We start from the raw sequence: 121,896 nt of genomic DNA on the forward strand, positions 1-121,896 counted from the left end.
CAGTTGAAACGTCACAAGTCACGTGATTATGCACCGTGTACATTATCGATTTGTTTTTCGCCATTGGTGACTACACAGCTTTATTAGGTCACTACTGGCGCATTTCATTCATAGTCAGGTACCGGTACCGGATGAGCACAGCGTCTCAGGCTAATTGTAAATGTATTAGCGCAATATTATTTGTACATTTACTACGATCTAAAGTTGAATTATAAAATTTGAAGACAAAACAAAATTGGGCGAGAACTATTCCCATATATTCTCATGTGCTTGTTCCTTCACGAACGCCCGGAATAAACTTTGGTGAACAAATCGAGTACGACTTCACACTGTGCTAAATGCTGTACGTTCATGCATGTATATTTGATAGCTGTTTTCTATAGTTTTTTATGCAGAACATGTCAAATAACATTAAACTATTTCTCTCGTTTATCATACTGTGAAGCTTATAATTCATGTTCATATTTTAATCACAAATGATTACGCCTGTGTTCGGACGTGGCTGAGTTGGACGTAATATCAGACTGAAATGAAATGAAAGTGATAATTACGTCACGAGTTGGACTAGTGCGCGCATAGTCCCGATACGAGGGTAGAGTCAGTGATTGCGCATATTAATAGTTTTTGTAAATTTTAGAAAAGAGTACAGGGCAGTAGTTTTGCAGATTTTAAGTATTTGGTGTATGATGTCGATATATACCATAAAACTATAAAAATGCACCCCCATATATATAAATATCAATACAAGTCACCTCGCAAATGTTTTATATTGCATTTGGTATGGGGAAATAATCTCGACGTTTAAATCATTCATTTAAGATATCTAGTAAAACATTGTGTTGTATACGTATATTTTGAAACTATAGATCTAGCGTACGGTATGAATATGGATTTCAGATCTGTCTAATGCAGGTAGCATATTCAGGCCTCCTGCAGCTGTTGCAGCAGGTGTTATTTAGGTAAAATAACCTGCTCAGACGCTTTGATTTCATAAAGGTTTATCATCAACGCAAAGAATTAATAAAAGTTTTTACCACTATTACATTAAATGGATGTTATGTTAACATATTTTGATATCATTTCACGATTCAGACACATCAGTAAAGAAATTTAAGTAGCCTAATGTTCGATAGATTTGCCAGATATAATACTGAATCAAGTTTTGCGGTTAAAGACTGGGCTTTGTATTAACCTGATAATTCATGTAAGCACTAATACCCTTGTATCGTAATATATGAATATATACTATTATGATATACATATATACAGTATATACAATACTCTGGAAAAATAATCAGATGAAACTGTCTGTACTAGTAAATCTTTGTGCTTTTTAGCTCACCTGAGTCAAAGGCTCAAGGTAAGCTTTTGTCGCCGCTCGATGTCCGTCGTGTGTCAACAATTTCTAAAAAAATCTTCTTCTTCAAAACCACCGGGCAGATTTAAACCAAACTTCACAGGAAAGACCTTTGGGTGGCCCATTTCAAAATTGCCCAAAAAATTAAGATTCATGCAGAACTTTGGTTGCCATGGCAACCGAAAGGAAACTCTTTAAAAATCTACCCATCAGAAACTATGAGACGGATTTCAAAAATATTTTGTACAAAAGATCTCTAGGTGATCCTCTACCAAGAATGTTGAAGCCGTTCTATTTCGGTAAAAAAATATAGCCGCCAGGGGGCGGGGCTTATTTTAGCTAGATGACTATATTGTAAACTTCAAAAATCTTCTTCTTCAAAACCACTGGGCAGATTTAGCGCAAACTTCACAGGAATGATCCTTTGGTGATCCCCTTTCAAAATTGCCCAAAGAATTAAAATCCATGCAGAACTGTGGTTGCCATGGCAACCAAAATGAAAATTTTAAAACTCTTCTTCTCAGAAACTTGTTTTGAGCCTGATGTTTTGAACCCCTCCCACTTCCTAAGCATTGCGTCACACCAATCAACATGGGGTCACACTCTGCACATGCAAATAATGAAATATTTTTAGCTTTCCTGATCCAAAGGCTCACCTGTCCGCTTCATGTCCGTCGTCCGTATTACGTCGTACGTCGTCCGTCCGTCAACAATTTCTAAAAAAAAAATCTTTTTCAAAACCACTGGGCAGATTTACACCAAACTTCCAAGGAATGATCCTAGGGTGGTCCCCTCTTAAAATTCTTCAAACAATTGAATTCCACGCTGAACTATGGTTGCCACGGCAACCAAAAGGAAAACTTAGTAGGGATGTTTGTCCTGACTAGTAGATGACCCTGAGGGTAAAGGTTATGGTCAAGGTCACCATTATTCAGGTGAGAGATATAGGGCCATTATGGTCCTCTTGTTTAATTGCTGTGATCTCATTACATGATAGACAGGACTTACTGTATACCTTTATCATAGTATGACTAAATGTGCAAAACGTACATAGAAATTTTTACTTTATCAAAAATCTCACCCAATCAGCCTTCAAGTTTTATTTGTGGAATTTCGTTTTTACTTTTATTTTTCATTGTCGAAAATGACGATATGAATGTGTGTATATTCGTATGCCGAGAAACATACCTATCATGAGCATTGTAGAACTACGCAGGACATGCTGGCCATTCACTTTGACCAGAAGCCACCAACTATATTTCTATTCTTAAATTTTCCTAGGAAGATGACTCTGCTGGCAAATAAATCGGTTGTGTATGGCATGCGTATTGCACAATAAATCCCAGAACCTCTGTTCTCAAGTGAGAACTTGAGTTCTCGGCTGTTCACCAAGAACCTAGGTTCTTACTTCAGATCACATCTTATTTTTTTCAAAACCTATGAATTGAAAAATGAACAATATTTCGGTAGGGTTTACACATGTATGAACACCAGAATAAATGAAACCCAAAAATAACCAGAAGTTGTCAATTCTAGGTACATGTATTTAGATCGCCGTAAAACAAATAGGACTATCTAATGATTCTATTGTTGCCACTAAAGAAATATAATTCCTATATCTTCTTATTTATTATCAAACAGTACTTACTGTATAAAGAATTAGAATAACCGATTTAATCATATCCAGTTATTTGGACCTATCATACATGTAAATGTACAGGCTTCGACGATCATCTATTTCAGGTAATGGAATGGATATGATTTTGGAAATTAACGGACATCTTATCATCTTATCATCATTCAAAAACGTTTATAAGTTTTTAAAATGTATATGTTGCTATTTCACATGTTTTCTAGAGAAAGTTGGACGTGATAATAAAGGAATTTATATCTTTAAAAGTGACGTATGTTGTGCAAAGAATATTCCTCCAGCCGATATACAAATAAAAGGGACACGTGCATATTTTACTTAACATAGAATACACTAAAAACCAGAATCCCTATGTGCAAAAGGATATTAAATGTTTCATTCATTCCGTGCTTTTTTTTTTGTAAAAATAAATTTTATCTTTGTGATAGGCCCGGGCCATGCTTCATAATGCCATCATTACGTCTTTTGCTCCTTCTGTTTTTTATATTAAATGTGTAAATATGGTCATATATGGGGTCATTTAAAGTGTAATTGTTTTAAAACCATTACATACAAACCTTTTCATACTGTCAATAAATATCTTTTGAATTATGCATAATTTAATTTTTGTTCACTTATTTAAGAAAATAACGATTTTCAGCGCAAAGTCGTTGTATAGCCACATACAGACGATTGCTATTCCGCGTTGACATTATGATGAAAAGATGAAAGTTCACATAATGATTTATCATTTTAGTTAACAAGATTTAGCTTACCTAAAGGTTCCTTCTAGCACATATAAAATATTCTTTTTAAGGGATATTGTTTTAGCATAATGTTACAAATGTTTGATAATGCAATGAGACAAATATGATTTTTCATTTTTTTTGTGCAAACTTAATTAGATCTATTTAAGAACTAATCTAAGTATTAACAGTTTTATCATAACCTAAAGCTGTTTTTTTTTAATATAAGCAAGTGCGGTACATATTATGCTATTTGAAGCATTTGTCTTGCAGTCTGTATTTCACTTCCGGATATTTTCATCACGCGACTACACCAACGAGTACCCGCACACTTAACACAAAGATATTTCGTACATGCGTTTACGATTCGAATAAAAAATATCAGGAAGTAAATAGTACGCAAAAGAAATGACTTGCAAATGCTAAATGAATCACGTGACCAGGGACAATTTTATTACTTAATTGTTTTGGCGGGAGTCTATTTTTAGATGATACATATTCATTTCATTAATCTCGATTCTTTACTATGATATATTTAATCGAGGAGTTACATGATTTAAACTTTATTATTGTGTCTTCTTGTTCTGTTATTTGACGTAGTTGTATTGCACTACTTAAAGATTGTAATAAAGATTGATTATGCGTAAAACACATATTGGGCTAGAGGCTATCTGTAATGAATATGCATGAGTCCAAGATGGCGGCGCCCTACGGGAAGTCAGATTCCTTTGACGATACCCTTGTATCCATTACATGCTCAGTCAAGTGTGACATGTTCACCATAAGTGTTCCTTCTCTTTAGAAGGAACAATAATTATGTATTTCCTTTTTGTGAAAACATAATACGGTTCATTGTCACATAATATTTTGAAAAACAACTTACTTTAGCGCGACGTTGTTGTTGCAGCGTCATATGCAGACGGCAGGTAATGGCTATCATGATTATTGATGATTTGATTTTAATACAAAGAATCAATCATTATGCCTTCGAGTGGTTTGTCGTCTAATTTATCACGGTGCAGAGTTCAGATGCGCAGGAATCGAACCACGAGTGGTAAAATATCTAAGCATTTGAACGATGAACCTTGGTAAAATAGTGTTATACTATTTCTTTCAATCACATATCAAGTCTTTTTAACAACATTTTTTTTATTGAATGATGAGATATAGAAAAATAATGTCATTTTCCTCATGTGTGCAACGTAAGATTGAACTGTATTGAGCGATTTGGTAGATCGCGGAGTGAAAAGGTAAAATTTTTCTTTTATATAAAACCAATGCACCAGAATGTGTTCTTTTATGCCATATTATGATATTTGTTGCAGCGGCAGAGCGCGGGACACACCTTCCCACACCTACCCCGTCGGCGGTTTGCCTATGCCGTTCAAATTTTATCCAGCAACAAATGCGCATATTTATTTGCCTTGGTAAAATTTAGTCGCTCGCTATACGGACATGGGAAGGGTGAGGTTCCCATATCAGCTTCGACTTGATAACATTGATATGAAAAGACAGTAGCCTGTTTTTCTCTATTAAGGATAGTGTACCTCCTTTTGAAGAGTATTAAATTCCTACTTTTGACTTAAATTTTTCAGGGGGCATAGGTTCAAGCCCAACTGGGACCAATTTTTTTCCTTAAAGTCCTTTTTAGCTTGTCTGATTTTTTTTTTGAAAAACTACGAAGTTAAGTCGTCACTTGATCATCTGCGTCGGCGTCGGTGTTGGTTATAATTTTTGTTTAGGTCTACCTTTTCTCAAATACAGTAAGAGCTACAGCTTTGAAACTTTGCACACTTATTTATCATCATTAGGGAACAAAGTAGGTCAAGAACCATAACTCTGATATGCATTTTGTCAGAATTATAGCCCTAATATAAATTTCTTTGTTAATTTTTTGTTTTTTGTTTGGTCCGCCTTTGATCGCTACAGCTTCACACTGGATAACCGGCTATCCCGAAGCCCGCTGGACAACAGAAACCGCTGGGAAAAAAACGCTGTAAATGGGTAGGTAGAGTTTTTCATTTTATTGATGCGAAGCCAAGCCTTACAATTCAGCTTTGCAGTTTTGTTGAAGAATGGACATGGCTTACATTTCCAATTTCTGGTCTGAAAATGATTGTTATATTTATAGAAAGTTCCTAACAATTTCTTCGGTCTAAAAATTCTGACAAAATACCAAAGTTTTACGCCAATGTCTTTGTTTATGAACAACCTGTGAAAACTTCAATGATTTGGATTAACAGATGTATCTTTTCGGAGCATCTGTGTGAAATTTCCAGGTTCTACGTTCTATCTGAAAAAAAGACATTAGCCGTAAAACATGTATGGGTGAAAAAATATGACTTTCGAAAACGGCCGGTAATACTTTTGCTGAACTCGGCTGTTGACATTTATGGACTATCCATTAACTCAGATGGCTATGTGCATATCTTTGTATATAAAACGTATTATTGGTAGTGATTCGATCCACTGGTACCAGACCAGGGAAAAAATGCCGCCGTACATGTTTTACCCTACCCCTAGATAAATACTATAAGTATACCTAGGGGTAGGGTATAAATTTTCAGTGGCATTTTATTTTGGTCTGGTGCCTGTGATTTGACCAAAACCTAATCAATAATAAAAGAGACTTTGTTTCGTTTCATGCGGCTTTGTCAAATATGACCGTATTCCTTCGCACCCTGAGTAAATTTTTACCAAGCACTCGCATTATTACCACACCTTCACCATACAAAAGATACTAATATAGAAAGTTTTGTTTAGTTTTGTTTAGTTTGTTGAGTTAACAGTCACACTGGCATAATTTAGATCGTATTTTTCCAGCTTTTGACAGTGAAGGAAGACCCCAGGTGACCCCCTGGGTTTCTTTAGAAAGTACTTTACCGCGGATGTTGCAAGTGAAAATGATTGCTTCTGGTAGTCAATCCTTTGAATAGCTTTGAATACAAATTACAATTAATTCATAAAACCATACATTCAATATTACAATTCATACATATGCTAAGATGAGAGGATCATATCTTTAATGCATCTCTACCTTTAATATAGATATTTCCTCTGACGTATTTTGCAAAAGAACCTACTTTTCTGTACTTTAACTCTTCATTATGGTGAAGTGCAACAAATGACGTATAACTCGTCGTACATTTAAATCCACATTTTCAGTAGTAACCATTACATATAATTACTTATATTTTTTCTTTTATTTTACAGTAATTATTTGTGGTTCTTTTACTGGAGACCGATCCTCGTTCACCCCCGTAGATATTTGACTACTTTTTTGTTGTAACATGTCGTAGTTTGAAAGGGATATAATACTTGTAACACTTATATCACGTTGTTCTGGAATAGCAAACTCAAATGTTTTAGTTTATCCAAAGTTTCCCATTTTAAAGTTCAATTATTTCTCCTTATACATTGTCATCATGTTTTAAGATAATTATAATTTATACAGCACTGAATAGATTTTGAAACTAGAATTCATTTAGAACGTGAACCAAGTGATTAAACACTTAATATTAATGCTTAGCAATACTTGTAAACCAGCTACTTAATATTTTTATTAAAGAAAACAAGCACGAGAGTCCCACAGGAAAGGCCACATTAAAACAAGTTAAATTTTCATGTAATACAAATAAAATCTGTAAAAAGATCCTTAGCCCCGGCTTAAGCGGAATTCTATATTATAAAGATATACTGAATGGACTCCATGATCCCAAAGGACCAGAAAATATAACAACACTGAACAAATATAACCTGATACAGACATCGCAGTCAGGCTTCAGACAAAACCATTCCTGTCAAACTGCGCTAGTTAAACTCATAGATAATTGGCTCACAAACATAAATAACGGAGAGATAACTGGTGCTATATTCTTTGATTTAATAAAGGCGTTCGATCTAGTTGATCATGAAATTTTAATTGAAAAATTGAATTATTATCATATAAGTCATAATTCATTGCTTCTTTTCAAATCTTATTTAGAAGAACGGTTTCAATATGTCGTTGCTAATAACGAAATGTCAAATAAAAATTTAGTTCAATCAGGGGTTCCTCAAGGCTCTGTATTAGGACCTGTACTTTTCTTACTTTTTATAAATGACTTACCACTTTTTATGAATAGTTGTGACACAGATATGTTTGCTGATGACACAACGATACACACCCATAATAAAGACCATACAGTAGTCGCAACAAACTTACAAAATAGTGAAATGGTGCAGTGAAAACAATATGGTGGTTAATGTAGAAAAATTTTCAGTCATGAGTTTAGGTACTGTACAAAAAAAACCACAATAACACCACAAATAGATATTTCATATGATGATAAAATATTACCTCATGCAGAAACTCAAAAATTGTTAGGAATCCATATTGATAACAATCTTACTAGGAATAAACAGACAGATCAACTGTGCATCAATGTTTCACGTAAAATAACATTACTCAAATTACTTTCTAAATATATTCCCAGAGAATCGTTAACTGTATATTATCATTCATACATTCTTCCTCTATTTGATTATGGTTGTGTCGTTTGGGGTGGTACTTCTGCCTACAACATAGGCAGACTGTCCAAACTTCAAAAACGTGCTGCTAGGATAATCCTTAAAGCTGACATTATGACACCCTCGGCGGACATGTTCAGGGACTTGGGGTGGCTGTCAATCACTAAACGAGTGACCTATTACACATGTCCTTTAACTTATAAATCACTTAATAATATGACACCGCAATACATTAATAAATTGATCACAAATGTTTCCTATTTAACAATATAACCTTAAGATCGGTCACAAATGAAAATCTCAAAGTTCCTAGATCTAAAACAGCATTATATGATAGGTCATTCTCGGTTGGTGGGCCCAGGACGTGGAATGGACTCCCCTACGAAATCAGAAATCGCGAAACTCTAAGTCAATTTAAAAAACACCTTATACTGTATCTTTTAAATGAAACTATGTAAACAATCTCGCTTTTATTCAATTAATTCAAAACTTAATTTACATATTTCCATACTTACTGTACAGGCTCCATGGGTATTGTAACCTCGTGGGGCAGTGTGTAGTATTGTTTCTTTAAAAAAAAATAGTGATGGCCCATTAACCAGGGGGTTTGAACCTCTATATGCAGCCCGTCTGGCGTACCATGTAAGGCTTTCAGCACTGGTATTGGCAATAGGGGTAAGATAGCCTCAGGGGAAGGGTGCTATTATGATCGTTCGTTTCCTTATTTCCTGATTTGTGCATTCCATTTCTCTGATCACCACCATCCACAATATCATTCAGGTGTAAACTGTTCATTCTTCGCAATTGTGAGTTCTCAAACATTGTTAGTTTCACGAAAAACATTCTTACATACATTTATAAAGATATATATTCATTATGCATTACAAATCTTCTGTTGATGTTTTTTTTTTTTTTTTTTTTTTTTAAACTTACTTTTCTTGTGGCACAGCTTTCATTTTTATTCTCTTCTTATCTAATTAGTTATGTATAATTCATATGACAATTTTGGCAAAAAAATAATTTTCTTCTTATTTGTTTTCGGTTTTTCTTTCTTATTCATTTTTATCTCCCTTCATGTCTTATCAATAAATGTAACAGCCTTGCAATGTTCGCATTTTTATATCAAGTGTTATTATGTTTACTTTAGTCTACATCTGTTATCACATATGTGACATAATAACAATATTATTTCCTTAAATGTAATCCAACGTTTTCCCGTATTTGTCTCACAAAAGAGTTTTTAGGGTTTTAGTGCGCGGATTACAAATAACATTTATTCTTTCACCACTTGTACATAATTTTTATCTTATCTTAATCTCTGTTCATTGTGCTACATACTGTTTATGCCACTAAGAATTGATTTGTTCATAATACATTATTTTTATCCACGTCTTTCAATTCACTGTATATATTAGGATGATTTTTTTACATTATTATGCTAGAGGACCATAATGTTAGACTGGCTATAGCCAAATATGTTATCCTCTTTAAATAAAGTTATTATCATTATTATATTATTATCATCCAAGTACGGGGAGACTTTTAAGGCCGCCATACGGCACTTAACGATTGCTGTTGTGATAGTTAATAAAATATGTAAAAAGATCCTTTGGAAGTATAGAATGCAACCAAGAACTAGAGCTATCACTAAAGGTGATGAATGTACCCCCCGCATGCACTGACACAGTACATTGCAATTTGACCCACACAAGATTGCATAATTATGTGGACTGTACGTATATAGACTGTATGTATACAGTATAGTAACAAAAAACAAAGTCCCATAACTATGCAGAATATTTATCTAAAAGAATGTAACATGCACCATGCACAACTACGGTTGGTACTGATCACTTGTGTGAAGTTTCATTAAATTGTGTGTAAGGGTTTGGTAGATTAGGCACGAACAAGATTGCATATGCAGACTGTATGTACATAGTATGTTAACAAGAAACAAAGTCCCATAACTCTGCAATTTTTGTCACTGAAAGAACCTAACATGCCCCATGCACAACTACGGTTGGTACTGATCACTTGTGTGAAGTTTCATTCAATTGTGTCAAGGGGATGAGGAGAGATGGTGCGCACAAGATTGTGTCTATGTATATAGTATAGTAACAAAAAAACAAAGTTCCAATAACTCTGCAATTTTTTTTTCTGAAAGAACCTAACATGCCCCATGCACAACTACTGTTGTTACTGATCACTTGTGTGAAGTTTCATTAAATTGTGTCAAGGGGATGAGGAGAGATGGTGCGCACAAGATTGTGTCTATGTATATGGTATAGTAACAAAAAAACAAAGTCCCATAACTCTGCAAAATTTTTTTCTAAAAGAACCTAACATGCCTCATGCACAACTACTGTTGGTACTGATCACTTGTGTGAAGTTTCATTAAATTGTGTCAAGGGGATGAGGAGAGATGGTGCGCACAAGATTGTGTCTATGTATATAGTATAATAGTATAGTAACAAAAAAACAAAGTCCCATAACTCTGCAAATTTTTTTTCTAAAAGAACCTAACATGCCCCATGCACAACTACTGTTGGTACTGATCACTTGTGTGAAGTTTCATTAAATTCTGTCAAGGGGATGAGGAGAGATGGTGCGCACAAGATTGCGTCTACGGACAGACGGACAGACGGCCAGACGGACAGACAGACAACCTGAAACCAGTATACCCCCCCCCCTTACAACTTTGTTGTCGGGGGGTACAAAAATAATAGCAGACTCGGTTTGATCCTTATATTAATATATTGCCCTATGTAATCGATCTTTAGCCGAAAACCGGTCTATGGATATAGCAGTTACAGCCAAGACAATGATTTGCGGATGGACAAAGCGACGGACTGAACCAAGCAAACCTTTAGCCCGAAATACCGCAGAGGACGGATCATGGAGGCAACCAGTATTACTCGATATAGCATTAAGGGATCTGTAAGCTAAATAACAAATAATGAATAAAATACGAAATAAATTGCAGAAAGAACAAATAGGTTAAAAAGATACAAAACATACATAAGAAGGGACACAGAAGGGCATAAAATGACAACATGACTGTTTTAAAAAAAAAACTTGCATTCGACTGTATTCTCGATATTCAATGACTGTACCGCCGGCCGTTTTCGACAGTCATATTTTTCACCCATACATGGTTAAGGTGGAATGCGCCTAATTTGAAGTTATCGGGTTTCGTTTCGAAATTTTGATTAATATAAAATTCAGCATATTCCTCGTAGACTGCGGAATTTGCTTTTTTGATATTTCTGTAACTTTTTTCTCTGCAAACCTTCAAAAACGACCATTGACGTCCATTTTTGATGAACCACGATTTCACGTCCATCAGACGATTTTCGTAAATCGTTCTGTTCATTCTACAAAAATCGATTTGCTTGCTAATCATCATATTTTAATTTAAAAATGTCTTTAAAATGGTGTTTAATTTATGTAGATCATTTTAACGTAAAAGTCGATATTTACGTTTAAGTCACGTCAGAGCGACATATATGACGTTGAGTTTTGAGTAAAATTTTTACTTCTATCTTGTCTCATGTAAAATCCAAACGATAGAATTTGACAAAAAACTAACATGATGATGAGAACTTTATTTGCTGTTGATTTATGGAATAAAATTATGGGATCACCGAATTTATTTTCGCGTAAAATCACATTACGCTACCCCTACCCCCAAGTCACAACATAGCTTAGTTTACGTGTTTTTTCTGATATATCTCCATTACAATCTAAGTATTTTACACTCTCATTCATCAGAGGCTCACTACAGATGTAAAACGAATCTTGGTACGTGAGAAAGAGGGTTTTCTTTTTCAAAAGAGGTCTTTATAACTGTAAAACTGGCGACCGGTGCAAAATGGTTTCAATGCAGAATTTTTCGACAATTTTGCGTAAAATACTGATCATGTTATTTTTAAAAATCGTGGAATGCGCCTAATTTGAAGTTGTTGGGTTCCGTTTCGAAATTTTGTTTAATATAAAATTCAGCATATTCCTCATAGAATGTGTATTTTACTTTTTTGATATTTCTGTAACTTTTTTCTCTACAAACCTTCGAACACGACCATTGACGTCCATTTTTGATGAACCATGATTCCACGTCCGTCAGACTGTTTTCTTAAATCGTTCTGTTCAGTCAACAAGTATCGATTTGCTTTTTTCTCATCATATTTTCATTTAAAAATGTCTTTGTAATGGTGGAAAATTTGTGGAGATCATTTTAACGTTGAAGCCGATATTTACGTTAAAGTGACGTCAGATCGACGAATATGACGTTTAGTTTTGAATAAAAAGTTTGTGTTAATCTTGTCTCATGTAAAACCCAAACGATAGACTTTGACAAAAAACTAACATGATCATGAAAACTTTATTTTCTGTCGATTGAAGGAAAAAAATAATGATTATTTTTCTCATATTTTTCTTATTCAAAATACCGGTAGAAAACGTTGTTTGAATCTTGTTTTTCTTTTTGTTATCCTTAACACTCCCCAAGCACGCACGAAAGCACGCCCGCACGCAAATCCCATAAGATGACCATAAGTTTAGTTGCCACGGGCTTGCCCGGTAAATTACCTACTCTACGCAAATGTTCATATATACGACGGCAGAATTCGGTTTTAAAGGTCAGAGTTTATTTTTTATTCTTTTGATATTTTATACCACAGGCGCTATTTGAAATAAATCATAACTTCTATAATTTCCGTAATCATGATATAAGAGATACTATCCCTAGGTTACATGTACGTGTTAGTGTATCCTTATAAACTTCCAATGAATGTTGAAAATCGTTACATTCAGAATTTGGACATCTAAGACGCTTATTGAAATAAAATGTGAAACCTTACACATATACACGTGCCCGTACAAATCCCAATATCTCGTAAATACGAAAGCAGGGTTTGCAAGTTTGAGCCTCCAGTCCTCCGTACAAAGTTACGATTCTTGAGTCGCACATATAGATAATGGCAACATAAAATTACACATGTTAAACAATCAACCGCTGTTGAATTACAGAGAGTCTCAGTCACAACCGCTACTTTCTTTTTTTCTTTTACCCCACCCGATGAGCTCAATAGAAGGAGCGCAGATCTATGAATCGTGAGTTCGATCCCCGGGTAGGGCATGACGGCTTGATAGGAAGCACGTGTCAGAAATCATTCGTCCTCCAACTCTGAATTATGTGGTGAAGTCGGAAGTAACTTGTTGAGAATACAGAATCCAGAAACACTGGCTAGGTTATTTCTCGTGTAATGTAACAGGTTTGAAAGGTTCGGAATATTGTATATTCTATAAATCATTGTTTAATATGCTACGTAGAAAGATGATAAACTATAATACTTGAATCTAAATTGAAAACCTGAATTGTCAAACCTGTCACAAAACATCTAGCCCAAGGGTTAAACAGGTATACTTAGTTGTTTATATCATTTACTTCCGGGATCAAAGTTAGATATGTTAAGGAAAAAGGCACGACGAATTGTGTAATTTTACATAGCGGCTAGACTGCTTAATTAAATATATATGCTGAAATATAATTATCTAGAGTCAGAGAGAGTTAGATTTAGAGAGAGAGAAAGATGGGTTAAAAATGCTAGATTGATAAGGTCACATTTACTTAATAATATCTAGCTAAAATGTTATGTTTAAATATTAAAGACTGTTGCTATGATAAATAAAACTGGTTAAAAGGTTATGTTTGTTGTATTGAATGGCCACGCTACGTTACAACGCGCGTTTCATGGACCGCAGACAGGATGAACCTTTGGAATGTTGTCAGGGCACTACGATGAAGTACGCAATATACACTAGATGATCCGCGAGAAACAAGGTTAGAAAACTGTCCTATTCTATTTGCTTGTTAGATAATTTATTTTAAATGGCAGACAACGCTTCTATTCAGCAAATTTTTCAAGATTTGGCTATTCAATTAAAAAATGTTTCCACCGCAATAGGAACTCAGAGCGTACAACATATGATTTCAAAATTTGATGGTAAATCTGGAGATTTTAAGTCGTGGGTAAAATCAATAGAAAAATATTCTATTTAAAATGATTTAAATGATGAAAGAAAGAAATTAATTTGCTATCAGACTGCAACAGGGCAAGTGTCAGATTTTATACATAGATTTATAAACGAAAATCAAGATTGTACTTGGGCTGTTTTAAAACATGCTTTATTTACTAGATTTTCTGAGATACACGACTCACAGCATGCTTTATATCTTTTGCAAAATGAAAAACAAAAACCTGATGAAAATGTAAATGTCTATGCTGAAAGATTATTAACTTTGGCAGAAGATGCCTATGAAAATCAAGATCAAGGTCAAAATCATATTGCAAATTTAGCAATTATCCAGAAACAGTTAATAGGTCATTTTATTGACGGATTAACAGAAAATTATCTGAAAATGAAAGTTATGCGTGATTCGCCGGAAACTTTACAGGCTGCAGTTAAATCAGCAATAGATGAACAAAATTTAAGAGATCGGTTCAATTTACGATTCGGAAATGTAACTTGCCAGCAAAATATTTCAGAAATTTGTCAAAAAGCTAAAGACTTAGATCACACTCAGCCACAAATTCGTTGTCAATATTGCCGAAGGCTAGGTCATAATGTCAAGCAATTTAGGACACGTCAGAAATATGTTCATGCAGTGTTATTACGAAAGAAGGCCACTAGACATATGCAGAAATTAAGCCAAAGTAAATTTCAAAACAATTACGATTGGAAAAAATATATTGATTGCTGGAATTGTGGGAAATTAGGACATTTTATGAGAGAATGTAAGAGTGTATTGAGACCTCAAAGAACATACTTAGGCCTTTAAACTAAGATCTTCCTGTCATAAAGAAGTCGATGGTAGGAAAAATGATTTATCAACGTATTTTATAGCGCTAGCAGGAAATCCAAACTCTTGTACAATTAGAATAGGGAAACAGAAGATTAGGGCATTAGTAGACTCTGGAGCAGAAGTCTCATTAATTAATTGAGGAGGAATATGAATCATTAAATAGGAAGCCAAAACTATTTAAAAATCATAAAGTTTCATTACAGTCTGTAAATGGTAATTCACTGCATGTAGATGGATACACCAATCTTATTTTTCGAATAGGTGGAGAAAAAATAAAACATAAATTCTATGTGGTCTCAAATATGAATAGAAAAGCAATACTTGGAAGGGACTTTCTCATTCAGAACAAATGCAGAATTTATTTTGATCTTTTATCAATGAGAGTTAAAAATAGCTATGTCACATTGCAAGAAGATGTACATATTGCTTCAGTAGTTAGGTTGCAAAAAGATACTGTAATTAAACCTCAGACAGTACATATTTGTTCAGGACAATTAAGAAAAGACTCTAAACTAAAGAATTTTAAAACATATGAATTAAAAAGTGTTGAAGATGGTTATCTTAGTACAGAACCTGGTTTAATGGTAGCTAATTCAGTCATAAAATTACGAAAACATCGTAGGTTTCCTGTTGTGTTAGTAAATTCTACAAATAGAACAATTAAACTAACAAAAGGATGTGCTGTCGCAACTGTTGAACAAATTGATGAAAAATGTATAGTTTCTGTGTCTGATGTCAATAAATTATCAAACAATAAGGGTGAAAAATCAAGTATAAATACAAAAGAAATAATAGCACCAAAAGAACACTTTCAATATGTAGAAAAATTAGTTCAAACAAATAGGGACGTTTTTGCGAATAATGACTCAGAATTGTCACAGACAGATACGATTACAATGAAAATTCCTACTGTAGAACATGAACCGATAAAGCAGCGACCATATAGAGTACCATTAAATGATAGAAAAATTATGAGTGATGATTAGATAAATGCTTAAGGCTAACGTAATAGACCTTCTCAAAGCCTTATGCAAGTCCTGTTGTGCTGGTTAAAAAGAAAAACGACAACAGTACAGATTTTGTATAGACTTTAGGAGGATCAACGCCCTGGTGAGACCCACAGCATATCCTCTAACCTCATATCGATGATATTTTGGGCTCGTTTAGGTGATTCAAAATACTTTACTACCCTAGACTGTCGCTCAGGATTTTGGCAAATACCGATTGATGAAAAAGATAAAGAAAAAACTGCATTTACTACATTCAGGGGTCTATTCGAATTTAACGTTATGTGCTTCGGATTAGTTCATGCCCCTGGGGTGTTCCAGGAATTAATGTCTAAAGTCTTAGAGGGATTAGATTTTGCTGTGGCATATTTAGATGACTGTCTTATATTCAGTAAAACATTAGAAGAACATAAACGCCACTTAGACATTATTTTTTCAAAGGTTAAGAGAGCAATAAACTTAAACTTAAGTTGAAAAAGTGTCAATTCATGCAGCCTAAAACCGAATACTTAGGTTTTGTCATAGATGAAATGGCATTAGACCAAATCCTGATAAAGTTAAAGCTATTAGGTCACTTTCGGTACCAAAAATGTGCGTGAAGTTCGAAAAATGATTGGGGCTTCCTCATTCTATAGACGGTTCATCCCCTCATTTTCAGAAATAGCAGAACCTCTTATAAACCTTACAAGCAAAAAGTCTCCATTTATTTAGACAGAAGAATGTCAGAAAAGTTTTGAGAAAATTAAAGAACAATTAACACCTATTCCTTTCTTATCTTACCCAGATCCAAACAAGCCGTATACACTGTATACCGATGCCAGAGATAGTCATGTGGCAGCGTGCTTAACTCAAGAGTGTAATTCACCAAAATCAGATGAAAATAAAGAAAGACCTATATATTTTCTATCTCATAAACTAAGTGAAACACAAAAGAAATACAGCACTATTGAGAAGGAGGCGTACGCCATCTTTTATTCTTTGCAACGTTTAAATTACTTTTTACACAATGCTGAATCAAATGCGACCATTCTCCGCTGCAGTATTTATTAAAAAGTGAAATGCAAAACAAGAAAATTCAGTTATGGGCATTGTCTATTAGTGGTTACAACTGTAAGATAGAGTATCTTCCAGGAAAGGCAAATGTTATTGCTGATTTCTTTTCACGACCACCAGATTCTGGAAATAAACAAACAGAAAGTGAGCAAGAAACTGAACCAGATATAAATGACAATACCTACAAAATTTCTGACAAAAATACAGTGTAAAGCATAAATGTTATAAACTCTAACAACTTAAACCCGAATTAAATAGCTAACAAAGAATATCAAAAACAAGATTCTTTAGTAGAAACTGTCCGAGCATTTGCAGATTTAGATATGAGATTAGAACAAGATAAAGATCCTGCAATTGTTCAGATGAAAATGCAACTTAAGCATGGTGACCCAAGTACGGCTGAATTGAAGAAGTATTTAGAAGTAGACAATGTTCTATACTATATTTCAAACCCAGATGAAGAACCAGTTATGAGACTATATGTTCCTAGTCACTTGAAATCATTAGTTATAACAGAATATCACAACATGGTCACCCTGGTACACAGCGTATGTTTGCAACTAAAAAACAAAGTACTACTGGCCAAATATGTTTAAAGAACTTCATAGATATGTAACAACTTGTGTTGATTGCCAGTTAGAAATTTGACAAAGGTTAAAGCTCCTTTAAGAGAAACAAATATTGCACCATTTTCATTTGCTATTGTTTCAATAGACATATGTGGTCCTTATGAGAAACACTTAGTGGCAATCGTTACAATCATTTGTTTTGTTGGCATGTTCAGTGGTTTTCCAAGAAGCTTTCGCAGCTCCTGATAAAAGTACAAATACAGAAATAGACTTACTTTTGAATGAGATATATCCTAGATATGGATGTCCTCTCCAGATAATTCATGACCGAGGGTCAAATTTACGAGTTCTGCCTTTAGGGAGGTCCTGAAAGAGTTAAATATTGACAATGTATCATGTACAGCATACCACCCAGAAAGTAATGCAAAACAAGAACGAATGCACAGAGTTCTACATGATATTTTAGCAAAAGAGTTAAGGTAATACACGAGAATGGGATCTCCATCTTAATATGTCTTTAGCAGGCATACGTCACAATGTTTCTTCAAGTTCAAAGTTCACACCTTTCTATTTAGTTTACAACAGAGACCCGATTTTACCTATAGACAATTTGCTAAAGCCTAGAGCTAAATACCATGGTGAAGAGTTTCACAAGATAGTTCTTCAAGAACAACATGCAAGTTTCCTTACTGCTTATAGACATTTAAAACGCTCAAAACGAAAACATAAGGCACAAGTAGACAAAAAAGCAAAAGACATTAAGTTCGAAATAAATGATCCTGTCTATTATAAGAACTATCAAAGAAAAAACAAGCTTGAAGATCGCTGGAAATCACATTACAGAATCCTGGAACCAAAAGGTCCAGTTACATACCTTATTAAGAACCAGCTTGACAACTCCGTTGTTCAAGTGCATGCAGATCAGATAAGGCTTGCTAACATTGCTGAATGGCCCGAACGTAAAGCTGTCAAAGGTTATCCAAGACGAAGGGTTAACTATGTAATACCTCCAGATGATTCTAGCTCAAGCAGTAATGATGAATCTGATGTTTCTAATGCTGAAATATCAAACAAAATCAGAAAAGTTAAATGCCTAAAAGACAAATAGGGTCCGTCAAGAACGTGAAAATTCTTCCTCAGAAGATAACATTCCTTTAGCTCAGTTAAGAAAACATTTAAGAGAACAGAGTAGGGAACAAAATGACTCAGAAACTGAACAAAAAGCAAGCAATACTGGCGAAAGTTCAGCTAGTATAGGTAACAATACAGACGAAAACAATTACCTTTATAATGAATCCCGTATGGAATCAGGTGCTTCGCATTCTGATCAGACCATAGAGACGGATGACATGGATACACAGTCTTTGTCAAACGAGTCTGAAAATAATCAAAGTAACATGGTTAATGAAAATGTTACAAGACACACAAAGACACCTAATCCTGTAATAAAACATGATACTGATGACAAACAAAAATATCTACAAATGATATTAAGTCACATGGCTGAGAATGAAAAAAGCAAAAATGACATAATGCAAGGTTTGCTAAAGAAATTGTTTTAGACCTTAACTGTTAGACAATTGTTTCAGGGCTTAAACGAAGGTCCTATCTTAGAGAATATTTTGCTATTTTGTAGCATAAAATGATACACAAGAGATTGGTAAGAAAAGTAGCGCTATATGATGACGTTGATAAATCCAAATGACTTCACCAAGGTGTATATTCATATACACTGTATTGTTTTGTAAATATCTTCAATTAAAGTTATTGTTCATAAATTTATTATTATAATTGCAACGTTGATAAATCCAAATGACTTCACCAAGGTGTATATTCATATACACTGTATTATTTTGTAAATATCTTCAATTAAAGTTATTGTTCATACATTTATTATTATAATTGTTCGGTGTTGGTTAAGTTCCTAAATGCACAAAGTTATATTTTCTGCATAATAAAAGGCAAGTAGAAAATACAAGATACAATCACAAAGTAACACGTGTTTCTTTAATTCTGTTTAGAACAGAATACCTATGCTGTTATTCACAATTGTAATTATTGTTACCAGTATATTTTAATGTCAAATAATTAAGTGTTCTGAGACCTGTGAGAACAATTATATCGTGAGGTTCACTAGTTTAAGCATACTTTAGTATTGTAAGGCGCATGAAAACAGTCATAATGTGAGATTTACAATAATGGTTATTGATTAATGTTTACGATAAAGTATAAAATTTTGCCTGGCTAACATTTTAATGTATACTTTGTGTTTTGTTTCTGCAATTTAATGTCAGCTGCAGTCTGTAGAGTATAAAAACCGGTGTCACGATAAGTTTCTCCACGCACCTGTTTACATTAACTGGTGTCATGATAAATTTCTCCACGCACCTGTTCCAGAAACCGGTGTCATGATAGGTTTATACACGCACCTGTTACAAAAACCGGTGTCATGGTAAATATCTCCTAGCACCTGTTTAAACGTATTTCTGAAGATTTTAGTTTAGATTAAGAAATAAGAAATAGTTATATTCAACCCATTTGAAGTTTCTATACGAGATGTATGTTTTATCAAAAGCACGTACGCTTTGCCAGTATCTAATGATATTTGAATTTTTTACACGTAAATTTTCTTGATACGACTAAAAATTAGAGGCATAACAACAATTTAATAATCTATCATAGAATAAGCCGAATAAGTAAGGCTTACAAAACGTAATTACTTTTATTGCATATATGATTTTGTTGATTTAGATTTAGTGTTCTCATACCTGTTTTTGTGAGAACAAGCACATTATTTTACTAGCAATTATAGTTAAAGCACATTTACCGCGATACATTTCCACAAAATGAATAAATTGCTGTAATCGTATTAATTCTATTTTTTGTATCAAATATACATGTTTCAAAGTTCATATCCTAAAAGTATTCATTTTAAAGTTATACTGTTCAATTTTTAAATCAATAAAGTAAACATGGTCACAAATGCTGTGAAATAAAAAGAAAAATGCGGCAACCAGTACAAAAAATGTTATTCGTTTAACTATGTATCAAATTCACTTGGCCGAATAATTTTAGCGAAATAATTCATAAAATATAAGTCTGTTTGCAAATGCAAATTAAAGGTTAGAGTATTTTATATTTAAAACAATTTATATCAGTTAAAAGATAAATATATAAAGTACTTACCTTATAATAACTTAAATACGTGTAATCATTCCTCCTGTCCATTGTTATATCCTTTTATTATATCTGAGTGCTCGTATTACGGTGGAACTTTAATTAAATTTCAAGCAAAATTTCTAAAACACGTCTGCACACAATACAAGCAAGAAGACAATGCCAGTTAGCTAAAAGTTTCTGTCAAATATGCAAAAGGAGACTGACAAATTCACGGTTGAACGCACGATATTGACCAATGAGAAACTGCGTAACAATAACAGCCCTCAAGGACTTATTATCAGTCAACTCTATCAGCAACTTCCTGGTAGAACGCCAAAGTGAAAAAGATAAAATCATGAAAAATACAACAATCAACGAAAAATAACCCCGAGCTATAATGATATATCAATCTTTCTCTCCATCTACAATTAAAGAAACTTTGTTAAAACAAAATTTATGAACAATGTTAAAATGAAAAAAGAAATAATCTGAAATTCTGTGTAGAAAACAACAAAGAAACCTGGCAAATAAGAAATATTTTAGCAACAGATATATTCGCACAATGCCAGATTCTCATCAGTGTATTATACTTTTATTCCCCGTGCAATTCTTATTGAAAATACCCGACACAGTTTGCAAATAAATTGATTATGAAGACTATTTTACCAAGATGATATGAAGACTATATTTTGCCCTAGCTGAAAACTGTAAAGAATTAACATATTAAAACTAACTGGAAGTATTTTAGACAGTTTTAGTGATTAGCAAATTCAGGATCCCACAGCCATCTACTACTCCGCAACGAGATGTGTGCATATAGAATTCAACAACAACAGAAAATTATTACAGAACTATGGGACGTCGATGTGAACAACGCGAAACAGCAGACTTGGTACCACTTGCGGACAATTGATGATTGTACTCTGCAGAGAACTGGCTGATGTTGGAGGCAGATTTGTTTAAAACTTGTATCATTTATTGTTTATTTAATTTGAATATTTAAAAGAAAGAAAGGAAATTTATAAAAAAAATAATTAAAAAAAAATGTTTTCAGTGCATACAAATGTATTCATAAAATGTATACTCTAGATACAAGTCTTTCAGAATTTGTACTTTTGAAAGAATATTCAGTATTTTTAAATGTGTGCTTTAGATATCCGACTTTCGGCGTTCACACTTCTACCATGAGCGCAATTTAAAAAAAAATACATGTTCAAGGCATAAAAATACCTTGATCTTTAATCTTTACTTTATACAAGTCCGCGTATTTAATTTTAAAATATTAGCGTGTTTCAAAAGATACATCGTATCTATAGAAGATGTGATTTTATGGCTGTTGATATCTATAAACATGTACATGTAGTATTTAAAACCAGATATGTAATTTTGCTTTCTAATTTCAGAACCACTTATGTTTTATATGTATGGCAAGCACTGATAGATGCATCAGAAAGACGGAATTTCCACTAAACAAACGAAAAACGAAACAAACAGACGTTTATCTGACAAACGTGATACTTTAGAGTTATACATATTATATCTATATTCTGTTATATACATGTAATCGTGAAAATATAGACAGATGTGATTCGCAAATGAAAACTGTTTAATTTCAATGTATAATGTAATATTGTAAAACTACAGACGAATGTTTTGAAAAGATATATAATGCACTTTATTTGTATGAAAGAAGTCTTCACGTTTTAAGAAATTCCTCGATTATATTTGTATTATGCTTGCACTAACTATTCTGATGCCTAAATACTGAGAAATTGTATCTATCTGTAATATTATGTACTTTTAATTGTCTTTTAATATGTATGTGTAAAATTACCCAACTGTTTAAGTCGTGCATTCAAAAGCTAATTATGTTTACTAAAATTATACCTGGCGAACCCTCGGCAACATTTCTAAACGATCAACATTTAGGATTTGTTATAGCTTAGATTTACTATTAATCTTTTTTTATTATTTTTTTTGTGGAAGAAATGAAGGGATTTGTAATGTAACAGGTTTGAAAGGTTCGGAATATTGTATATTCTATAAATCATTGTTTAATATGCTACGTAGAAAGATGATAAACTATAATACTTGAATCTAAATTGAAAACCTGAATTGTCAAACCTGTCACAAAACATCTAGCCCAAGGATTAAACAGGTATAATTAGTTGTTTATATCATTTACTTCCGGGATCAAAGTTAGATATGTTAAGGAAAAAGGCACGACGAATTGTGTAATTTTACATAGCGGCTAGACTGCTTAATTAAATATATATGCTGAAATATAATTATCTAGAGTCAGAGAGAGTTAGATTTAGAGAGAGAGAAAGATGGGTTAAAAATGCTAGATTGATAAGGTCACCTTTACTTAATAATATCTAGCTAAAATGTTATGTTTAAATATTAAAGACTGTTGCTATGATAAATAAAACTGGTTAAAAGGTTATGTTTGTTGTATTGAATGGCCACGCTACGTTACACTCGCCGTTACATAGAAAACAGCGCTAAACCCAAAACAAACATTTGTTTTTCGTGGAATATTTATCAGTTTTAGTAGAATGTTTACCCATATTTGTGGTGTTTGATAGGTTTCTACTGTTAGGAAAAAGAATTACATATGGAATATGTTTCTATTACGTGTCTATGAATACAAGGAAAACCTTCTATACACACTTATCTGGAGAGCTAAAACCTCTTAGCAAAGGATTGTGTTTCTTTTCTAGCCAAGTTGATAAATAAATTAACCTTTTCAGAGCAACAGCCTCCGTATAACAAATATAATCTGGGAAACAGATAAAGTAATGTAATTCAGGGCAACGGTAATGCGGTGCCGATTTTGTTGCAATTTCTGAATGATTGAATATAATCTAAACATTAAAATCTGAGTTCTACACTGAAATGATTTCGCCGAAGATAGCAGAATTGTAAAGAGTATTATGATTTAATTGTACTTAGAAAAATAAAATAGTAGATTTATGGAAGAAAAGAGGATATACTGGAAAAAAATACTCAATTGCGCTATCTTGTGATTTGGGGGTAGGGGTAGCGTAATGTAATTTTACGCGAAAATGAATTCGGTGACCCCATAATTTTAATCCTTCAATCGATAGAAAATAATATTTCATCATCATGTTAGTTTTTCTCAAATTCTATCGTTTGGATTTTACATGAGACAAGATTGAAGTAAAATTTTTATTCGAAACTCAACGTCATATTTGTCGCTCTGACGTCACTTAAACGTAAATATCGACGTTTACGTTAAAATGATCTCCACAAATTATACACCATTTTAAAGACATTTTTAAATGAAAATATTATGAGTAGAAAGCAAATCGATTTTTGTAGAATGAACAGAACGATTTACAAAAATCGTCTGACGGACGTGAAATCGCGGTTCATCACAATGGACGTCAATGGTCGTTTTTGAAGGTTTGCAGAGAAAAAAGTTACAGAAATATGAAAAAAGTAAAATCCGCAGTCTACGAGGAATATGCTGAATTTTATATTAATCAAAATTTCGAAACGAAACCCGATAACTTCAAATTAGGCGCATTCCACCTTAACGTCAGAAAGAACGTAGAACCCGGAAATTTTACACAGATGCTCCGAAAATAGACATCTGTTAAGGACGTATGCTAAAATTTGGTGCGAAAATTTTCCCAATAACAGAATTTCTTCAAACTTTGGATATTGAAGGACAATCATCTAAGAAACAAAAAAAATGCAATAAAAATCATAGGTCACCGAATTCGAAAAAGAGTTATCTGCCCTTGAAAACGGCATTTCCCCAAAAAATGACGTTTTCAAGGGTAGATAACTCTTTTTCGAATCCGGTGATCTATGATTTTTATTGCATTATTTTGTTTCTTAGATGATTGTCCTTCAATATCCAAAGTTTAAAGAAATTCTGTTATTGGGAAAATTTTCGCCCATCTCATATACAGGGAATTCTAGCATACGCCTTTAAACCAAATGATTAAAGTTTTCACTGATTGTTCATTAACAAAGACATTTGCGTAAAACTTGTCATATTTTTCAGACTGAAGAAATTGTTAGGGAACTTCCATAAATATAACGATCATTTTCAGACTAGAAATTGGAAATGTAAGCCATGCTGCCAAGTTAAATTGCAGGGGGCGTCAGAATAGCCGGTTATCAAGTGCGAGCTTTGAAAATTTGCACACTTGTTTACTATTATTAGGAAACTAAGAAGGCCAAGAAACATAACTCTGATATGCATTTTGTCAGAATCATAGCCCTTTTTGTACCTAGAAAATTCAGTTCCTTAGTTCATTTTTTTTTTGTTTAGGTCCACATTTTCTCAAAAACTTTAAGAGCCACAGCTTTGAAACTTTACATGCTTGTTTATCATCACTAGGGGACTATGTTTCTCAGAATTATGGCCCTTTTTGTGCTTAGAAAATCTTAACTATAACTCTTTTGTTACATATTGTCCAGCACTTGTACTCGTAAGCGGTGCTCTTGTTCTAGTAAGTTTTTACTTTTTTTCAAGACTTATTATAAAAAAAAAATATTTGATAAGTGATTTCTTGCCGTTCAAAGTAAATTTACCTCTGAAGCAGAAAGGACAGAGTTAGACATCTTTAAAAATATTGAGTTACATGCGGTAAAAGTTCTCTTTTTCGCCTTTACTCTTTAGATTACATATTGTCGAAGAAATGTAGGTAGGTTTTACTTCTGCCACAAGGTTATTTTTGAATGAAGTGAGCAAAATTTAAAACAGTCTCACAGAACTCGATCTTAATTTTTCAAGAGTTGGAATTCTGTTCATTAAATGCTTTCTCTTGAGGCACCCTAGAAAAAAAATATATTAACAGTTTTATTTTGTGTTTTATAATTGTTTACCAATAGTTTGACGTTTCTTTTATCAAAATTAATGGTGTAATGAATTTTCTGCAAACGTTTTGGACAGTGACCATCACCTTGAAATTTGTGTCTACTTGAGCTTGAGGAAATATCATGACTTATACAAAATTTATAAAAAAAACGACATGTTAAAAGTTGTTTAAATTTTGCATACAAGTCTCTCATTGGATACAGTATATTGCTGTAACATTGTTTTGAACATTTGAAAATCATGGCCGTAGCGACTACTGAAATGGAAGAGATAGGGATATCACGGACACCTTATCGTCGTAAAAAATACTTTTTTAGTTTAAAATTATGTTATTATAGGTGATTTCTAGAGAAACGTGAACGAGACGATAAATTAGTATCTTAAAAATGTTGGCAGATACTTCTAAATTTAGCAGTTACTGCTAAAAATCAGAAATCGTCCATTATTTATTATTCTTTCCAATAATAAATATATTATTGTAGTACATGGAACTTCCAAAATAAATGTATAGATTTTAAATTTACCTACAGATTTGGTAATCCTAGTCCTACAGCTTAGTAAATATTTCACAATGGTCAATCATAAATATTTTAATTAGATGCGCACTTTTATTTCACTGTAAATGCTCACCATCCTCAAATGCAAATGATACCATACTGGATTATACCGACAATTTGTACCACTACTACAAAAAATCGATAATACGTCAACATAATTTGATATCCTTTCATGAATCTTTCATGATTCAGACACGTCAGTAAAGAAATTTTAGTAATCGTCAAAAGATACAATTACTTCCACTTATTTAGAAGAGTTTCTGTTGAAGCGTCATGTGCAGACGATAGGTAATGCCGCATGGACATGTGGTATCATGATTAATTGATGAAACTTCATTTATGCTGTAATCATTAATTAATATGTATTTGAATGTTCTTTTAAACCTAATGAAGTTTTCTTTTATTTTTACGTCGCAAACAATTTATTAAAACGCATTCTGCTCTTATCTCTGTGGTGATTTATAATGATATCCAGTCTTTTTACCAACATCCTTGTCATTGTATGAAAGAAGGAACATTTTTTATAAAAAAAACTAATGTCCTTTTCAGCAAGAGAGCAATATTAGACGGAACTTCGATTGTAGATTTTTACATTTAATTTCACTCGAATGAGATAAACCAGGTCCTCCATCAAGAAGATTACAAGGAAATTCATTGATGCAAGCATCAAAGACGCCGCCAAGTGTTGTGTCTGAAGTACGTTTATTGCAATATGAGAAATCACCTAATCATTACTTTATTAGTCTGACCGGCTACAAAGTATCAACTAGCACATGAAACAATATATGTTATAAACTGTTTAAAACATGAAGAATAAACATGATAGAAAAGTATTACCATGCAATACAAATCCTCTGCTTGCAATGACATTGACATTTCGAGTAGGTGGTCCCTTTACATACAAAGTTAAAGTTATTATTTCACTAAGGCCTGCATCTGTGAAATCTTATATGCAGGAGCGTGTGTATGAAGTTTCACAGAAATGCAGTTTGTTGGAAAATGAGGTTATGTTAAAAGATAATTATTTCAAAGCTGTGGTTCATAGAAACCATTATTTTTATTATCATGTAATGTAATGAGTGTTTTCTATTCATTGATGAAGTTTCATAGACCTTAGTCTCCTAAATTATAGATTTCAGAATGCAGATTATACACAGCATTATACTGTTTCCGTTGCCAAAACAACATAAAATTTTGTCCAAGAAAAGAATGAAGTAACATGAGTAATCTCTATATTGCCCCTATTCACAAAGCATGAATCTTTTTTGTATACTTTTGGAATATCATAGAATTCATTTTTTTTTCGGAAGAACGATTAACTTCAAGTCCTCGTTGAACCGTAAATAAGACAAAAGGTTAAAAATAAGTTAACAGCGGCACTTTCTTCGTTCATTTCAACATATATATGCTTATTGATTCCTTTTTATAATTTGTTAATACGTTTTACAATGAATTTTATGCAGGCAAAGTGTAATTTTCCGTATATTTACTTTTTGATATTCTCTTCCAAGTTTACTGAAATGGTATTGTAAAATACATGAATGCTCACTTGTCCACAATTCACACGTTGCGGTATATCAGAGTGTATTCTATTAATAGAAAATGAGATAGGTAAGTAGGTCATGCTAAGATCAGAAATAGAAAACTTGACTTACAGAGTAACCTCCCATATTAATAAATCGGATCAACATTTTGACGAAATTGTAAATAAAAAAATATTTTCTGCTCTACAAATAAAGAGAGGAATGACAGATAACATTGTTTTATATCACATAATAGGTTGCATTACATACATATCTTTATGTTTTCTTTTTGCCATTTTTTGTTTATTCACTAAAATCTATTGTGCATTATCGTTGGTCATTTTAAAAACTAATCACTGTGTTCAGTTTATCACTCCGAAACTATTCATTACCATCTTTACAGGGTCCGAAATAAAAGTGTATCCCATATACTCGAAGCCGCCTCCCGGGCGGCGTCGAATAAACGCAGAAATCTATACCTCCCAAAATATAAGTCCTGTGTTGCATCCGAGACCTCCATCGCAAGAGAGACACAGTCATAACAAACGAACCATAAATCGGTATTAGTACCCGGGGTAGATAGTGTAGTTAAAGTGCTACGGTGTAAACAAGTTTCCTTTGATTTGCCTGGTGACCTTTTTTTTGACCCCACATGACCCGATTCGACCTGACCTAAAATTTCAAGGTTAAATTCTGCCAATTTCATAAGTATAATAAAATGGGGCCCCTCTGGTTTTTAAGAGCTTTTCCTTGTTTACCTGGACCATTTTTTTGCCCCCATTCCCCAATTTAAAACTTGCCTAAAGTTCCACAACTTCCGACCAAGTTTCATTAAGATTGGCATAAGGGGTTTTTAACAGTGTTAACACTTTTCCCTTGTTTTTTACCGGGTCACCTATTTTTGGCCCCCAACGCCCCCAGATTAAAGCTGACCAAAAATTCAAAAGTTTAACATTCTGCCAATTTCATAAAAATAAAATCAAAAATGTGGCAATTTAAAGAAGACAGCAAAAGGGGCCCTCTCAGTGTTCAAGCTTTTTCCTTTGATTGCCCTGGGCCCCTTTTTGCCCCCAGGACCCAAACAAATTTCCCCCCATGATTTTATTGAGGGAAACATTCTGCCAAAGTTTCTTTAAAACCCGGGGCCCAAAACTTTTTACCTAAAGTTTTTAAACAAGCTTTTTTTTTTGGTTTTGACCGGGTGCCTAGTTTTTGAACCCAAGACCCAATATCGAAACTCGTCCAAGGGAAACCCTTCTGCCAAGTTTCATTAAGTTTGGGGCCAAAATTGTACCTCTGGTTTTAAACAGTAAAATTTGAAGCGGCGACGCCAGGGCGACCCCCAAAAACTCACCTTTGGCACTTTGGCCAGGGTAGCTAAAAACACCAAGACAAATTTCCGGCCTCACTTTCATCTTTTCCCTATCGAAAAATTTATTGTTCCCCCTTTTCCAAAAAATTTTATTTGGGAAAAAAATGCCCATTTTTTTTTCGGAATTCTTTCTTTACTAAAGATACAAATTTTTTTAAAAAAACCGTTTTTCACTGGACATTTCTTCCCTTACAAAAAATTTTTATTTCAACTAGGTTCCCCCAAAAATCTTAAACACGCAAAAAAAGCAGAAAAAAAAATTACATTTAAAATTCAGTCGTGTGGAAAAAAATCCCGATTTAAAAAAGAAAAGCAGAAAAGGAAGTAGGCGACCCTGGAAAATTCCGTCAAAACAACATAAAAAACTTTATAAATACATAAATAGCTAACACATTGTTTTTTTACAAAAATTTAATAAAAAAAATAATAAAACGACAAACACAAAGGCCAGGCAACATTTATGGGGTCATAAAACAGAGTGTTTGAGTGGCCTTGACCTTTTTCCTGATTCTGAAAAATCAGGGATCTCTAGACTAAGGCAATTTTCCAACAGGGTACGGGCCCAAAAAAATTTTTCCGTTTGACAAAACCATTTTTTTCAAAAACCTGTGACCCTTTACCTTGACAATAAGAGACTTTCCCCGACCAGAGCAATCACCCTATGAAATTTGATGGGCCTTAAGGCCCAAAACTGCTCCAGACATAGACTGGAAATCATTTTGAGTTTCAAGGTCACTATGACCATTGGCAATTATTCTGAGAAGATAAAAAGCAGTAGGCACAAGCATTCTTCAGTTATGAAGCAGAAACTACAGTCAACATGACCTTAACCATAAACCTACTGACCTATAAAACATTAGAGGTCGTCTTAATGACTACAGGCTATCATCTGTGAAAGTTTGAACTCTGTAGACCAAACTGTCTCTTTAGTTATCCATGGGTTCATCAGACCTTCCCAAAAAAAATTTCAAGTCGTTTTCAGGGAGTTTTTCAGTAGTTTTCTCCATTTTCAAGACAAAATGGGCGCAATGTACAGTTGTGAGATTGAAATAAACCATTTATATCCAATTAGGACAAATTAAACAATGTAACACAAGATTTACTTTCAACGCATCGAGGATAAATTCCAGTGTGAAAATTACTTGAAAGAGCATATAAAACTGTGTAAAGTTTACGTACCGTTACCGTCACATCGTGACTCTTGTGGCAGCTCTAATTTTGTTAACGTTGGGGTTTTTTTTGTTGTTTTTAGTTTATTTTGGTTCCGTTTAAAATGTTTGTCATTTTACTGCACTGGATGAATTTAAGGACCTATTTGCCATCTTTTGTATGTTGTTTTCCTAATTCAAGTAGTTTTCAAAAAGTTTCGACTGTTACAAAATTCAGGTAGTTTTTCAAGAGGTAGGCATCAAATTCAAGGACTTTTCATGGCCTGTGCGAACCATGTTATAGAGTTCAAATCATTTCCAATCTAAAGATTATTGTGACCTTGACCTTTGCCCTATTGATCCACAAAAACAATAGGGTTCATCTATTGACCACAGCTAATCTTCCTATTTGGTTTAATGACTTTAGGCCCAAGCATTCTCTAGTTACTGATCAGAAACCAAATGATAACCAAACAAGAGGGCCATGATGGCCCTATATCGCTCACCTGAGTACCATTGCTTTAACCAAAAACAAAAACAAAAAATTCTTACAAGGTACAGATATGTCAAAATACACCTAAAATTTAGAGGTACCATCCATGTTTTAGAACAGTGGTCTCAGTTTTCCCTACGGCCAATAATTAAAAAAGTAAGATGGAGCTTATTTATGGTAACTAAAAGGAAAGAAATAAAAAAAATATGTAAGCAACAAAAGAAGGATCTGCCAACAAAAAACAAGAAGCACTGCATGCAAACGCAATTGCGAGCAATATTCACATTAAAACAAGTTCATATGACCTTGACCCTAAGTGTGACCCTGACATTGAATTTAGCCATCCGAAACATGCGCTCTGCTCATCCTTTCAATGAACGTGAACATTTGTCCCCCCCCACCCCCCCCCCCCCACTTGTCAGGTTTCTACTGAAAATCCATCAGGGGTGTGTTTACAAGAGTTACAGGCGGAAGGGAATGGCTAACCAACACACCAGACAGACGGGACACTGTCGATAAATAATACGTCCCTGTGGGCGTATAAAAAAAAGAATCGAGATCTTATGGTTGATGATACAAGTTGTGTGCAAGTTCGGTTAAAAAAATGAAATCATAATGAAGCTGCTATTGTTGTGACAAGGTCAAAAAAATAGCCAATTTCTGCCCTTTCAGAGGCCCTAACTTCTGGAAAACCATTATGGGATCTGGCGGGTTCAAGAAAGGATAGAGATCTTTTCGTGACACAAGTTATGTGGGGTTGATTAATTTCAAATCATAAATGAAGCTGCTATTGTGCAGACAAGGTCAAAATAGCTAATTCCGGCCCTATCCAGGTGCCTTAAACTTCTGGAACCATAATGGAATCTTGCCCAGTTCCTAAAGGAACCAAGTCTTATCGTGAACAGTTGTGTGCAAGTTTAGTAAAAATCAAATCATAAATAAAGTGCTATTGTGAAGACAAGGTCAAAAAATAGCTTAATTTGGGCCTTTCAGGGGCCATACTCTGGGAACCATTAGGGATCTGGGCCAGTTCCAGAAAGGAACAAGATCCTTAGTGATACACGTTGTATGCAAGTTTGGTAAAAATCAAATCATAAACAAGAGCTCGTCGAATCACGGGAAATGCCCCCCTTGATGCATTAGTAATTGCACATGGAACAGAAATTATATGCACCTGTAACTAGTATATGTAACCAGGCGACCCACAGGGGCGGAGCCATATTTGACCCTTGGGTATAATTTGAATAATCTTAGTAGAGGATCACAAGATGATGTCATTTACAAAAATATCAAAGCCCTAGGCCCCTGTGGTCTTTGGACCAAGAGGTTTTTCAAAGCTTTTTTCCTATTAAGGCTATATTAAACCATGTGACCTAGGGTGTGGGGCCATAATTTGACCCTAGGAAATAACTGAACAATCTTGGTAGAGACCACTAGATTTTGCTACATACCAATATCAAAGCCTTGGCCCTATGGTTTTGGACAAGAAGGATCAGAACACCATTTAAAAATGTTCCTGCCAATGTTGCCCATGACCTTTGAACTAAATGAATCAAAATCAATAGGGGTCACCTGCAGTAATGACCACCTCCTATCACTTTCGTGATCCTAGGCTAAGCGTTTTTGAGTTATCATCACGAAAACTGTTTTACTGTTCAGGGTCCTGTGACCTTGACCTTTAACATAACAGACCTCAAAATCAATAGGAGTATCTGTGGTCATGGCCAACCTAACTATCAATTTCCTGCCACGCTAGGCCCAGCGTTCTTGAGTTATTGCTGGAAACCTATTTTACCTTGTTCTGGTCACTGTGACCTTGACCTTTGGACATTTACTGACCTCAAAATCAATAGGGGTCACCTGTGGCCTCATGCCAAACCTCCCTACTCACTTTACTGTTGATCCTAGGCCTTAAGTCTTCTTGAGTTATCATCCGGAAAACTGGTTTTACTGTTAGGGTCACTGTGACCTTGACTTTAACCATACGGACCTCAAAATCTGTTGGTTCATCATGTTGGTCATGACCAACCCTCCCTATTCAAACTTTCATGATCCCTAGGCCAAAGTGTTCTTGTGTTATCATCGGCAACCGTTTTTCTATTTCAGGTTCACTGTGACCTTGACCTTTTGACATACAGACTAAAATCAATAGGGGTCATCTACTGGTGATGACCAACCTCCCTATCAAACTTTCATGATCCTAGCCCAAAGCGTTCTTGAGTACCATCCTGGAAACAGATAGGTCTACATTCGACCCGGACCGACCGACCGACATTGACAACAAATACCCCTCCTTTTTCAAAGGGGGGCATATAAAGTGCTATTGTGCTGACAAGCGCAAATAGCTAAATTTTGGCCCCTTTCAGGGGCCATACTCTGGAACTCATATGGGATCTGGCCACCCCGTTCACGAAAGGAACCCAAGATTTTATGGTGATACAATTTGAGGTGCAAGTTTGTTAAAACAAGTGAATGAAAGTATTGCCATGCAATAAATGTCCCTACGGGAAGGCACCTAATTTTCTCTACTGCAGTATAACATAATGAACTGATCATCTGTCAAAGATGTATGTACTATTACATACACCCAATATGTTTACAAAAACATGGATTAAATTCTGCATATATAAAAACCTACAGTTGTTTTCATATGGAATTTTTTGGCCAATTATAAAAAAGTTATCACAGTTATTTATAGTAACAACAAAGGGAAATTAATCCGGAAAAAAAAAAAAAAAAAATAATTCTATAAAATATAAGTCCACAAAAAACTTCTTTACCAGGTAGGGATAGGTCAAAATACACCTAAAAATTGGATTGTAACATGCATGCTGTACCAAGAAAAGAAAAGTGGTCTCGATTTTTCCCTACAGCCCGTAATAAAATAATGTTACAATATATTATTTATAGTAACAACAAAGGGAGGTAATTCTAAAAAACCATTGCTGCCCATGGTGGTGAAACATTTGTGCCAAGTTACATCAAAATGCCTCCATGCATGGAAGAAGAAATCACGGGACAAAGTCATTCTTGAATTTGACATTTGATCTCCAAGTGTGACCTTGACCTTTAAACTAGGGTTCTGGGTGTTGCGCATGACATGTCGTCTCATCATGGGGATTGCGCCAAGTAATATTAAAATCCCTTCATGAATGGCAGTCAAGAGTTCTGGGACGGAACAGGAACAAAAGTCCATGTTGTCCCTTTGTCACCAATTGTGACGTGACCTCTTATGGCAAGGGGTCCGGGAGTTGTGCATTAACATGTAGTCTCATCATGGGGAACATTGGTGCCACGTGATATTAAAACCCTTGTGAAATGACAGTGTTTGGACAGGACACGAATAAACAGACCCTGTTCATGGCCATGTTAACATTTGATGCCAAGTGTGACCTTGACCCTTTGGAGCTTGGGTGTCTGAAAGGCTGTGCATGACCATCTTCTGATTATGAGGTTCATTTGTGCCAAAGTAATATTAAAAATTACTTGTGGATGGCAGAGTTTGTGGATTGGACAGGGAAAAAAAAAAAAAATATACAAAAGCCTGTGACCTTTGACCGCCAATTGTGACTTGACCTTTGAGCTAGAGGTCTGGGTTTTGCGATGCAGTCGTCCCATCATGGGAACTTTGTGCCAAGTATATGAAAATCCCTTCTCATGGTTCATACAAAAATTCTCTTAACCAAAATTCAAGACTTTTCAAGGACTGTACAAGGTTTATAATTTTGTTATTTCAAGGAGTTTTTTTTAAATCGTCCCAGTTCTAATTATACAATTAGGACAATGTATTTCATGAACACGATAACTATGTATTAGTTTTCTAACTTTTAATAGTTCCATTATTTGACTAGAAAACTCAGCACCGACGAGAAAAACAGTTCATTTCTTAAACAAGGCCCCTCCACATACAGTTACACACACCAAATGAATTATTGTCACCACTGATAAACAAGAGCTGTCGGGAGGACAGCAACGACGGACTATTCAACAGCTTGTCGGGACTGAATGTATACTTAAGTCGAAAAAAAGGGGCATATTTTAAAAAAGCAAAATTAGTTATGGATCTTGCATAGTGTTATCAGTTCATGACAGTGGACCAAAGTGTGTTAAGTTTTTCAATCCATTCCCATTAGTGGGTACTGAGATACCAGCTTACATATAAGAATTTAACCCAAAACTCCTACGTTTAATAAGGGGCATAATTTTGTAAAATGCAAAGTTGAGTTATTGCACTGCAAGTCATATCTGACAGTGAACGAGTGTGGAAGTTTCATTCCTTTCCCTTGGTTGGATACTGTGATACCAGCTTACATACAAAACCTTAACCAAAAAATTCTAAGTCGATATAAGGGGCAAATTTTGTAATAAAAACAAAATAGAGTTATGAAAACCTGCTTTGTGTGTCAGATTTATGACATGTGAAACAGTGTGTGAAGTTTCAATCCATTCCATTAGTGAGTACTGTGATACCAGCTTACATACAAAACTTAACCAAAAAAATTCCTAAGTTCGAACATGTGCACGCTTGCGGGTCGCTGACGCTATCTGATTTTTTTTGTATAATAGAATATTGTCCTTCCCATGATTTTCTAGTCTAAAAAGGGCCATCACTCTTGCAAAAAGCCAGGATCAGAGTTATGTTTCTTGATGTACAGTGTTCCACTTATGTGGTGAAAAAACTGTTGCAAGTTTTAAGCAATAGCTTTGAGAGGGTTATGAGAAAAAGTGACACTTAAACATACTATTCAAACCAAGAAAATGAGTTTTTTCTAAGTCCCAACACCGGCAATAATTATTGCAAAAAGCAGGATGGAGTTATGTTGCTTGCTGTACAGGGTCAGCTTATGATGGTGAACAAGAGTTGCAAGTTTTAAAGCAATAGCTTCGATAGTTTAAGAGAAAAAGTTGACCTAAACATAAAACTTAACCAAGAAATCTGATATTTTCTAAGTCCAAAAGGGGCCATAAATCTTGCAAAAAGCAGGATGGAGTTATGTTTCTTGCTGTACAGGGTCAGCTTATGATGGTGAACAAGTGTTGCAAGTTTTAAAGGAATAGCTTTGATAGTTTAGGATAAAAGCTGACCTAAACATAAAACTTAACCAAGAAAACTGATTTTCTAAGTCCAAAAGGGGCAATAATTCTTGCAAAAAGCAGGATGGAGTTATGTTTCTTGATGTACAGGGTCTGCTTATGATGGTGAACAAGTATTCCAAGTTTCAAAGCAATAGCTTTGATAGTTTAGGAGAAAAGTTGACCTAAACATAAAACTTAACCAAGAAATCTGATATTTTCTAAGTACAAAAGGGGCCATAAATCTTGCAAAAAGCAAGATGGAGTTATGTTTCTTGCTATACAGGGTCAGCTTATGATGGTGAACAAGTATTCCAAGTTTCAAAGCAATAGCTTTGATAGTTTAGGAGAAAAGCTGACCTAAACATAAAACTTAACCAGGCAACGCCGACGCAGACGCCGACGCCGACGCCGACAACCGCTCAAGTGATGACAATAAATCATCATTTTTTTTCAAAAAATCAGATGAGCTAAAAAGGGGCATAATTTTGTAAAAAAGCAAAATAGAGTTATGGAACCTGTGCAATGTAAGTCAGTTTATCACAGTGAATAAGTGTGTGAAGTTTCAATCCATTCCCACAAGTGGTTACTGAGATACCAGCTTACATACAAAACCTTAACCAAAAATTTCTAAGTCAAAAAAGGGGCATAATTTTGTAAAAAAGCAAAACAGAGTTATGGAACCTGTGCAATGTAAGTCAGTTTATCACAGTGAATAAGTGTGTGAAGTTTCAATCCATTCCCACAAGTGGTTGCTGAGATACCAGCTTACATACAAAAACTTAACCAAATCGGGACGCGGACGCGGACGCGGACGCATGGGCGAGTCCAATAGCTCTACTATTCTATGAATAGTCGAGCTAAAAATTAATGTCAATTTATGTCAATCCTTAACCAATCCCCAAATACAGACATTTTAGATTTAGATTTTAGAGTATCTAACTGTTACCACTAATAAAATGGCAGGCCATGTCAACCCCTAAGTAATCCTTACATACAGATATATCTATAGACTTTGTATATACGTGGTGGACGGATAGCTCAGTGGTTTGCACACTGGCCTTCCTGAGGTCGGGGGTTCGATCCCCGACAGCTACTCGGGAATTTTCAGAAACGCTTTTCAGTGTTTCCCACTCAACTAGAGGTGTACTGGTCAGGAACCCAGGCAATCCTTGCGTGTATCAGTGCTATACACTGGGCACGTTAAAGAACCAGGCTGTTTATTCGCAACGAGCTAGGCTAAGTTAGCCGGACAAGCCTGTATCTGATTTCTGATCTCTCTGTCTGGGTGCTTTGTCTCACTCTGTCCCTCTGGTCAGATCGCTCTGTGTCTGTACTAGTAGAGGATCAAATATGCGCCCTGTGTGGCTGCATTTGAACTATGTAATGCGCCTTTGAACGTGAAATTGATCATGAAAAGGGCGCTTTATAAATCTGGTATAATAATAATAATAATAATATAATGTTTTGATGTGACACCACAGCTAAAAGATCCGATGTTTTGGCAACTGAACTATCAGGAAACATGGCCCTGAACAGTTTATCAATATCCTTATTGGAATTATGAGTGATGATTGCAGATTGTTTGTAGTGTCCACAAAATCTCAGCTTTTTGTGTGTCTGACTTTACAATATACTGACTAATCCTTGTTGGCCCTTGGGGTCTATTAACAGTTTCTGAAGTAGGTGGGGGTGGGATAGTCATACCAGTGACAGTTCCATCAGTTTCAAGAGTGGATGGGGGAGGTGGAGTTGAATTATTGTTGATATCCGGGCTACTGCCAGCTCTTTACATTGAAAGCTCCTTCCTGTCGAATGAATGCCACCCCACACGATGCCAATGACGATCTCTCTTCTTCGTTTTTCCTATGCTTTGCACTCTTAGCATGTGACGTTACTGCACTTACACCCATGTGCGTCAAGTCAATATCTTTCATGCATAGCGTGCACCGGGCTTTGTGTGGGTTATTTGTGAATTTAACCCACTGATACTTTCCTACCCACTTGTGCTGGAACGAACACTTCTTCCCAATTTTCCCCATTTCTACAAAACTATGGACACTACCATTTTCACAATTTCTAGTGAGTCATACACAAACGTTTAGTATAAAACCCGTACGGTACCGGATACACGCTCTCGTACCGGCGACCTTTCGTACTCCTACACAAGCGTATTTTAAATTTGCCGAAAAAACTTTTTCATTCATTTTTACACCGATAACATACGATTTTGACACCAGACAGAAACTGTTAATGGATTTTCAAGGCTGTTTGCCTAAATTTAAGGACTTTCAGTCAAATTCAACTACCCTTTTTGCATTTTTGCAAGGCAACACTAAATTCAAGTACTTTTCAAGGTTGCAACCAAATTCAAGGACTTTTCAAGGCCTGTGCGAACCTTGTTCATGGATGGCAGAGTTATGGACCAGACAGGAAAAAAGCTCCGTTGAACTTTGACCTCCAACTGTGACCTTGACCTCTAAGCTAGGGGTCTGGGTTTTGCGCATGACATATCGTCTCATCATCGGGAACATTTGTGCCAAGTAATATTAAAATCCCTTCATGGATGGCAGAGTTATGGACCGGACAGGAAAAAAGCCCTGTTGACCTTTGACCCCCAATTGTGACCTTGACCTTTGAGCTAGGGGTCTGTATTTTGCGCATGACAAGTTGTCTTATCATGGGGAACATTTGTGCCAAGTAATATTAAAATCCCTTCATGAATGACAGAGTTATGGACTGGACATGAATTTGCGGACGGACGGACGGAATGACAGAATGACGGACGGAAAAGTGCATTCCTATAGTCCCCGATTTTCAACCAGTAGGGAACTAATAAAATCATAAATGAAACCACTATCGTGCAGACAAAGTTTCAAAGCCATATGTCAAACAGTTTAACAAAACGTGGACTTGTACGAAAACTAAGTCCAAAAGGGGCCATAATTTAGCCAAAATAATTGACAGAGTTATGTACTCCTGCCTACAGACAGACTGTTATAATAAACAAGTGATTTAAACACGCCATATGTCAAACACTTTACACAAAATATGCACTGGTACGAAAAACTTAACCATGCTTTGTAAGTTAAAAGGGGCCATAATTCAGACAAAATCCTTGATGGAGTTAAGTAATCTTACCTAAAACTGGACATGGTGATGGTACACAATATTTTTGAAAGTTTCAAAGCTATATGCCAAAAGGTTTGGTCAAAATTTGGACTGGTACAAAAAACTTAACCAAGGTGTGATGCCGACACCGATGCCCTGGTAAGATAGCTCTCCTTATTCTTCAAACAGTCGAGCTAGAAATGTACTTAACTTTCTGCTAAATACTTTTATCAACATAAAAGATTTACCTGACATTTTGGACAACACCACTGTCCAGCGGGTAATGTATATAATGGTGGGTTCAAACACTGGAGGTGATAAACATTTCTACATGTATCACAGTTCAACAACTGACCTCCAAGCTGACAAATATGACATAGGTTTTCTTCCGGCTGAAGGAAAATTAAACCATTGATACTAAAAAAAAACAACAATCAGTATTTTTATGTCTGAATTATTAACCTTTACTTAATATACAAATTAAAATCAATTGTATAGATTTAGATGGTAAAAGCCTCTTTTTTCATATCTAGATCTTTACAGCAAACTCCAATTATAACAAACCTCGCATTTTACAACACAACAGATTTACCAAAAAGCATAACCCTCATATTCCTATACTGGCGCTCTCTTCTCACTTCAACATCAAACTGAACCAGGAAACACATTTTAAATGATATCTAGGAGTAATTCTGTAAGAGTATGCCCTGATAATATGACTTTACTACTGACTGCAACATAATTCAAAAGTAGAAAATAATTTTCATGTCTTTCACATGCAAAAAGAACATTTCATATAAAAGAAATTATATCTAAAACTGAAAACTGACCATATTTTCTTTGGTGTTATGCAGCGTGTTGTTTCCAGACCTCTGTTCTGGACTAGATGGTGTAGTAGGCCGACTGGTTGTGGGTGAGGTACATTCTGATTTAGCAGCTTGTGGTTTAGCTAGAATAAACACGTACAACAATATAATGTATTGTAAAACACTATATGATATATTGCAAAACACTTATATCATAAAACATAATTCGTAAAACACCATGTATGTATTTAGTGCTTCACTTTTAAAACAAAACACATTAAATCTGAATGTATTGTATAAGTTTTATCCTTCCTATGAAATTAAATACATATTTCATTGGCAAGGTTTTAATACGTTAATAATATTGAGTTCATGGAAATCCTTCAAGGGGTTTAGGAGATACAGAGCAGACACAAAATGGAAGGCTCAAACCTTTGACCTCGAGCTGTGACCTTAACCTTGAGCCGACATGGCTGACTCATGAGTTCTGCACATAATCTTGATGAGGTGATCCTTTGACCCAAGTTTCATGAGTTTAGGAGATACAGAGCAGACACAAAGTGGAAGGCTCAAACCTTTGACCTTAATTGTGACCTTGACCTTGAGTAAATATGGCTGAATCAAGAGTATTGCACATCGTCTTGATGAGGTGATCATTTGACCAAAGTTTCATGAAAATCCTTCAAGGGTTTAGGAGATACAGAGCGGACACAAAACGAAAATCCTTCAAGGGGTTTAAATCATATGGTGCGGACACAACTGTTACAGATGGACAGACAGAGACCATTCCTATAGCCCCCCACCACTCATGGCGGGGGATTAATAATTTTAAAGAAATAAGTAAATACAGTTCAAAGATATACCTAGAAATTTCGTAAATCTGCCAATTTGGTTTTTGTTGCTATGGAAACAAAATGACCGCCATTTTGATCAAATATTTAAATGCTCACAACTTTCTCATTTTAGGGGCCGATTTTGAATTTTTTTTCAGTTCTGTAAATGATTTTAAATAAGAAGGCCATGAAGGCCCTGTATTGCTCACCTGACCTATTGACCTAAAGATCATCAAGATAGTTTCATTAAGATATGGTCATAAATCGTCACCTCAACGCAACAAAGTCGTAACTTATTATAAATTTAATATAAGTTACGACTTTTTTGCGTTGAGGTGATGAAATGTGGCCTCTAGAGTGTTAACAAGCTTTTTCTTTGATTTGACCTGGTGACCTAGTTTTTGACCCCAGATGACCCAATATCAAACTCGTCCAAGATTTTTATGAGGGTAACATTCTGACCAAGTTTCATTAAGATTAGGCCAAAATTGTGACCTCTAGAGTGTAAACAGTCAAATTGTTGATGACGGACACAGGGCGATCACAAAAGCTCACCTTGAGCACTTTGTGCTCAGTTGAGCTAAAAATCCTAGCAGACAGAATTAATATAAGAACAGCACTTCCTTTTTCTTTAATAAAAATAATTATTATTATTATCATTTTACTATTATTATCAAGGATTTGCTTTTCCTTTTCCATCTTTCTCTTTATAATGTGGTTACATTTTAAAATAATGGTTTTATTTTGAATTTGTTTCTTCATAATGATGTAAAACTTCAAAATATTAAATGTCTCTTAAGAGTTCAACATACGACTTTATAAAGTTTGATATTTGAAACAACAGTACTCACGTTTAGTTTTCTTAGCACCAAAATAATCACTTGCCAAAAAATTTGTCAGCTTTGGTCTCCTCTGAAAAGTTTACATAAAACAAACCAATAGTTACAGTTTTAGAGTGATAATCCATGAACACAGAAGAAAAACTAACTTTTTTTTTTTTAAGTATATTTCGGCATTATCTAACTGCCTTCATCAGCCATGGTGTACTAATTTGCATCGATAGAAGGTCCCGTGACTGAAGGAGAGTGCTGTAAACTGGAGGTAACTCCAGCCCCTCGTCCCGGTTGAGCGATGGTCGCCTTTGTTTGATGTTAATAGCCTCTTTGACATGTCGTTTGATGTGATGGTCCTCAGATGTTATGACCTGTGTGTTCTCTGGTTCGAAACTAGAAAATGCTTTTGTAAAAAAGCGCATGTCTCCCCCAATGCAAAGTCCTATAGGCAAGAAGTCAATAGGGGTCAGGAGCGAAAGTCAAAGAGACACTGATGGTTGGCTGCAATAGGGATCATCTACTTGGCATGTCCAGTCATCCCGCTAAATTTCAACACTCTTGGCCTAGTGGTTCTCAAGTCACTGTTCAGGCTCCTGTGACCTTGACCTTTGATCAAGTGACCTCAAAATAAATAGGGGTCATCTACTCTGCATGTCCAATCATCCTATTAAGTTTCAACATTGCAGGTCAAGTGGTTCTCAAGTTATTTCCAAAAAATGATTTTACATGAACAGGCCACTGTGACCTTGACCTTTAACAGACTGTCCCCAAAATCAATAGGGGTCATCTACTCTGCATGTTCAATCATCCTATGAAGTTTCAACATTCTGGGTCAAGTGGTTCTCGAGTTATTAATCGAAACTGGTTATCAATGTTCAGGCCCCTGTGACCTTGACCTTTAACGGAGTGACCCCAAAAACAATAGGGGTCATTTACTCTGCATGAACAATCATCCTATGAAGTTTCAACATTCTGGGTCGAGAGGTTCTCAAGTTATTGATTGGAAATGGTTTTCCATGTTCAGGCCCCTGTGGCCTTGACCTTTAACAGAGTGACCCTAAAATCGTTAGGGGTCATCTACTCTGCATGACCAATCATCCTATGAAGTTTCATCATTCTGGGTCAAGTGGTTCTCAAGTTACTGACCGGAAATGGTTTTCAATGTTCAGGCCCCTGTGACCTTGACCTTTCAGAGTGACCCCAAAATCGTTAGGGGTCATCTACTCTGCATGACCAATCATCCTATGAAGTTTCATCATTCTGGGTCAAGTGGTTCTCAAGTTACTGACCGGAAATGGTTTTCAATGTTCAGGCCCCTGTGACCTTGACCTTTAATGGAGTGACCCCAAAATCGATAGGGGTCATCTACTCTTTATGACCAATCATCCTATGAAGTTTCATCATTCTGGGTCAAGTGGTTCTCTAGTTATTGATCAGAAATGGTTTTCCATGTTCAGGCCCCTGTGACCTTGACCTTTGATGGAGTGACCCCAAAATCAATACGGGTCATCTACTCTTCATGACCAATCATCCTATAAAGTTTCAACATTCTGGGTCAAGTGGTTCTCTAGTTATTGATCGGAAATGGTTTTCAATGTTCAGGCCCCCGTGTCCTTGAACTTTGACGGAGTGACCCCAAAATCAATAGGGGTCTCTACTCTTCATGACCAACAACCTATGAAGTTTCAATTCTAGGTCAAGTGGTTCTCTAGTTATTGATCGGAAATGGTTGTCAATGTTAGGCCGGACCTTGACTTTGACGGAGTGACCAAACAATAGGGGTCAGCTACTCTTCAGACCAATCATCCTATGAAGTTTCAAATTCTGGGTCAAGTGGTTCTCTAGTTATTGATCGGAAATGGTTTTCAATGTTCAGGCCCCCGTGTCCTTGAACTTTGACGGAGTGACACAATATGTCTCCTGGGGGAGACATAATAATGTCCAGTTTGCTGACAATGTTCATATATGGCCAAGCTGATCTAGCCATATGCTCTTTCATGCGAATGTCTAAAGCTCTTCCAGTTTCGCCCACAGTCTTGTTCACAGTTTTCACATTCTGAGTAGTATATAACACCACATTTTTTCATTTTGTCAGTTTTGTTTTTTACTTTGGTAAATTGGGATCTGATAGAATTGTACGGGCGATGATACATGTTGACTCCATGTTTTTTAAAGATTCTATGCAAGGTCTCCGAGGTACCAGTTATGTCAGGCATGCCGATGTTAGATGCTTTTTCTTTGCCTTTATTCTTGTTAGTGTCTTTTTGATGTTTGCTTTTCTTATGAATTGAGAACATCCACTCTGGATACCCATTAGCTCTCAAGGCTGTTCGAACATGTTCAACCTCTTCCTTTTTGTCTTGTTCATTTGTCACTAGTTTGTCGGCACGATGGAGAAGTGTTCTGACTACGGATCGCTTGTGTTCAAGATGGTGGTTGGAATTAAAGTTCAAGTATTGATCCGTATGCGTTGGTTTGCGGTAAACAGTTACTCTGGTGAATCCATAGTCCTCTATCGTACCTGAACCACAGCGAAGGCGGGTTCCTGGCTGTGTCAAGAGCCCCTTACTTGAGTGCTCCATGTAAAGATTGGCCACTATGGGGGACACAGGTGACCCCATTGCTGCCCACTGTTTTTGCTGGTAGTATTGGTCATTGTAAACAAAGTATGTACTGTTGAGACAAGTCTCAAGTAAATCACATATGACTCCTACTGACAATTCAGTTCTTGAATTTAAATCAGAGTCTTGTTCAAGTCTGCCCGGATGACTTCCATTGCTTGTTTCACTGGTATACTTGTGAACAATGTGGACACGTCGTAAGACACTAATTTCATTCCAGGTGGTACCTCGAGCCCTTTAATTTTCTGCACAAAATCTACACTGTTCACGATATGATGCTCTATGACCTTCTATCATTACGTGATGCAAATTAGTACACCATCGCTGATAAAGGCAGTGAGATACTGCTGAAATACACGGTAAAAAAAAGTTAGTTTTTATGTGTTCAAGGATTATTACTCTAAAATTGACAATCCAGAAGAAGAGATCAACATTCATTGTTGTAATAGTTACAGTCTTCTGCATTTAAATGCATTTAATTACATGTATATAACATGAGGGCCAAGATGGCCCTAGGTCGCTCACCTGTGTAACACATCATAACAGTGTAAACATGTTTTACCCAGTGATTTCATGGAGACAAATATTCTGACCAATTTTCATTAAGATTGGACCAAAACACGTGGTCTCTTGAGTGTAAACAAGCATTTTCTTTGATTTGACCTAGTGACCTAGTTTTTTACCCCACATGATTCAGATTCAAACTTGTCCAATATTTCATGAAAACAAACATTCTGACAAAGTTTCGGGAAGATTGGGACAAAAAAAATGGCCTCTAAAGTGTATACAAGCTTTTCCTATGATATGACCAAGTGACTTAGTTTTTGACCCACTTGACCCAGATTTGAAATCGTCCAAGACTTCATGATAACAAACATTCTGACCAAAATTTATGAAGATAGAATCAAAAATGTGCCCCCTAGGGTGTAAAAAAGCTTATTCTTTGATTTGACCTGGTGACCTTTTTTTTGACCCCACATGACCCAGATAAAAAATCATTCGATATTTCATGCAGACAAACATTCTGACCAAGTTTCATGCACATCAAGTGAACAAGAGTGTTAACAAGCTTTATCTTCGATTTGACTGGGTGACATAGTTTTTGACCCCATACGACCCAGTTTCAAACTTGGCCTAGGAATCATCAAGATAAACATTCTGACCAAGTTTCACAAAGATAGGGTCATAAATGTGGCCTCGAGTGTTAACAAGCTTTTCCTTTGATTTGACCCGATGACCTAGTTTCTGATCCTATATGACCCAGTTTCAAACTTGGCCTAGAAATCATCAAGATAAACATTCTGACCAAGTTTCATGAAGATAGGGTCATAAATGGGTCCTCTAGGTTGTTAACAAGCTTTTCCTTTGATTTGACCTGATGACCTAGTTTTTGACCCGACATGATCCAGTTTCGATCCAGGCCTAGAGATCATCAAGATAATCATTCTGTGCAAGTTTTATCAAATCAAAGCATTAATGAAACCTCTATATGGCTGAAAGGCCAAAACAGAAAATTTTACCCCTTTCAGGGGCAGTAACTCTAGAACCCATTATGGAATCTAGCCGGTTGTTGAAAGGAACCAAGATCTTATTATAACTTAAGTTGTGTGTAAGTGTGGTTAAAATCAAATATAAAATGTCACTTCTATTGTGTTCACAAGGTAAAAATTACCAAATTTTGGCTCTTTTAGGGGTCAATCAGGGGCCGCAACTCCGGAACCAATGATTGGATGCAACAAATTCATCATGGAATCCAAGATGTATTGTTGTTAAAGGTATTTTGCAAGTTTGTATCAAATCAAACCATAAATGAAGTCTCTACATGGCTGCAAAAGCCAAAATAGCCATAACTCTGAAACCCATGATGGGATCTGGCTAGTTTTCTAAAGGAACCAAGATATTATGCCAATACAAGTTATGTGCAAGTTTGATTAAAGTTGATTGCAAAATGTTGTTTCTATCGCATTCACAAGCCAAAAATAGCAAATTTTGGCCCTTTAAGGGGCCAGAACTCTGCAACCCATGATGGGATCTGGCCAGTTTTCGAAAGGAACCGAGATATTATGCCAATACAAGTTGTGTGCAAGTTTGATTAAAGTTGACTGCAAAATGTGGTCTCTATAGTGTTCACAAGCCAAAAACGGCAAATTTTGGCCCTTTAAGGGGCCAAAACTCTGGAACCCAAGATGGGATCTGGCCAATTTTCGAAAGGAAATAAGATATTATGCCAATACAAGTTGTGTGCAAGTCTGATTAAAGTTGATTGCAAAATGCAGGCTGTCTAGCATACCCTGACAAAAAATTAGGGCTAATTTTAGGGCAATTTGTACAAAAAAATAGGGCTAAAATTAGGAATTTGGTACAATTTTAAGGAAATTTTAGAGCTAAATTTAGGAATTTTCAAATTAAAATATGGACTTTAAAGACCATGTAATGTGCTTACCTTTATGTGATTGACATAAAAGTAACTAACAAAATTTAAAGGGCTTAGAGCGAAACTGGTCTATCTGCTTCTATTTCTATATACAGATAGACCAGTTTCGCTCTAAGCCCTCTAAATAGTCTTTATTTACAGAAAAGACGTCTACCACTGGTAAACTGCTTTGAACTGTGATAAACTGTTTTTTTCTGAATTAGAAGAACTTTCAAACAACATTTAAAACATTTTCTCTTTTTGATCATTGCAAAAAAGTTAAAAAAATTAGGAATTTTTTAAAAAAAATAGGGCCTTTTTAGGAATTTCCTTTGATTTTTTAAAAAAAATAGGAATTTTAGCCAAATTGAAAAAAAATAGGAAAAAGTAGGAATTTTAGGGACGCTAGACAGCCTGCAAAATGTGGTCTCTATCATGTTCACAAGCCAAAAATGGCAAATTTTGGCCCTTTAAGGGGCAATAACTCTAGAACTCATGATGGGATCTGGCTAGTTTTCGAAAGGAACCAAGATATTATGCCAATACAAGTTTTGTGCAAGTTTGATTAAAATTGCTTGCAAAATGTTGTCTCTATCGTGTTCAAAAGAAATTGTGGATGGAAAGACGACGGACAGATGTTTGCACAATTCAAGACTAAATCTATCAAACTCAGGTTTTACCACACCATCGGTCAGAATCAAACCCAAATTCATGTCTTCATACCATGGGGCAGAGTGGAACCCAAACTCAAGTCTTACTGCACCATGGTGCACAGTGAAAGCCAAACCTATGGGAAAGAGATAAACTAATGTATATCCACTAATTTAGCACATGCACTTCTATTGCTACAACTGTCAATCAGCTTAACTATTCTTATTACAACTGAAGTAGGCCCTATAGTAGCCTTAGACTGGTTTAGAAGTATTTACCTCAAGTTCAAAGCCATACGCAAAGTTTGGATTGTTTGTACTCTTCCTCTTTCTCTCAGACCGTTTTCCTGGAGTATCTGAAAAGTCACAAGTTTATTTTGTATAACAGTTAGCTGATAAAATAGAACTAATATTTACAGAGAGCTATACAGTAGAACCCATCTCACGACCACCCCGCTAAAACGGGAATCTTTTAAAGAACAGATTTTTTACTTCTTTGTTTAATGGTTGTCCCACCTGAAAATGTGACCACACTGTTATTACGTAATAAAACCACTTGTCTCACAATCAATTAGCATATTTATGTGTATTCTAACCTCGAAATTGCGACCACACAGCCGCACTTACCAAAACATACATGCCACCTCAGATAATCAGATTGCCACTGCATTAATTTGTTCTACATTTTGACACATGCTTTTACTACATTAGAGACGGTTTGCGGTAAATTACTGATTTTTGGCAGTTAGCGAATGAATGGTGGATAGATTTATTTGTTGATTGTTAATTGTAACACTAAGCATTTCATCTTCTAAAGGTAAAAGTAAAATTGTTTGCCACTGATTACATTTACTTTCCTATAAATCTTTCTGATTAAAAACTTCATAGGCTAAACATAACGAAAAGTTATTGCATTTACTATCAGTTTGCTTTTGAAGTTTGCTGTTATCCTCTGAAATGGAGAAACAAAAACGTAAAGAGCTAAATTTAAAAGAAAACTAGAAATGTGTCCATGGGACACAGATGCCCCCACTACATGACAAAGGACACAAATTTTTTCCTAGGTCAGGGGCCATAACTCCTACAATACTGAATGAATCCGGACGTGAAACCCCTGGTGCAAAACTGCAAACGCTGACCAACATTCCTTTAAACTTTGGTGACTCTAGGTCAAATACTTTTGGAGCTATGCGTGACACAACATTAAAATGACCAATTTTTAACTAAGTCAGGGGCCATAACTCCTACATGACTGAATGAATCCGGACGCGAAACCCCAGGTGCACAACTGCACATGCTGACCAACATTCCTGTAAACTTTGGTGACTCTAGGTCAAATACTTTTGGAGCTAAGTGCGACACAACATTAAAATGACCAATTTTTAACTAAGTCAGGAGTCAGGGGCCATAACTCCTACAAGACTGAATGAATCCAGATGCGAAACCCTAGGTGCACAACTGCACATGCTGACCAACATTCCTGTAAACTTTGGTGACTCTAGGTCAAATACTATTGGAGCTACGTGCGACACAACATTAAAATGACCAATTTTTTACTAAGTCAGGGGCCATAACTACTACACAACTGAATGAATCCAGACGCAAAACCCCAGGTGCACAACTACACATGCTGACCAACATTCCTGTAAAGTTTTGTGACTCTAGTTCAAATACCTTTGGAGCTAGGCGTGACACAACATTAAAATGACCAATTTTCACAGTCAGGGGCCATAACTCCTACACGACTGAATGAATCCAGACGCGAAACCCCAGGTGCATAACTACACATGCTGACCAACACTCCTGTAAAGTTTTTGGACTCTACGTCAAATACTTTTGGAGCTACGTGCGACACAACATTCTTGGAAGGACGGACGGACGGAGGACAGACGGACGGACAAGGGCAAATCTATATGCAAGCAATGGCAAAAGATTTGAATAAAATAATATTTTGTCACACAATGTCTGAATTAAAATTTATAAATAAAAACTAAAATATTTTTATTAAATTTTCAGGATTTAAAACACATAAATGACACAGGATTCCTATATACATGTACATCGCACATTTTAGACCTTACGTGTGTGTTGGATGACTTCCCCCTCTATTAAGGCCACTTTTTGAAAGAACCGTTGGTGGTCTTATTACCAGGGTTCTACTGTACACATAATGTTATTACCAAGCCTGTAACTACAAAACATAGAGTCATGTCAGATATTTCCTTACAGGTCATATTTGAAACTGAAATTTTATGTATTATGTATTTTATATTTGATGTAAGCAATGTCAAGCTACCAAAGCAGCATTTCATATTTTAAGAAACAAAGTGTGCCAAAATGATTCTGTTGTTGAAAAAAGTTGTTGTTGTGAGTTCAAATTCAGTTCTAACACAACATCAACAGTTACTATTTACATTCGCAGCAAAAACTGCCTGTTCTGTCTCATATTCATTTTCAGAGTATGATTATGCCCTTACACGCTATGACCGATTTACTGTGACATACAAATAAATCATTTTATTGCACAATTGTAACACAATGATAACTCGCAGGTCAGTTTTTAGTTAATTAATCATTGTGTTTATTTTATCTGTTATTGATTTTGGTAGATAATCCTGATAATTCTTACAAATGATACGCATTCTGTTTACATGCGTAGGTCATTGTTGGTATTTACTACTCAAGCAAATTTCGTAACATCGGAGTGTTTTATCCATTAAGTTTTGGCCTAAATGACTTTGTTTACTATTATTACCGATCAGATATTGCGAAATTCTCAAAAGAAATTGATTTGGTCAGCCTTAATTACTTTATTTTTGTTTTCAATGGAATTTTCATTAATTGGCCAGAAATGTTAATTACTTTGTTTACCTGTTCAGCATATTGTTGTTTACAATTTATACAAAATGAATCAACGTTGAATGTTTTATCTATTAGATTTGACCCTAATTATTTTGTCTGTTTCGGTAACAGTCATTTATTTACGAAAATACACAATGGTGATTGATTCTACATCTGTTGCTTACTATCATATGAGTACGTAATGGACCTTTTGACTGACATGTTTTTGAAATTGCTTCGAATATTTTGAAATACTTGTAAATATGTTATTGCATTGTAGTTCGTGAAAAAGGTATAAATACTCAGAGAATTAAGAGAAGATAAAAGAATGGGGAGAGGAGGACTGAGTCAAGAAGAGAGGACTCAGTTAAGAAGAGAGAGACAGAATCAGGAAGTTAGAAATGTTTTACAACAAGAGGACCATGAGTACCATTGCTCAAAATGATATGATCAAGTTTTGACATAGAACACATAGGCATACACATTTTAACAAGATTTGAACAAATTTTGTAAAGGTCCTATCAATGGCAATGCTACCTGTCAAATATCTAAGATCTAGGCCTTCTGGTTTATTTTTTGAAAATTTTTGAAGATTTTCCTATCTACAATCAAGAAACCCCATGGGGCGGGGTCAATTTGACCCCGGGGGTCATGATTTGAACAAATTTTGTAGAAGTCTACTAGGCAATGCTACATGTCAAATATCTAAGGTCTAGGCCTTCTGGTTTATTTTTAGAAAATTTTTGAAGATTTTCCTATGTAAAATCAAGTGACCCCTGGGGCGGGGGTCAATCTTGACCCCGGGGGTCATGATTTGAATGAATTTCGTAGAGGTCCACTACGCAATGCTACATGTCAAATATCTAAGCTCTAGGCCTTCTGCTTTATTTTTAGAAAATTTTTGAAGATTTTCCTATGTAAAATCAAGTGACCCCTAGGGCGAGGTCAATTTTGACCCCGGAGGTCACAATTTGATCAAATTTTGTAGAGGTCCACTAGGCAATGCTACCTGTAAAATATCTAAGATCTAGGCCTTCTGGTTTATTTTTAGAAATTTTTTGAAGTTTTCCTATGTAAAATCAAGTGACCCCTGGGGCAGGGTCAATCTTGACCCCGGGGGTCATGTTTGAACAAATTTTGTAGAGGTCCACTACGCAATGCTACATGTCAAATATCTAAGTTCTAGGCCTTCTGGTTTATTTTTAGAAAATTTTTGAAGATTTTCCTATGTAAAATCAAGTGACCCCTGGGGCAGGGTCAATTTTGACATCGGGGGTCATAATTTGAACAAAGTTTGTAGAGGTCCACTAGGCAATGCTACATGTAAAATATCTAAGCTTTAGGCCTTCTGGTTTATTTTTTGAAAATTTTTGAAGATTTTCCTATGTAAAATCAAGTGACCCCTGGGGCGGGGTCAATTTTGACCCCGGGGGTCATGATTTGAAAAAAGTTTGTAGAGGTCCACTAGGCAATGCTACATGTCAAATATCTAAGCTCTAGGCCTTCTGGTTTATTTTTAGAAAAGTTTTGAAGATTTTCCTATGTAAAATCAAGTGACCCCTGGGGCGGGGTCAATTTTGACTCTGGGGGTCATGATCTGAACAAATTTTGTAGAGGTCCACTACGCAATGCTACAGGTCAAATATCTAAGATCTAGGCCTTCTGGTTAATTTTAGAAATTTTTTGAAGATTTCCTATATAAAATCAAGTGACCCCTGGGGCGGGGTCATAATTTAAACAAATTTTGTAGAGTTCCACTAGGCAATGCTACATGTCAAATATCTAAGCTCTAGGGCTTCTGGTTTATTTTTAGAAAAATTTTGAAGATTTTTTATGTAAAATCAGTCGACCCCTGGGGCGGGGTCAATTTCGACTCCGGGGGTCATGATTTGAACAAATTTTGTAGAGGTCCACTAGGCAATGCTACATGTCAAATATCTAAGCTCTAGGCCTTCTGGTTTATTTTTAGAAAATTTTTGAAGATTTTCCTATGTAAAATCAAGTGACCCCTGGGGCGGGGTCAATTTTGACCCCAGGGTCATGATTTGAACAACTTTAGTAGAGGTCCACTAGGCAATGCTACATGTCAAATATCTAAGCTCTAGGCTTCTGGTTTTTGAGAAGAAGATTTTTTAAGATTTTCCTATGTAAAATAAGTGACCCCTGGGGCGGGGTCAATTTTGACCCCAGGGTCATGATTTGAACAAATTTGGTAGAGGTTCACTAGGCAATGCTTCACACCAAATATCTAAGCTCTAGGTTTTCTGGTTTTTTGAGAAGAATATTTTTTAAGTTTATCCTCTCGGTTGCCATGGCAACCAGAGTTCTGCATGGAATTCAATTCTTTGAACAATTTTTAAAGAAGACCATCCAAGGAACATCCCTGTGAAGTTTCATCAAAATTGGCCTGTTGGTTTAGGAGGAGATGTTGTTTAAAGGAAAGTGTAGACGGACGACGGACGTACAACGGACGGACGCCGGACGGTGAGCGATCTCACCCTGAGCACTTTGTGCTCAGGTGAGCTAAAAATGGGATCGGATAATTGGCAGTCTGGATCGGTTCAGATCAGCTCGGTTAAGTTCAGTTTTGGGCTCGGGTTTAATAGCGGGTTAAAATAAATGTGGAAGTTTTAGAATTGATTATTATGATATAGAACTTTTTGACTTAAGAATACAAATTAATTTAAAGTTTGGCGTGGGAAAATACTATTTAAAAAGCTGATGTATTTATACCTGGATCGACTATTAGTATAGTTGTTTTTTTCTGTATAACCTTGTAAACAAGAGCTCGTCGAACACGAAATGCCCCCCTGGATGCATTTAGTAATTGCACAAGGAACAAATTATATGCTCACTTATGCATGTGGTTCAAATTTGAAGGCTGCAGCTTGAAAAATGTGAAAGGTCACTAGGTCAAAATCAAAGTCAAATTTTATTTCGGAACACAAAACTATGCAAGTGATCCAAATTTGAAGCCTGTACCTTCAGAAATGTGAAAGTAGGTCACTAGGTCAATCTCAAGATCAAAGTTAATTTCAGTACACAAAACTATGCTTGTGGTTCAAATATGAAGGCTGTAGCTTGAGAAATGTGAAAGTAGGTCACTAGGTCAAAATCAAGGTCAAATTTTATTTTGGAACAAAAAACTATGCATGTGGTCCAAATTTGAAGTCTGTACCTTCAAAAATGTGAAAGTAGGTCACTAGGTCAATAACAAGGTCAAAGTTTGTTTCAGTACACAAACCTATGCATGTGGTCCAAATTTGAAGGCTGTAGCTAAAGAAATGTGAAAGTAGGTCACTAGGTCAAGATCAAGGTCAACTCATGTCAAGGTTCATCTTGCCACTCAAAACTATACATGTGGTCCAAATGATGTAAGTTATAGACATGAATATTCTAAGTTTTTCCCTATACAAGTCTATATGAACCATGTGACCCCTGAGGCGGGGCCTATCTGACCCTACAGGGATAATTTGAACAACCTTGGTAGAGAACCACTAGATGATGCTACATTACAAAATATCAAAGCCATAGTCTTTGTGGTTTGGACAAGAAGATTATCAAAGTTTTTCCCTATATAAGTCTATGTAAACCATGTGACCCCCAGGGTGGGGCCATATCTGACCCTTGGGGAAAAATTTGAACAATCTTAGTAGAGGACCACTAGATGATGTCATATACAAAATATCAAAGCGCTAGGCCCTGTGGTTTTGGACAAAAGGTTTTTCAAATTTTTTTCCTATGTAAGTCTATATAAACCACGTGACCCCCGGGATGGGGCCATATTTGACCCCAGGGAAATAATCTGAACAATCTTGGTAGAGGACCGCTAGATTTTGCTACATACCCAATATCAAAGCCCTTGGCCCTATGGTTTTGGACAAGAAGATCAGAAACTGTTTAACTGTTCCTGGCCAATGCGACCTTGACCTTTGACCTAATGACCTCAAAATCAATAGGGGTCACCTGCTGGTCATGGCCAACCTAACTATCAATTTTCCTGAAACTAGGCCCAAGCGTTCTACAGTTATTGCTCGGAAAACATTTAACTGTTCCTGTTCACTGTGACCTTGACCTTTGACATACTGACCTCAAAATCAATAGGGGTCATCTGCTGGTCATGACCAACCTGCCTATCAACTTTCGTGACCCTAGGCTGAAGCGTTCTTCAGTTATCATCTGGAAACCGTTTAATTGTTCAGGGTCACTGTGACCTTGACCTTTAACATACTGACCTCAAAATCAATAGGGGTCATCTGCTGGTGATGACCAACCTCCCTATCAACTTTCATGATCCTAGGCCCAAGCGTTCTTGAGTTATCATCCGGAAACCGTTTTACTATTCAGGGTCACTGTGACCTTGACCTTTGGCATACAGACCTCAAAATCAAAAGGGGTCATCTGCTGGTGATGACCAACCTCCCTATCAACCTTCATGATCCTAGGCCCAAGCGTTCTTGAGTTATCATCCGGAAACGGATTGGTCTACATTCCCACCCACCGACAGACCGACCGACCTACATCTGCAAAACAATATACCCCTCCTTCTTCGAAGGGGGGCATAATAAAACCGAGCGTGAAAAACTGCTTACTTTCTCAATCTATGCAACCAGTGTGATGTTACACAATAACATCTGAATAATTTGAACAGTTTTGGTAGAGTTGCCAAAAGATAATCTGTGTAGCTTTATTTCAAAATGGACTGGCAGTTTCCGACAATATTTTTTTTAAGTTTCAATTATACATATGTAGGGAAAAGTTACCAAAACCTCTGGAAGCCATGCATTTTTGACACATCCACCTGATTTGAACAATATTGGTTGAGGGTCACCCAAGCAAATTTGTGAGAAATCTTTTCAAAGTTGGACTTGGACATTAGGAGATGGCTTTTCTATTTTCAACTCTGGCATCAGTATGTTCAATTGAACGAAAACCATATATAACATTTTGAAAGAGAACATTACTGTGAAGTTTGCTCGATATTTACTGAGGGTTAAGCATGTTGTTTAAAGAAAAGTGTGGATGCCGTATGGACAGTGAGAGATCACAACAGTGCACCCTTGATACTTTATGCTCAGGTGAGCTAAAAACTCCAATATCAAACTGACAAAATCTTACCCCTGATTGAATCTGGAGGCACAAGGTCAATGCATGCCATAAAGTCCAATTTCTGCAACACAGAAATAATAATCATAACTATATATTTACATTCATCCTATTCTTTTCCATTGAAAATTATGATGCTCATTTCATATGAACAGCAAGAGAAGGCGCAAAATTTACGTCATCGCTGCTTAGTGAAAATCGACCGCTGTTTTGACGACGTCCGCGTATAGTCAGGGAGAATGTTCCTTAAATGACGTTGCAGTTATTCTGTGTGTTGAACGGAATGGCCGGGAAGCTGATTTTAATGTTAAATGCCACAAAATATGTGCAATTTAGAATATTATCTTGTTTACAAATGGAAAGGAAATATAATGTAAGTATAAGAAATAAAACTATTTTTTCGGTGTTCATGCGAAATGAACGACAGAATAGGATCGGCAAATTAAACATGAATTGCTAGCGCGATTTGCCAATTTCGCATGAACACCAAAAAAATCATTTCATTTCTTAAACCATCATGCAAAATTTTCAATGTTTTACTTATTTCTGTCCATTTGTGAACAACTGCTGTCGAAGCTGTGTTTAATGACCACCTTCATATAAATATCAACATGTTCTCCTCCAGTTTCCCTTAAATTTGCTTCTTATCAAAGATCAGTTTTCATTTCCCAAACAAGTGTTTCTACACAGGTTGGACTGGACTTCAAAATGAGTCATCACTTGCAAGATGCATCTTCGTTTTGCCCAGAAAAATGCCTAATTTAGTCATGTTCTTTTGGCTACTTTATGATTCTTGTCTTATGAAATTGCTCAACTGCGTAAAATATGACTGGGCAACATTGGTTGCAAGCGCGTAGACTCAATTTTTCATTTTTACTTTAGTATCAGTACGTACTCTACCTTCTTCAGTTCTCTTGCCCTCTCCAAGGAAGGATCTTGGCTTTTAAGTTGTTTTTTCTCTGGTGTTCTGGCTGCAGATTTCTGTCTATTTTGATCGTCAATGCTTTCCTTGATAATGAAATAAAACAATGCAAAAGACTTTGTCTTTCTTTATAAAGTGGGTAACACAAATTTTTATATTTGCATGCTTGTCTGAAGAAAAGTACATTTAAGCTATGTTTAAGGATTCATAATTACTCTTGTTATTATATTTCTTGCAAATATATACAGCAAAATCTTTGCATGGAATCAGACAAGTTTTTTAAAAAACTGTCAAGCCAGGCAATCACATGTAACTTCTACAGAAAGTCAACTCATTTCCTGCAAAAATCAGACATATTTTCTCTCAAAAATACTCCCTGTGGAAATCAGATACATTTTCTCTGTCAGAGAAAGATTCAATTAAAATCAGACTAATTTTCTCAGGGAAATATTCCCTATGGAAATCTCATTTTCCCTGAGAAATATTCAGTGGAAGTCAGATTATTTTTCCCTGAGAAATATTCTCTGTGAAAACAAATGAATGGAGTGTTGCCATGCAATACAAAGTCCCCTACTGGAAGGCACCTAATTTTCCCTACTGCAGTATAACATAATGTACCGATATCTGTTAATGATGTATAAACAATATTGTACTATATATACAATATGTTATAACAAAACTCTTGGATTAAAATGTGTATATATAAAAACCTATAGTTGTTTTCATATAGCATTTTTTTGGGCCGGTTATCAAAAAGGTATCATAGGCTATAAGTTATTTATAGTATATAAAAAAAAACAATCTATATAAGTCCACAAAAAATTCTTTACCAGGTAGAGATAGGTCAAAATACACCTTAAAATTGGATGTAACAAGCATGTTGTACCATAGAAAACTGGTCTCAATTTTTCCCTACGGCCTGTAATAAATAAGTTACAACATAAGCTATTTATGGTAACAACAAAGGGACATAATTCTAAAAACAAGAGTGCCTCATGGTGGTGAACATTTGTGCCAAGTTACATCAAAGTCCCTCCATGCATAAAGAAGAAATGCTCCAGACAAAGTCATTCTTGAATTTGGCATTTGACCTCTAAGTGTGACCTTGACCTTAGACCTAGGGACCTGGTTCTTGTGCACAACAATTCGTCTCATGGTAGTGAACATTTATGCAAAGTACATCAAAATCCCTCCATGCATGAAGAAGTGTTCCAGACAAAGTCATTCTTGTATTTGACCTTTGGCCTCTATGTGTGACCTTGACCTTCAACCTAGGGACCAGGTTCTTGCGCATGACACTCCGTGTTATTGTGGTGAACATTTGTGCCAAGTAATATTCAAATCCTGTTTAGCATGACAAAGTTATACACCAGACAGGAAAAATGTCCCACTGACCTTTGATCTTAAAATCCCTTGATGGATGGCAGAGTTCTGGACCGGACAGGAAAAAAAACAACCTACTGACCTTTGACCTCCAATTGTGACCTTGACCTTTGAGCTAGGGGTCGGGGTTTTGACAGGTCACCTCATCATGGGGAACATTTGTGCCAAGTAATATTAAAATACCTTCATGGATGGCAGAGTTATGGACCGGACACGCAAACAGACCCTGTTCATGCCATGTTAACATTTGACTGCCAAGTGTGACCTTGACCTTTAAGCTAGGGGTCTCAAAGTTGTGCATGACACATCATCTTATCAATGGTACATTTGTGCCAAGTAATATTAAAATCCCTTCATGGATGGCAGAGTTATCGACCAGACAGGAAAAAAGCCCTGTTGACCTTTGACCTCCCAATTGTGACCTTGACCTTTAAGCTAGGGGTCCAGATTTTGCACATGACACGTCGTCTCATCATGGGGAACATTTGTGTCAAGTAATATTAAAATCCCTTCATGGATGACAAAAGTTATGGACTGGACACGAAATTGCGGACGGACGGAAGGATGTGCGGCAGAAAGACAAAGGAATGACGGACGGACAGAAAAGCGCATTCCTATAGTCCCCGAAACTAGTTTTCAACCAGTAGAGAACTAAAAAATTTCCAAGAGAAATATTCTGTGAAACTGGACTCATCTTTCTAGAGAAATATTGCTTGGAAATAGTAGAAAACTTTTCAAGTGTTTCATAAGAAGCTGTTTAACAGGTTTTTCTATTTTTTAGCTCTGAAGACACCTAAAGGGCCTTCTTAAAAAACTTAAAAAAGTTCATGACAGGGGGCCATAAGCCAAGGCTTGTAATGATCCATTAAGCAGTTCAAAAGAAGTTGATTGAAGGTTTTTCGTATTTTTAGCTTCAGTGGCCTTTCAACATGTGAACAGGTCCATTCAAGGATGCTACAGACAAATTTTGATGAAAATCTATCAAATGGTTCACAAGAAGAAATGTTTATCTTTTCTCTATCTTAAGCTCTGGATACTCCTACAAGGGTCAAAATAGTCGAAGCAAATTCATCTGAACAAACTTGAAAGAGGTTCATACAAGGATGCTATGGACGAAATTTAGTGAAGATTTATCTACTGCTTCATCAGAAGATGTTTAAAGGCCTTTTTTCTATGTTAAGCTCTGGCAGCCCCCTAAATGGGGCCAAATGAAACTTTGGTGAAAATCCGTTATGTAGTTCATGAGAAAAACTGTTTGCAGATTTTTTCCATTTTTCGCTCCGACGACAAAAAAAAACAAGAGCTGTCGGAGGACAACAACGCTCGACTATTCAACAGCCTTGTCAATTGAATGAATACAAAAGTTGAAAAAGGGGCATAATATTTTAAAAATTGGAAAAAGGCTTATGGAACCTTCACAGTGCTTATCAGCTCATAAAGTGAACAAGTGCGTGAAGTTTCAATCCTTTCCCATAAGTAGATAATGAAATACCAGCTTACATACAAAAACTTAACCAAAAACAGCTAAGTCGAAAAAGGGGCATAATTTTGAAAAAATTGCAATGTAGACTTATGAGACATATACAGTGCATGTCATATCATGACAGTGACCAAGTGTGTGAAGTTTCAATCCATTCCCATTAGTGCATACTGAGATACCAGCTTGCATACAAAACCTTAACCAAGAATTTCTAAGTCGAAAAGGGGGCATAATTTCATAAAAAAGCAAAACAGAGTTATGGAACCTGTGCAATGTAAGTCATTTTATCACAGTGAATAAGTGTGTGAAGTTTCAATCCATTCCCACAAGTCGTTACTGAGATACCAGCTTACATACAAAACCTTAACCAAGAATTTCTAAGTCGAAAAGGGGACATAATTTTGTAAACAAGCAAAATAGAGTTATGGAACCTGTGCAATGTAGGTCAGTTTATCACAGTGAATAAGTGTGTGAAGTTTCAATCCATTCCTACAAGTGGTTACTGAGATACCAGCTTACATACAAAACCCTAACCAAGAATTTCTAAGTCGAAAAAGGGGCACAATTTTGTAAAAAAACAAAATAGAGTTATGGAACCTGTGCAGTGTAGGTCAGTTTATCACAGTGAATAAGTGTGTGAAGTTTCAATCCATTCCCACAAGTGGTTACTGAGATACCAGCTTACATACAAAACCTTAACCAAATCGGGACGCGGACCCGGACGCATGGGTGAGTCCAATAGCTCTACTATTCTATGAATAGTCGAGCTAACAAACAAAATTATGAGATCTAAACAAGATGTTACAGACCAATTTAGGTGAAGATCCTTCAAGCAGTTCTTGAGAAGAAGTTGTTTTAAAGATTTTCTATGTTTAGGTCTGGCAGCCCCTAAAAGCGGTCAAGCCAGACTATTTGAATAAATCCTACAGAGGCACATGCTAGGATAAAACAGACTTTATATGGTGTGATTCGAAACAGCAGTATCAGAGGATAAGATGTTTACGTAAAATGTTGAAGCATGACGCCTGACCATCCACCTGTATTACTAGCTTATATACCCTGAACAAAGTTCAGGTGAGCCAAAAATAATGTTACTAGGGCAGCAGAATTAAATGTGAGGAAGTCTCATCTGAGATCCAGGTGATTTATGGCTGGGATACTGCGGAACACGGAGCTGTGAGACAGACTGTACTCTTACCTGAGATCCGGGTGATTTATGACTGGGATACTGTGGAACACGAAGTGGCGAGACTGGCTGCACTGGTACACTTGACCTTTTTCGTGCTGCGTCAACAAGTTTCTCTTCATTGTTTTGCATGTTCTACAAATGTAAAAAAGATTGCACACAGAACAAAAACTAATAGCAAATGAAATTTCTCCCTTTAACAGCAAATGAAAAGAATAACTTAAAGAAGTTGAATCATAAAACTTGTGTTTGTCTATCAATAAAGTGGTCTATCTAAATTATTTTAATACAAACCATACCTGGTTACTGTTTTTTTTCTTAGACTGTCTTTCCATCAAGTCTTTTCTTAGCTTTTGTACAGCTAATTTCTGCAAAATTAATACAGAATGAATTTAGAAGTACAAAGGATAACTCGAGACAGCCTGTTGCAGATATTCTGTAACAACAATTCATTTAACTGGATTAACCTCAACATTAATCATTCTTCAAATTATATAAATTCAAAATTCCCAATTAATACTTCTTATTTTGATAACTTTTTATTATTAGTTATTTATGGCTTATATATTCAATTTGCCTAATTTGGCATTTGTGTTTTATTTCATAATCACTCTATAGATGCATCTTAAACAATATCCTCACTATATTTTGTCATTGCATGTTGTCGTTTTGTAAATATCTGCATTATAATTGTACCTATTTATATCATATAAGAGTCCCCCAAGGTAGATTAGCCACACTGCTAATCGGGTTACCCCAATATCTGAAAAAAAAGACTACAGTAGACTAGGCTCTGAAGATGCCACCCATGCCCATCACAACTTATGCCTTAAGGAGTACCTTGGTCTTCCTTTAACTGCTGAAGAGCTGTCTTATGACCAAAAATGTAAACTTGTGTCGATGTAACTTAAAGCAAAGCCCAATATCTAATCACAGGTTACGATTAATGGGACAGGAAAGTTACCTGTTTCTGGCTCATTGTCATTATATCTTTCTGTAGATTGTGTAACTGTGTCTTTAGATCATGATCCTGAAAACAAGCAATGAAGAGTACTGTTATAGCATTTCAGATATTATAACTACTAAATGTCAGGAATTTGCTTATACACACACAATATTTGTGAGTCAATGGAAACTGAACATGCACAGTCCCAGTAATTTATCATGGAAACTGTACATGCACAGTCCCAATAATTTATCAAGGAAACTGTACACGCACAGTCCCAATAATTTATTTCATGGCAACTGAACATGCCCTGTCCAAATAATTTATCATGGCAACATGCACTGTCCCAATAATTTATCATGGAAACTGTATATGCACAGTCCCAATAATTTATTTCATGGCAACTAAACATGCACTGTCCCAATAATTTATCATGGCAACTGAACATGCACTGTCCCAATAATTTATCATGGAAACTGTACATGCACTGTCCCAATAATTTATCATGGAAACTGTACATGCACTGTCCCAATAATTTATCATGGAAACTGTACATGCACTGTCCCAATAATTTATCATGGAAACTGTACATGCACTGTCCCAATAATTTATCATGGAAACTGTACATGCACTGTCCCAATAATTTATCATGGAAACTGTACATGCACAGTCCCAATAATTTATTTCATGGCAACTGAACATGCACTGTCCCAATAATTTATCATGGCAACTGAACATGCACTGTCCCAATAATTTATCATGGCAACTGTACATGCACTGTCCCAATAATTTATCATGGCAACTGTACATGCACTGTCCCAATAATTTATCATGGCAACTGTACATGCACTGTCCCAATAATTTATCATGGCAACTGAACATGCACTGTCCCAATAATTTATCATGGCAACTGTACATGCACTGTCCCAATAATTTATCATGGAAACTGTACATGCACTGTCCCAATAATTTATCATGGAAACTGTACATGCACTGTCCCAATAATTTATCATGGAAACTGTACATGCACTGTCCCAATAATTTATTTCATGGCAACTGTACATGCACAGTCCCAATAATTTATTTCATGGCAACTGAACATGCACTGTCCCAATAATTTATCATGGCAACTGTACATGCACTGTCCCAATAATTTATCATGGCAACTGAACATGCACTGTCCCAATAATTTATCATGGCAACTGAACATGCACTGTCCCAATAATTTATCATGGCAACTGTACATGCACTGTCCCAATAATTTATCATGGCAACTGAACATGCACTGCCCCAATAATTTATCTTTGAAACTGTACATGCACGGACCAAATAATTTATTTAATGGCAGCTAAACAGGCACTGTCCAATAATTTATCATTGAAACTGTACATGCACAGTCCCAATAATTTATTTCATGGCAACTGAACATGCACTGTCCCAATAATTTATCATGGAAACTGTACATAAATTCAAAATTAAACAAGAGCTCGTTGAACACGAAATGCACCCCTTGATGCATTCAGTAATTGCAGAAGGAACAGAAATTATATGCTCACTGTAAACAAAAGTTCTACCATTCTGGTTTAATATGACTTTGACCTTTAACCTATTAACCTAACAAGAGATTACAGAGTGATCTTGGCGCTATCCACTGAGCCATTTTTGAATGTTCCAAATTTCAAGACTAGCTCATGGTCAAAATTTCATTTTGGTACAAAACAATGTTTATGTGGTCCAAATTTGAAAGCTGTGGCTTGAGAAATGTGAAAGCAGGTCACTAGATCAATTTCAAGGTCAAAGTTCATTTTGGTAGACAGAATTATGCATGTGCTTCAAATTAGGAGGCTGTAGCTTGAAAAATGTGAAAGTAGGTTATAGGTAAAAATCAATGTCAAATTTCAATTCAGAACACAAAAATATGCGTGAGGTTCAAATTTGAAGCCTGTAGCTTCAGAAATGTGGAAGTAGGTCACTAGGTCAATCTCAAGGTCAAAGTTAATTTCGGTACACAAAACTATGCATGTGGTTAAAATTTGAAGGCTATAGCTTGAGAAATGTGAAAGTAGGTCACTAGGTCAATCTCAAGATCAAAGTTCATTTCAGTACACAAAACTACGCTTATGGTTCAAATTTGAAGGCTGTAGCTTGAGAAATGTGAAAGTAGGTCACTAGGTCAAAATCAAGCTCAAATTTTATTTTTGAACAAAAAACTATGCATGTGGTCCAAATCTGAAGCCTGTACCTTCAAAAATGTAAGTCACTAGGTCAACAACAAGGTCAGTTTTTTTCGGTACACAAACCTATACACGTGGTCCAAATTTGAAGGCTGCTGCTACAAAAATGTGAAAGTAGGTCACTAGGTCAAGATCAAGGTCAACTCATGTCAAGGTTTATCTTGCCATTCAAAACTATACAGTCATGTGGTCCAAATTTGAATGATATAAGTTATGGACATGAAGATTCTAAGTTTTTCACTATATAAGTCTATATGAACCATATGACCCCTGGGGCGGGGCCATATTTGACCCTAGAGGGATAATTTGAACAAATTTGGTAGAGAAGCACTAAATGATGCTACATTACAAAATATCAAAGCCATAGTCTTTGTGGTTTGGACAAGAAGATTTTCAAAGTTTTTCCCTATATAAGTCTATGTAAACCATGTGACAGCCAGGGCGGAGCCATATTTGACCCTTGGGGAATAATTTGAACAATCTTAGTAGAGGACCTCTAGATGATGTCATATAAACAAGAGGACCATGATGGTCCTGAATCGCTCACCTGTTCCCACATGACCCAGTTTTGAGTATGACGTCGTTTTTTCTATTATTTGACATAGTGACCTAGTTTTTGAGCTCATGTGACCCAGTTTTGAATTTGACCTAGATATCATCAAGATAAAAATTCTGACCAATTTTCATGAAGATCCATTGAAAAATATGGCCTCTAGAGAGGTCACAAGGTTTTTCTATTATTTGACCTATTGACCTAGTTTTCAAATGTACGTGACCCTGTTTTGAACTTGATTTAGATATCATCAAGGTGAACATTCTCACTAATTTTCATGAAGATCTCATGAAAAATATGGCCTCTAGAGAGGTCACAAGGTTTTTCTATTTTTATACCTACTGGCCTGGTTTTTGACCGCATGTGACCCACTTTCGAAAATGACCTAGATACCATAAAGGTGAACATTCAGACCAACTTCCATGAAGATCTATTGAAAAATATGGCCTCTAGAGAGGTCAAAAGATTTTTCTAATTTTAGACCTACTGACCTAGTTTTTGAAGGCAGCTGACCCAGTTTCAAACTTGACCTATATATCATCAAGATGAACAGTCAGACCAACTTTCATACACATCCCATGAAAAATATGGCCTCTAGAGAGGTTACAAGGTTTTTTCATTATTTGACCCACTGACCTACTTTTTGATGGCATGTGACCCAGTTTCGAACTTGACCTAGATATCATCATGATGAACATTCTAACCAATTTTTATGAAGATCCATTCAAAAGTATGGCCTCTAAAGAGGTCACAAGGTTTTTCTATTTTTAGACCTACTGACCTAGTTTTTGACCACACGTGACCCAGTTTCGAACTTGACCTAGATATCATCAAGATGAACATTCAGACCAACTTTCATACAGATCCCATGAAAAATATGGCCTTTCGAGAGGTCACAAGGTTTTTCTATTATTTGACCTACTGACCTAGTTTTTGACCACACATGACCCAGTTTCAAACTTGACCTAGATATCATCAAGGTGAACATTCTGACCAACTTTCATGAAGATCTTGTGAAATATATAGCCTCTAGAGAAGTCACAAGGTTTTTCTATTTTTAGACCTACTGACCTAGTTTTTGACCGCACGTGACCCAGTTTCGAACTTGACCTAGATATCATCAAGGTGAACATTCTGACCAATTTTCATAAAGACCCCATGAAAAATGCGACCTCTAAAGTGGTCACAAGGTTTTTCTATTATTTGACCTACTGACCTAGTTTTTGATGGCACAAAACCCAGTTTCAAACTTGACCTAGATATCATCAAGGTGAACATTCTGACCAATTTTCATGAAGATCTTGTGAAATATATGGCCTCTAAGAGAGGTCACAAGGTTTTTCTATTTTTAGACCTACTGACCTAGTTTTTGATCGCACGTGACCCAGTTTCGAACTTGACCTAGATATCATCAAGTTGAACATTATGACCAATTTTCATAAAGATCCCATGAAAAATGTGACCTCTAGAGTGGTCACAAGCAAAAGTTTACGCACGGACGCACGGACGACGGACGCTGCGCGATCACAAAAGCTCACCTTGTCACTTTGTGACAGGTGAGCTAAAAATATCAAAGCCCTAGGCCCTTTGGACAAGAGGTTTTTCAAAGTTTTTTTCCTATATAAGTCTATATAAACCATGTGAACCCCGGGGTGGGGCCATATTTGACCCCAGGGAAATAATCTGCACAATCTTAGTAGAGGACCACTAGATTTTGCTACATCCAAAATATCAAAGCCCTAGGCCTTATGGTTTTGGACAAGAAGATCAGAAACCGTTTAACTGTTCCTGGCCAATGTGACCTTGACCTTTGACCTAATGACGTCAAAATCAATATGGGTCATCTGCTGGTCATGGCCAACCTAACTATCAATTTTCCTGACACTAGACCCAAGTGTTCTTGAGTTATTGCCTGGAAACCATTTTAATGTTCCTGGTCACTGTGACCTTGACCTTTGACATACTGACCTCAAAATCAATAGGGGTCATCTGCTGGTCATTACCAACCTCCTTATCAACTTTCATGATCCTAGGCCCAAGTGTTCTTGAGTTATCATCTGGAAACCGTTTTACTATTCAGGGTCACTGTGTCCTTAACCTTTGACATACAGACCTCAAAATCAATAGGGGTCATCTGCTGGTGATGACCAACCTCCCTTTCAACTTTAATGATCCTAGGCCCAAGTGTTCTTTAGTTATCATCCGGAAACAGATTGGTCTACATTCCGACCAACCGACATCTGCAAAACAATATACCCCTCCTTCTTCGAAGACGGGGGGGCATAAAAAAAACACTGAATCAACACTGAACTGTGCTTTTCCATGTATGCATTTTTTACACCTTCCAAAACTTCTGAAAGTTCATACCTGAGGTTGCAATTGTATCTTTGACACCAATTTCTGAAATTAAATTGCATAAATTTAGGATAGTTCACTAAATATTTTTATCTGGTTTATTTGATAAATCATAAAACCAAACTTCCCCATTCCAATATTAATATAAAGGTCTTCAAACAGAGACAAAAGGAATTTCTCAAATTATGCTACACAGTGCATTGTGTCCAAGTCTAAACATAATATTTCTTGTAAAAACTGTCAGCCGTTTTGCCTTACCCATAAAGTCTTTTCTTAAAGAAAGATTCAGCTGTAAAATGCAGAGAATTAACTGCAACAAAACACCTTAGGTTACAGTCATTTTTTTTTAACATAGTTTTGCTAAAAAAACATTTAAAAGGCACAGAATGACAACAAAAAAATACTAACTACATGTTATGACAATAGGGTCATGATGACCCTATATCACTCACCTGTTAAACTTGGCCTTGGAATCATCAAGATACACATTCTGACCAAGTTTCACGAAGACATGGTCATACCAAGGTGTTACCAAGTTCTAATGTTCTTTTTTTTCTGACAATACTGATATCCTTAGGACAGCCGACACATTTTTATGCAATCTCGCCAGGCATATGACCCCCCATATGTATGTTTTTGACAACACAGAAAATGATGTCATTCGACCTTCAGTTATTTCCGAAAGTAAAGAAAATGAAAGTAGAAATGCTAAACTTGAAAACCAAAGTCCCCTTTGGATTGGTCGATAGTCAGGGGTCACGCGCAGGGGCTACCCCGTCAAAATGTATGCGCGTGGACTTCATTTTTTGGGGTTTTTTGCTAATGGGGAGTCAATTTTCAGCATTTTCTAATGATTTGAAAATGCCTGGGCTTATAATAATAATAAAGACTTTATTTTAAGAGGCAACGAATTCAGGTAAAACCCGATCTTCCAAACGAGCCTCTTCATAATATATACATTTTTTACAACAAAAAAAAAAAATATATATATATATAAATAGCAATATGAAAAAAGTCATGGTACACTACAAAGATCATTACATTGTTAACAAATTAATGACATTATATATACAGTATATAGGAAGAAAGTGAAGATGTAATCTAAAAGTATAGACAATGTTTACACCTGTGACACTTTCCAGTATGCTAGATATTTTTGTTTGAAAGAATATAAGGTTTCTGCATTTCGAACTTCAACAGGTAATTCATTCCATATTTTAGGACCAGAATAGTCAAGACTTTTCCTATAAATTCTGTGTTTGGTTTTGGCAAGTGCAAGTTCAGTTTTGGGTCAAGTGACCTTAGGTTTACTGTCTTTACTTCATGTAAAAATGAAAACTTTGTGTTCAAGTATGCAGGACATATATTATTCAGAGACTTGTAAACTAGTATTGCTTTTTTGTATCTGACTCTGTCAGGAAATTTCATCCAATTCAGAACTTTAAATAAATCTTCAGAAGGGGTGTCAAAATTTGCATCAAGTATAATTCTGGCTGCTCGTTTTTGAAATTTAATCACAGTGTCCATTTCTGCAACATTACAATTTCCCCAAATAGAGCAGCAGTAATCTAGATGCGGCAGTATGTAAGCATTGAAAAACATTTTGCGGACAGGTAAATCTAAGAAACATTTTATTCGTTGTAGAAGATATAACTTAGAGTTGCATTTTTTCATTACATTGTCTACTTGGTCTTTCCAGTTAAGATTTTTGTCTACTTGTACTCCGAGAAGTCTTTCTGATTCTGAAAGCTCTATTTTTTCATTTCCAAGGTAAAGTTCAAAAATATTATTCGCTCTGGCTTTGTTAGTGGTTTGAATTGTCATTGCTTTTGTCTTTTTAGCATTTAAAGACATGGAGTTATTTTGGCACCAAGTGAGAATTTTGTTCAGTGCAGTTTGAAGAGAGTTTTGTACATCAGTGTGTGTTTTACCTGTTGCTGTTATTGTAGTATCATCAGCAAATATGTCTGTAAATATGTCTTTTAGTTCAGCTGGAAGGTCATTTATATATAACACAAACAGCAGAGGCCCAATGACTGATCCCTGAGGCACTCCAGACTGTATATGACCTAGTTCAGATAACTTACCTGAGACACTGACCCTTTGGTACCTGTCTGACAGGTAAGATTTAAACCAAACTAATGCAGAGTCACTAAGATTAAAAATTTATAACTTTTCAAGGAGTTTTTCATGATTTACAAGGTCAAATGCTTTTGACAAGTCCAGAAATACTGTTCCTGTAACTTGTTTTGAATTTATAGCACTTATCCACCTGTCAATAATCACTGTCAAGGCAGTTTCACAAGAATGGTTTGCTCTAAATCCTGATTGATATTTGAACAGGAAATCATTTTCTTCTAAGAGTTTTAGACTATCTGACACATGCCGTTCAATTATTTTGGAGAGAACAGGGAGAACTGAAATTGGCCTATAGTTATTCTTATCATTTTTACAACCTTTTTTATATATAGGTGTTATTTTTGCAATCTTAAGCTGGTCAGGAAATATTTTATTTTTATTACTAAGATTTAGTACTTGAGTTATAGGCCTTGCTATAACATTAGCTGATAGTTTCAAAAATTTAGCACTTAATCCATCCAATCCAGTGGACTTTTTGGAATCAATATTGAGCAATTGAGTTTCCACAAATTTTTCAGTGATCAGTGGTATTTCATATTTAGGTCCAGAGTTGTTTGTTTGTCGAGTATAATTTGTACTTTGATTTAAATTCTGTTCCACAGATTGAAATACATTTAGGAAATATTCATTAAAAGTATTTGCAGTCCTTCCTGGATCAGATATTGGGTGTCCAGATTCATCATTTATAAAATTGGTCTGGGACTTGGAAGAATCTCTTTTCTCCACTAAAAAAATTTTAACTATTGTTTTCAATATGTCGTCACTAAAATAACTGTTAAATGACACTTTACAATAAATAGAGGGTCATGATGACCCTATATCACTCACCTGGCAGAAAAACTCCTGCGAGTTCATATTGATCATACCCTTAACTGGAAAATGCATGTTCAAATGACACTGAATAAATGCAACTCCTTATTATATTTGCTTATGAGAATTAAACAATTTTTAAATCTCCATACTACAAAAATGTTCTTCAATGCATACATTCTTCCTCATCTAGATTACTGTTGCACTATTTGGGGAAACTGTAACACTGAGCTTTTGAATGACATGTACAAATTCCAAAAACGTGCAGCTCGTGTTATTTTAGATAAAGACATTGACACACCAACAGACGATTTATTTATTCAACTTAACTGGATGAAATTTCAAGATAGAGTTAATTATAAAAAAGCCATATTAGTATACAAATCTCTTAACAACCTTCTCCCTAGTTACATGAAGCAACTATTTACGTATACTGAAAATAGGTCATTGAGATCATATGATCAAAGACTACTTTTAGTTCCAAAACCTCGACTTGAATTCTATAGAAAATCACTGGCATACTCTGGTGCAAAATTATGGAACTCACTTCCTTATCATATAAGAACATCAACAAACCTGAACACATTCAAAAGCAATTATTTAAAATGGTGGTTCTCTAGTGGGCAACAACATCTATCAACCGCATGAGAACTATGATATTTTTTGGTATCAGAGTACTTATTTAAAACTATAAATAATTAACAAATAATTGTATATTGTTTGTTTCATTACTTTTGCTTTCAGTGTAACTTTACATAAAACCATGTTGTTTATTCTATTACCTTCCTTATGTAAATTTCATGTAATCCTCTTATATATGCTATTTTGCATTATAATCCCTTCATGACTTTGTTTACTTTAATTTGTTAATTTGTGTTTACTGTATATATGTACATTTGAGGCTCACAGGGAAGACTGGGTACACCCAACTGTGTTGCCTCGTTAAATAAAGACTTTATTATTATTATTATAAATTACCTGTTTAACTTGGCCTTGGAATCATCAAGATAAACATTCTGATCAAGTTTCATGAAGATAAGGTCATAATTGAGGCCTCTACAGTGTTAACAAGCTTTCCCTTTGATCTGACTGGGTGACCTAGTTTTTGACCACACATGACCCAGTTTCGAACTTGGCCTTGAGATCATCAAGGTAAACGTTTTGTGCAAGTTTGTATCAAATCGAAGTATAAATGAAACCTCTATATGGCTGAAATGGCCAAAATAGAAAATTTGGTTCCTTTCTGGGGCAGTAACTCTAGAACCCATGATGGAATCTAGCTGATTTTCGGAAGGAATCGAGATCTTATTGTGACTTAACTTGTGTGTAAGTGTGATTATAATTAAATGTAAAATGTCGCTTCTAATAATCTATCGTGTTCACAAGGTAAAAATTAACAAATTTTGGCTCTTTCAGGGGTCAATCAGGGGGCCCTAACCCTTGATGGGATCTGTCCAGTTTTCGAAAGGAACCAAGATATTATGCCAATACAAGTTGTGTGCAAGTTTGATTTAAATCAATTAATAAAATGTGGTCTCTATTGTGTTCACAAGACATTGTGAATGGACGGACGACAGACAGACGAATGGCAATCACAAAAGCTCATTCCTATCTTCTTCCCAGTGCAGACTACTAGGCTAGCATTGAATAATTTCACTTTCAAACAAGACTGAAACTGAAGAATAACCCCAAAAGAAAGGTTATTATGTGTATTATGACACTGTTGATTTATTGAGAATGTTGAAAACCTCCTTTTAACAAAATTTTTGAAACTAGATTCTGATATATGAATTTCTTAACAAACAACTCGCGCACTTTCACAGTCATTCATTTTCTAATACGGAGATAAAAATTAGGGCTGTCATTAATTGGGTCTTAGGCGTATCGATGATACCGATATATCAGAAGACAAATATCGATGATACATCGATATATTGATTATTAAGTTAGATTAACGACCTATTTGTTCATATGCATACTATATATATACCTTCCTGTAAAAATGCTATTTTAAGTTTTATTGCCTACTTTCCATATTTCTGTTTGATTGTGTTGTATTTGTATTTATGAAATAAAAGAAATACATAAATATTAGGCAGTGGCTAGGTAGCCGGTTCCGGCTACCTAGACTAAAGGTCTAGGTAGCCGGTTCTATATATATGCATATCATATATGTACACTGAAGTCAAGGTAGCTGGCTTTAATAAACTTTGTTATAAAGGATCATTATATAAGTTAAATAAATTACATTTTTGTGACTTATTATTTACTAAAAATTTGTAATTTAGGCCACACCAAATTGATAAGTTGTTCATCGGATTTTTTTCTGAAAAATTTGAGGCGGCGAGCGAAAAAATAATTTAAATATTTTTTTTGGTTTTTGAGAAAATCAGGAGCGAGCGAAGAGCGAAGAAATATATTTGTCTTCATTTGTCTCTCGACTGACTAATAAAAACCTTAAAATAGAATGTATAGCCCTTTTAAATTAAAAAGTAAGTCCCCAGGGGTTGAGAAAATCTGACATGCAGACACACAAAAAAGCGAACTCGGGGGGAAAAAAGGTAATAACGTTGTCATACAGTACACTGTAATCAAATAATGCATGCTTTTGAAAATGCTGTTAGAAAATATGTAATAAACAACAATGCATAACCTTACACCATACTTATCATATACATATGTGACTTGAATATTTACTGCTATGAAAATGTAGCATTCTTAGCTAACTTTACAAAGTTTTTGATACATCAAATATCTATGTGAGTGTTACTAGATCTATTAAAGCTTCTGATTTGAAACTTAGAACAGTTATTTACTGTCAAAGTCTACACCAGGAGAAACAATACTCTTAATTCTGAATCTAGACAGAGTTATGCCCCTTTTTAACATAGAATATTTTTAATTAAGTTTTATATAATGACCAATAGCTCTGTACTTTAATAGCTTCTGACTATTATGCCCCTTTTACTGGCAAAGCTCTGATTCAGAAAAGTCGAGCATGATGTCCTATGTACAGCTCTTTTTCTAACTTTAAACTTTCATAACATATTAAATTTGTTGAAACAAAGTCTCAATTAAAGTCTGAAATGGAGATTAACGTGCATTAACATTAGTCTACTAAATGACTGGAAAATCTGAAAATCAAAACTGTTCTGAAAACAACTCGTAATGTAAATTCCTTACCCCACCAACTTTCGTATGCAAATGCTGATCATTTGGACATGAAAAAACGAAAACAGATAAGTGACATGCATCAATAAGTATTTACCCTTACCAAAATAATGTAGATTGATGTTATCAAACAAATTAGTATGTTTTTCTTCATCCAGTTTTCAATGAAATAAATCGATTTTTGGAGAATGTAATTTGGTAAACATTTGAAGAAAATGGCGTAACTGCATAAAGGGGAAATAACTTTAATGCAACTAAATATAAGTGTTATGATTTATTATAGACGATGTGGCGTGGTATGTATTTATTATTTTGATTAAAAATCATTTGAGAACAATCTGGGACTGGAATTATAAGCATTTATACACTTTTACGTCCGTAAAAAGTAGCGCACCAAAAAATTTTGGATCGATTTTTTTCAATGGGGCGAGCGCAAGCCAAAAACAAAAAAAAATATTTTTTTTGTGTTTCTGAAAATATACGAGCGGCAAATCCGATGAACAACTTTTTAATTTGGTGAGGCCTTACCTGTTTATTTCGTCGTATTTACACACTCGGATTATATCGGCCGATATTATGTTATGTTATCAACAAATTATCAAAGTGTCGTTATCGTCGTCGGCGTGTTTAAATGGCATGTTTATTAATTAAAAGTAAAATTTTTAATGAATTTTTGTAGTTTTGAAATTGAAATTGAAAAGAAAAATGATAGATGATTTCAATTGTCGGCGATCCTTTAGAATTTGGCCCTTAGAATTTAGTCTTTTGATATGTACATGTAATTTTACATTTCACATTTATCACGCTACCTTAGAATAAATGTTCATACAAACAATTAGAACCAATCAAGATCATTGACTTATATACAAATCGGCGAAGAAATTAATAAGTAATTAGTTAAGTAATTAAAGACGCACATTGTCAGGATACTGGTAATATGACCCAGGGAAGTGCCTACGCCTTTAGTATCTTGAACAATGGTTTGGGTCCAATCGCTAAGGTGACTATGTCTTAGACTAGCTGACAAACGATGTAGATTGTCCTTTGTTAAAACGTAGAGCTGGTGAGACCAAATATCTCATATATAGAATTTTCCTCTGGCTACCTTGCCTAAATGATTCGTGTACCAATGATTCGTAAATGATTTCTTATTATGAGCTAGACAATTTCAGGGATCAGGCAAATCACTAAATGTTTCAAACTAATAATCTTTAATTAAAAATGATTAGCTCAAACTCCTATAGGCTGGAGACTATACTTGACTAGTCTTTTTGTTGAAGTTCCCGTCAGACAATGTCTTTGAATCAACAACATACGAGTCCTATCGCATAGATGCTCGGCCTCTGTCCTCTCAACTCTATATGATTGCCCTGGCTCCTGGATGCTCAGCGCCTATATGCTATCACATGTAGCATTCAACTACCATATAGGTATATCCCCGATGCCTTGGCTGTACTTCGCCAATAATGCTGAACCGTCTATAAGTTAGGACTCTCCTACTATCTCAGTAGAATACCAAACTCTGGGTCTCTGTCTCAGCTTCCTGATGCTCAGCCTATATATGCTATCGTCTATAGCATTCAATTACCTTTAAGGTAAAACTCCTATGCGCTGGCCCTATAGCTCGAAACCTTATCGAAATTCTGCTTCTCTTCTTTAGTCTAAAAACTTCCAAAGTCTTCTTTTTAATAATTTATCCGCCCTGACAGGGTAACTGCAATAGTCTCCTTCTCAAGGTACTGGGATAAATTATTAGTTGAATCCTCGATGTGTCTTCTTCAACCGCTGGATACCGAATGAGCTCTCTGTCATCCATCTACCTATTTATACCCCAGCAGACGTGCTATTTTTAGAACTTGTTTCTGATTGGTCCAAATTTAAACATAACGTTCTACAACGAGTACTTGCTCTATCAAATATCTGGTTCCCTTTAACCTTTGTATATGATATAATGTGCGAAGCTGGGACCCAGCTATCCACATAATGAACCCAAATCAACCATAAATGACCCAAATTGTATTATTAACAGTAATTCAACAATAATTATAGCAATGATAGCATGAAAAGGGAGTCAAGCACTATCTGTGCTTATGTGTTACGTTATCAATATATTAAATATACAAATTATTCTGACAATAGCCCCCTTCTCAAGAAAATACTTTTAGTTTTTCAAAAACTTAAGGAATAATTTGTGTACAAAACAAAATCTCCTTTTCTTTTTACTATTTCTCGATTTTTACAAATCAGGTATCACTGCTTATTATTAACATACATTCACTAATATACTGACAAAATCAGTATCAAAGATCAAACATCTCTAAAAGACTCAACAAATAGTATATGATCTCAAGAATATCATACAACGTTAATCTCCTGACCTTTTAATTTCCTATCATCATTCTTCATGAAAGATGTTCATTTGTTTCTCTGATTGTGAGAGTACTTGTCACCTTTTCTGTTGACATAATAATTGTTTTCACCAAAACCTCCTTTTACATGATAACTCCCGTCAGACCTACGTATAAACCCTTTTCTGAGATCATTTCTCATGTCATTTTGTCTCCATGACTTCTTATGCTCAGATTTATTTGAGCCATAGACTTTATAACCCTTATCATCTCGTCTGTTATGATCTCTATCATATATATTCTTTCTGTTATGCCAACATGATCCTCTGTTCGCGTACTTAATAGATGACCTCTCATGATACAAGTTGAATCCTTGATCATCAAAATTTGGTCTGTCATCAGATTGTCTCCAGTTTCTTTCTGTTCTATCATGATGCCTGTATTCTTGCAAACCGTGTCTACCGTAACTGCTCTTTGGTGACAGGTCAGTCTTTACTTTCTTGCATACATCGCATGACCGGCAAAACCTTGTTACTTCATTTGTGATGCCTGGCCAGTGAAAACTCGTTCGTATTTTATCAAGTGTCTCTTTAGCTGATATGTGTCCCCTGGCCATTGACTTATGAGCTAATATCATAACACTTCTCCTAAACTGGGTTGGGACTACTATCTGTTTAAGAACTCTGCCCTTCTTCTCAAAGATTCTATATAATACGTTTTTCTTCACTTCATAATGAAACCTGAAACCTCTTTTTGTTTTCAGTTTCGCCTTATCTTTAGCATAAGTCCAAAGTTTCTGTAACGTCTCATCATCTTTCTGAGCAATTTTCATTTGCTCAACATTAAACGTTTGCTCTTTGACTTCGCAAACCTCAGAGGGTTCTGTAATACCTGCATTTATTGCGTGCTGGGTTTCCGTCATCCCAGTTGCAGCAATATCTTCGCCGGATGAAGGCTGTCTTTCATCTCGGGTTTTCCAGTTTTTGTCTGGTTTATCTGAAACTCTTTTTATATTTCCGATTATCAAATCACATGTTATGGTCGACAAAACCATTGCCTCAACTTCACCTATAAAATATGGTGTATCAACCTGTATCTTTGCTACAGGAACTGTCCTTGAACGTCCATCAATCGCAACCATAAGATATTGCTTATCTAACATTTGACTCTCAGACACAAGGCCTTTCATGACAGCCGCTAACTCACAGCCTGTGTCTCTCAACACCTGGACTCTCTTTATCACCTATATATCCTTTCTTCAATACCAAGTTCCTTTTACCTGTTGCTGACTGAATGGTACAGGTGCTTGCTATGACCGAAACGGATTGTCCATCTCCTAATATAAGTCGTCCATCTTCTATGTTGTCTTTTACTTTTTTGTCATATAATGGTACAGCTATGCATGAAGCTGAAACTTTTCTGTCATCAACCTTTCTGTCTTTCTGTGCTTGACCTTCTTTTCTCCAGTTTGTGAGTGTAGAATCTTGCAGTTCATGCCTATTTCTCTGTCTCTCCTCATAGGACCCCCTACTAGCTAAAGCTGCACCGCTTACTTTCCTCTTGGATAGGTCTCTGCATTCTCGTGCTATGTGACCTTCCTTATTACATATAAAACATACAGGCTTTTTAAAAGCTGGCCTTTCTCTTTGTGTAGGCTGAGACACTGGCTGAACTTCGGTCGAAGGCTGAGGCTCTTTGCTGCATGACACATTACTTCTAATCATCCGGTTAGAAGTGATAGAGCCACCATGAGCTTCAATGTATTGTTCTGCCAACTGTGTAATCTCAGCTCTCGACTTTGCAACTCTTTCCTTTAAGAATAAAGCAAGGTCCTTGGAACAAGTTTGGATGAACTGTTCTCTGATCATAAGGTCTTTCAGCATTTCAAACGTATTATCAACTTCTGCCATCTCTGTCCACCGACTAAAATACCTGTCCAGCCTTGCCATAAACTGAAAAACAGTTTCACCACGCTCTGGTTTGCATTCCCTGAACTTCCATCTAAAACCTTCCTCTGTCAACTGATAACGTTTCAGCACTGCTTTCTTTAATGCTGGGTAGTCATTGGCATGGTCTGGAGGCATGCTTGTGTATACGTCCAGGCCTTTTCCTGTAAGTAATGAGCTGAGGCTTACAGCCCATGTCTCTTCCTTCCATCCCTGGCTTTTTGCAAACCGTTCAAATCGCTCGAGGTATGCATCCATATCATCTTTACTTTCCTCGAACTTCGGAAGCCTTGGCCGCAATGTTTTACTGCTCAAGTGCTCAGCACCTTTATCAGCTCCCAAAGCTCCGGCTTCAGCCTTTATTTTAAGCAATTCCAGCTCATGCTCTTTCAAAGCTAAGTCTTGCTCCTTTAAAGTTCTTTCCTTCTCCAAACGTTCCAACTCAAATAACCTTTTCTTCTCAGACTGTTCTTCTTCATAATGCCGTAACTTCTCGGCCTGTTCAAGCTCAAACAGTCGTTTCTTCTCAGCTTCTTGAGCCTCAAACCTCCTTCTGTCCTCATCTCGTCTAAGCATCCGTTCCTCACGTTCTGTATACTCCTTCTCTTTCCTATCCACAAACTCTATGAGCTCTGAACCTGAGAGACCCATACGTTCACCCATCTCAACCCATTTATCGTAGTTCATCTTTAAGCTTTAGGCTGGAACTGACTCTAAAATTCAACTATATATGACTCAGACTACCTTCAGTCACAGCGCCTTCTGGTACACCAACAGAACGTCAAAACCACTAGTCTCTGTACCTCCTTGGATATAGATCCCGGACGAGCCCCCAAATTGTCAGGATACTGGTAATATGACCCAGGGAAGTGCCTACGCCTTTAGTATCTTGAACAATGGTTTGGGTCCAATCGCTAAGGTGACTATGTCTTAGACTAGCTGACAAATGATGTAGATTGTCCTTTGTTAAAACGTAGAGCTGGTGAGACCAAATATCTCATATATAGAATTTTCCTCTGGCTACCTTGCCTAAATGATTCGTGTACCAATGGTTCGTAAATGATTTCTTATTATGAGCTAGACAATTTCAGGGATCAGGCAAATCACTAAATGTTTCAAACTAATAATCTTTAATTAAAAATGATTAGCTCAAACTCCTATAGGCTGGAGACTCTATACTTGACTAGTCCTTTTGTTGAAGTTCCCGTCAGACAATGTCTTTGAATCAACAACATACGAGTCCTATCGCATAGATGCTCGGCCTCTGTCCTCTCAACTCTATATGATTGCCCTGGCTCCTGGATGCTCAGCGCCTATATGCTATCACATGTAGCATTCAACTACCATATAGGTATATCCCCGATGCCTTGGCTGTACTTCGCCAATAATGCTGAACCGTCTATAAGCTAGGACTCTCCTACTATCTCAGTAGAATACCAAACTCTGGGTCTCTGTCTCAGCTTCCTGATGCTCAGCCTATATATGCTATCGTCTATAGCATTCAATTACCTTGAAGGTAAAACTCCTATGCGCTGGCCCTATAGCTCGAAACCTTATCGAAATTCTGCTTCTCTTCTTTAGTCTAAAAACTTCCAAAGTCTTCTTTTTAATAATTTATCCGCCCTGACAGGGTAACTGCAATAGTCTCCTTCTCAAGGTACTGGGATAAATTATTAGTTGAATCCTCGATGTGTCTTCTTCAACCGCTGGATACCGAATGAGCTCTCTGTCATCCATCTACCTATTTATACCCCAGCAGACGTGCTATTTTTAGAACTTGTTTCTGATTGGTCCAAATTTAAACATAACGTTCTACAACGAGTACTTGCTCTATCAAATATCTGGTTCCCTTTAACCTTTGTATATGATATAATGTGCGAAGCTGGGACCCAGCTATCCACATAATGAACCCAAATCAACCATAAATGACCCAAATTGTATTATTAACAGTAATTCAACAATAATTATAGCAATGATAGCATGAAAAGGGAGTCAAGCACTATCTGTGCTTATGTGTTACGTTATCAATATATTAAATATACAAATTATTCTGACACACATAGAAGTGCGAAAGTGATGATTACTTAAAATTTTCACTTAAAAAAAAGCATACGAAATGATCAAACGCCGTTATGTTCAGTAGAGCCGCATCATTTAATGTACGATGATGCTCTTTGTTTTATGTCTTCTTAACTGTTTGTTTTGTTTTCTTTTAGGCTTCTTTTAAGATTGAATCACTGTATCTCGAATATGTATCGAGTACATTCTAACATAACAAAATGTCCGCCGATATCATATGGGTGCGTAAATACGGTTAAATAAACAGGTATTTAACGCAAATAGTAAATAATAAATCACTAGAAATGTATTTTATTTAACTAATATAATGATCCTTATAATCCTTTATAGATACAGTTTATTTAAGCCGGCTACCTTTACTTACATGTTCATATATGCATATATAGAGCCGGCTACCTAGACCTTTAGTCTAGGTAGCCGGAACCGGCTACGTAGACTAAAGGTCTAGGTAGCCGGAACCGGCTACCTAGCCACTGCCTAAAAATTAATAACATCTTTCATTTTTATTTTGCCTTCACTCCTTTTTTGCATTTATCCAGATTTACAACTTTGTGAACTTTAGTTGTTTTTTAGGGTCCGAGTGTTTATTTGGGTACTTTTTTCTCTCTGTAAAATATCGATTTTTGAAAATGGGAATCGATAATCGATCGACAAAAAAATATCGTTGATACATCGATATCGTTTCTATCGATGACAGCCCTAATAAAAATTAGTTTATTATAAATATCAACAGGTTGAGGTGTGTGAAAAGGATATTATACTTTAGCCAAGGAAGCTTTTTTTAGCAGTAAAATAACAACTGATGAAGCACAATAGTCAATACATAAAAAAATGTTTTTAAATGTTACATAAAGTAAACTGCAATTGTTTTTATCCTTTTACTCTATCCTTTTTAGCAACATCCATCCCTTTCACATTCTTACTATTGCTGAAAGTATTGTCTTTCTGGTTTTATTTTTTTATTCTGTACTAATCATCGAAACGCACCCTGCCCATAACACTCGCGAGAGGTGTGAGGCAGTATAAAATTTTAGATAGATAGATAGATGGTGTGTATACAAAATGATGGCCTAGCTACTGTACAAACAGGTTTTCACCAAATATAATCTGTGACACACCATATTCTTCACAAATTTGTGCACATACCGTGTATAAATAAAATTAATAAATGCCTGGTATAAATGTGCATAATAAATCAATGTAAGCAACATATTTCTACACAACAGATTAATCAATACTTTATAAAGTTTTACAATTATACCTGGTGGTTCTGTATTGCTATTTTCAGCTGAAGCTGTATTTCATCTAGTTCTGTCTGTGACATTTTCTTCTAAAAAAAACAGGAAAGCACAAATTGCAGGTAGATCTACTAAGAGATCTTGCGCTTTATCACATGAAGAACTCACAACCAAAACATTTGTCAGTCGCATCAACTTCTCAACATTGTATTCTTGGGCATGGTACATATTCAATTAAGATTGAAATATTAACAAGAATGTATAAATCACACACTTTTATAATATATTAAAACTTTGGTTTATTATTTTAGAGGGTTTAAGATGTGTATTCGAAATAATTTGATTTTATTAATGAATTTTGTCTTCTATGATCTTCAGAACTACTTTTTAAAAAACAACAAATTTTAAGAAGTAATGAGGTCTCAAACTGCCCGGATGTAAATGTGCAGCTGAGTTAAAACTGTTGCTGTGAGAAAATAACGTAATTTTACGCTTTTTAACATGACTTTTCATATCAAGTTAACAGCAGTACTGCCAAAATATATAATTGATTTAATTTTGAAAGTTTTATTGATAGACATATCCTTTTTATTACGGAATTCACCTTTCTTTGTACACATAAATGTTACCCCACCCACTTGCGCCGGTTCATAATATTTCAAACCGTTTTAGGCTATTGTACAGTAACAAGAGACTGGACATAAATAAATAGCGGCTAGACTTTAGAATCTGTCCGTAGCTATTCTCGTTATTTGGGCATTCTTTTATTTATCGATATGGAAGCATGGATATATTTTCCTCGCCAGGTTTAGAAAATGCGGGGGGTGTGGGGGGCAGCAGCCCCCCAATTATGAAATATACAAACTAAAAAAGCCTTACCTTTATTTAAACCATACAGGTACTGGATATTGCAAATTATGCAGATTTTACCTACGGACAGATTCTAAAAGTGCTCCTAAATAGCGTCAAAACATAAGTATATAGTGTCAAATTTCATTTTTCAGCAGTTCATTTCATTTTTCGTTGCCCTGAAATTCTACTAATTTCTAGACGTATTCATATCAGTTGGCTTCTGGGAGCATATATGGCCCAAAATGCGGAGGTGGCCGGGTAGCTCAGTTGGTAGAGCATTGGAACAGTATTCTCAGGCCCCGAGTTTGAGTCCTGGTCTGGCTGCACATTTTTCTCACCCTGTGAGACATGAAAATTATACTGGCATGAGACATCCAAGCTCTTGATTACCAGATTACCTCCCGTAAGAAAGTGATAAAATGATTTATAAAAAGAATGTCAGTCGGCAGGAAGGCCATGCCAAGTATAATTTTTATTCACAATAAGCTAATAAAAATGTGAAAATAAAGGGTATATTGTATATATATATATATATATATATATATATATATATATATATATATATATATATATATATATTAAAATAGCATTAGAAAAGGTGTTCTTAAGGCCACACCAAATTGATTAATAGTTCTTCGGAAAATTTTCAAAAAAAATGGGAGCGAGTGAGCGAAAAAAAATTTTTTCTCTCTATTTTGATTTTTTCAGAGGTGGGTAGCTTTTACATGGAGCGAGCGGGTATTTTTTTGTTGTTTTTTTTTGCAGTTATGATTATACATGAAGTTAACATTTCCTTAAGAATAACACAGAACTTAAACATTTACAGTGCACATGTGACTAAGACAGTAGATAGCTTTTCTGTATGTTTTAAAGACTACATGAATGGTTTTGCAAATAAATTCTTGCTAAAACTCACTGAATCACTTTGTTTTTATTTTTAGCTCACCTGTCACAAAGTGACAAGGTGAGCTTTTGTGATCGCGCGGCGTCCATCGTCCGTCCGTGCGTGCGTGCGTCCGTCTGTCCGTAAACTTTTGCTTGTGACCACTCTAGAGGTCACATTTTTCATAGGATCTTTATGAAAGTTGGTCAGAATGTTCACCTTGATGATATCTAGGTCAAGTTCGAAACTGGGTCACGTGCCATCAAAAACTAGGTCAGTAGGTTCTAAAAATAGAAAAACCTTGTGACCTCTCTAGAGGCCATATATTTCACAAGATCTTCATGAAAATTGGTCAGAATGTTCACCTTGATGATATCTAGGTCAAGTTCGAAACTGGGTCACGTGGGTCAAAAACTAGGTCAGTAGGTCTAAAAATAGAAAAACCTTGTGACCTCTCTAGAGGCCATATTTCTCAATGGATCTTCATGAAAATTGGTCAGAATGTTCACCTTGATGATATCTAGGTCAAGTTCGAAACAGGGTCACGTGCCGTCAAAAACTAGGTCATTAGGTCTAAAAATAGAAAAACCTTGTGACCTCTCTAGAGGCCATATTTCTCAATGGATCTTCATGAAAATTGGTCAGAATGTTCAGCTTGATGATATCTAGGTCAAGTTCGAAACTGTGTCACGTGCGGTCAAAAACTAGGTCAGTAGGTCTAAAAATAGAAAAACCTTGTGACCTCTCTAGAGGCCATATTTCTCATGGATCTTCATGAAAATTGGTCAGAATGTTCAGCTTGATGATATCTAGGTCAAGTTTGAAACTGGGTCATGTGCGGTCAAAAACTAGGTCAGTAGGTCTAAAAATAGAAAAACCTTGTGACCTCTCTAGAGGCCATATTTTTCAATGGATCTTCAGGAAAATTGGTCAGAATGTTTTCCTTGATGAATCTAGATCAAGTTCGAAACTGGGTCACATTGGGTTAAGAAATAGGTCAGTAGATCTAAAAATAGAAAAACCTTGTGACCTCTCTAGAGGCCATATTTTTCATGAGATCTTCATGAATATTGGTCAGAATGTTCACCTTGATGATATCTAGGTCAGGTTCGAAACTGGGTCACGTGGGGTCAAAAACTAGGTCAGTAGGTCTGAAAATAGAAAAAACCTTGTGACCTCTCTAGAGGCCATATTTCTCAATGGATCTTCATGAAAACTGGTGAGAATGTTCAACTTGATGATATCTAGGTCAGGTTCGTAACTGGTCATGTGTGGTCAAAACTAGGTCAGTAGGTCTAAAAATAGAAAAACCTTGTGACCTCTCTAGAGGCCATATTTTTCACGAGATCTTCATGAAAATTGGTGAGAATGTTCACCTTGATGATATCTAGGTCAAATTTAAAAGTGGGTCACGTGCCTCCAAAACCTAGGTCATTAGGTCAAATAATAGAAAAACCTTGTAACCTCTCTAGAGGCCATATTTTTCAATGGATCTTCATGAAAATTGGTCAGAATTTTTTATCTTGATGATATCTAGGTCACTTGCGCTCAAAAACTAGGTCACTATGTCAATTAATAGAAATAACCACGTCATACTCAGTTCAGCACTGGGTCATGTGGGGATAGGTGAGCGATTCAGGACCATCATGGTCCTCTTGTTTATTTATAATTACTGAGGGATGAGTGTCTTATTTTTAATTTTGATTGTTCTACATTAATCTGAAGGCGTGCCCATTTAACAGCAGAGGATGAGGAATATTTAAGACAAAACAGGCACCCAAGTGGAATAACATATCTTCTGAAACCCAGTTAGATGGCTTCGACACATGAGCAACTTTGTGCCCCTAGTGAAACTCCAAACGGTAGAGGTGAGGGGAAAGGAATAAATCACTTGATCAATGAGACCAAATGGAGTTGGGCACACAAATGCTTCGACATTGCTCGAATCCATTGGAATAATTTTTTAACAGATAAGGTTACAATATAGCTTAAGTTTTTGTGGTAGAGGTTCATTTCAGTAAAAAATGATAACAGACGGACAAAAAATGATCCCAATATGGCCAGTCTTTAAAAGTGTTATTTGTTGTGCTTTGATTGACCAAGAAATTTTGAGTTGGGAAGTTCTATTGTTTTTTTTTCAGATTCTTTCTTTCAATCAATTCACAGCCAATTAATATACAAACAGGGAAAATTGGGGTTACAATAAGACAGAAATTATATTTTATATCTACACAACTTATCTGACTGCCGTACTAAAGAAGTTACTGGGCCCGAGACAATTAATGTGATGGATCAGTCAGGATCTGTGAACAAACTTTTTTTTCAAGAAAGCACTGGCTTTGGCTCTAGATCTAAAATATTTAACTAAACAACTGATAACAAATGGTTTGAAAACTTTATCTGAACAATATTTCTATGTTTAATCCAAATATTTTCAATTTGAATCCCCATGGCTGTGCACGTCTTACAAGTCGGGCTTTGTTCTTTTCACTGTATAATTTGAACAATCGTAGAACCGTGCCTACTTCATCACCTACCGGCACATCGAAGGCCATGTGTGACACTAGCACAGACACTCCGGATTTAAAACAAATGATGAACAACACCATAATTCCTGACTTTCTGAGTTTGTGTCATCAGCTACATGTATTATGAGCGCATGGATTCCGATCAATATCACTTTGACGCATTAAAACAGCGATAAAACCTGTTTACCGTTATCATTCCGGACCGTGTAACAGGCCCTTCCCCAGCCGCATAAGGCGCCGCGCTACCGCGGCGCTTAAAACACGAAATATAGCTTCCCGCAGTGTCAATTATTAGCGCAGCGTCTTAAATCAGTAAGCGATCCCCGCGAGATACCTCAGGTAAATTATGAATACACAGTGTAGCTAGCTGTTTACCGTGTACTGATCAGCTGATAAGGGTTTAAATACGACACGTGTTGATGAAAGTCTGTGTTTTCACAAGTTTGCGGTTAATTGGAACATAATTAGTTAAGGATTATAATTAGATTATGCAAAGAAATGGGATAACAGTTGGTGGCGGCATGCATGGGTAAGTTAATTGTTATCGTGTAATAATAAAAGAATCACTGGTCATTTTTAATACAGTTGCCTTTCTCTGCTAATTATTACAAGATAACTTTATATAACTTGAAGAAAAAACAAACAAGAAACTTATCAACAACAAAAAAGTTATGATTCATTTTGTCAAGTCATTGAAACATGTCATTGTAACTTATGTTTCATTTCAGGCTCTTTCATCACACTTCTCCCTTGAACAAGGCTGTGCGGTTATTAAATTGAATGGGCACAGGTGAAAGCCACCCTTACCACAGATGAACACTTTGAGCACAATGGAGTGGATTATTGGTAATCTGTCCGAGTCTCACCAAAACCTGTGCAAAGTCGCTACAGTAGGACTGCTTCTACCAACGTCCACAGCTGGTGTGTATACAATCATGTTCTTTCTGAAACTTGCTGCTTGCAGTAAAATACATAGTTAAACTTGAAATACAGAACCTGCTTCTGTGTGTAAAAAAGCTGCAATGGTGTTGTTAACACCAACAATATTTAACAGAAATACTGTTGCAATTCATTGTGCAGAAGAACACAAATGTCAAATCTTAGGAACTTCTACAATATAAATCTATCCTTGGTTATCCTTGCTCTGGGAAAATAACAAATACTTTTTTTTGTACTTTCAGATTGTGAGAGGTTTCAGCAGTTGAAAGTGTAAAGACCATTCACCAGTGAGCATGAAAGGCTTAATGCCTTACTCATGGTGTCCATGCAGGGACAAAAAAATGAATGACTTTAATTTCAATGGTGCAGTAAAGGAATGGCACAGTGCCAAAGACAGACACTTACATGAAAAAAAAATGCCTATTTGTTGTTAGTGTTAGTACAAAAGAAGTGGAAGGACATATGTGTTGTTCGAAAATACTTAAAAAAGAAGTGGACATCGGTGTAGTGTATATGATATATTGATGGTTATATGATTATGTGAAAATGTGGAAGTAATGAAATACATGTTGTTGTGTTTTTTTAGCTCACCTGTCACAAAGTGACAAGGTGAGCTTTTGTGATCGCGCGGTGTCCGTCGTCCATCCGTGCGTCGTAAACTTTTGCTTGTGACCACTCTAGAGGTCACATTTTTCAAGGGATCTTTATGAAAGTTGGTCAGAATGTTCATCTTGATGATATCTAGGTCAAGTTCGAAACTGGGTCACGTGCCATCAAAAACTAGGTCAGTAGGTCTAAAAATAGGAAAACCTTGTGACCTCTCTAGAGGCCATATATTTCATAAGATCTTCATGAAAGTTGGTCAGAATGTTCACCTTGATGATATCTAGGTCAAGTTCGAAACTGGGTCACGTGGGTTCAAAAACTAGGTCAGGAGGTCTAAAAATAGAAAAACCTTGTGACCTCTCTAGAGGCCATATTTTTCATGAGATCTTCATGAATATTGGTCAGAATGTTTACCTTGATGATATCTAGGTCAAGTTTGAAACTGGGTCACGTAGGGTCAAAAACTAGGTCATTAGGTCTAAAAATAGAGAAACCTTGTGACCTCTCTAGAGGCCATATTTCTCAATGGATCTTCATGAAAATTGGTCAGAATGTTCATCTTGATGATATCTAGGTCAAGTTCGAAACTGGGTCACGTGGGGTTAAAAACTAGGTCAGTAGATCTAAAAATAGAAAAACCTTATGACCTCTCTAGAGGCCATATTTTTCATGAGATCTTCATGAATATTGGTCAGAATGTTCACCTTGATGATATCTAGGTCAAGTTCGAAACTGGGTCATGTGGGGTCAAAAACTAGGTCAGTAGATCTAAAAATAGAAAAACCTTGTGACCTCTCTAGAGGCCATATTTCTCAATGGATCTTCATGAAAATTGGTCAGAATGTTCACCTTGATGATATCTAGGTTAAGTTTGAAACTGGGTCACGTGCGGTCAAAAACTAGGTCAGTAGGTCTAAAAATAGGAAAACCTTGTGACCTCTCTAGAGGCGATATTTTTCAATGGATCTTCATGAAAATTGGTCAGAGTGTTTACCTTGAAGATATCTAGGTCAAGTTCGAAACTGGGTCACGTGGGGTTAAAAACTAGGTCAGTAGATCTAAAAATAGAAAAACCTTGTGACCTCTCTAGAGGCCATATTTTTCATGAGATCTTCATGATTATTGGTCAGAATGTTCACCTTGATGATATCTAAGTCAAGTTCGAAACTGGGTAACGTGGGGTTAAAAACTAGGTCAGTAGGTCTAAAAATAGAAAAAACCTTGTGATCTCTCTTGAGGCCATATTTCTCAACGGATCTTCATGAAAATTGGTGAAAATGTTCAGCTTGATGATATCTAGGTCAGGTTTGTAACTGGGTCATGTGCGGTCAAAAACTAGGTCAGTAGGTCGAAAAATAGAGAAACCTTGTGACCTCTCTAGAGGCCATATTTTTCACGAGATCTTCATGAAAATTGGTGAGAATGTTCACCTTGATGATATTTAGGCCAAGTTTAAAAGTGGGTCACGTGCCTTCAAAAACTAGGCCATTAGGTCAAATAATAGAAAAACCTTGTGACCTCTCTAGAGGCCATATTTTTCAATGGATCTTCATGAAAATTGGTCAGAATTTTTAGCTCACCTGTCACATAGTGACAAGGTGAGCTTTTGTGATCACGCAGCGTCCGTCCGTCCGTAAACTTTTGCTTGTGACCACTCTAGAGGTCACATTTTTTGTGGGATCTTTATGAAAGTTGGTCAGAATGTTCATCTTGATGATATCTAGGTCAAGTTTGAAACTGGGTCACGTGCCGTCAAAAACTAGGTCAGTAGGTCTAAAAATAGAAAAACCTTGTGACCTCTCTAGAGGCCATATATTTCACAAGATCTTCATGAAAATTAGTCAGAATGTTCATCTTGATGATATATAGGTCAAGTTCGAAACTGGGTCACATGCCTTCAAAAACTAGGTCAGTAGGTCTAAAAATAGAAAAGCCTTGTGACCTCTCTAGAGGCCATATTTTTCATGGGATCTGTATGAAAGTTGGTCTGAATGTTCATCTTGATGATATCTAGGTCAAGTTTGAAACTGGGTCACGTGCGGTCAAAAACTAGGTCAGTAGGTCTAAAAATAGAAAAACCTTGTGACCTCTCTAGAGGCCATATATTTCATGAGATCTTCATGAAAATTGGTCAGAATGTTCACCTTGATGATATCTAGGTTAAGTTCGAAAGTGGGTCACGTGCCGTCAAAAACTAGGTCAGTAGGTCAAATAATAGAAAAACCTTGTGACCTCTCTAGAGGCTATATTTTTCATGGGGTCTGTATGAAAGTTGGTCTGAATGTTCATCTTGATGATATCTAGGTCAAGTTCCAAAGTGGGTCACATGCCATCAAAAACTAGGTCAGTAGGTCAAATAATAGAAAAACCTTGTGACCTCTCTAAAGGCCATATATTTCATGGGATCTGTATGAAAGTTAGTCTGAATGTTCATCTTGATTATATCTAGGTCAAGTTCGAAACAGGGTCATGTGCGGTCAAAAACTAGGTCAGTAGGTCTAAAAATAGAAAAACCTTGTGACATCTCTAGAGGCCATATTTGTGAATGGATCTTCATGAAAATTGGTCAGAATGTTCATCTTGATGATATCTAGGTCAAGTTCGAAAGTGGGTCACGTGCTTTCAAAAAGTAGGTCAGTAGGTCAAATAATGAAAAAACGTTGTGACCTCTCTAGAGGCCATATTTTTCATGGGATCTGTATGAAAGTTGGTCTGAATGTTTATCAACTGGGTCATGTGGGAAGAGGTGAGCGATTCAGGACCATCATGGTCCTCTTGTTTATCTTGATGATATCTAGGTCACATGTGCTCAAAAACTATGTCACTATGTCAAATAATAGAAATAATGACGTCATACTCAGTTCAACACTGGGTCATGTGGGGATAGGTGAGCGATTCAGGACCATCATGGTCCTCTTGTTTTGCGAATGGTATACTTAAAAAAGCACCATTTGGGTTCGACTTTTTAAAAAAAAATCGAACACGGGAGGGGAAGCCCCTGCCGCACCCACCCCTTATCCCAACGCGCAAACTTTACCCCAGCGCCTTCAAAAGTTTCTGGGGAAGGGCCTGGTGTAATCAGAGAAAAAAATTACTTTTTTCGGCGATTTTTATGTATGTGCGGGCGGGTGAAATTTTTTTTCTTTTTCTCGGGAATGAAATCATTGATGCAGTAGTTTCGACGAACGAGAAATCAATTTGGTATGGCCTAAATGCTCCCAAAATGCCCCAGAATGCAGAAAATGAAGCGCTGAATTTCAAAATTTTCTAGACGTGAAAAAAATAGTTTTATTTTTTAGCTCACCTGTCACAAAGTGACAAGGTGAGCTTTTGTGATCGCGCGGTGTCCGTTGTCCGTCCGTGCGTAAACTTTTCCTTGTGACATCTTTAGAGGTCACATTTTTCATGGAATCTTTATGAAAATGGGTCAGAGTGTTCATCTTGGTAAATTCTAGGTCAAGTTCGAAACTGGGTCACGTGCCATCAAAAACTAGGTCAGTAGGTCTAAAAAATAGAAAAACCTTGTGACCTCTCTAGAGGCCATAATTTTCAATGGAATTTCATGAAAATTGGTCAAAATGTTCACCTTGATGATATCTAGGTCAAGTTCGAAACTGGGTCACGTGCCTTCAAAAACTAGGTCAGTAGGTCTAAAAATAGAAAAACCTTGTGACCTCTCTAGAGGCCATATATTTCACAAAATCTTCATGAAAATTGGTCAAAATGATCACCTTGATGATATCTAGGTCAGGTTCTAAACTGGGTCATGTGCCTTCAAAAACTAGGTCAGGAGGTCTAAAAATAGAGAAACCTTGTGACCTCTCTAGAGGCCATATATTTCAAAGATCTTCATGAAAATTGGTCAGACTGTTCACCTTGATGATATCTAGATCAAGTTCGAAACTGGGTCACATGCGTTCAAAAACTAGGTCAGTAGGTCTAAAAATAGAAAAACCTTGTGACTTTTCTAGAGGCCATATATTTCACAAGATCTTCATGAAAATTGGTCAGAATGTTCACCTTGATGATATCTAATTCAAGTTCGAAACTGGGTCACGTGCCATCAAAAACTAGGTCAGTAGGTCAAATAATAGAAAAACCTTGTGACCTCTCTAAAGGCCATATTTTTCATGGGATCTGTATGAAAGTTGGTCTGAATGTTCATCTTGATGATATCTAGGTCAAGTTCGAAACTGGGTCACGTGCGATCAAAAACTAGGTCAGTAGGTCTAAAAATAGAGAAACCTTGTGACCTCTCAAGAGGCCATATATTTTATGAAATCTTCATGAAAATTGGTCAGAATGTTCACCTTGATGATATCTAAGTCAAGTTCGAAAGTGGGTCACGTGCCATCAAAAATAGGTCAGTAGGTCAAATAATAGAAAAACCTTGTGACCTCTCTAGAGGCCATATTTTCCATGGGATCTGTATGAAAGTTGGTCTGAATGTTCATCTTGATGATATCTAGGTCAAGTTCGAAAGTGGGTCACGTTCCCTCAAAAACTAGGTCAGTAGGTCAAATAATAGAAAAACCTTGTGACCTCTCTAAAGGCCATATTTTTCAATGGATCTTCATGAAAGTTGGTCTGAATGTTCATCTTGATGATATCTAGGCTAAGTTCAAAACAGGGTCATGTGCGGTCAAAAACTAGGTCAGTAGGTCTAAAAATAGAAAAACCTTGTGACCTCTCTAGAAGCCATACTTGTGAATGGATCTCCATAAAAATTGGTCAGAATGTTCATCTTGATGATATCTAGGTCAAGTTCGAAAGTGGGTCACATGCCGTCAAAAAGTAGGTCAGTAGGTCAAATAATGAAAAAAACGTGACCTCTCTAGAGGCCATATTTTTCATGGGATGTGTATGAAAGTTGGTTTGATTGTTTATCTTGATGATATCTAGGTCAAGTATGAAACTGGGTCAACTGCGATCAAAAACTAGGTCAGTAGGTCTTGAAATGGAAAAACCTTGTGACCTCTCTAGAGGCCATACCCTTGAATGGATCTTCATGAAAATTGGTCAGAATGTTCACCTTGATGATATCTAGGTCAAGTTTGAAACTGGGTCACGTGCCTTAAAAAACTAGGTCAATAGGTCAAATAATAGAAAAACCTTGTGAACTCTCTAGAGACCATATTTTTCAATGGATCTTCATGAAAATTGGTCAGAATTTTTATCTCGATAATATCTAGGTCAATTCAAAACAGGGTCACATGAGCTCAAAAACTAGGTCACTATGTCAAATAATAGAAAAATTGACGTCATACTCAAAACTCGATCATGTGGGAAGAGGTGAGCGATTCAGGACCATCATGGTCCTCTTGTTTTTTTTTGGAGGGAAATGTTTTCAGAAATAGGGGAAAACAATATACTTTTTGGACAGGGGAATGTGGCTGAATTTCGGCCCAAAAACAGCAAAAAAAAATCACTGAAATTAGTTGGGGTAGAGGGGGCTGTTCACGATCCCTGTGAAGAACTAAAGTCAGCTCAAAATATGTTTCTTATTCTGGTATTTACATTAATTTGAATCTCTTGTGCAGTTAAGTAAGAAGAGCAAAAATCTGGCAGCAAAATAGTCGAAAGAAATGCCATGGAAGAACTTTTTAACATCTTGTTCCATGTGTAGAAGTGGTTGTAATCCCTTGTAAGAGGCGGCATTCCTTACACTTGCTTTCATTCATCACTGTCATTGACCACAAAGTAGTACAGTCATGTTCTAATGACTTCAGTAAATCACTTGCTACCATCTTCTATAATAATAAAAAACTTACTATAGCTGATTCATTTCTTAATACATGAGCTTTTGGTTTTCAGTGCACAATGGCTAAGAGAGGTGCACAGTCAGAGCTCACAGACAGAAACTGGGACCAGGAAGAAGAGCCAGAAGAAGTAAGAAATATATAAATTATCAATTACTGCTGAACATTTGCACTTAATTTATACATCAGGGGTCTAGCTAGGTCCAGTTTTTTGGGAGAAGTCACTTCTCCCTCAAGCTGATTTAGGGAGAAGTGGGGAGACTCGAGGAAAATCTCGCAAGTACCTGAAGTAGGCGGAGCTTAAATGATGCTATCGGCGTGTGTTTGTGTATTTCAACACCTTGTTATGACACCGTGCAAATTGTCAACAGTCCTGGTAGCAGTAATTAGCGAGTGCAGAAGTCAAAGAAAATCGGGCGACTTGCATTTCGCTTTGAGGTTAGATTTGAGCAAAGTTTGAAATTCAAAAGCGCCTATTTCGCTGAAGTCGCCCACTCACGAGAGCCCTGTACATGCTTTTATTCACAAAAAATGCTTTAAAATAAGAGTTGCTTTTGCAAGAGTCATCATATTATTATTAAATGCATACTTTTGTTCGCTTTTTATTTCAATTGTACTAGAAAATCTTGTAAGAAAGGATAAAAAAGTCCGAAAATCACGATCGCGAAAACGTGTGACAAGTATGAAAAAAACGAGAGCAAACATTAAAAATTCTTGATAAAATTTCATCTTTTCACCAGAACTATTCCATACTTATAATATCTGATTACTTAAAACATTTATATTTTATTTTGCTCTAGCAAAATACTTGGCAAAGATAATAAATTTGCGTAACGGCCGACCGGCTTATTTAATCGAATCAAGCACATAAAATAATTACTTTAAATTAACAACACATATTACACAATACAGCATAAGCTGTTACCGCTAATTAACAAGAGATACAAACACGATAATCTGACGCTGCAATGTTTATCAATCATCTATATTAATACTGATGATAAGCACGTGTCAGTCGGCGCGTGGCGTGATTGACATCTGTCAGTAGCTAATTAACATACGACGCTCCGCCTACTGTCATACTTACGCTGGTGTCGACAAACAGTATGAAGTTCACTGGGATTTTGATTGACAAGGGGCAGAGCTTTTGAACTCGTTACGCATCAAAGAGTATTACCGCGAGACAAGCAGACGCCCACGGCATATTATGTGCGGGTCAGATACGAGTTTTTATCGATTTTGGCTGGTCAAAACCCGAACCTCGGGTCCACTGAACGCTCTTCTAACATTTTTCTACTATTTCTAAAGGTTTTCACACCCATTGAAAATTGTGAAAGACCGTCTGCAATTGTTAACGGGTCCGATATTCGGTCAGGAAAATCGCTGGGAGTAATCTCCATTGCTTTGTTTACGATTTTGGAGGGGGGAATTTCGGACGTAGGGGAATTTCGACTGCGGTAGGGGAAATCCTTGGCTGTGGGGGAAATCCTCGGCTGGGGGACGAGGCCGATATTTGGCCTCTGCTATAGAATAAAAAAAAAACCTGTAATTTTATCCATGTTTGTATATAGCCATGTATATGTGGACCATATTGTAAATTGGCTTAGCAGGGGCCTCCGTGGCTGAGTGGTTAAGGTCGCTGACTTCAAATCACTTGCCCCTCATCGATGTGGGTTCGAGCCTCACTCGGGGCGTTGAATTCTTCATGTGAGGAAGCCATCCAGCTGGCTTACGGAAGGTCGGTGATTCTACCCAGGTGCCCGCTCGTGATGAAATAATGCAAGGAGGGGCACCTGGGGTCTTCCTCCACCATTAAAGCTGGAAAGTCGCCATATGACCTATCATGTGTCGGTGCGACGTTAAATCAAAAAAAAAAAAAAATGGCTCAGCCAAATATGTTATCCACTATAAATAAAGTTATTATTATTATTATTATTATTATTGAACCAGAAATGAACTGGTGGAGTTTAAAGATTGTTTTTGTGCCTGCCTGCTGTACACTCTCCTCCCCGCTCCCCCACCCCCATCCCCCCATCTCCAACACACACACAAATTGGAAGAACAGTACAGGGGCGGCAAATTCAATTGTCTGTATTGCCCAGGTTGTCCCAAAGCTTGTACGGACAAGTGAAATTTGACCAGAATTTACTATATAACTATCATACGGACAAGTACAAAATAGCAATTGACAAAAACGGACAAGCAAGTCAAAATTAGATTTTGCCACCCCTGTCAGTAAGATTTGCTCATCCTTCTGAATGTCTGTTGGTCTGTCTGTCTGACTTAATGTCAAAAAGTATAATTTGCCCTACCATCGTCAAGCGTGGGATTATTAGTGCATAAGTGGTTTTGTACTGGATTTCACTCAGTAACACTGAGTTGTGAGCCTAGACTAAGTCAAAAACATATGCATAGAAGACTGATCACTGCCTTATTATTAATGTAAGTCTTCTCAGGTCAAAACTAATTCAAAGATAAGATAGTCCTAATCTTTCTGCTTTTTCTTGTGGCCTGTCTCAGTAGCACTGTGATTTCTTTTACTCCACTGTGTTTCAGTATTTTGTAGCATTGTATTAAAATCTGCGTGCGCCTATCAAATGCTAGATTAAAATAGCATTGTAAGAAATTATATCCCAAGATATTGAAAGAGGTGAAAAGGAGTAAATTCAGAGGGTTGTATATAATGAAGGGTAACTTTCTCATTCTTTATTCTGTTTGAATATATGTAACAAGAGAAACTCTCGTAGTATCTCACATAATTATATAAAATTGTTAACAAACAAGTAATGATATTTTATACTTTTAATTTCCATGTCATTTTAATTAAAGGCTGGGGAATTTGTAAAAGCAAGCGCAGATAAGTTGAAAGACAGACATATCATAAAAGCCAGAAGAAAGCAGCCTGGCGGGGAAGGAAACTCGGTAAGTGACCTCTAGTACTATTAACGATTAGTTGTTTTAGTTGGTATATGTCTCCATCCAATGTTTTGAAATCTGTGAATAAATGTAAGCTTCTGTTAGGAGTTATCTGCAGCAATATTTTGTTAGACTTAAGACAATATAATAGATTAAAGAAAATTCAAGTAAATGAAACAAAACACAGTAATTATTGAACTATGGTTTACACTCTACATCTGCATTTGTTAGAGTATCTTACTTTGGAAGTGTTTAATATAACCAGGTGATCGATTCTAATAACGGGTTTTAATGGTTCTGTACTGACATTTATTTGGCGAAATCACCAACAGCAATAACAAACATGTTTTTCTTATAGGGTTCAGCATTTTCTGGATTTGGCGGATTTTCATTTAAACCTACCCAAACTAGTACTCCTTTGTTCGGAGGCAGTAATTTATTCAAAACTGAATCTAAAATACCAGCAGAAGAAAAGAAAGAATCTCAAAACGAAAAAGAACCAGATAAACGGAAAGCAGATGGAACAGATGAAGAGTCGGGTAGATCCCCAACCAAACGTCAGAAAGCGGACACAAATGGAAGTAGCAATGAACAGAATGGATCAGATTCTTCACCTAGTCAGAACAAATATTTATCTAATTTAAAATCATTAAATATTAGTGTATCAAATTGGATAAAACAACATTTAGATAAAAATCCATATTGTATTCTAACTCCTATTTTCAAAGACTATGAGAATCATCTCAGTGAAATGGAGAAAGAACGAAAAAAAGGAGGTGAAAATGGAAGTTCTGAAAGTACCACACTGAAAAAAGAAGAATCAGGTAGTCTGTGGTTTTCAATTGTTTAATTGCTGTCCAATACAGCTTATGTTCAATGGAATTCCGGTTTGAATGATTAATCAGTACAGGAAATGCTTGACAATTAATCATGAGAGAAATCAGATATTAATTAATACTTTCAGAAAGGACAATGGCTTTGGTTTGAAAATTATTATGGTCTTGATGCTTTGTTTTGGGTTTAACGCCGTTTTTCAACAGTATTTCAGTTATGTAACGGCGGGCAGTTAACCTAACCAGTGTTCCTGGATTCTGTACCAGTACAAACCTGTTCTCCGCAAGTAACTGCCAACTTCCCCACATGAATCAGAGGTGGAGGACTAATGATTTCAGACACAATGTCGCTCATCAAATAAACACGGAGAACACACGCCCCGCCCGAGGATCGAACTCGCGACCCCGCAATCCGTAGACCGACGCTCTACCTACTGAGCTATGCGGGCGGGTCATGGTCTTGATGCATATTTCAGCAATAACTTGGTATGACTACTTTGAAAATAAGTTGGTAACATTTGGTAACTCCGAAATTTTATATTAAAATTTTAATGGTGTTGCTTTTTCAGCACTTTATGTTTTACAGGAACAAGGATAAAGTCTGGTTTTATTACTGTGAAGTGTTATTTTATAGTTAATTTTAGTGATGACATATTGAATATAATAGTTAAAATTGACTTAGTGGAGAAAAGGACTGTATCAGTATTGTCAGGAAAAAAAAAAAGAGTATTAGAACTTGGTAATAGCAAAACAATTACATATATGTTTCTGATACTAATTTTTTGTCTTTTGAAGATCAGTTGTTCTGCCATTCTATTCTTCAATTCTATGATTATTTTAAGATCTATTATTCACCTATTCTTTCAGTCTTATTATTGTTGTGTACCAAAATACTTGCTTTTATTTGTTTAGACAGTTTCCTTAAGCAGATTTTATTTATTGCAGCAAAACCAATGGAAGAGGACACCAAACCACTCCCTAAAACAGGTCTGACATTTGGAATGGGTAACCTAAACACAGCTAAAGACACACCACAAACCTCTCTCTTCACTGGCTTCGGGTTAAAGCCTAGCACAACAGGGACATCAGCAGTGGCACCAGGCGGATTCAGTTTTGCTGTTGGCAGTTCACAGCCATCATCGAGCAGCGGGGGAGCCGAGGGGAAGGAGGACGAGGAGTATGTTCCACCTCAAGTTGAGACTGTGGAGCATAAAGAAGAAGGAGCATTATACAGCAAAAAGTATTACAGTGTTTAAAATATTTTTATCTTTTTAGCTGGACTATACAAAGTATATGGAGAGCTATCCTACTCGCCCTGGCGTCGACGTCTTTCCGCATCCCCACCTTGGTTAAAGTTTTGGTGCACTTTCTCTTTTTTCAACTTATCTCTGTAATTACTTGATGGATTTGATTCAAACTTGAAATACTTATTCCTCATCATCATCCACATCATCTGACATAAGGGCCATAACTCTGGCACCAATATTTCAAGAATTATCCACCCTTTTCACTTAGATTTTCAGGTTAAAGTTTTGATGCACTTTCACTCTATCTCTGTTATTACTGAATGGATTTGATTCAAACTTAAAATAGTTGTTCAACATCATCACCCACATCATATGACACAAGGTGCATAACTCTGGCGCCATTTTTTCATGAATTATGCCCCCTTTTTTCTTAGAATTTCAGGTTAAAGTTTTGGTGCACTTTCACTCTACCTCTGTTATTACTGAATGGATTTGATTCAAACTTAATATACTTGTTCAGCATCATCACCCACATCATATGACCCCAAAATGCATAACTCTGGCACAATTTTTCTTGAATTATTCCCCTTTTTACTTAGAATTCCAGGTTAAAGTTTTATGCACTTTCACACTACCTCTGTTATTACTGAATTGATCTGATTCAAACTTAAACAATTGTTCAACATCATTACCCTTATCATATGACACAAGGTGCATAACTCTTGGACCAGTTTTTCATGAATTATTTCCCCTTTTTACTTAGAATTTTAGGTTAAAGTTTTGATGCACTTTCACTCTGTCTCTGTTCTTACTGAATGGATTTGATTCAAACTTAAAATAGTTGTTCAACATCATCACCCACACTACAGTAGAATTCCGCTATTAAGACCACCCATGGTTCTTTGTAAAACTGGTCTTATTAGCGGTCTGGTCTGATTAGTGGACAAGGCTATACGGGGAAGGTGTGGCAGATAATAACACATTGGAATACAATCAAGACGCAATAATGGTAAACACAATGTTAAATTTATATGTAGCTTTATTTTCTTTAATTTCTTTAGCCTTAAATACTCAAACTGTGTATTAATTAAGGACGCACTTAACTGATAATGATTTGAATTTTGTTCAATTACAACAATATCAAACAATTTCAAACTTCATTCTCCGCTGAAATCCCAAACGTATTTACATTAATAATAACAAACAAACACCGTTTAGATCTAATTAAATCCGTTTTAATCCAGTCAATTCGATCAGCGGGCATTCGTCTAATTACAAACAAATTAATTATTTCAACAATTTCTTATGTTAAAATAGCGATGTAAAACACCAAACATCTTTAAATAACAATTTCAGACAATCAAACAGTTTGATATATTGTTTTGATAACGTTTAAAAGACTTGTTAGCAATTAACGGAAAGATACACAATGTACACGCTTAACGTGTTAACACGATGTCGCACGTGTTAATTCCCGTGGCGATTCGCGGTAACATACAGAAAAATTGGAGTGGTCGTAATTGCGGTGATTAATTCAGTGTGAAAAAATCAAACAGTTCTGAAATTGGTGGTCGCATTAGTGGATTAGCGGTCTGGTCGGATTTTCGGACAAACGACCATTGGTTTTAAGAAGGAAATATTCTGTTCTTTGCAAAATCGGTCGTATTAGCGGTGCGGTCGTAATTTTGGCGTGGTCGTAAGTAGGAATTTTACTGTATATGACACTAGCTGCATAACTCTGGCACCGATATTTAATGAATTATGCCCTTTTTTGCTTAGGATATATTTATATAGTGTTTTGATACATTTTATCTTTACCTCTCTTATTACTTTAAGTTGATATTTTTGACATAGACTCAGGCTATTGTGCAATATCTTCATCCACAATATGAGTCATTAAACACCCCAGTGACAGCTCTAGTTTCCTCAGATGTGCCCAGTTTCTCTATCCAGCATCTAAATAGTCGAGCGCGCTGTCTCCTGTGACAGCTCTTGTTTTAGAATGTGGAAAGTAAACAAAATGACAAACAGAAAGGTCCTCTTTTCAGGATTTACTAGGAAACATTTAGTTCTATTAAAACAGTGTCAAAGTATGTCACAAAACATTTTCAGGAGTGATACCCAGCTCCACTAAAGGCACTGTCTTAATGAAGTGACTGGCATTAAGAAATAATTAGATGAGAATTTTGGTAACTGGTTGTACTGATCTGTAGCTTGACAAGTTTACTTTTTAGCTTGTCTGACATTTGAAAAAAAATTCTACGAGTTACTGACGTCACTTGATCGTCAGCTTTGGTTAAAAATTTTGTTAATGTTCGCCTTTTCTCAAAATCTGTAAGAGCTACAGCTTTGAAACTTTGCACACTTGTTTATCATTGATAGATGAGTCTGGTGGCTGTGTAGGCCAAGACCCATATCTCTGATATGCATTTTGTCAGAATTATGGCCCTTTTTGTACTAAGAAAATTTGATTTTCTTGGGTAATTTTTTGTTTAATTTCACTTTTTCTCAAAAACTATAAGAACTACAGCTTGGAAACTTTGCACACTTGTTTATCATTATTATATGACTATGTAGGCCAAGAACCATAACTCCAACCTGCTTTTGTCAGAATTGTGGCCCTTTTTGTACTTCTGAACTTCAATTTTAACTCTTTATGCCCCCCTTTGAAGAAGGAAGGGTATATTGTTTTGCAGATGTCGGTTGGTCTGTCAGTCTGTATGTAGACTAATCCGTTTCCGGATGATAACTCAAGAACGCTTTGGCCTAGCGTCATGAAAGTTGATAGGAAGGTTGGTCTTCACCTGCAGATGATCCCTATTGATTTTGAGATCTGTATGTCCAAGGTCAGGATCAGTGACCCTGAACAGTTAAACGGTTTCCGGATGATAACTCAAGAAGGCTTGGGCCTAGGATCATGAAAGTTGATAGGGAGGTTTGTCATGACCAGCAGATGACCCCTATAGATTTTGAGGTCAGTATATCAAAGATCAAGGTCACAGTGACCCGGAACAACAGTTTACGGATGATAACTCAAGATTGCTTGGGTCTAGGATCGTGAATGTTGATAGGGAGGTTGGTCATGACCAGCAGATGACCCCTATTAAGGTCAAGGTGACAGTGACCAGGAACAGTAAAATGATTTCCGGGTGATATCTCAGATCGCTCCGGTCTAGGATCAGGAAAATTGATAGGGAGATTGGTCATGACCAGCAGATGACCCCTATTGATTTTGAGGCCATTAGGTCAAAGTTCAGGGTCACATTGGCCAGGAACAGTTAATAAACGGTTTCTGGACGATAACTTGAGAACGCTTGGGCCAAGGGTCATGAAAGTTGATAGAGAGGTTCATCATGACCAGCAGATGACCCCTATTGATTTTGAGGTCAAGGGTCAAGGTTACAGTGACCTGAAACATTTAAACCGTTTCTAGACAATAACTTGAGAATGCTTGGGCCTAGGATCATGAAACTTGATATGGAGGTTTGTCATGACCTGAAGATGACCACTATAGATTTTGAGGTCAGTAGGCTAAAGGTCAAGGTCACATTGACCCTGAACAGTTAAACCCTTTCCAGATGATTCTTTAAGAACACTAGGGCCTAGGATCACTAAACTTAATCTGGGGAGATTGATCATGATCAGCAGATGACCCCTGTTGATTTTGAGGTCAATAGGTCAAAGGTTAATGTCACATTGAACCAGAACAGTAGAACTTTTGTTTACAGTGAGCAAATAATTTCTGTTCCTTGTGCAATTACTGAATGCATCAAGGGGGGCATTTCGTGTTCGACGAGCTCCTGATTCACATACTGTCCAGCACTTGCAGACTAACAACAGCACTCGTAGGCGATGGTCTTGTTTGATTTTAGCATTTTGCATGAAAGTGAACATGTCTTTAACTATTTACAGATCTTCGTAGTGTCAGCTCTGACTTTTATTTGTTGTATGCTATCTATATAAGCTGAAACCATTCTTGCAATTTAAAGGTCTGCTATTTTCCACAGAGCTGCCTAGATATGGAGAATTTCATACTAATGTACCATAACATCGGACTTTTTAGCTCACCTGTCACAAAGTGACAAGGTGAGCTTTTGTGATCGCGCGGTGTCCGTCGTCCGTCCGTCCGTAAACTTTTGCTTGTGACCACTCTAGAGGTCACATTTTTCATGGGATCTTTATGAAAGTTGGTCAGAATGTTCATCTTGATGATATCTAGGTCAAGTTCGAAACTGGGTCACGTGCCATCAAAAACTAGGTCAGTAGGTCTAAAAATAGAAAAACCTTGTGACCTCTCTAGAGGCCATATATTTCACAAGATCTTCATGAAAATTGGTCAGAACGTTCACCTTGATAATATCTAGGTCAAGTTCGAAACTGGGTCACGTGCCATCAAAAACTAGGTCAATAGGTCAAATAATAGAAAAACCTTGTGACCTCTCTAGAGGCCATATTTTTCATGGGATCTGTATGAAAGTTGGTCTGAATGTTCATCTTGATGATATCTAGGCCAAGTTCGAAACTGGGTCACGTGCGGTCAAAAACTAGGTCAGTAGGTCTAAAAATGGAAAAACCTTGTGACCTCTCTAGAGGCCATATATTTCATGAGATCTTCATGAAAGTTGGTCAGAATGTTCACCTTGATGATATCTAGGTCAAGTTCGAAAGTGGGTCACGTGCAGTGAAAAACTAGGTCAGTAGGTCAAATAATAGAAAAACCTTGTGACCTCTCTAGAGGCCTTTTTTCATGGGATCTGTATGAAAATTGGTCTGAATGTTCATCTTGATGATATCTAGGTCAAGTTCGAAACAGGGTCATGTGCGGTCAAAAACTAGGTCATTAGGTCTAAAAATAGAAAAACCTTGTGACCTCTCTAGAGACCATACTTGTGAATGGATCTCCATAAAAATTGGTCAGAATGTTCACCTTGGTGATATCTAGGTCAAGTTTGAAACTGGGTCACGTGCCATAAAAAACTAGGTCAGTAGGTCAAATAATAAATAAACCTTGTGACCTCTCTAGAGGCCATACTTTTCATGGGATCTGTATGAAAGTTGGTCTGAATGTTCATCTTGATGATATCTAGGTCAAGTTTGAAACTGGGTCAACTGCGGTCAAAAACTAGGTCAGTAGGTCTAAAATTATTAAAATCTTTTGACCTCTCTAGAGACCATATTTTTCAATGGATCTTCATGAAAATTGGTCAGAATTTTTATCTTGATAATATCTAGGTCAAGTTCAAAACTGGGTCACATGAGCTCAAAAACTAGGTCACTATGTCAAATAATAGAAAAAACGACGTCATACTCAAAACTGGGTCATGTGGGAAGAGGTGAGTGATTCAGGACCATCATGGTCCTCTTGTTTCTATTCAAATCATTATAAAACTGAAAATATTTCAGATGCAAGTTGTTTTATCAGAAAGACGGAGCTTGGACAGAGAGAGGTGTTGGCTTCTTACATCTGAAGAAAAATGAGGATAAGGCACAGTTACTGGTTAGAGCAGATACTACTTTAGGTAAGACGGGGAACACAGCTGTTTGCTGGAGTACAGTGGAACCTCCTTATTCTGAACCTTCTTATCCGGAAACCTCTCTGAACCGAACAGATTGTTTGGTCCCAACATTCTTATTCTTTCTCTATTGTAAAAATACCCTTGTAATCGGAATTGAGACTTTGAACACTTGCTTATCATCATGATTTCAATCTGTAGGCATGAGTACATAACTCTTGTCAACTACTTTGGCTGAATTATGGCCCTTTTTGGACTTGGAAATTGGCTCAGTTTTTGTACAAGTCACCGTTTTATCAAAACTATTTGACATTTGTCTTTGAAACTTTGAACATTTGTTTATTGTCATGATTTATACCTGTAGGCAAGAGAACATAACTCTTAGGGTTGGATACCGGTTCCCGATATTGGTACTGTACCGAATAATCACTTCGTAAAGTACCGGTATATACCGTTTAGTAAAGAACCGGTTCCGATTCCGGTATTTCCATAAAAGTAAATAAACAAAATAATTACCAAATCCGCTGCAAAAGAAAGCAGAAAATAAGCAAATAGTATTTGAAACACAGTATTAACGCGATCGACATTGTTTACTGTGACATCGCTCCGAGTAACATGGAGAGCTGGCCTTGCGAATAATTTCATATGCTAAATATTATCATAAAAAACTTCTTTTCCCGTCGTTTTAAACTACGTAAATCATACTTACTTGCAAAATATACGACACTTTTTTGCTCTTTGTCATATTCTATCAAAACAAATGAAAAAAAAAAATTTTTAATAAAAAGTTACGAAACTAAGCTGTAACCTACGTAAACAAGTCATCGGTTTTCGCGAACTAATAGAAATGCGTTATTCCTGGTTATTTCAGGCGTTTTGAGGGTTATTTTTCAATGAAAATTGTGTTGAAAAAAATGTTGCAATTTAAATACAGTACTAGTTAACCTGGTTGAAGATTTATCATGGGTGACAACGAGTCTGACTTGTTAAATGGGTTATTTGAAAGCTAGTAAGTGTTGAATTTCACAGTTCTCGTCAGTGCAGAGCAAGCATTAAGTTAACACAGTGAGTCCTAGATTTAAATTGCACAGTGAGCGACGTATCTACTTTTTTTTTATTTTGGAAAACTCTAGTTTGTAAAATATGTTTGTTTTTTTTTACTCTTTCATAGTTTTAGTACAACATCAAATTAACAGACTTAAAATGTTTATATATCAAAGCAAATTTTCCTGTATAACTGCTTAAAAGGGTGTATTTAATACTAACCAAATCATTGCTTATGTGATATACTTCAAAGCTTGGTATCAGTATCGGTATCGTTAAAAATACCATATCGTTTCGTTGGTATCGGTATCGGACCGCTTCGTCCTTAACGATATCCAACCCTAATTATTAACTCTGTCAACTATTTTGGCTGAATTATGGCCCTTTTTTGACTTGGAAATCAGATGAATTTTTCATACCAGTCCATATTTTGCCTAACCTGTTTGACATAATTATGGCTTTGAAACTTGGTTTACATTATCAACATAAAGTTGAAATGCACATATTCTTATGACTTACATGTCTATTATTCTTCTAGAATTATGGCCCAGTTATTCATTTTTGTTGAGCCCACTTGCCGAAGCGAAGACATAGTTGTCCAAATGGCTGTTCGTTGTATGTGCGTGCATCTGTCCGGATTTGTTTGTCCAGACCATAACTTCTTTACAATGTTTATATTTGGCATGATTGTTAACCTCAGTGAGATTGAGTGTCATGTGCAAACCCCAGGTTCCTTTCTCAAAGGTCAAGTATTACTTTTATTCTATTAAGCATTTTCAAGGGGTGTTGACATTGTTAGGTCTATTTTGGAATAAATTAAGAAGTTTTGCAGATTATCAGTAAAGTATAAACTTCCCTCTGATTATTAATCCCCCGCCACAAGTGGTGAGGGGTTATAGGAATGGTCTCTGTCCTTCCGTCCGTCTGTCCGTAAACACTTTCATGTCCGCTCCATATCTCCTAAACCCCTTGAAGGATTTTCATCAAACTTGGGTCAAATGATCACCTCATTAAGACGATGTGCAGAACCCATGAGTCAGCCTTGTCAAGGTCAAAGGTTTGAGCCTTCCATTTTGTGTCCACTCCATATCTCCTAAACCCCTTGAAGGAATTTTATAAAACTTTGGTCAAATGGTCACCTCATCAAGACGATATGCAGAACTTATGAATCAGCCTTGCCAGATCAAGGTCAAGGTCACAACTTAGGATGAAAGGTTTGAGCCTTCCATTTTGTATCCGCTCTATATCTCCTAAACCCCTTGAAGGATTTTCATCAAACTTTGGTCAAATGATCACCTCATCAAGGCGATGTGCAGAACTTAGGAGTCAGCCGTGCCAGCTCAAGGTCAAGGTCACAACTCAAAGTCAAAGGTTTGAGCCTTCCATTTTGTATCTTCTATGTATCACCTAATCCCCTTGAAGGATTCATATGAAACTTTGGTCAAATGATCACCTCATCAAGGTGATGTGCAGAACTCATGAGTCAGCCATGCCGTCTCAAGGTCAAAGGTTTTAGCCTTCCATTTTTGTGTCCGCTCTATATCTCCTAAACCCCTTGAAGGAAATTTATAAAACTTTGGTCAAATGATCCCCTCATCAAAACAATGTGCAGAACTTATGAGTCAGCTATGCCGGCTCAAGGTCAAGGTCCCAACTTAGGGTCAAAGGTTTGAGCCTTCCATTTTGTGTCCACTCTGTATCTCTTAAACCCCTTGAAGGATTTTCATGAAACTTTGGTCAAATGATCACCTCATCAAGACGTTGTGCAGAATTCATGAGTCAGCCATGTCAGTTCAAGGTCAAGGTCACAGCTAAAGGTCAAAGGTTTACCCTTTCACTATCCATAGCAGTGGCGGGGGATTTAGCTGTCTTTCAGACTGGCTTGTTATTTTCTATTTGCTCCTTTAGGCAGGTCAGTGTCAGTTTTTACCTGCTTGAACACAATTTTACCTGTCGGGTAAAAGCCAAGTTGATAATATCCAGCCCTGAATGAATCATTTGTGAAGTTTGAATAAAAACCTTTAGCCTGCTGATGGCAAGTGATTCTGCCTTTGCGACCAGTGTAGAACAAGATCAGCTTGCAAATCCATGCAGTCTGATCATGGTCTGCACTGTTCGCTATTCAGTCAGTAAATTTTCAGTGAACACCCCTTCGAATAATAAATGGTATTGCCGAAATTGAATGATGGACCAGTCCATTATAGAAATTCAGCAGTGTAAGGATTAAATCAGTCAGTTGTTTATTACAGGTAACATCCTACTGAACATTAGACTGTCGGAATCCATGCCATTATCTCGACAGGGCAAGAACAACGTCAGTATGATGTGCATCGTAAATCCTGCAATACCGAAAGTCCCCGATGATAAACCTATACCTATGTTAATCCGAGTGAAAACTGGCGAAGATGCAGATGAACTGTTAGAAAAAATGAAGGAGATCAGAACATAAAGTTTTATCAAGGTGCTAATGCTATCACAGTTCAAAGTGATAATTGTTTGTATATGATCAATTAATACAAAATAAAGTGGTGTATGTAACCTGTTAACACATTTTTTAGGCTGTTATTGTTGTATTACTGAGATGTATTTTTTTCTGTTGAATTAAGGGTATAGACATTGTTCATATGTAAAAGAAGTTAAGTGTGAAAGAAATACACAAATATCTAATATATATTCCTTGTGCTATTCATGAGACCGGAGTCATCAGAATTGTTAATGTTTAATGACTTAAGATTTTAAACATTTAAAACATGACTGCCACTTGGGTCATTGAATGGTCAGTAGAATACAACATCAATCTAGCTTGCAGTAAGTGTGTAATAAACCGATGCTTGAACATGTACTATGCTCGTCTTTCACTTAGAATACCATATCTTGTAACAACCATTAATTTGTTAAAAAGATCTTTTTTTAATGGCATTACATATTCATACTGTGTTCACTTACACATTTATTTATGTGTATTATTTTAAACCTTACAATACAATATGTGCATGTGACAGGATTATGTCATGTTGACATAAATATATTGATATTAATTTGCTTATATTTTCAGAGATGAAATTTTGGGCATGTAAATATATATTATGAATATGGTAGCAATTCCAGCCAAAATGTTAACAGTACAAACAGAAAATTTAAATTTTAACATCTACTTTATATTTACTGTATGTTAGAGTCTTTCCAAATAGTCACCAATTCTTTCAACGTTTGTTTCACAAACATTAGGTTTATTATGGTCGAAAAGCTTATGATGGTTTCAAGAGCTTCATATGTTCATGTGAAAGCATTCTTTTTTTATTATTTTGAAATTTTTATTAAATGTATTCTGGACAGATGTTTTAAAAAATTATATCAAGTTATGTACAGGTTTTAGTCCCATGCATTAATGTTTATTAGTAAACAACAAATCTAAATCAACAACAGAACCAAATTGTACATCCTAACTTGTTTGATTGGACTTAATTGGTTTCTTAATTGGTTAGAATTTTATTAAAATTAATTGGCAGGGTTTCTTTTATTATTATCAGTATTGCTTTTCTATTAATACACAATGGATACAGATAAATGTAGTGATATCTAACACTTACATTCATGGACTTAATAGTTTGTGTTTTGATTCTATTTAATAGGCCATTTTGAACGTGATGTGAATATTGATACTAACATAAAAGTATTGAAATGTTTATAAAGGTAACATGAGAAACATTTATGGAAATTTGCAAAAATTTACCTAGTTAAATATACAGTCTGAAGATAGTTTTATACTTTATAATGTTGATAAATGCAGAATTGAGACTGAAAAAAATGGATTTATGAATGATAATTTTTGATACATCAGGTAGTGCTCAGATGTCAACAGACGCATATTAAATCATTTTGAAAATTAAGTTTTCTGTTTGTTTTTACACTAATTGGTGGACAGTGTCTGACATTTCAAGGGACAGAACTCCACAGATAAAAATGCTCAAGGAGAGCTAATGTTGTCACCCTGAGTCAGTCTTGGAACATGCATTGTCCATCGTCAATAATTTGACTGTTGACACTCTAGAGGTCACAGTTTTGCAGAATCTTAATTAATCCCCCCGCCACGAGGGGTCTTGTGGGGAGGGGTTATAGGAATGGTCTCCGTGCGTCCGTAACACTCGTGTCCACTCCATATCTCCTAAACCCCTTGAAGGATTTTCATGAAAATTTGATCAAATGATACCCTCATAATAGTAATAATAATAATAACGACTTTATTTATAGTGGATAACATATTTGGCTAAGCCAATTTACAATATGGTCCACATATACATGGCTATATACAAACATGGATAAAATTATGACAAAATAAAACACACAAAGTTACATGTTATCAGAAAAATAATATGAGAATGAAAGATTATATACAATACAGGACACTAATTTAACAACTGAAATAACTATTTACAATGAAAATGGAGAGAGATGGTAGAGACAGTATTTCCTGACATTTAATTGCAATTATGACTTATTGTACTGTCCAAGTATTGCCACTGAAGGTACGATCTTTTAAATTTCTCCAGGGTGTCTGAAGTACGTATATATTTAGGTATGTTATTCCAGATGACTGTTCCAGAATAGTGCAAAGATTTGCTAAAAAATTCCTTTTTGTACCCACCGACAACAAAGTTGTAAGGGGGGGTATACTGGTTTCAGGTTGTCTGTCTGTCCGTCTGTCTGGCTGTCTGTCCGTAGACGCAATCTTGTGCGCACCATCTCTCCTTATCCCCTTGACAGAATTTAATGAAACTTCACACAAGTGATCAGTACCAACAGTAGTTGTGCATGGGGCATGTTAGGTTCTTTTAGAAAAAGAATTTGCAGAGTTATGGGACTTTGTTTTTTTGTTACTATACTATATACATAGACACAATCTTGTGCGCACCATCTCTCCTCATTCCCTGGACACAATTTAATGAAACTTCACACAAGTGATCAGTACCAACAGTAGTTGTGCATGGGGCATGTTAGGTTCTTTTAGAAAAAAAATTTGCAGAGTTATGGGACTTTGTTTTTATGCCCCCGAAGGGAGGCATATAGTTATTGAACCGTCTGTCGGTCCGTCGGTCTGTCAGTCTGTCCGCAATTTTCGTGTCCGGTCCATATCTTTGTCATCGATGGATGGATTTTCAAATAACTTGGCATGAATGTGTACCACAGTAAGACGACGTGTCGCGCGCAAGACCAGGTCCGTAGCTCAAAGGTCAAGGTCACACTTAGACATTAAAGGATAGTGCATTGATGGGCGTGTCCGGTCCATATCTTTGTCATCGATGGATGGATTTTCAAATAACTTGGCATGAATGTGTACCACAGTAAGAGACGTGTCGCGCGCAAGACCCAGGTCCGTAGCTCAAAGGTCAAGGTCACACTTAGACATTAAAGGATAGTGCATTGATGGGCGTGTCCGGTCCATATCTTTGTCATCGATGGATGGATTTTCAAATAACTTGGCATGAATGTGTACCACAGTAAGACGACGTGTCGCGCGCAAGACCCGGGTCTGTAGCTCAAAGGTCAAGGTCACACTTAGACATTAAAGGATAGTGCATTGATGGGTGTGTCCGGTCCATATCTTTGTCATCGATGGATGGATTTTCAAATAACTTGGCATGAATGTGTACCACAGTAAGACGACGTGTGGTGCACAAGACCCAGGTCCGTAGCTCGAAGGTCAAGGTCACACTTAGACGTTAAAGGTCATTTTTCATGATAGTGCATTGATGGGCGTGTCCGGTCCATATCTTTGTCATTCATGCATGGATTTTAAAATAACTACGCATGAATGTGTGACACAGTAAGTCGACGTGTGGCGCGCAAGACCCAGCTCCGTAGGTCAAAGGTCCTAAACTCTAACATCGGCCATAACTATTCATTCAAAGTGCCATCGGGGGCATGTGTCATCCTATGGAGACAGCTCTTGTTTTTTTTACTATAATATGTACATAGACACAATCTTGTGCGCACCATCTCTCCTCATCCCCTTGACACAATTTAATGAAACCTCACACAAGTGATCAGTAACAACAGTAGTTGTGCATGGGGCATGTTAGGTTCTTTCAGAAAAAAAAATTCCAGAGTTATGGGACTTTGTTTTTTTTGTTACTATACTATAGACATAGACACAATCTTGTGCGCACCATCTCTCCTCATCCCCTTGACACAATTTAATGAAACTTCACACAACTGATCAGTAACAACAGTAGTTGTGCATGGGGCATGTTAGGTTCTTTCAACGACAAAAATTGCAGAGTTATGGGACTTTGTTTCTTGTTAACATACTATGTACATACAGTCTTCATATGCAATCTTGTGCATGCCTAATCTACCAAACCCTTGCACACAATTTAATGAAACTTCACACAAGTGATCAGTACCAACCCTAGTTGTGCATGGGGCATGTTACATTCTTTTAGATAAATATTCTGCATAGTTATGGGACTTTGTTTTTTGTTACTATACTGTATACATACAGTCTATATACATACAGTCCACATAATTATGCAGTCTTGTGTGTGTCAGATTGCAATGTACTGTGTCAGTGCATGCGGGGGGGTACATTCATCACCTTTAGTGATAGCTCTAGTTTGGCATAGGTACTACTAGTTCATCATTTTCTCTAGATCTAAGTTCACGATCGGATGTTTGCTTTTGAGTAAATTTTGAATTATGATAATTAGGACATTGGTCATGAATCGATTTATATACTAGGATTGCTTTTTTGTATTTAATTCGGTCAGAAAAAGTCATCCATTTCAATTTTGTAAATAATTCAGCAGATGGGACATCAAATTTTTTGTCAAGAATAATTCTTGTAGCACGTTTTTGGAATTTCAAAACAGTTTCTAGAAGCTCGTCACTGCAGTTTCCCCATATAGTGCAGCAATAATCAAGATGTGGCAAAATATAGGCATTGAAAAATAGCTTTTGGGAGTGTAAGTTTAGGAAAGATTTTATTTGTAACAGAAGATATAAATATGTATTGCATTTTTTCATGGTTTGTTCAACCTGATACTTTCAGTTTAGATGTTTATCAACATGCACTCCTAAGAGTTTCTCAGTGGATGAGTATGAAAGTGCTTGACCCTGCATTCGAATAGTATTACAGGTTGGGTGATTTGTTATTTTATTGTTGTTATATGAGGCAGTGATGTACATAGCTTTTGTTTTAGATGTATTAGGAAGCATTGAGGTATCAGTGCACCAATTTTCAATAGTGTTTATGTCAGCCTGTAGTGTATTGTGTACTTCCGTTATTGAATTACTCATGGCAGATATTGTTGTATCATCCGCAAACATGTCAATTGATGATTTACCTGTATGTAGTGGAAGGTCATTGATACACAGTATGAACAATACTGGCCCCAGAACAGAGCCCTGGGGTACACCAGCAAAAATATCTTGGGCAGAAGATAGCTGACCAGCTACACAAACTTTTTGGGAACGGTTCTCTAAATATGATGATAACCATGCTATAGAAGATTCACTGAAGTTGTACAATTTTAATTTGTCTATTAACAGAGAGTGATTTACTAGATCAAAGGCTTTGGTCAGGTCTAAGAAAATAGTTCCAACATAGGAGTTATTATTTATAGCAGTAATCCATTCATCAATTATGTTGGTGAGGGCAGTTTCACAAGAATGGTTTGAACGAAAGCCTGATTGTTTTGAATGGAGAAGATTATTTATTTCTGGGAAGTTTTTCATTTGATTGGATTGGATACATGTCTTTCTATAAGTTTTGATGAAATTGGGAGTATTGATATTGGTCTGTAGTTACTTTTGTCTGATTTTGAATTCTTCTTGAATACTGGTGTTATTTTTGCTGTTTTAAATTTTTCTGGAAATTTACATGTATTTATACTTAGATTTATGGTCTTTGTGAGTGGTTGACAGATTATTTTGTGACTTATTTTCAGTATTCATGGGCCAATTTCATCTAAACCAGTTGCCTTTGATTCATCAAGTGAGTTTAATTCTTTTAATATGAATTCCTCAGTAACAGGTGGTATCTGAAAAGTGTGGATGAGGATGATGTGCAGAACTCATGAGTCAGCCATGTCCGCTCAGGGTCAAGGTCAAAAGTTTTAGCCCACTCTATATCTCCTAAACCCCTTAAAGGAATTTTATAAAACTTGGGTCAAATGATCACCTCATCAAGACGGTGTGCAGAACCAATGAGTCAGCCATGTCGGCTCAAGGTCAAGGTCACAACTTAGGGTCAAAGTTATAGCCATCCATTTTGTGTCCGCTCTGTATCTCCTAAACCCCTTGAAGGATTTTCATCAAACTTGGGTCAAATGATCACCTCATCAAGACAATGTGCAGAACTCATGAGTCAGCCATGTTGGCTCAAGGTCAAGGTTACAACTCTGGGTCAAAGGTTTGAGCCTTCCATTTTGTGTCCACTCTGTATCTCCTAATCCCCTTGAAGGATTCATATGAAACCTGGGTCAAATGATCACCTACTCTAGACAATGTGCAGAACCCATGAGTCAGCCATGCCAGCTCAAGGTCAAGGACACAACTTTGGGTCAAAGGTTTGAGCCTTCCATTTTGTGTCCACTCTGTATCTTCTAATCCCTTTGAAGGATTCATATGAAACCTGGGTCAAATGATCACCTACTCTAGACAATGTGCAGAACCCGTGAGTCAGCCATGTCGGCTCAGGGTCAAGGACACAACTTCGGGTCAAAGGTTTGAGCCTTCCATTTTGTGTCCACTCTGTATCTCCTAAACCCCTTAGAGGATTTTCATGAAACTTGGGTCAAATGATCTACTCATCAAGACGATGTGCAGAATTCATGTCTGTTCAAGGTCAAGGTCACAGCACGTGGTCAAAGGTTTACCCTTTCACTATCCATAACAGTGGTGGGGGATTTAGCTGTCTTTCAGACTGCCTTGTTTAAAGAAACTTTATCAGAATTTTACCAAAAGAAACATCTTGATGAGTTTGTTATCTAGGGTAAAAAAACTATGTCACCAAGTATACAGGAAATTCTCAACACTCTAAAGGCCATATTTTCTTCATAAAACTTGGACTGAATGTTTGTCTTTTTGAAATCTTAGACAAGTTTGAATCTTGAGTTATATAGGAGAAGTTCAAAATTGGATTACCAGAGGTCAAAAACAAGGTTACTGGGTTAAATCATAGAAAAACTAGTTTAAACTCGAGGCCACAATTTTTTAGCTCACCTGTCACGTTACAGGGTGAGCTTTTGTGATCGCCCGTTTTCCGTCCGTTCACAATTTCTTGTGAACATGATGGACACCACATTTTGCAATTGATTTTAATCAAACATGCACACAACTTATATTGGCATAATATCTCAGATACTTTCGAAAACTGGCCAGAACTCATTATGGGCTCTAGAGTTATTGCCCCTTAAAGGGCCAAAATCTGCTATTTTGGCTTTTGCAGCCATATAGAGACTTCATTTATGGTTTGATTTGATACAAACTTGCAAGATATCTTAAGGTTTAGCAGTATATCACAAAACAACAGATTTTTTTAGAAAATGAACAGCATCTTGACACACAACTTATCTGTCCAATACATGTTTTACTGTTCTGTCCCTTAGAGTTGGATACTTAAAATATTCTAAATGAGTTGCCCCCCTTTAAATAAGAATGCCATTTGTAAAGAAATAAATGTAAACAAATGTCAAAAACGATGTTTTACCTAGTTATGTAAAGTTTAAACACTCGCACGATGTTGCAAATGCATCAAAACGAAGGCATGTAACAGCTTTTAAAAAATGGTGAGTTTTTAAAGGCGCTGAACTGTCCAGAAGTGTGGCCCCTTCATGCAGTCCCTTTCCGGAATTCAATACATATATGAGTAAATTGACAATGGTTTTGTGGAATAATATAAATGCTTCTTATGCTGTTAAATTTTCATGTAAAACAATGCTTTCTTTCAACGATTTGATGACGTTCGAACTTTTTTTCTCCGAAACATGGACCTATACCTTAAACAACAATAGGTCTTGGATCCCATGATGATGCCCCATGTGGTTCTGGGACGATCTGTGTATGAAAAGAATTGGAACCACTGCCTTACCCTTGCATGATTGTAAGAGGCGACTAATAAGGTCTTAATACTTGGTTTTGCTGTAACTCTGTGATTCCAGCAGGTATGCAAATTTTGATTCCATACCTTGTGTTTTTATTTCGATGTAAATGAGATGTGAAACCAAGATTTGTAGTCTGTTTGGCACCATATAACCTATACTGTGTTGGTGCGCCGTAACACCGGAATAAAAGAAAAAAAAGAATCTGTCAGATCTAGTCATAGGTTTCGGAGTTACGGCCCCTAATTGACCTCTGAAAGAGCCCCAAAAAAATTAATTTTTACCTTGTAAACAAGATAGAAATGACATTTTACGTTTGATTTTAACCACACTTACACACAACTTAAGTCACAATAAGATCTCGGTTCATTACAAAAACTGGCTATATTTCTTCATGGGTTCTAGAGTTACTGCCCAGAAATGGGCAAAATTTTCTATTTTGGCACTTTCAGCCATATAGAGGTCTCATTTACGCTTTGATTTGTTACAAACTTGCAAAAGACATTTATCTTGATGATCTCTAGGCCAAGTTCACAACTGGGTCATATGGGGTCAAAAACTAGGTCACCAGGTCAAATCAAAGGAAAAGTTTGTTAACACTCTTGAGGACACATTTATGCCCCTATCTTTATGAAACCTGGTAAGAATGTTTATCTTGATGATTCCTAGGCCAAGTTCGAAACTAGGTCATGTGGGGTCAAAAACTAGGTCACCTGCTCAAATCAGAGAAAAGCTTGTTAACACTCTAGAGGTCATATTTATAACCCTGTCTTCATGAAACTTAGTAAGAATGTTTATCTTGATGATTCCTAGGCCAAGTTTGAAACTGGGTCATGTGGGGTCAAAAACAAGGTCACCACTCAAATCAAAAGAAAAGCTTGTAACTTTTGATGCCATATTTATGACCATATCTTCATGAAACTTGGTCCATTAAGGGCCAGAATTTGCTATTTTTGGCTTGTGAACATGATAGAGAGCACATTTTGTAATCAGTTTTAATCAGGCTTGCACCCAACTTGTATTGGCATAATTCTTCCTCGGTTCCTTTCGAAAACTGGCCAGATCCTACCATAGGTTCCAGAGTTATGGCCCCTTGAAGGGCCAAAATTTGATATTTTGGCTTTTGCAGCCAGATATAGACTTCATTTATGATTTGATTTGATACAAACATGCAAAATATCTTTAGCAACAATAGATTTTGGATTCCATGATGAATCCGCCAGATCCAGTCATGGGTTCCGGAGTTACGGCCCCTGATTGACCCCTGAAAGAGACCGAATTTGTTAATTTTCACCTTGTGAACACAATAGAAGTGACATTATACATTTGATTGTAACTAGACTTACACACAACTTAAGTCACTGTAAGATCTTGGTTCCTTTCGAAAACCAGCTGGATTCCATCATGGAGTCTAACTGCCCCTGAAAGGGGCAAAATTTTCTATTCTGACCCTTTCAGCCATATAGAGGTTTCATTTATGCATTTATCTGATACAAACTTGGACAGATGATGCTAGCACCAAAATGCTATGAGTTATGCCCCCGTTTTAAACGACCGTCTCTGAAAGAGCTGGGTATATTATGTGAACACCCATGGTGGCCGGGTGGTCAGCATCCAAAAGCATGTCCGCTCTGTAAATCGAACAGTTTTCATCCGATCTTCACCAAACTTGCTGGCAATGTTTGTGGGCATAATATCTCTGCCAAGTTTGATAACTACCCAAATCGCCCCAAGCACTCTTGGATTATGGTCCAGCTTCCTCAGATGTGCCCAGTTTCAACATCCAGCTTCGAAATAGTCAAGTGCGCTGTCTTCTGTGACAGCTCTTGTCATGAAACTTTGCCAAAATGTTTGTGAAATTTAGGTCAAATTCAAAACTGTGTTATCTGAGATATTAAACTAGGTCGCTAGGTCAGATCATGGAAAAACCTTGTTTACACTTTAAAGGCCACATTTTCTACTTGATCATCAGAAGTTATTGTCAGAATATTTGGCTCTGTGAAATCTATGTCAAGTGAAGTGAGAAGCCCAAGGTCAAAAACTAGGTCACTAGGTTAAATTATAGAATAAACCTTGTTAACATTATAGAGGCCACATATTCTACTGGATCTTTGTGATACCTGGTCTGGATAGTTGCCTGTTTAAAATCTAGGATGAATTTGTAATCTGGTCACTTGGGTGAAAAACTAGGTCACTAGATTAAGAACTGTAATCATCTGCCTGATTTACATAAATCATGGTCAAAATTTTTGTCTCAAAATTTACCGGGTACTTTAAACAATATCACAGAAATGTTTGTCCGGTGGCCCTATACCTACTTTGTTCAAATTATTCTCGTTTGTCGGAAACATGACCAACAGAGATGTTTTTCACATGTTATCATCCTTCAAAGGCAGAGTGATATTGTTTTTATATGCCCGTTTGAAAAACGGGACGAATTCTGGGAACGCCCCTGGCGGGCTTCCACAGGCTTTATCCGAAGCATATCTTCTTCATGCATGGAGGGATTTTGATGTAACTTGGCACAATTGTTCACCGTCTTGAGACGGAGTGTCATGCGCAAGAACCAGGTCTAAGGTCAAGGTCACACTTAGAGGTCAAAGGATGCAAGAATGAAGACTTTGTCCGGAGCATTTCTTCTTCATGCATGGAGGGATTTGATGTTAACTTGGCACAAATGTTCATCACCATGAGACAGAGTGTCTTGCGCAAGAACCAGGTACCTAGGTCTAAGGTCAAGGTCACACTTTGAGGCCAAAGGTCAGATACAAGAATGGCTTTTCCGGAGCATTTCTTCTTGCAGGCTCAAGGTCAAGGTCACAATTTAGGATCAAAGATTTGAGCCTTCCACTTTGTATCCACTCTGTATCTCCTAAACTCCTTGAAGGATTTTCATCAAACTTGGGTCAAATGATCACCTCATCAAGAACTCATGATTCAGCCATGTCAAATCAAGGTCAAGGTCACAATTCGAGGTCAAATGTTTGAGCTCTGTATCTCCTAAACCCCTTGAAGGATTCATATGAAACCTGGGTCAAATGATCACCTCATCAAGACGATATGCAGAATTCATGAGTCAGCCACTCAGTTCAAGGTCAAGGTCACAGCTCAAGGTCAAAGGTTTACCCTTTCACTATCCATAACAGTGGGGGGGGGGGGGATTTAGCTGTCTTTCAGACTGCCTTGTTCCCCTTGATTTGGTAACAGTCTCACTATACATAACTTGAGTATATCTGGAAATTCAAAATACAGTCCCCTCATTCACAAAAACAACCTATTTGACGGGGAATATAAATTCACTAAATTTGCCAGTTCATATATGTATACAATTTTTCCAGTATGCATATAGTGGAAACTTTAAAAAAATCTTCATGTCAGAAAACAACGGCTCAATTTCAAAATAATAACACTTATATTTTCCATGTGTGATCCTCTACCAAAATTATGCACTCTAGTGATTGATAGAGGGCCCTCTTGTTTCATGAACCTCCAGATGGATCTTCATTAAAACTTGGTCTATAGCATCATTTGAAGATTGTCTCCCAGAGGGGGTGCTTGGCCACATGGTGGAACCACTAGAGCTAAAACTAGAGAAACCTTTAAACAACTTTCATTAGCTTGTGGATGGATCTTCATCAAAGTTGGTCAGGAGCATCATTGTAAGGTCCTATCTAGAATTTGTCCAAATAGGGGCACTTTGCCCCTTTTAACGGTCAAAAGTGGCCATTAAAACTGAAAATAGAAATAGCTTTAAATGACTTCTTGTGAAGCCCTTGATGGCTCTTCATCAAATTTAGTTTCTAATTCTATTGTCCTTTGTTAAATTTCTTCCACCGGGGGCACTTGGCCCCTTTAAGTGAACACTAGAGCTAAAAATATCTCTAAATGACTTTTCCCTTAACTACTTGGCAGATCTTCATTAAACTTAGTCTGTAGCATCTTTCGAGGGTCCTCTTAAATTTGTTTAAATGGGAGCACTTGACCTGTTTTTATATTCTTACACTGATCAGAGTTGTTACAATTCATGATGCAGTGTGTCATACATATATTCAAGGTCAAACAGTCTAGGTTAGGTGAACGAGTTAGGGAAACTCAATGGCCGTCTTGTTTATTTGTTTAAATGCCATTCCCATACACTGAAGGAGAAGTAGACATATAGAAATATTACAAAGTGTAAAATTTAGCAAAGGAGTGCATAGAACATGAAATAGATTTATATTTCGTCTTCCTGGTAAAACATACTCAGTTCACATAAACTCAACAGAACTGACATTATATTAGCTTCTCCCATTCAGTTCACATAAACTCAACAGAACTGACATTATATTAGCTTCTCCCATTCAGTTCACATATACATAACAAATGAATAAAGTGTCAACATTTTGAAAGTGTTGTTTTAGTCATAAATTGCTCCCGAGTGACAATGAAAAAGTCCTTTAAGTATTGATACTGACTATATTTTATGGTCTTTTTTATGAATAATAAATAACAAGTTTGTTTGCAGTCAGCCCAAACTGTAACTCATTCATGCAAGTGTTTACAGATCAAATGAAGTGAAAAATGACATTGTCAGTATTAGACAGTCCTTTCCTGCATGTATTGTAAAATTTGTATTTGAAAACAGAACAGCCTATGATGAAACTTGTGGTGATTAGAGCCAGGTGTTCTTTGTTCACACATTGTCTTCAGCTCGTGTATGACTGTATTTGCGATTCACCGGGAAAAAAATGTATACGGTATTGATTTTTAACCAAAACAAGATCAAACAATAGGTGTGCATGTCGATAATAGAACCTGCCCTTCATGCACTGTATCATGTTACATACATTTATTTTGCCCTACTTTGTATTGGTACAGAGAGGTCGGCACATTGAACAATATCATGTTTATTTTGACATGGTTAGGAAGAAGGATTATACAAATATAGTCAGTAACTATGTATAGCTATAACTTTTAAGATATATGTGATGCAGCGAAGTGTAAAGATGTACAACATTTCTCACAGGATTGAATAATTTCTAATAAACAAACAAACAAACAATAAAGAAAAATGCATGTCAGTGTGGTTGTTTTCATGTATTATGACAAAAATTCAGCTTTACATTTTGACATTTTCTCATATCAGTTAATGATCAGTTTAGAATGAGGACACTATAGTTAATTTTTTGTTTCCTTAAGAAAGGATTTATGATGCAAATTGTAAAGATATTTACACCAATAAATCTTTGAAAGAGCATTGCAGACAAGAGTTTGATTTGGCCTGTTCAGATAGCTAAGTAGTAGTAAAAATGTCAAGATTTAGTTTAACAAATGAAAAAGAATAAATATAAAGATAAATTATTTTTTGTGCCCTCTCCCCCCCCCCCCCCCCCAAAAATAAATAGGCGGTGTGTGTGGGGGGGGTGGGGGTGGGGGTGGGGGGCAGGGGGGCACTTGGAGTTGCTTTTGTCCATAAATCTGTCCATCCATCCAAATATCAAACCACAAAAAGCATTTGACCCAGCATCATCAAGTTTCATAGAAGTGTCATTCAGCATCTGGTGTTTTAGTTGGGATTTCACACAGTCAGACCAGAGTTATGGTCCTTGACTTAGTCAAAAATAAAGGCATAAAAAAGGCCTAAAAGTTTGTGTCGCATGTATCTCAAAAAGTATTTGACCTAGAATTATGAAACATTCTTTGTGTGAAGTTGTGCATCTGGGGTTTTGTTTGAGATTTCACTCAGCCACTCTAGATTTATGGCATATGACTTCAAACATAGGCATAAAGGTTTGTATCACCTGTATCTTAAAACATATTTGACCTAGGGTCATGAAAAGTATTAGGATTATTATTCAGCATGTGCAGTTGTGTACCTTAGGTTTTGCGAGGGGTTTCTGTTAGACCAGAGTTATAGCCCTTGATTCAGTAAAAAACATGCATATTCTTAAGAAATATTTGGCTTGGAGTCATAAAACATTAGGGGATTATTATATAGCACATGAAGTTGTGCACCTTTTGTTCTGTTTGTAATTTCATATAGCCAGACCAGTTATGGTCCTTGACTTACTTAAAAGTACACATAAAGAGTGTAAAAGTATGTGTTGCATATATCTTAAAACGTGTTTAACCTAGATTAATAAAACTGTGTACAGTAATAGGAGGTGTTGGCACCTGTCCTGTGGACAATTTGAGCACAAAGTGCTCAAGGTGAGCTATTTATTGTGACCAGTCATTGTCTGACATTGTCCGTCACCATTTGCCTTGATAACACTCTAGAGGCCACATTTGTGACCCAATCTTTATGAAACTTGGTCAGAATGTTTCGATGATCTCTATTTCAAGTTTGAAACTGGGTCATGTGGGGTCAAAAATAGGTCAGTAGGCCAGATCATATGAAAATCTTGTTAACATTCAAGAGTCAACGGTTTAGGTTTGAAAATCTAGGTGAAAAACTAGGTCACCAAGTCAAATCAATGGAAAAGCTTGATAACACTCTAGAGGCCAAAGCTGTGACCCAATCTTTATGAAACTTAGAGTGTTTGTATAGATGATCTCTAGGTCAAGTTTGAAACTGGGTCATGTGGGGTCATAAACTAGGTCAGTAAGCCAGATCAAAGGAAAATCTTGTTAACACTCTGTAGAGTCCACAGTTTAACTTTGAAAATCATGAGAATTGGTCAGAATGTTTGTCTTGATGACCTCTAGGTCAGCTTCAGATCGAGGTCATGTGGGGTCAAAAAATAGGTCACCCAGTCAAATCAAAGGAAAAGCTTGTGTAGAGACCACAGTTGTGACCCAATCTTTATGAAACTTGGTCAGAATGTTTGTCTCGATGATATCTAGGTCAAGTTCGAAACTGGGTCAAATGGGGTCAAAAATAGGTCAGTAGGCCAGATCATATGAAAATCTTGTTAACACTCAAGAGTTTAGGATTAGGTTTGAAAATCATGAGAATTGGTCAGAATGTATGTCTTGATGACCTCTAGGTCAAGTTCGAATCTGGGTCATGTGGGGTTTAAAACTAGGTCACCTGATCAAATCAAAGGAGAAACGTGTTAACACTCTAGAGGCCAGTTGTGACCCAGTCTTTATGAAACTTGGTGAGAATATTTGTCTTGATGATTTATAGGTCAAGTTTGAAACAGGGTCATGTGGGGTCAAAAACTAGGCCAGTAGGCCAAATCAACTCTGGTGAGCGATATAGGGCCGTCACGGCCCTCTTGTTTTTGCTTTTGGTTTTGTTGGGTTTAACGTCGCACCGACATAATTATAGGTCATATGGCGACTTTTCAGCTTTGATGGTGGAGGAAGACCCCAGGTGCCCCTCTGTGCATTATTTCATCACGATCAGGCACCTAGGTAAAGCCACCGAGCTTCCGTAAGCTAGCTGGATGGCTTTCCCACATGAAGAATGAGGCTCCAACGCCCATCGGTGAGGGGCAAGTGATTTCAAGTCAGCGACCTTAACCACTCGGCCACGGAGGCCCCTACTTTTTGATGTGGTCTCTTAGTATCCAAGTGTCACCATTCCCTTGCATGTCTGTCATTTTCATTTCTGCTTTGGTAGAGCGCGCTGTCCTTCCTACAGCTCTCATTTTTAGCCCACCATCATCAGATGGTGGGCTATTCAAATCACTCTGCGTCCGTGGTCCGTCGTCCTTCCGTCCGTCCGTCCGTCCGTCCTTCCGTCCGTTAACAATTTCTCGTTATCGCATCTCCTCAGAAACTACCTGGGGGATTTTGACCAAACTTTGTCAGAATGATGTATTGGTACCCTAGTTGTGTCCCCCTGAAAATCAGACTGGTTCAACAATTTTTTAGTAAGTTATGGCCCTTTGTTTATTTCTATAATTTACATAGATTTATATAGGGAAAAACTTTGAAAATCTTCTTGTCCAAAACCACAGAGCCTAGGGCTTTGATATTTGGTATGAAGCATCATCTAGTGGTCCTCTACCAAGATGATTCAAAATATTTCCTTGGGGTCTAATATGGCCCCGCCCCGGGGGTCACATGGTTTATATAGACTTATATAGGGAAAAACCTCTTGTTCAAAACCACAGGGCCTAGGGCTTTGATATTTTGTATATGACATCATCTAGTGGTCTTCTACTAAGATTGTTCAAATTGTCCCCCTAGGGTCAAATATGGCTTCGCCCCGGGGGTCACATGGTTTACATAGACTTACATAGGGAAAAACGTTGAAAATTTTCTTGTCCAAACCACAAAGCCTAGGGCTTTGGCATTTGTAATGTAGCATCATCTAGTGGTTCTCTACCAAGTTTGTTCAAATTATCCCCCTAGAGTCAAATATGGCCCCGCCCTGGGGGGTCACATGGTTCATATAGACTTATATAGGGAAAAGATTTTAAAATCTTCTTGTCAATAACCTACAACATTCAAATTTGGACCACATGTATGGTTTTGAGTGGCAAGATGAACCTTGACATGAGTTGACCTTGATTTTGACCTAGTGACCTACTTTCACATTTCTGTAGCTACAGCCTTCAAATTTGGACCACTTGCATAGTTTTGTGCACTGAAAAAAACTTTGACCTTGACTTTGACCTAGTGACCTACTTTCACATTTTTGAAGGTACAGGCTTCAAATTTGGACCACATGCACAGTTTTGTGTTCCGAATTGGAATTTGACCTTGATTTTGACCTACTGACCTACTTTCACATTTCTCAAGCTACAGCCTTCAAATTTGGACCACATGCATAGTTTTGTGTACCGAAACAAACTTTGACCTTTACATTGACCTAGTGA

The 121,896-nt window shown here is 36.4% G+C and overlaps 2 protein-coding genes and 1 long non-coding RNA gene across 7 annotated transcripts; 1 reads left to right on the top strand and 2 right to left on the bottom strand.

Moving 5' to 3' along the window:
* Nucleotides 1–17,060: 17,060 nt before the first annotated feature.
* LOC128550140 (uncharacterized) lies at nucleotides 17,061–27,580 on the bottom strand. Of its 3 annotated transcripts, none has more exons than XR_008368125.1 (5): nucleotides 26,282–27,580; nucleotides 19,020–19,113; nucleotides 18,611–18,794; nucleotides 18,012–18,102; nucleotides 17,061–17,290 (listed from the first exon to the last, which is right to left on the bottom strand). It is a non-coding gene; the product is annotated as an uncharacterized LOC128550140 (long non-coding RNA). The 3 variants fall into 3 exon arrangements; XR_008368124.1 differs by having other exon boundaries at nucleotides 26,278–27,579; XR_008368126.1 differs by lacking the exon at nucleotides 26,282–27,580 and adding an exon at nucleotides 20,923–22,656.
* Nucleotides 27,581–39,245: 11,665 nt separating this feature from the next.
* On the bottom strand, nucleotides 39,246–80,133 carry LOC123536994 (PHD finger protein 21A-like). The gene is made up of 11 exons (XM_053528550.1): nucleotides 79,947–80,133; nucleotides 66,205–66,237; nucleotides 61,069–61,134; nucleotides 60,404–60,472; nucleotides 60,117–60,239; nucleotides 56,034–56,141; nucleotides 55,146–55,197; nucleotides 47,466–47,542; nucleotides 41,521–41,581; nucleotides 39,861–39,979; nucleotides 39,246–39,422 (listed from the first exon to the last, which is right to left on the bottom strand). Exons 1-11 carry the CDS (start codon nucleotides 80,007–80,009, stop codon nucleotides 39,261–39,263), a joined length of 933 nt encoding a protein of 310 aa, XP_053384525.1. The 5' UTR covers nucleotides 80,010–80,133; the 3' UTR covers nucleotides 39,246–39,260.
* A 191-nt stretch (nucleotides 80,134–80,324) lies between these two features.
* LOC123536198 (nuclear pore complex protein Nup50-like) lies at nucleotides 80,325–106,933 on the top strand. 3 transcript variants are annotated; one of them, XM_045319162.2, is made up of 7 exons: nucleotides 80,325–80,404; nucleotides 91,546–91,620; nucleotides 94,320–94,412; nucleotides 94,765–95,230; nucleotides 96,185–96,479; nucleotides 101,890–102,005; nucleotides 105,293–106,933. In XM_045319162.2, exons 2-7 carry the CDS (start codon nucleotides 91,552–91,554, stop codon nucleotides 105,490–105,492), a joined length of 1,239 nt encoding a protein of 412 aa, XP_045175097.1. In that variant the 5' UTR covers nucleotides 80,325–80,404; nucleotides 91,546–91,551; the 3' UTR covers nucleotides 105,493–106,933. The 3 variants fall into 3 exon arrangements, with proteins under 3 accessions (XP_045175097.1, XP_045175098.1, XP_053384521.1); XM_045319163.2 differs by having other exon boundaries at nucleotides 80,345–80,391; XM_053528546.1 differs by lacking the exon at nucleotides 80,325–80,404 and adding an exon at nucleotides 83,470–83,526.
* The last annotated feature ends 14,963 nt before the right edge of the window (nucleotides 106,934–121,896 follow it).

This window comes from Mercenaria mercenaria, chromosome 17 (genome assembly GCF_021730395.1).
Source record: "Mercenaria mercenaria strain notata chromosome 17, MADL_Memer_1, whole genome shotgun sequence".
Lineage (NCBI taxonomy): Eukaryota > Metazoa > Mollusca > Bivalvia > Venerida > Veneridae > Mercenaria > Mercenaria mercenaria.

Excerpts from the sequence above, each read along its gene's own strand:
- LOC123536994 (XM_053528550.1), bottom strand. The coding sequence starts at position 80,009 with ATGTCACAGACAGAACTAGATGAAATACAGCTTCAGCTGAAAATAGCA. Across the intron at positions 41,582-47,465 it reads CGTATGGCTTTGAACTTGAG|AGGAGACCAAAGCTGACAAA; the intron begins GTAAATACTTCT and ends TAAACTTTTCAG. Across the intron at positions 39,423-39,860 it reads ATAACACCAAAGAAAATATG|CCGGAAGAAAACCTATGTCA; the intron begins GTCAGTTTTCAG and ends ATTTTCCTTCAG.
- LOC123536198 (XM_053528546.1), top strand. The coding sequence starts at position 83,485 with ATGAGCAACTTTGTGCCCCTAGTGAAACTCCAAACGGTAGAG. Across the intron at positions 94,413-94,764 it reads CTGGCGGGGAAGGAAACTCG|GGTTCAGCATTTTCTGGATT; the intron begins GTAAGTGACCTC and ends TTTTTCTTATAG. Across the intron at positions 95,231-96,184 it reads ACTGAAAAAAGAAGAATCAG|CAAAACCAATGGAAGAGGAC; the intron begins GTAGTCTGTGGT and ends TATTTATTGCAG.